This window comes from Ochotona curzoniae, unplaced genomic scaffold, assembly GCF_017591425.1.
Source record: "Ochotona curzoniae isolate NIBS_2020 unplaced genomic scaffold, NIBS_Ocur_1.0 scaffold_2587, whole genome shotgun sequence".
Classification (NCBI taxonomy): Eukaryota; Metazoa; Chordata; class Mammalia; order Lagomorpha; family Ochotonidae; genus Ochotona; species Ochotona curzoniae.
Genome location: NW_024467096.1, coordinates 17542619 through 17662842, shown reverse-complemented (window position 1 = coordinate 17662842; position 120224 = coordinate 17542619). Strand labels below are relative to the sequence as shown.

General features: G+C 43.6%; 1 protein-coding gene across 3 annotated transcripts; it reads right to left on the bottom strand.

The window, feature by feature from the left end:
- Window positions 1–30838: 30838 nt before the first annotated feature.
- On the bottom strand, window positions 30839–113204 carry MCCC1 (methylcrotonyl-CoA carboxylase subunit 1). 3 transcript variants are annotated; one of them, XM_041002614.1, is made up of 19 exons: window positions 113063–113204; window positions 106371–106417; window positions 104547–104683; window positions 102083–102178; window positions 80934–81055; window positions 80595–80742; window positions 80402–80523; window positions 69160–69271; window positions 67467–67548; window positions 53398–53525; window positions 49726–49909; window positions 46448–46557; window positions 44806–45022; window positions 42224–42310; window positions 38027–38076; window positions 36551–36688; window positions 35357–35464; window positions 32336–32407; window positions 30839–31170 (listed from the first exon to the last, which is right to left on the bottom strand). In XM_041002614.1, exons 1-19 carry the CDS (start codon window positions 113149–113151, stop codon window positions 31042–31044), a joined length of 2178 nt encoding a protein of 725 aa, XP_040858548.1. In that variant the 5' UTR covers window positions 113152–113204; the 3' UTR covers window positions 30839–31041. The 3 variants fall into 3 exon arrangements, with proteins under 3 accessions (XP_040858548.1, XP_040858549.1, XP_040858550.1); XM_041002615.1 differs by lacking the exon at window positions 104547–104683 and having other exon boundaries at window positions 113063–113152; XM_041002616.1 differs by lacking the exons at window positions 80934–81055; window positions 104547–104683 and having other exon boundaries at window positions 113063–113198.
- Between the last annotated feature and the right edge of the window lie 7020 nt (window positions 113205–120224).

The window sequence follows — 120224 nt, the reverse complement described above, 5'->3', positions numbered from 1 at the left end:
TCTCCATTTGAACACTTCCTCCTTGAACTTCCTGTCTCCGCTTTCTTCTACATCTCCCCTTTCCTCTGGGATCACTTTCCTTTGTTGATTCTGGTCACTGTGACTTTTCTTTTTCATATAGTTTTTGAAGATTTATTTATGGGTTTATTTGAAAGGCAGAGTTAGAGAGATCCTCCATCCACCAGCCCACTCCCCAAATGCCACAAAGCCAGAGCTGGGCCAGTCCAAAGCCAGCAGCTGGGAGTCCCATCCCTGTCTCCCAGATGGGTGCAGGGACGCAGGCACTTCCACCATCCTCCGCTGCCTTCCCAGGCACATCAGCAGGGAGGTGGACTGGAAGTGGAGCAGCCAGGAATCAAACCTGCTGCCCATGTGGGATGCCAGCTTCACAAGTGGCAGCTCCATCTGCTTAGCCACAGCACCAGCCCCTCTCTGACTCTCCAGTGTCAGGTTTTCCAGAACTATTCCCAAATAGCTTCCTGTAAACAACGTGTCACATTCCCACAGTGTCAACTACCGCCTCTGTCCCAAGGAATACTAAATCCTGGCTTCCAGCTCACAGTTACAGGCCTGAGCACAGGCCCGCCAAGCTTAACCAAGTCTAAAAATCTTATAGCCAAACCTACTTTCCTCCATCTTGTCACCAGATTATCCAAACTAGCAATCCCAGAATCATCCACAACTTTTCAGAGAAAAAGAGTCTTTCATCTGAATACTTCACTCCCCAAATGGCTAGGCTAAAGCCAGAAGCCTGGAATTCCATCTGGGTCCCTAAGAGGTGACAGGGGTTTAAGTGCTTGGAACATGCTCTGCTGCTTTCCCAGGCACACAAACTGGAAGCCGGATGGGTACTGGAGCAGCCAGGACATGAACTGGCACACATATGGGCTGCCAGCATCCCACATAGCAGCTTAACCCACTGTGGCACAACGCCAGCCCTTTTTATATGTCATCTCTGTTAATCTAATCTGTTCCCAAGTCTCATGAATTTTACATCCTAAATAACTTTCAAACCTGCATGCTGCCTTATCCAAGCCTTCCTTGTTTTCTCAGTAGCATCTTAACTAGTCTTCAACCTCTTCTCTTTGCTCAAGGTCCACCGCTGGATTTCTGTAGTGCAAGCTTGAATCTGCTCCTTAAAATTCCCAAGGTCTGTGCTTGCTTGCAGGCATTTAAGGCTCTCTCTTCAGGCTCTGCATTCCCTTCGCCATTTCCCAGGACCCTCCACGTAAGCACGTGCATTTCCCTTTTAACTAAACCAAGTATGCCATTCTCCTGCACAGGTCCTTGCTTTGTCTCATCCTTTAACCCCTGGCACTGACAAAGGCTTCTCATGTTGTCACATCATGACGCACACGAACTCACATAATCCTCACTTCAATCCCTGTGAGCTCTTCCTGACTCTAATGCCCATTCTACTGAGGACAAAACTGAGGCTGAGATATTCAGCAACATGCCTAAGGTTCCATAGCAACGACTTAGGCTGCAACTGAAACCCAATGGTCTGGGCCCGGCGCAATAGCATAGTGGTTAAAGTCCTCGCTTTGAACAGGCCTCGGGATCCCATGTGGATGCCAGTTCTAATCCCGGTAGCTCTGCTTCCTATCCAGCTCCCTGCTTGTGGCCTAGGAAAGGAGTTGAGGACGGCCCAAAGCTTTGGGACCCTGCACCCATGCGGGAGACCTGGAAGAGTCTCCTGGCTCCTGGCTTCAGATTGGCTCAACTCCAGCCATTGCAGCCACTTGGGGAGTGAATCATCGGATGGAAGATCTTCCTCTCTGTCTCTCCTGCTCTCTGTATATCTGCCTTTCCATTAAGAAAATAAATAAATAAATAAATCTAAAAAAAAAGAAGAAGAAAGAAAGCCAATGGTCTGTCAACAGTCTTCTATCTCAATCACCACACTGTATATCTACCGAGAATGCAACGATCAGCTCACGGACCATCTTCCCAGAGCTTGTCTGCTGACTCATGCTTAGGTTCCAGCAGTTCTGTTTGCTGCTTCTACCCTTTGATGACCCCTTGTATGTACTTGTAGTATACTTACATCATCTGCCTACAAGACCACTTTTTCAGCCAGACTGTGTGAACTACTCCAGGCCAGAGATCGAACTACACATATTTACAGTCTTTTGTGTCTGAACAAGTGCCCAACATACATGGAATGTATGTGTGCATGTGTATATCTATATGCATATAATCATATACACATAAAATAATAATTGTTGGATAAAAGAAAGGAGATGTCTGATTCTGAAGATGTGTCTCAAGAGTGCCTATATTGTCTGTCATAATGAAATTGTCCTCTCTGGCAAGTGTTATGTCATGCCATATGGTCAGATGGCAAATGTAATAGCAACTGTATCTATTATTGCATTTCCTAGCTACAATACCACATGAGAAAAAGTGAATTATTATTTAGTCATCATTATTCAGAGAAATATATTTGTTATACTTCTCTTGATGTTTTTCTTGATTGTTTTTAATCTCTTCTTTTTAACTTACCTAAGTTGATTTCACATTGTTTCCCTATATCCTCCCTTATTATATTTCCTAAGTTATTATTATAGCATATTTGTTCACTTCATACAAACCAGCTTAACTTTCCAATTTTTATAGGTATCATGACATAGCAAAGAGGAAGGAGAAAAAATGAAATTATATGTAATAAAAGTAATCTAAAATTAAACTTGGGATCCTGCTAGTCCTAGGCACTTGCTGTGCACATCGGTTAGCTCTCAGTACGCTCATCTCACAGAGACTTCATTTCTTGTGCTGTCATTGACCTGATTGTTTTTAAAATGGTAAAAGAGAACCAAGGCTAAAGCATAAATTACAATACTCGATTAACAAAAGAATGCTTCATGAAAAGTGCATATTATGATATTACATTTTGTTAAAAGGCTTCAAATATTTTAGTTTTTCAAGTGTAAAAGTCATAAAGATCATTTTACAGTAAAAGTTTGAATATAGTAACAAGAAATAAAATGGAAATAACTCTTTGAATTTGACTACCCTGTTTCTCCTCTCCCTCTCCAGATGTGTACACCCATATTATACACATACGCTCACACGTGGCACACATACACACACAACACACACACACTATATACCTAGTGCTATCTAGGCTTTATACAGAATATTTGTAGATATGTGATACTTCCAGCTGAAACACCCAATTAATTCTGTTGCAAGAAAAAGCTTAAAAATCATTTTAGGCTGAACAAATAATTGCAGATTTGTTTAAAGTAACATGTAAGACTAAGGACTCCACACGCCTAGAATCTGTCTGCAGCAGAGAGAAAGAGCAGAAGAAATCTGAAAAGACAGATTGCTAACATTTCTGGTAGTTCATCTAGCTAAAATTAAGCCTGTAAGCTAACTATGTATACATGGTGATAGTTCAAAGGCGCTAGTCTGCGAGGTACAGCCTCAACCGCCCTCCCACACTTCACTGGGGTGGACTCAGTTTTGCCCAACATTTACATAAATGTGCCTATCAGATTCAAACTTGCCTATTTATAACTATGTAAGAGTAAATGAGACTGATGCAACTGATTTTGGTTTGAGTAAAAGATAATATTTAGCTCTTATCCACCCAGAATTAGAACAATTTTTTAAAGGATAAAGCAGGCAGGATTGGGCCTTTAGGTTGGAGGCAAGCCCTAGTATGACCGCAAAGACATCAAGCATGAAAGCTGTAGTCCCAAGTTCACACCAAACTCACCAGTGTGGGGGTTAGAGGCAAAGGCTTTTTAAGATGGTATCCTTCACATTCTGTCCCCTTTCAAGAGGAGTCCCTGGGGCAAGCACTGTGGCTTAGGAGGTTTAGCCACTGTCGGCAGCACCAGCAGATCACATCATAGCACTGATTTGAGTCCTGGCTGCTAACTTTCCCATCTATCTCCCTGCTCATGTGCCAGGAAAGGCAGAGGAAGATGGCGCAAGTCTTCGGGCCCCTGCTACCCATGTGGAAGACCTGATGGAGTTCTTGGCTCCTGGTTTAGGCCTGGCCCAGGCTGGATGTTCAAACCATTCCAGACAGCTAAAGGAGTGAACCAACCAATGAAAGAGTTCTCTCCCTGTATCTCACTCTCTCCCTCCTTCTGTACCTCTGCCTTTCAGACAAACTAGATCAGTAGATTAAAAAAATAAAGAAAAGAAAATGGAAGAGAAGGAGGAAGAATGGGAGAAGAAGAATGATCCTTAACACAAAGGGATCAGCCTCAGGGCTTGTCCCTAGGAGACGGGGCCTCATTTTATCATTCCCTTTATACAAAAAGCCAACAAAAACAGTACTCCCTGGGTTGCCAGCTATAGAGGACAGAGTATTCACCAGAGCCAGTCTGCCACCTCAGGGTACATGTGGATCTGTTGATTTTAGCTGCTCCACACTCATGGTAGAGGATTGTACTTGGCAGTAGCAGCTGAGACTGGAGGGCCAGCCAGGGGAAACTACCCAAGACCACCACTGATGATGTCACAAGACCCCCATTGTCCCAGAGTGAGTATCCTGGACCTTCAGGCCCAGGTTAGCTTGGTTGCTCTCAGAGGGGACCAAGGCTTTATCTGGGTTATTTGACCCAGATAGCTCTGTTCAGTTGCAAAGGCTGAGTTCATTGTGGTTGTAATAACTGAAACAGTTTCATTGGGAGCTGGCAGGGGAAAAGGATCCCTGGAATCCTGGGGGTCTATCCTTAGACACTAATACTGTCTTCACCTAGGCATTTTCCACTGATGATGGTAGAGGGGTGCTGGTTTTAATCAACACCTGCTTCTCAGTCTTTTTCTAGCAGACAACACTTAAGACATGCGATTTCTCTGAGACTACAAAGTCAGAAAGCTATACAAAAAGTGATGAAAGTTTTCATTAGGTTCTAAGTTTGTTTAATCCTTTCCTACTAGGCTATGATGAGCTACCCTCAATGGCTGAGAAAACAGGGGCAGGCATGTGGCATAGCGGGTAAGATGCCTGCATCCCATAGTCATTCCCAACTCTGCTCCCTGTTCCGGCTTCCCCCACCAGTGCAGAAGCCAGGAGGCAGAAGTGATGGCTCAAGTGATTCATCCCTACCAACTTTTATGGGAGACCTGAACTGACTTCCGAGTCTGGCCCAGTCCCGTTTGAGGTCATTTGGGAAGAGAACAAGAGGATGGGAGAAGAAGGGCTTGCTTGCTCTTGAGTTTTCCCTTTCTGTTGTTCTGTTTCTGTCACTCTTAAAAGAACAGGAGAGGCCAGAGTCATGATGTAGCAGATGACGCTGTTGCCTGTGACTGCCACTGAGAAAACAGCAGAGGGACAGCCTAAGTCCTGGGGCTCCTGCATCCACATGGGAAACCCAGAAGAAACTCCTGGCTCCTGGCTTGGACCTGGCCCATCCTTGACCATTGTGTCCACCTGGAAAGTGAACTCACAGATGGAAGATGTCACTCAGCCTCTCTAACTCTGACCTTCAAATAAATAAATTTGTCTTAAAAAACAGGAAAAGTGTAGCTAATAGCATCCATTTATTCATTCATTTACTCTTAAGTACACAAAATGCCCAGGTCAATAATCTTTGAGAAATATAATGAAATCCACATGGGTAGGATAATTATAAAATTTTTCACTTTCTCATAAAGATGCTTAAATAAATAAATAAATAAATAAAATACTATATATGTTATTTATTTGGAAAGCTGAGTTATAGAGACAGAAGAGAAGAGAGAAATCTGCTATCCTTTGATTCACTCCCCAAGTGGCCATAATGGCCTGGCTAGGCCAGGCAAAAGCCAGGAGCCAGGAGCCAGGAGCCAGGGTGCCAGGGGTCCTAGCACTTCAGCCATTCTATGTTGCTTTCCCAGGTACATAAACAAGGAGCTAGATAGGAAGCAGAGCAGCTGGGGCTCAAACTGGCCATGTCACAGGCAGAAGTAATAATACATTTTTTTAAAAAGGCTTCACCTGTGTATTTTTAGCATTTTACTAAAAATCCAATATATCCAGCATTTCAACATGTATTAAACATAAAGTATTACTGAAATTTTTACTTTTTTTCATAGCGAGTCTTTGAAATTCAAAGTATAGTTTACATAGACAGTATAGTATTAATTTGAATAAGCCACAGTTGAAGTGTTCAGCTGTCACATATGAGAGTGGTTTCCATATTGGCCAGCCAGACCTAGGCAATGCTGATCTTCAGTGAATTCACAGTAATTGGGAATAAGTACTCTAACATTCAAGAAATACAATTAAAGTAGACCCTATATAAATATAACCAGTTGCAAAAGCAGAAATATTTAGCATTTGGGAAATTAACAGTACAATTGGAAGAAACTAAAACAGGAGGACAATATAAATTCTTATTTAAAAAACATTTTAGGATAATCAAAATGGTACGTAGGGTGCAGACACATCCGGAGAATCACTAGACTGGGTGAAGCACAGGGAGATTACAGGAAAGGATGGAGTCAGGCAGTCAACAGGGAGGTACCTGGAGACTCCTTGGACGCAGGGAAGAGGAGGCAACAGTGGAGCAGTGTTACAGTGAACAGAACACCCACCAGCCACCGGGGAGCTGTGATCCAGACTCCAGCGGCAACCAGGGATCCAGCAGAAGCCATGGACCAGCTCTTGCGGCAGCCAGGTGGGAGCCTGGGTTCGCATGGGGAGCTTGGGAGGCAAAGGCAGGCTGGGACTGGACCGAATAGTTTGGCCCAACAATAAACAGAGAGGGAGCCACCGGCTGCATGGGGAAGATGGAACTCACAGTATGGGGATCGGATGCCAGAGTGGAAGTATTTCTGGCTGGTCACGCTGGGTTGATCCCATAGGGAGGACAGTACCAGCTTCACGTCCTGCAGGATCTGTGTGGTCCTTGGATCTGAAGGCCAACAGTCCTGGTTCTCTGGCAGTACCCTGCCAGGTGCCATCTTGTGTGTCAGGGCAGAGAGAGTACGGGAAGCAGTCCGGAGTGGGCTCGATTCTAACCAATCACACTGAGCTGAGCCCACAGAGAAAGGAGCACCGGCCTTGCATCCGGCGGGTTCTGGGAGGTCCTCAAATCTGATGACCGGTGACCCCAGACCTGTGTCAGTGTCCCATTGGTTGTCATCTTGCACGGAGAGGCAGGGGCTCAGAGATCCGGAGGAGCTGTGGTGAACTGCGCATGAGCTGAATCAGCAGCACTCAAAGCCCATTTTCACAGGACCGGGCACTGTTAGACTGAAGGGAGGACAGCTGAGCTGCGCAAGGGCTAAGCTGGGAACTAAATCACTTCCAGCTTAGAGCACTGTACAGGCTCTTCAGAAAAAAAAAGAGTTCCATGGTGGCACTCTACTGACTCCAACTGGGGTACTCCAGGTGGCACTCAGACGCAACAAGCAGCACGTACAGGCAAGATCAGCACCCCGACAAACTGGTTATTTAGGACAGGTGGTGTCTTCCTAATCCAGGACACTGGTTGAATATAAAAATCAACTTGTAGACCTGTAAGTAACACATCTTAGAAACCTGCACCGAGGAGAAGAATCCTTTGCCAAACAGGATACAATGTCATAAAGTAAAAGAAGAGACAGAGGCACAATGAATGTTACTAGAGACTCCCTGGTAAAGAAAAAAAAAACCCCTACCACTCTCAGAATTAACTAAGGAAGACATTGAGAAAATGGGGGGCAAGAAACTCAGAAAACTCATTATAAAACTTCTGACCAACAATGACAAGCACATGATACAGGAGTTCAAAGAATGTAAAGAATATGTCACACAAGAAATGAGTCAAATGAAAGCTGACATTTCAGAAAAATACACTGAAGCAAATTAAAAGTACAGTGGAGCCTCCAAAATAGAATGAATGAAGCAGAAGAAAGAATCTCAGGATTAGAAGATATTTCCTGTTCCCAGGGGAATCAAACAAAAAGCTGGAAGCAGAGCTAGGCCAAGCTAAAAAAAAATGTATCTAAGACTTAAAAGAAATGATTAAAAGGCCCAACATAAGAATTATGGGGGGGGGGCAGTATGGTAGCCTAGCAGCTAAAGTCCTCACCTTGTATGTGCCAGGATCCCATGTGGGCACCAGTTCTACTCCTGGCTACTCCCCGCTTCCTGTCCAGCCTTCTCCTTGTGGCCTAGGAAAGCAGTCAAGGATGGCCCAAGGACGTGGGACCCTGCATCTGCATGGGAGACCCTAAGGGGGCTCCTGGCTCCTGGCTTCAGATCGGCTCAGCTCTGGCTGTTGCAGCCACTTGGGGAGCGACTATGTGGATGGAAGATTGTTCACTCTGTCTGTCCTCCTTTCTGTATATCTGCCTTTCCAATAAAGATAAACACACTTAGAAATGTAGGAGAGGGAGATTTTAGAGGGGAGCAGGGAAATGAGGGAAGTGTAGTTGTCTCTTTGGAGTTGTACCTATCAAATACGTAAACACTGTTCTCTTTAAATTTTTTTAAAAACTTCTCTTTAATAAAAATAAATTTTAAAAGAAACATCAGATTATAGAAAAAGGAAGGAAGAGAAAGAGTGAAGAAGAGAGAGGAAAGAAAGACTTCCATCTGTTCGTATATTCCATAAACAGTTGCAACTTCTGGGGCTGGGCCAGATTGAAGCCAGGAGCCAGGAGTCTCATTCAGGTCTTCATGTGAGTGTCAGAGACTCAGGCCCTTGTGTCATCTTCTGCTGCCTCGCAAGAGCATTAGCAGGAAGCTGATCAGAGGTAGAACTGCAACAACTCAAACCAGTGTTCATGTGGGTCACTCCTGTTGCAGCCAGTGGTTTAACCACCTATGCCACAGTGCTGGCTCCTTACATGCTTTTTTCAAAGCAGTGGTATGCCTGGTTATGTGAAAATCTTGTGGAAAGTTTTAACAGAACAATGGAGGAGAGTGGAAAGTAAAATAGTAACATGGTCAAACTAACTAAAATATGGAAAAGTAAAATATAATCTATGAAGTTAAAGGAAGAAGTAAAATCTAGTGCTATGGTGGTCATTCTAGTAAATGTAAAAGTAAAATCAATTTAAAAAAAGAACAGCACAAAGGCAAATGTGCAGAACATCCCACTAAAAACCTAGCAGAGGGCTAAATCAAAGAATAATCCATTGCTAAAATGACAGGAAGAAATTGCCACCTACCCATATTAACATTGAGTGTAAATGACTTAAACTCATCAACCAAATGTCATAGATTAGAGGATTGGATCAAAAAACAAAACCCATCTATCTGCTGCTTACAACAGACACATCTCACCAACAAAGATCAGAGGAAGCTGAACGTGAAAGGATGGAAAAAGATATTCTAAGCAAATGGTACGGAAAAATGTGCAGGTGTAGCCATTCTTACATCAGATGATATAGACTTTGATGTGAAAAACATTAAAAGAGATGAAGGACACCATATAATGATCCAAGGATCCATTCAGCAAGAAGAGATCACCATAATAAATGTATGTGCATCAAATGCCAAGGCATCTAGCTATGTGAAACAAACATTAATAGACTTAAAGGGAGAAATAGACTCCGTTACAGTCATAGTGGGTGACCTTAATACGCCAATTAACACCAATAGACAGATCAGAGAGATAGAAACTCAGCAAAGAAACAACAGACCTCTCCCAAACTCTAGCAAATGAACTTAGTTAATATCTACCAAACTTTTCATCCTACAGAGTATATGCTTTTTTTCATCAGTACATGGAACCCTCTCCAGAATTGAGAGGCCACAAAACAAGCCTCAGTAAACTAACAAAAAAAAAAAAATCAAAATTATACCATTCACCCTCTCAGACCATCATGGAGTGAAACTAGAGACCAATAAGTCAAAACACCCAGGAAGGCTTGCAACACATGGAGACTGAATAATATGTTACTAAATCAGCAATGGGTTAGAGAGGAAACCAAAGGGGAAATTTAAAAATTGCTTGAAACAAATGAAGGCGTCATCACAACATATCAAAATTTATAGAACAAAATCAAGGCAGTATTAAGAGGAAAGTTCATTTCAATCAATGCTTCTTAGGAAACTAGAAAAGCACCAGGTAAATCAGCTAAACTTGTAGTTGAAGGAGCTAGGAAAACAACAGCAAAGCAATTCCAAGATTAGTAGGAAAAAAAGAAATCATTGAAATAAGGAAGGAAATAAACCAAATAGAGACCAAAAGAGCTACAGATAAGATCAATGAATCAAAGAGCTGGTTCTTTGAGAAAATTAACAAAATAGACTCCCCAGTAGCCCAACTAATCAAAAAAAGGGGGAGAAGATACACATCAATAGCATCAGAGATGAGAAAAGGAGATATAACGACAAATACCTCAGAAATAGAGAGAATTATTAGGAACTATTACAAACAATTATTTGCAAACAAATCAGAAGATCTAGAAGACATGGATAGATTTTTGGACACATTCAATTCACCAACATTGAATCAAGAAGCAATTAACAGTCTAAATAGACCTATAACATGCACTGAGATTGAATCGGCAATTAAAGCCGTCCCAATCAAGAAAAGTCCTGAGACAGATGTCTTCACTGCAGAATTCTACCAAACATTCCAAGAGGAACTTATCTCAATCCTACACAAGCTTTTCCAAACAATAGAAAGAGAGGCAATCCTTCCAAACTCTTTCTATCAAGCTAATAATCACCTTAACACCAAAGCCAGATAGAGAAACAACAGAAAAAGAGAACTACAGACTGATATCCTTTTTGAACATAGATGCAAAGATCCTCAACAAAATACTAGCCAACAGGATCCAACAGGATCCAACAGTACATCAGACAGATCAGACCCAGACCAGGTGGGATGCATCCCAGGCATGTAGCGATGGTTCAACATTCGCAAATCAATAAATGTGATACATCACATCAACAAGTTGCAAAATAAAAACCATATGACATCTCAATAGATGCACAGAAGGCATTTGATAAAATCCAACACCATTTCATGTTGAAAACCCTAAGCAAGATAGGCATAGAAGGAACATTCTACAACACGACTAAAGCAATCTATAAAAAATCCAATGCCAGCATCATACTAAATTGGGAAAGACTGGAAGCCTTCCCACTAAATTCTGGAACTAGACAGGGATGTCCACTGTCACCACTACTCTTCAATATAGTATTGGAAGTCCTTGTCAGAGCTATTAGGCAAGAAAAAAGAATTAAAGGAATCCAAATTAGGAACTGAAATTATCTCTATTTGCAGATGATATGATTCTCTAAATAGGAGAACCAAAAAACTCAGTCAAGAGACTACTAGAACTCATAAGAGACTTTGGCAGGGTAGCAGGATACAAAATTAATGAACACAAATTGATGGCACTAGTGTACACAAAGTGGCTGAGAAATTCCGTGGCTGAGAAAGAAACTGAAAGTACAGTCACATTTAAAATAGCAGAGAGGAACCTTAGTACCTAGGAATTAAGCTAACTAAATATGTGGAAGACCTGTATGATGAAAACTATAACACATTTAAAAAAGGAAATAGAAGAAGACATTGAAAAACGGAGAAACTTGGCATGTTCCTGGATTGGCAGGATCAGCATCATCAAAATGACCATCTTACCAAAAACAATATATAGATACAACGCAATACCAATAAAAATCCCAACAACATTCTTTTTAGAAATAGAAAAAAAGATAGAAAAGTTCCTCTGGAAACAGAAGAGACCATTTGATTAGCCAAAGCTATCCTGAAGAATAAAAATCAAGCTAGAGAAATCCCAATTCCAGCCCTTGAGACATATTACAGAGCAGTGGCCATCAAAACAGTCTGGTACTGGTACAGAAACAGAGATCAATGGAACAGAATAAGAAACGCCAGAAGGGAGCCCACACATGTATAACCAACTAATTTTTGAAAAGAAAACTGAAAACAATCCAGGGGAAAAGCCTGGTCTATTCAACAAAAGCTATTGGGACAACTAGATAGCAGCACGCAGAATGAAGAAGCAAGACCCACACCTGTCACACTATACAAAAATCATATACCTCCCCCCACCCAATGAATGGGACTACATCAAATTAAAGTGCTCTGTACAGCAAAGGAAACTATTAACAAAGTGAAGAAGAAACCAGTGACAGGGAACTAATATTCAAGATCTAGAAAGAGCTTCAGAAACCCAGAGAGAGTAAAAAAAAAAAAAAATGGGCAGGGGAAATGAATAGATATTTTTCAAAAGAACAGATTCAAATGGCTGATAGACATATGAAAAGATGCTCAGGCTCCCTAGCCATCAGGGAGATACAAATGAAAACCACGTCGTAGTATCACTGAACTCCAGTGAGATTGGCTTATACTCAGAACTCTGCCAACAACACCTGCTGGCATGGATGTGGAGAGAAAGGTACCCTCCTTCACTGCGGTGGGAGTGTAGGCTAGTGCAACCAATGTGGAAATCGGTGTAGAGAGTGTTTAGAGAATTGCAAATAAACCTGCCATATGACCCAGCTATTCTAATCCTAAGAATATACCCAAAGGAAATAAAAACTGCATGAGAAGGGGATCTGTTACCCTATATTTACAGCAGTACAATCTATAATAGCAAGGACATGGAAACAATCCAGATGCTCATCCAAAGAGGAGTAATTAAAGAAACTGTAATATATCCACTCCATGGAATATTACTCAGCTGTTAAAAAGAATTAAATTATACCATTTGCAACTATATGGTCCTAACTAGAAACCATTATGATCAGTGAAATAAGTCAATCCCAAAAAGAGAAGTACCATATGATCTCTCTAGTATAAGGAAATCATCATGCAAATTGGAATGTGGAGTAATGGAGACTACCATATCCAGATGTGAAGACACAATGTAACATGTATCCCTACTTCCAACTTGGGGATGGACTCCCAGTGAAACGGTTGGCCATATCTAGACAATGGGATGACGGACCATCTAACATTGTCTGCACCAGCAATGTTGGTGCACACTTAAATAACAGACTGATGGAATTATAACTCCTTATGAAGAAGTGATGCTATTGTGATGATATGGGGGAAATCAATCAGGGTGGGAATTGTGGGGGAGGGGAAACTCAAGACTCTATAGATTACTACCATAAAATTCAAAATTTTAAATAAAAATTTAAAAACTATATATTTTATTTATTTGAAAGAGTGACAAAGAAACAGACAAAGATAAAGAAAGAGATTAGCATTTGCTGGACCACTCCCCAAATGACCACAACAGATGCGACTGGGCCAGACTGAAGCTAGGAGCTAAGAACTACACCCACCTATCCCATATGAGAGAGAGAGAGAGAGAGAGAGAGAGAGAGAGAAAACACTATGGTAACCAATCACCACACTGAAACAAAATACTAAACTTTGGAAAATTTGAAGAGCTATCTTGATTTCTCTTGACAAGTTTACTGTAGGCAGGTCATGCAGGGGCCAGAGGGTTAGGTACACAGGAAGGAAGCACCAAGGCCAGGGGCAGGTCCATCAGGTGTGTTCTAAGAAGGCGTTTGGGGACAACACCATTGGCAGATCAGGCCTGGCTGTAAAGAGCAGGTGGCAGGAGGAGTTGCGAGAGACGAGGGGATTATTTTCTTTGCTGTTGGATAGGATGCAGCCATGCAGAGTGGCAGCATGGCTGTGAAAGGGGTAAGAGGATACCTCACTCAGTCTGTGCAATCGCAACAGGGCCACATACTCTGGGTGGAGTCTTTGGCTCGGAGCCCTGATTAGGGTTAGGGTTAGCCAGGTCTTGGTTCGATTTTGTACCTGCCAAGGGGTTAAGAGTTCATTCCATTCCTTTGGATGGATGGCTTTCAAAGGAAGTAATGAAGAGTATTGATTATTACTTATGAAGTCACTGTCATCAGAATTTCCTCCCCTGCTATGTTTTTTCTTTCCATTATTTGAATCTCTCAGCATTTTCTTTCTGTGTTTTTATGACAGTTATGTCACTTTATGAATTGGAGAGTAGCATCAGCCTTGAAACTTGGGAAGTGGACAGGGCTTTATGTGCAAGAGTCATGGAACCAGATTACTGTAGTCTCGCTTGCCTGTCACCGTCTGATGGGACAAATCCTATCTGTCTTTCTAGAACTGTGCCTTCCTTGACTGACAGTAAAAAGAGAAGGTTGAATGAAATACATTCTTGGTTTCCCTCCAACTTCAAATCTGAGCTTTGCTCAAGATTTCAGGAAATGTAATTATTTTCATTCAATCATTTATTTCAAAACTCTCTGAACACCTGCTGAGTCAGCCACAGTGTGAAACAGAGGGGATACGAAAAAGCAGTCAAAGAGTCCTAGAGCCCCTACTCTGCTACTCAACCCAGGAACTCAGGACCAAACCGTGTGAAAGCTATGCAGGGTGGGAAAGGGTCTCCTAGCAGACCCGGCAAGTGCTGCACCCGAGCAGGGCGGTGATGTGCGGCAGCAGAGTGAACGCTCTGAATTATATCAGTGCTTGAACTGTGTGGTCACTTTGACATATTTGCAAACCTCCTCTAGCCTCAGCTTCTACATCCACAAAATATCCACTTCATGAAGTAGCATAAAGAGCAAAGGATGTTGGGATTGGCACTGCAGAGTATAGGCTAAGCTTCTGTCTGTCATGCTGTCATCCCATATGGGCACAGGTTTGGGTTCCAGCTGCTCCACTTCTGGTCCAGCTCCTTGCTTACAGTGTGAGAAAGCAGTGGAAGATGGTCCAAGTCCTTGGGGCCCTGCACCCACTTGGAAGACCCGGAAGAAGTTCTAGGCTCCTGCCTACAGATAGGCTCAGCTCCAGCCATTGCGGCCATTTGGGGAGTGATCCAGCATATTGAAGTTCTCTTTGTTTCTCCTTCTCTGTGTAAATCGGCCTTTCAAATAAAAATAAAATACATTTCAAAAAAAGATTTTAAGGGAGTAAATGATGGGTCCAACATTGTGACACACGGATTAAGCTGTCACCTGCAAAGCCAGCATCCCACATGAGTTCATGTCCCTGCCACTCCACTTCCTTTCTTTCATTTTAAAATTTATTATTATTTTTTAAAATAATGATGACTTGGTTGATCAGGATGGGAAGGATCAAAGTTTAGGGAAAATTGGGTGAATTCATTGCTTCCAAATTTGCTATTTCTTCTTGGGCACTACACTTCTGATACAGCTCCCTGCTAATGCATCTGGAAGAGCAATGGGAGGTGAGCCAAGTGCTTAGGTCTCTGTCAGCCACATGGAAGAACTGGAAGAAGTTACAGGCTCCTGACGTTGGCTGCCCAATCCAGGCTATTGCAGTCATCTGAGGAGTGAGCCAGGGGATAGAGGATTGCTCTTTTTCTCTCTCTCTTTGTTTCTCTCTGTAATTCTGCTTTTCAAGTAAATAAATAAATTGAGAGAGAGGCCCGCATGTGTGATTCTGGTGGCAGGCACTGGATGCATGTGGGTTGCCTGTTCGGAAAAGCGGAGCTGTGAGTGGCGCTCTGAAGGAAGAGTGCCAGTGGGTCTCCAGCTGAAGCGATTTAATTTTGTTTTCAGCAGAGGAGTGCAGTTCAGAGAGAGGTTTGAGAGGAAGTCTTTTCGACCTTTTGCACTTGATGTCTCCGTATCCAAAAGGCACCCCACATAGAGCAATTGTTCTTTACATTTCCTACATGGAAGGATAACCCACATCACCCATGATCACAGCAAGCATGAGAGTGGCACAATGAAGGCTACATCAGCTAGGTAATCAGCTTTCCCCAAGCATCAAATCAACATGGAGCCTTCTGACAGGTGGGGTCCCTCTGGCATCCAGATTTTTTTTTTTAAGGAGAGGCTGGAATATTTTTGATCAGTCAAAGCAGCTTGCTTGGATATAAATATCTAAGTGTCATTAACATGTTTCTTCTTCAAATCTCAAGGGACTATGATATTGGTGGACTACTCAGGAAAAATGGCCAGCCTCTCTGTGTTCCAGAAGAGAAACAAAAGATGCCAGCTTCTCTCTCTGCTGTCAATCAAGGCAGCAATCAACCCAGAGTCACTTAATCCTGGCAAGTGGTCTATCTCTTTTCATGTCTGTGAGACAGATAGGTGGTGTGGCTAGAGGGCCCTGGACAAGCTCCCAGATGAAACACTGACCAAAGCATTGTCAAATCACCTTCTATGATCATATATCTGCTTTAAAAATATCAGATGAAACAGACAAAAGAGAAAAAGAGACATTTTCATAAACAGAAAAAATGCAACAATGCAAATTCTACTTATAGGGATATGTAGATGCATGAAGCCAGGCCTGTATTTTACTGACTCTAAAACGAAACAAACAAACAAATAAACGCATTAAAGAAAATAAAAATATCCCTTAAACACAAAGGGATAGCTACTTGAAAAATGCTAACAAACTGAATCAGTAATGTGTGCAAAGAATGATACTCTATGATCAATTAATTTCCCCGGAATGCAAGGTTAGCTTAACAATTGAACATCAATCAGTGTAATAATTGTCTTCATAGAAGAGTTAAAAAATCTAACATCCATTCATGGCAGCAAATGTTATCAAACTAGAAATAGAGCGAAGCTTCTTACTAATAACCTAGCAATCAGCATCATAGTTCATAATGAAAGACTTGATTCTTCTGTCTAAAATGGGACAAGGGGGAAATGCCTCATTTCACCACTTGTATTCAGGTTTGTGCTGAAGTTCTAGCCAGTTAAGTAAGACAAAACTTAAACCATTCAAATGAAAGGAGAGATAAATCTAACTCCATTTCAGATGTCATTATCCCATGTGTAGAAAACCCTAAGGCGTTCCCCACTACCACCAAAACAAAACAAAACTAAAACTAAACCAAAACAAAAACAGTTTACTAGAGAGAAAATATTTTAAAACTCAATTGTATTACCATGTATGAGCAACAATTTGAAGAAAATAATGTAATTTGTAATAACATCAATAATAATAAAGTACTTAGAAATGAATGTAATAAAAGAAGTGTGAGATATGTACATTGGAAACTACAAAATATTGCTAAGACAAATAAAGAAACAGATAAATAAGTGGAGTGCCATCCATGTTCATAGATTAAACTATTTATTATTGGGTCCACCATGATAATTGAGTGGCTAAAGTCCTCACCTTACATATGAAGGATCTCATATAGGCGCTGGTTCACACCCCTGCTGCTCCACTTCCCATCCAGCTTCCTTCTTGTGGTCTGAAAAAACAATGGAGAATGGCCCAAAGCCTTGGGACGCACCCATGTGGGATACCCACAAGTTCCCAGCTCCTGGCTTGGGATTGGCTCAGTTCTGGCTATTGCAGAGTGGACCAGAAGATGGAAGATCTTTCCTCCTGTCTCTCTTTTTCTCTATAAATAAAAATAAATCTTTTTTTAAAGAAAGAGATTTATTTATTTTTATTGGAAAGACAGATATATAGAGAGATGAGGAGAGACAGAGAAGATCTTCTGTCCACTGATTCACTCTCCAAGTGACTGAAACAGCTAGAGCTGCACCGATCTGAAGCCAGGAGTTCTTCCAGGTCTCCCACATGGGTGCAGGGACCCAAGGCTTTGTGCCATCCTCCACTGCTTTCCCAGGCCACAAGCAGGGAGCTGTATGGGATGTGAGGCTGCCAAGATTAGAACCGGTGCCCATATGGAATCCTGGCTTTGGATCGGCATAGCATCAGCCGTTGCGCTCACTTGGGGAGTGAATCATTGGACAGAAGATCTTCTCTGTCTCTCCTCCTCTCTGTATATCTGACTTTCCAATAAATAAATAAATCTTTTAAAAAATACAAAAAAGAAATTCAGAAATAGCAGAGCCCAGGTTAGGTCTGAGAAGCGGAGCAGGTACCTTACACTCCTGGCCACGTGACTGTGGCTGGGAAAATCTGTGCTACGCAGGCTGCCTGCTGGGGACCCTAGCTCTCTATCTACTGGGGTATTGTGGGTATCAATTATTGCATTGGGACATCCATGGATAAGGCCACTGTACATGTAAGTGAGGAATGAATCCTGAGGGACATTCAATGACAAAGCTACTGTACTTGCAGGTAAGCAAGGGGAATGAGACCTGGTGGTTTGGAGGGGAGAGATTGGAAGGGGTCAGACTGATGCACCAGCTCACATGGGAGTCCTGAGATGGGCTTGGTAGCACAGATCATTGCTTACCACCACATGCTACCCCACACAAAAGCTATGGCTGGGGGCCTGTCTAGCAGAGTTGGATCCCGGTACCGGACTGAGCGTTAGAACAGGGGACGGATCATGTTAAGCAGGGCCATGACACTAACCAGAATGTGACAGAACCAGGTCTGGGGGTAGAATCCACTTGGGATAATTGGGTCCAACCCTGTGGAAATACAAGTTTCACTGGTTAGCTCACGAGTTGAGCTGGTGATGGGCTGAACTAGGTGTGAACATGGGACCCGCCAACACTCACAGGCACTGGGACCAAGAATAATCCGGGCAGGTCCAAGCTGCAGTACCTGCATGCACATCCTAAGACAGATTGTAGGGTGGGCCAGCCTGCAACATCCTCCAGCTCATACAAAGACTAAGATGGAGGGCAGGCTATGCCGGACAAAGACCTAGCACCTGCTGGCACATTTAGATCTAGGTCTGGGAGTGGGCCAAGTGGGGGAACCTGGGAAACTCCCCTACAGTGTCATAGCTCCCACTGCTGAACACATGGTCCAGACCTAGGGGTTGGGCAAGTTGAGCAAGGTAGCCCTAGCCGTTGGCAAGTGTGTGGGTTGGTTTTGGAAGGGAGCGGACTGGGCAGGGCCCAACAAATCTTAACCCACTGGCAACTGCAGAAACCAGGCTGGAGTCCAGGTTATGCCAAGTTAGGTCTCACACCTATTTCATGAGCCGGGGTTGACAGCAGATTGATCAGGGCTAGGTTGCAGTACCTGCCAGAGAGAGTTGGTACTAGGAGCTGGTTAGGTCAGGTCAGGCTGCAGCATCCGAAGGCAAAGGCTAAGACAGATGTGGGGCTATGCCAAGCGGGATCAGTGCAAGCACTGGCATGCACAAGTCCTGTAGATGGGTCAGGCCTAGCTGTGGAACAAAGAGGATGCCATGGGCAGGGTATGATTCCCATTGGTGAGTGCTAGGGCAGGGTGGAGACTGCGGTCTGGTCTGGATATGGCTGTAGGGTACCTCAGCATGGATATGGGCTGGATCTGGGATGCGCCAGACAGGGCTAGACTCCAGCACCCACTGGTGTTTGTGAGAACCAGGGTGGGTGTAGAATGCACTAGGCTAGGTCCCTGCTCCTGCTGAGCCATGTGTGAGCTGTCAGAGTATGGACGAAGCTTGCCTAGGCTGTAGCGCCCAACAACAAGAACTGGAATGGGTGAGGGCTGGTCAGGAAAGGCCACTGTTCCTGTGGGACAGGAGGTGGACTAAGTAGGGCCGGCCAATGGATCCACCAGTGTACGCGAGATCTGGCACTGGGAGAGATCCTGTTGGAGGACCTTGGACAACTCCTCTGTTGGGATACACTCCCTGCAGGTGGTGCAAGAGCCAAGATGGGAAGCAGCCCAGATCAGGCCAGGGAACAGTACCCACTGGCATACATTTGCAAAGGCAGGAAGCAGGCCAGGCTGGGACAGTTCACATCACCCCCTGGCGAATCCAAACACCAGAATGGAGTGTGGGCCAGGTCAGGATGCAATACCAGCCAGTCCACATGAGGGTCAGGACTGGGGGCTGGCAAAGCGGGGCTAAGCTGTAACCTCTATCAGTGTGAGCTGGAATTGGGGGTGGGCCAGACCCAGCCCGGCTACAGCATCCACTGACAAATGCCGAGGTGAGGCAGGCTATGCCAGACTGGGCCGCAGCACCCAGCCAGCACATATGAAACCTGGAGGAGTAGGGATGTACCTAGTGAGGGGGCTGCGGGGGCCCTCTACTGGGCCACTACTCCCACCTATGAGCATGATAGCTGGGATGGGGCAGACCAGGTTGGGCAGGGCTTACATGATGGCCTACATGTGAGCTGGATCAGGGAAAAGCCAGGCTGGGTTGACTACCTTCTGGTACATGCAAAAGCCAGACTGGGTGTGAGTTGGTTGGGCTTTGCCGCAGCATCAGCTGGCCGATACTGGCTTGGGGGGGGGGGGCCAAATTCTGTTAGGCACAGGCACAGATTAGACAGATGGTGGCACCTGCTGGCACCAGTGTGGATTGGATAGAGGGGCTGGTTGGGATGAACCAGACTTCAATGCCCAATGACATGTACAAGAGCCAAATCGGATATGGGACAGATGGGACCAGTCAACTGTACATACTGGCAAGCATGTAAATCAGGGTAGGGGGTGTGCCTAGTGGGGGTTATTGTGGGTCGCTCTGACTAGGCGGCAGCTCCCACTGGTTTGCATGAAGGTTAAGTATGTGGTGGGCAGGGTCAGCCTGGACTCCAACACTCTTTTGTTTGTGTAAAATATGGGACTGGAGACAAAATTGACCCAGCAATTGCAATTATCAGTGTATGCAAAGGTTGATTTGGGTGACAGGCTGTGCTGGATCCTATATTGGCTGGCACACACACACACACACACACACACACACACACACACACACACACATCAGGTCTGGGATGGCTGCAGATGAGGTTTCATTGGCAATTTCCTACCAACTGAACCGCTGATCTCAGAACCCCAACCATGGAGAGAATAGCAGGTTTAATTGTCTGACAGTGGAGTGCAAGTGTCAGAGCTGGACCTCCTCAATGGAGCAGTGGCCAGCATATCCAGATGCACATGGAGGATACGACAGTACATTGGAGCCTCCAGAGGACACCTGGTACCATGGCAGAGGACGGAGGACAGAGCAAATTGATCAACTACTCCAACCAAGCGTTGGCAGTGAGTATCTGGGCAGACAGAGACTCTAAGGTGGACCATAGTAGCCAGTGGATTTTGGAGAGCTCTTATCATGATTGGAGTGGCAGGATCGACAATAATTCATGAAGCTGAACTATCAAAACCTCTTGAGAACCTCATGGCATTGAAAATTTCTATTTTTCTTCCTATTATTGATTTTATATTGTGTCTTTTCATTTAAGGGGATGTATAGTAACTGTGAAATGGAGACTATCATGTCTTGTGAAGATACAATGCAGTATGCATCTCTAATTTCAGATCAAAGATAGATTCCCAATAAAACTGTTAACTCTATCTTGACAATAGGATGCTGGATTCTCTGCCATTGTCCATGCCCGCAATGATGGACATATGCCTGTTTATGAAGAACTATACTATAGAAAATAATATAGGGAAACTCAGTGGGGTTGGGGGAGGGAACTTGGGGAAGGGATAAGAAAAAAAAAATCCTAGGGCCTATGGAAATGTATCATAAAATGATAATAATAATAAAAGTTAAAATAAAGCAATCTGAATCCAGGGACAGGTGTTGTGGTATATTAGATGTTGCCCACACTCCACATTGGAACAACAGTTCAAGTCCCAGCTACTCCACTGTCTATCCAGCTTCCAGTTAATGCAACCAGAGGGGCAGCAGGTGGCAGCGTAAGTGTTTGGGCTTGCCACCCATGTAGGAGACTCAGCTGGGTCTTTGGCCCATCCTGATTTGGCCTGACTCAGCCCTGACTGCTGTGGGCATTTGAAGAATGAACCAGTGGGTAGAAGAGTATCTTTCCTGTGTGACAACTTTCAAATCAATGTCTTTAAATAAATTCTCTCTTTTAAGAAGAAAAAAAAAGAGCCCGGCGCGGTGGTGCAAGTGGTTAAAGGTCCTCGCCTTGCATGCCCGGGATCCCATATGGGCGCCGGTTCTAATCCCGGCAGCCCCGCTTCCCTTCCAGCTCCCTGCCTGTGGCCTGGGAAAGCAGTCGAGGACGGCCCAAAGCTTTGGGAACCTGCACCCCCGTGGGAGACCCGCAAGAGGCTCCTGGCTTCGGACTGGCATAGTATCGGCCCGTTGTGCTCACTTGGGGAGTGAATCATCGGACGGAAGATCTTCCTCTCTGTCTCTCCTCTCTGTATATCCGCCTTTCCAATAAAAAAAATAATAAAAATAAATCTTTAAAAAAAAAAGAAATTCAGAAATAAATTATTATGTTGATCGCTAACTGATTTTCAGCAAAATTAGCAAAGCAACTTAATGGGAAAGGACAGTAAATGGAACAAATCATGTTGGAAATGCTGGATAACCTTTTTAAAAAAGTAATGAGTTGAGACTTACCTCAAGTCATACCAAAAAAGATAACTAGAACAAATGTCATGGGTGAAAATCTGAAGTTATAAAAGTGTAGGAGGAAAGATGGCAGAAAATATTTGTGATCTTTGCTTGACACAAAAGCTCTTGGATGTGACCCTAAGAGCACAATCCACCACTAAAAATTAATTGAATTTAATCAAAATTAACAGTCTTATACTTTGAAAATGAAGACAAGTTACTGACTGGCAGACGATACATGCAAAGCAAACAATTATATCTAGCTATGCATAAAGAATAAAAAGAAAACAAAAACGAGAAAATGCATTGTGGACACGTCTAACTCAACAATTAGACAACAAACCAATTTAGAATTGCATAGAGTTTAATAGACACTTCACCAAGAAAGATCCGTGAACAAGCACATGAAAGACTTCTCACTGGTCGTTAGGGAAATGCAAGCACAAAGCACAACGCGCTACCACTGCACATCCTCCGCAAAGGCTCTCATTGAACAGATGGACCTGCCCAAATCTGGGTGGGTATGCAGAGCAACTAGAGCCCTACTGCATTACTGGCAGGAATGCAAACAGAAATGGTTTTTGGAAAGGTTTGAGCTTATTTGAAAACGTACACTTGCCACAAATAAGTTAACTAGCAGTTCCACTACTAGATATTTAGCTCATAAAAATTAATATATGTATGTATATACATTATACATTATATATGCATTAATATATGTATATGTGTGTATATATGTGTGTGTGTATGTGTTTGTGTTGTGCTGAGGCAGGTTAAGCTGCTGTCTGAGACACCTGTATACTTTATTGGAGTACCTTGGAGTACCTGGTTCAAGTCTCAGTCCTGCTTGTGCAGCTGGAAGCCAGCAGAGGATGGCCCAAATATTTTGGTTCCTGCTTTCCATGTGAGGATCCAGATGGAGTTCCTGGCTCCTGGCTTCATCCTGGCCGTAGGTATTGTGGGCATCTTGGAAGTGAGCCAGGGGATGGAAGATTTCTTTCTTTGCTCTCTCTCTCTTTTACAGTCTTTCAAATAAATAATCTTTAAAAAAAATTTAAAAAATATATTCAGATGCTTACTGAGAGAGAAAGAGAATCTTCTTTCTCACCCCAAAATGGCTGCATGGTCGAAGTTGGGCGGGTCTGAGGCCAGGAGCCAGGAACTTCTTCAGGGATTCCCACACGAGTGCAGGAGCCCAAACACTTGGGTCATCTTCTGCTGCTTTTCTGGGAACTTTAGTAGCAAGCTGGACTGGAAATGGAGCAGACAGGAAGTAAAGTAACACCTACATGGAATGCCAGCACCTATATGGAATACTTTACCTGCTACACCACAATGGTGACCTTGAAACTTTTTAAAAAAATGCATTGTTCATTTATGTATCTGTTGTTTGTTTGGAACACAGAGCAACAGAGATAAGCAGGGTTCACACCCCAAGTGGCTACAACAACCCTATCCAGGTCAACTGAAGCCAGGATCCAGGGACTCCATTCAGGAGGTGCCCAAGTTATTAGACAACATCTGCCACCTTCCCTGGTGTAATAGAGGAAGCCAGGGCAGAAGCAGAGCACCCAAGATTTTCAAAGCTGCCCTCTGCTATGGGAGGCCAGCAACACAAGCAGAGGTTAACGTGCTGCACCATAGTGTCAGCCCCTGTTAAGGAACACTTCATGTGTAGACTTGTAGAACACTTCATGTATAGACATGGCAAGCTTTGTGCCCTGGCCTCCAGCCGCAGTCATGGCTCTGCCACTTCCCTTCCCACCTGTCAGGTCATCTCATCACTGCTCACTGGTGTTCAGGCCTTGGACTGTGTCCTGCTCACCACTTCAGTCTCACTGTCCTGAAAGTCAGCTCCACTCTTATTATTTCTGATTTAGTCACCATTCCAGGGGCCACACACCCCAGCACAGCTTTTGATAACTGGGAAGGCATCCAAGTTATATTTGTTAGAATTTACTTTCTTTCATGTGTGTGTGTTTAAGATTTGTTTACTTTATTAGAAAGTCAGATTTACAGTGAGAAGGAGAGACAGAGAGGAAAGATCTTCCATCCAGTGGTTCATTCCCCAAGTGGTCCCAACGGCCAAAGCTGAGCCGATCTGAAACCAGGATCCAGGAGCTTTTTCTGCGTCTCCCATGTGGGTGCAGGATCCCAAGGCTTTGGACCATCCTCAACCTCTGCTTTCTCAGACCACAAGCAGGGAGCTGGAAGGGAAGTGGGGGTTGTTGGGGGGTCATCCTGACTAGGCCACAGTGCCCACCAGTTCATAGGAGAGATGGGACTGGGGGCAGAATTCACCAGACATCTGCTTTCACCAGTATGTGCACCAACTGGTACAGGTGATGGACTGAACCTGATTGTGCACTAGCTGGTCCACACAGCAGTCAAATCTGAGATCACTCGGGTGAGGTTTCTTGCTGCCTGTGCAGTGAACAGCATGCCTAGACGCATATGAGGGACATGACAGCCAGCTCATCTAGGCCAGCAGAAGATGTCAAGTGCCTTGTCAGTGGATGGAGAGCAGAACAGGTTGAAGTATTCTGATCAATCTTTGCAGCAAGTGTCTGGGTCCATGGATGCACACTGGAGTGGGCTTTGTCAACTAATAAATCTTGGAAAGATTTTTTTCAACCCTGGTGCTCTCAAAACCACTCAAGTGACATGCTCAGATCATTCTTCTCCACATCCACATTGGGCCTCTCAAGTATCATTAAATTGTCCCCCATCCATCCATGGGTGCTGATGTAGTTGACCGGAAAGGACCGGACCCCTCCCCATGCCACATCCCCAGTGCACCAGGAGAATAAAAGGGAAAGAACTGAATACCAAGGTTTGTCTTTAGTATATTAGATCTTCAATAATTAGTTGATATATTGATGTTAAGTGATCCCAGGCTTAGATACATGATACGTCAGGCCTATGAGAGGAAGAGGGATGGTGGAGCACAAGTGTTGCTCATCACCCAGGCTGGTTGAGGATGTCTGCTTAGACTGTGACCTCAAAGATGCTCTCATTGGGGCCTGGTGGGCAACAGGGGAGACATGTGGGAGAGATGCCAGTCTGAATTGCCATTAATGTGAAGTCGGCCTTAAGTAACAGGAAAAAAAGCCCACAACATTTTACGATATTGTTTGGAACAATAAAGGGATAATTGCAGAGAGGGAGAAGTCCTACATCACCTGGTGTCCGTTTGTGCTTTTTTGTTTTGGGGGAGGGTTGCTTTCAGAATGAGTCATTTCTAATATAATCTAATAGGTTTAGGAACATGCTAATGAAGGGGGGAAGCAGACAGAGAAGGAAGTCAGGCATTGTTGGGAGGGAGGGGTTTACTGCCACGCTGTGGCTTGGAGGTTTATAAGCAGAGTGCACACTGTTCTTGGAACTCACTGCAGGAGACTGGACGAGTCAGAGGCATTCTGATTCCCCAGGAGTCCAACAGATGGAAGAGAAATGCCAGGGCATCTGGGTAATCATAGGATAGCAGAGCTGTAATCTACCAAAGGCCCAGGCACCCTGGGGGCCAGAAGGAATGGTGTCCCTAGGGTTATTCACATAGAACAGGGAAGATGGGCAAGCCAGCATCCATCTAGCCTGTGACTTGAGAACTGTAGGCAGGACCTCCTGGGATGCCCTAAATGTAGACTCTTCTGACAAGAACTGCTAAAGCCAGGCTGCAGCACTCTGGGGCCAGCCACCGGAGAACAGTGTGCCACTAGCAGAAAGGGACTCTGACCCAAGGCTCCCTGCCCCGGCGCTGGAGCAAAGCACCCACCACTCCATTCATCACATTTTCTTCTTGTTGGGTACTTTTGAGCTTAGTGTGAGTATGTAGGAGTGCTTTTTGGGATCTTGTAATCAAAGGTGCAATGGAAGTGCAAAGTATTCCTGCTGTCAATGTAAATATTACAATAACAACAGCAGAAGTGCCACAGCAAGGTGGGGCCTGAGGCACCCTTCAACTTCCACCATTCCAGAGAGAACTACATGAAGATTAAGGGCACTACATGTGCAAGAGGGAGGGGAGAAGCTGTCAGCGGGTAGAAGAGAGTGCACTGTGGCTGCTCACCCATGCTGAGGCTGCCCCTCCAGGACCAACCACATGCTTGTGTGGCACCTGATAGGGGCAGATGGAGCAAGTCTGTGTCCAACCTCCATGTGTGAGCTTGTGGCTCTCCTTTCAGCTCATGGGCTGCGCTGACAGGCCAGTGACTGCTGACAGCAACATAATCTGGCTGTGGTTGTCAGGTGATTGGATGACACTGGGTGACTAGCAGGCTAGAGCTGGGGGAGGGAATTGGAGAGAGGGAACAAGGGATTGCACATCCAGGCAGGGTTTTTCTTATCACCCTGGGACCTGGAAGTTTTGTTGGCAAAGAGGAACCAGGGAGGCTGAATTTAGATTGGCTTCTTAATTGTTCCCTAGTGAGAAGTAGAATCTGAAATTAATCGTAACTATCAGTTGAATATAAATGATGTTCCAGGCCCAGTGCTAAAAGCAACGTCTGCGTTTTCTTATTTGATCTCTAAAACAATCGTGTAATGACTGGTTGCCACCTCAGTTTTATGGACAGAGCTCAGAAAGGTGAAATGACTTGGCCAGGGCAATACAGCCAGGAGGTCAGAAAGTTAGTGTCTAAGTGCAAGAACTTTAGCTCCAAAGCAGCTTTGACTACAATGCCCTGGGTTCTTCCAACAGAGCTCTTACGATTTGTTGTTCTCTTGGTTACAGAAGAGAGACCTCCCCCATTATAGAACTCATTAGCTAACTCCAGAAGGCAACAGCAAATTGCTATTTCCAATTGCGGGACTCTATTCTGCTCGGGTCCCCAAATACAAATGGATCTTAAATCAATAGCCAAATGAAAACCTACTTTTGATTCAAGATGTTCTAATGACCACTCCCCATCCCAGGCCTCACAGTTGAGGTCAGTTTTGGACTGCCTTGCATCACCAATCTGCGCTCCAGACAGCGGACAGCACACAATGAACTTGGGAAAATCCCCAGGGACTTCCCACTGCCTCCAGCAGTCAGTCTCTGGGGTCAGGAAGATCCCTCTCTCTAATGAGCAGCGGCTTCTTCCGTCCCTCCCTCTCTGCTGTGACCCTTGCACTCCAGCCTGTGCGGAATCACTCGATGTCCCAAACACCTGTTGTGCTTCCCTGTCTTACTCTTACCATCAGCCATGCCAGTCCCTCTGCCCACAATGCCTGCCCTTCTCATCTGCTTTCTCCATCTGGCAAATGGCTACCTTCCAAAACCCAGTTCAAATGTCAGTGTGTCCCTCAGCATCCTGAGCCACAGAATTTATCACTCTACCTACCCAGCACTCCACAGCATCTACTGCTCAGGGCTAACACTGCCAGTTACAGTCTGTGTTTCTATAGTTGGGTTCCATTTCCCCTTAGGCAGTGAGAACAGAAAAGAGCCGTATCTTGCATCTGTCTGTCTCCAGAGGCCCTGGTGGAAAGTCTTGTAAGTGAAAATGACTAGGATACACAAATGCACTCCTACGCAAAGGAATTCACACATCACATCTGGTGATGATCCCCAAAGAAAGATTTCTTCCAATATGGAGTGGCTGGGCTAGTGTGCTTCCATGTACAAATCCTCCACATTGTCACTGGACAAAACCTAGAACTCTATCCTGTCCTGCTGAGCAACCTGAAATTTTCATGAGAACACATTTGCTTGTCCCTTTTTTAAACACTGTTTTGTTTCGGAAGGGGGAGTAAGTCTATTACTAAATATACAGGTTTTTAAAAAAGATTTTTTTATTTTATTGGAAAGGCAGATATACACAAAGGAGGAGAGACAGAGAAGAATATCTTCTGATGATTCACTCCCCAAGTGGCCACAATGGCTCGAAACCAGGAGTCAGGAACCTTTTCCAGGTCTCCCACAGGGGTGCAGGGTCCCAAGGCCTTGGGCCATCCTTAACTGCTTTCCCAGGTCACAGGCAGGGAGCTGGATGGGAAATGGGGCTGCCGGGATTAGAACCGGCGCCCATATGGGATCCTGGCATGTGCAAGGCGAGGACTTTAACCACTATGCTATCATACCTGGCCCTAAATATACAGTTTAAAAAGCCTTGATCTAGCTGGTCCAGTCCTTAATGACCTCATTCCTTAATATCTAAGCCCTGCCTTGTAGCTGGTTCCCCAGTCTCAGGCTTTTCCTTCCCCCATCTGGCTTGCATATTGCTCTTTATGAAGCCAAAGTTCATACTATGACTATAACCCATCAACTGCTCAGTGCAACACCTAGAGCATTAGCTGTGCTTATCTCAGCCCTGGCACAATGCCAGGGCAATCCCAATCTGCAATTTTGAAATTTTCATTCCCTTTGGGAAAAGAATAGTTTTCGTCATGGTATTCAGACAATACTGATGAGGCTGTCCACACTGGAGGTCTGCAGAGGTAGAAACAGACCATGTGAGTCTCCGGGGACGTGCTTATCTCACCTGGCATTAGGATTCCAAGACTTAGCTATGCTGACGCTATTAACCTATTTTGTCGCTAAACGGTAGTGAGTAGTAGGCTCAAACCACATTTGTGCTGCCTGGGCCAACAAATTCTGACTGCTTCTAATCTCTTCTATCGCAGGGGATGCAGCCATGAGCATTTTCAGGGCACATGTGTGGGTTTGCACATTTGTAGAAGTCAGACATTTAGGTTCTAGGGGATGGAAGTGTCCAACCTGTGACATGGTGTCAGTGTTTCTCAGAGACCCAACAGCCAGATAACATTTCCCCAAAATATCAAAAATACTTCAGTGTAAACACTACTTGCTGACACCCAAGCCTGCCACTGCATAGCAGGTTATGATCCGACCATATCTTGTCCCTCGGGGCACTCCAACAGCCCCTGCCAGCCCAGCTGGGCAAATCTGCTCGTCAGCACAGAACACACCTTGTTTATTTTCTCTGCTGAAGATCTGCTCCTTTCACTCTTACAGTCCTTGATCCCCATCCCACTCCTGGCCCTTGGTTGTTCCTTCTTTACAAAACCCACCCTGATCATAAAACCAGCCTAACGAACTCTCCCTCGTCCTGGCTCCTAAAATACCCACTTCCGGCACAGCCATGACAGCCGGCTTCACCTCCACCCACATCTTGGGAGAGACCGAGTTTCAGGTTTCCTTGTTGGGGAAATGGACATTCTAACTGGGCTGCGTAATCAGATTTATTTGAGAACTCAGCACTTCCAATTTTAGTACTCCCGCTGGCACCTTTCTTGCCACCGCCTGGACCACAGTCAAGAGACGGACAAAATCAGGATCTCACATTTTCTCACGTAACTTAACGTTTGACATGATTACGTTTTGTTTTTGCAGGTTAAACTAGTTATCTTACAGAGACTATCTTTTATTCATTTTTGGGGATATTTTCCACAAATAACACAGCTTTATAAATTCACTGAAGACACAATTTGGCAAGTATTTGATGCTACAAAGCATACATGAAAATGCAGAGGGGTGTGCATTAAGTGCTGGTAACAACACAACTTAGACAAAAGTAAAGAAGTACAATTCAAAAGCCTTTTCGTTTTTGTTAATGAACAAAATGTTCCCAGCAAAACATATTTGGAAGTTCAGTGTTGTAATTTTATCCATTCTTTCTAAAAATTTTAAAAAAATTATCATGTAATTCATACATACTCATACATGTATTTTTATTTATCTTTTAAAGATTAATTTATTTTTATTGGAAAGTCAGGTATCTAGAGAGGAGGAAAGACATAGAAGAAGATTGTCTGTCCAATGATTTACTCCCCAAGTGACCGCAACAGCTGGAGCTGTGCCGATCCGAAGCCGGGAGCCAGGAGCCAGGAGCCTCCTCAGGGTCTTTCACATGGGTACAGGGTCCCAAGGCTTTGGGCCATCCTTGACTGCTCTCCCATGCCACAAGCAGGGAGCTGAATGGGAAGTGGCACTGTCGGGACATGAACTGGCACCCATATGGGATCTCCGCATGTTCAAGGTAAGGACTTTAGCCACTAGGCAATCGCGCTGGGCCCACATGTATTTTTTTTTTAAATAAGTTTATAAAGTACAATGAAGAAATAATCAATCTAGATAGAAACTTTCCAATCAAAAACTAGAAAGAAATATCCATGACTATAAACTGCCCAATAAGTTACTCCTTGGCAAAACAAAACCTTGGTTGAGTTGTGCTCTGTGGCATCTATCTGATGGATGCCACCATCCACTGTCATCATGACTGCAACTGCAAAGTAACTCATTAGGGTGAATGACCTTGAGTTTTCCAAATATATTTTCATCAAGCTGCTATCTGCTTTCCTAAAAAATAGCACATGTGTAAAACCTGAAGGAGGGGGCCCAAAGCCTTGGGACCCTGCAACCATGTGGGAGACCTGGAAGAGGCTCCAGGCGCCTGGCTTCCGATCGGAGCAGCTTGGATCACTGCAACCTCCTAGGGAGTGAACCATCAGACGGAAGATCTGTCTCTCCTCCTCTCTGTACATCTGACTTTCCAATAAAAAGAAAAAAATCTGAAGCAGGAACCACATCCACTTTAATTCATGCTTTATTTTTATTTAAAATATTAAGAATAGATTTCATGTATTTCATAGGTGCAATCTAAGATAATCATATTCTTCTCTCCCTGAATCCACCTCCTTCCTTTTTTTTTCTCTAACTTATGCAAAACATAACTTTTGCCCATTCTGTAATCAAGGCAACATCCACCTCAAATAGAAAAAGTGCAAATCAATTTTATTAGTCTGAAATATTTTGAGATCATTTTATTTGTGACTCAAGTGCATGGTTCCTAAATATGAAAGTGTTTTAACACAATCACGCCATCATTTGGTAGAAACTACTCCTTATAGGAACCCCAGGAAAGCAGGAGGCATTTTATTTTTCCAGACAGGGCTAAGAAAGTGCAGAACTGGCCATTTCTTTGATGGGGTTTACTCTGTTTCCCTTTTGTCAGTTTCCTCCTCCTCAAACTTGACCAAGGGAGTGTGTCTGTTGGCTTGAGAACCTTCTTGGTAGAAGACTTTCTTTATGGTGCCGTCTCTTGGAGACTTTATGGTATGCTGCAGAAACACGAATGGAAATACTAATGAGGACAGAAAACCAAGAAAGAGGAAAAGTAACAGTTATAGTCAATTGTTTTTGATGTTTTCTGGTCTATCAAATCTGCTAAACTTTTTATTATTTTAAATTTATTAAATAAAACTTTTAATTAAAATTCTTAATTTTTTAAACCTCAAGAAGATACAGGACAATGGCAATGTTTTCATGGTATATTTGCAGGTTGAAGGAGACAACGCTGGGACACACCCAGAACCCATCCAGGGACATGGTCTGGTTAGAGCCTCCTAATCCGACTTCAGCTTCACATTAGAATCTCATCTGAGACAAAAAGTACTGATTTCTGGGCCCTGATCCTGGACAGCTGAATTCCACTGAGTTAGAGACTTTGTTAGTAGAAGTTTCCCAGGTAAATGTTAATAGCTGGCCAGGGCTAATAAGCATTGATCTGCAATTTCCAACCACCTAGAAGCCTGCCCAGCTAATTCAATTTCTTTTTTTTTTAAGATGCATTTATTTTTTATTGGAAAGGCAGATGAACAGAGAGGAGGAGAGACAGAGAGGAAGATCTTCCATCCGATGATTCACTCCCCAAGTGGCAGCAACAGCCAGTGCTGAGCCAATCCGAAGCCAGGAACCAGGAACTTATTTCCAGGTCTCCCACATGGGTGCAGGGTTCCAAGGCTATGGGCCGTCCTCGACTGCTCTCCCATGCCACAAGCAGGGAGCTGGATGGGAAGCGGGGCTGCCGGGATTAGAACTGGCACCCACATGGGATCCCGGCGCATTCAAGGTGAGGACCTTAACCATTACACCATTGCACTGAGCCCCAGCTAATTTAGTTTAATTTGAGGTTTTTACTTTGAAATCGATGCTTGGAATATTTAGAATTCAGCCTTAGAAAACAGTAATAGTGGAAACGTCCCGTCGGGTTACTGCCTGATTTCAAGCTATTGACAATGACATCATCAGAAATGACAACAGGTGTGCCTTCATCAAATTCCGATGAAAATCTACTGACAACAAAAATCATTAAGTTTTGTTTTCTGAAGTCAATGCTTAGTTAATCCACAGCTCTCTATATTTAAAATGGTATTAGCTGACACAGTAAGGGAAAGGACCAGTTCTCAGGGTTCCTTTGGCAAACGAGCCTGCGATCTCACTCACCTCCATCTTCATGGCGATCATGACCATCAGGGAATCTCCAGCCTTCACTTTGTCCCCAACTTTCACAAAAACCTAGAGATTCACAATGAGAGGTGAGTATCTAAAACACAGAGATCTGATGTCCAGAGTTGGCCTGTAAACATGCTGAGCGGAAGCTGAATGTCCAGGTCAGTGAGGCACTGCCTGCGCTGTGGGGGGGGGGGGGGGCATCACTTAGCTCCCCATTCCTGCCCACAAATCAGTCAGTTTCACTTGAACCAGATGAATGTTTTATGTATCTTGGTATTCTCTTATTTCTGTGAGTATATAAACAAGATACATCATGAACAAAAATCCTATTGTTATCTTCAAAAAGTTAGTGAAAAGATGTGGATCGTGAGAAACAGTATGTGGATTTCAAAGGTCTTTTTTTTCATCAAAATGAACATATCATTTAATTCCATTTTTTCCTCCATAAAGTTTTGAATTTCTCTTGTATTCTTAAGTGTTTTTGCCATGGATGGGGCCAAGGGATCGAGGTCTCTATTGGTTTCCTGGTTGAAGAGCTGTCTGGGACACTGAAGTCTACAGAATCTTGTTAGTAAGTTGTAGATAATTTTCATGTGGGAGAATTAAGCATATTATTAACTTTGGCCAACAAATACATGAAAAATTGTAAATCACAGGTCATCAGGGAAATACAAATCAAAAACCACCATGAGACACCATCTCCCCCCTGGGAGAAAGGCTGAAATCCAAAAGGCGGAGAGTAACAAATGCTGGGGAGGATGTGCAGAAAGGGCAGCACTGTTGGTGCAGCCACAGTGAAAAAAGTGTTACGATTTCTTAAAAAACTATAAATAAACTTTGTATATGATCCAGCAATTCCCCTACCAGGATACACCCAAAAGAGTTGAACACAATGAGTTAAAGAGATACCTGCATCAGCAGCACTGATCACAATGGCCAAAATTTGGACTCAAACAAGGTGTCACCATCACATGACTGGATAAAGAGAATGTGGAATGTGTGTGGTGTGTGTGTGTGTTTTGAATTTCCCTGAATAATACGCAGTGACATACAATTCAGCTATAAAAATGAATGAAATTCTATCATTTGCAATAAAACAGACTCAGTTGAAAGACATCATGTTGAGAGAAATGAGCCAGACTCAGAAAGACATTACTGCATGTTCTCCCTTATTTGTGGAAGCTAAAATTAAAAAGAAGAAAAGTTTCTGTGTATCAGTGTTTCTGTAAACATAATGATATACAACCTAATTTTATACCTTTGTCAAATGAATGGTTAATACAGAGTTTTAGGTTACTACAGATTTAATGACCTGTGATTACTTAAAAATGTACCGTATGTGAATGAAATAGTCATTAAAACTTGATTGCAACCTGAGAAAAAGATTTGTTTTCTTTTTTATAGGCTTAAATAAATTCATATGTCTTAGATGATCATACTATCATTTTGCTTAGTGTAGTTACCAAAGAATTTTTGGAAACATTTCCTAAGGAAGTCAGGTTTCAAGTCTGTGTGGATAGCTAAAATTGTGAGAAGTGGGACCCACCCTTAAAAGTCCCACACATCATTTCCTCCCAGGTGATGCATTTGTACAACCTGACGGAATTAGGGGTCTGGATGTGAAAGTCAATAGCAGGGAAACTGTGCATCTTTATAAACATAAACAGTGATCACTCTGGATGGATATGCCCACACTACACGAGGTCTGTAGGTACTGAGAACGAATGAGCTAAAGCAGATCCAAGTCTCTGAGCTCACACTGCACTGGGGGCAAGTGTCTCCAGAGGGGAACAGTGGGTGAATCACCCCTAATTAAACATCAGCAACTTCTCCTCTACTTCTTCCATCTCTTTCCCTTTTCCTCCTCTACTATATAAAAAGTATTATCTCCTCTTTATCCTCTGATTTTTAAAAAAGATTTATTTATTTTTTATTGCAAAGTCAGATATACAGAGAGGAGGAGAGACAGAGAGGAAGATCTTCTACCTGACGATTCATTCCCAAAGTAACTGCAACAGATGGCACTGTGCCAATCTCAAGCCATGAGCCAGGAGCTTCTTCCAGGTCTCCCACGTGGGTGCAGGGTCCCAAGGCTCTGGGGGTGCTTGACTGCCCTTCCAGGCCACAAGCAGGGAGCTGGATGGGAAGTGGAGCTGCCAGGACATGAACAAAATGCCCATATGGGATGCCGGCACATTCAAGGCAAGGACTTTAGCTGCTAGGCCACAGTGCCGGGCCCCATCCTCTGATTTTTGGTACCAAGAACATACAGTTAATTTTTGTGATGTAAGCACATTTGAGGAATCTGTATTGAAAGTGTAAAGGGAGACTATTGATCCATCACTACTGAAGCTCTATATACGTGTCATGGATGTCCCCTTAGAATTACTTGTGGCAATTGGAAGGGCAGCGGTGAGGTGACGAGATCAGGAGGACAGCCCTTGTGAATGGGATTCTTCCTTTTGAGCAATCTCCGGCCTCAACCAGCAGGTGAGATGACTGCGGAAAGGTGGACAGTGAGGACACCAGACTCCCATAAGACAATGAGTCTGCTAGTGTCTTGATTTTGCTTTCCTGACATACAGAGCTGCTCATGACAAATTTCTGCTTACAAGTGATTTAGTCTATGGCTTTCTGTTACAGTCTGAATATATACGGCTTTCAACTCCCAACCACACTGTTCAGCTCTTCAAATACTATTTTAACACAGATGCAAATATGCCTATTAGAAAAAATGTCAGTGTTTCACAATAGAACAGCTTTTGTGGGTAATAGTTGGTGAAAGTGCCATTTTAACTGTAACAAAACAAACTGGATTGTTTGTACTTTGATGCAAATTTCTACCTCTCAAAACAATGGTCTTTATCATAAATCAGTTTTTCATTGGAAATTATATAATATCGAATTTGATTCTATAATAAATCCTCTTGCTTTCTTAAAACAGACTAAACCCAACAAAGTGTCATTTATTAGGCTTTATTAGACAACATTCTACAAATGTCATATGGTTACCTTCTCAATGGTTCCGGTCATAGGAGCGATAGCACCTCCTTGAGGCCCCTCTGAGCTCACTGAAGATAGATATTTGGGTACTGGAATGTCAAACTTGATACTCCCTTCCTGTAAACAGGAAAAAAAAACATTAACATGGAAACCAGTTCCCATTACAACATTTTTACTAATATACATGAGACAATGATTCTTTGCTTGCTCTTTGTTAAACATTAGCCATTAGAATATTGGCATTCCAATCTCTCTTTTGTGACTTTGAAGGAATTACTAAGCCCCTCCCAGTCTTGTTTTCCCATTACAAAGGAGCCAGGAACAGTTTTTAACACTTACATAAATTATGTCATTAATTGTCACAAGCAGGTCAGTGATGTAGGCACTGCTACTATTCCTGTTTATAGGTTGGGAAGCTGAAGCCCAAGCTCACTTCTCTGCTAAGTGGCAAGGCCAGAATTTGAACTACAGCAACATCACAATGTAGAACTCAGGGCTCCTCACTTTACACTGCCTCTATTACTCTATCGTTACAGCATAACTGACAACAGAAAGGAAGGCCTGGTCAAATGCAATCAGCCCGGAGTCCATAACTACCACAATATTGAAGACATCATAGGATACAGCACTGTGATATGCAAGACTGTTTCAGAATGTGACAGTCTCCAAGGAGGCCACAGTCAAGCTGACCACTGGTTCTCCTTCTGTCAGGACAGTGTGTGAAGGACTCCCTAGGAAGCTAGCTCCTATCCAAACCCACGCACAGCCAGCCGTGGTAATCCTTTGATGGCCTAGGAACCACCACTAGATGCAGCCACCTTCCCACTGGCCACCTTCCCCATGACGGACATCTGGTCCACAGATATCTCCCAGTGGTCGCCTCCTCTAAAATTACTCCAACTGTCAGGAGGACATGGCATTCAGGCAACCAAGCTCTGAGCGAACAATGTCCCCTGAGCCGGGAGGTCCTCTCTGGCAAGTAGACTGTAAGCACTTGTGCAGAAAATATCTATACATGAGAATCCGTTAGAGTGCAAGCAAGGAAGAGAGAGCTAGAGACAGCAGGGATCTGGCAAAGCCCTGGAGGGGCACGGTCGGGTCACCGAGGGGGAAAGCAGGAGCTGGCTCATCTCACTTAGTGAAATCCCTTTGGTCAAGTAATTTCCTCCTAAACCCTAAGATCTTATAAAGAAGAGACGTTACCAAGGAAAATAGGTAAACAGTGTTTTCCAGGATAATCAGCTTGGCTTTACTGGCAACTCCATTAACGGAACACTTCAGGTAAGTGCAGCCTCCCTCACTAGAAAGTTTACCATGGACGTGGAAAGTTTTATCTTCAATCTAAAAAAAAGAAGAACCAGAAAAATATATTTAAAATTAACAGCATCCCCACAGAGTTAATGAAATCAGAATCAATTCTTCCCTACTGGTAACTTCAACAGGTAATACATAAAATGGAGAGGGCCCAGCACAACGGCCCTGTGCCTAAATCTAGCCTCGCAACCACTGAGATCCCATATGGGCACCAGTTTGTGTCCCAGTGGCCCCACTTCCCATCCAGCTCCCTGCTTGTGGCCTGGGAAAGTACCAGAGGATGGCACAAAGCTTTGGGACCCTGCACCCACACGGGAGACCTTGAGGAGGCTCCTTGCTCCTAGCTTTGGATCATTGCAGTTCCGGCCACTGCAGCCACTTGGAGAGTGAATCAGTGGATGAAAGATCTTTCTCTCTGTCTCTCTGAATATCTGATTTTGCAATAAAAATAAATAAATCCTTTTAAAAAAGATTCATCTCAGTACATTTCATCTTAGCTCTCATTGCTGAGCATACAAAGTCAAATTTAATTTTCCTATGCAAAAGTCAGTAATAAAAAGATCAGAACCATATATAACTATATTTTTAAATATTTTTTCCCCAGGAGCCAGCATGATGGCTCAACTGGCTAACCCTCCATCTGCAATGCTGGTATTCCATATAGGCACGAGTTTATGCCTTGATGTTTTCATATCTTGACTGCTCCATTTCCCCTTTAGCTCTATGCTTGTGGCCTGGGAAAGCAGTGGAAGATGGCTCAAGTCCTTAGGATACTGCACCCACATGGGAGACCCAGCAGAAGCTCCTGGCTCCTGGCTTGAGATTGGCTCAGCTATAGCAGTTGTAGCCATTTCGGGGAGTGAACCAAGCTGTACTATAATGCCTACCCCTTAATGCCCTCTTAAAGAGCACATGCAGTTAATGATTTTCATAACAGGACATAAATTTAACTTAACTATTTTTTTAAAAAGATTTATTTATTTTTATTGCAAAGGCAGATTTACAAAGAAGGAGATACATGAGAAGGTATCAGAAAGTGGCCCACGTGCTTGGACCGCTGCAGCCACATGGGAGACCCAGATGGAGTTTTTGATTCCTGGTTTTGACCCAGTGCACCCAGACCATCAGAGCTACTTGAAGAGTGAACAAATGTGTCACTCCTAGGGTTTGCATTAGCAGGTGACTGCAATAGAAGCAGAGACAGGACTCAAACCCAGCCTTCTGGATAAAGGACCTGACTGCCCTTCTACAGTCATGTCATCACAGTCAAAGGCTTATGACAAATCACAGAGTGAAAAAAGACCCAACTGAATATTAGGGAGGTCAGATTGAGCTCTGAACTGTGGAACAAAACCATTGGCTTACCTGCATGCTGTATGACCCATCATGATTATATGTTACAGCTATGGTTACATCTTTATAGAAAAGGGGGAAAATGGAAGAAAAATTAGAGAACATTTATTTAATAACTGAGAAGTCACAAATCTTATTTCCAATCTTAACATAACCATCTGTTTAAAGAAATATTACACGTTTAGTTCCCTGGAGATAATATATTTTAGAAAAATATCTGTGAGGTAGGTTTCAATAAAGGTGAACTTTAAACTTTTTCTAAGTGGAGTTTTCGATATTTAAGGTTAAAGGATATTTCAGGGCCCGGCGCAGTGGCACAGTGGTTAAAGGTCCTCGCCTTGCATGCCCGGGATCCCATATGGGCGTGGGTTCTAATCCCGGCAGCCCCGCTTCCCTTCCAGCTCCCTGCCTGTGGCCTGGGAAAGCAGTCGAGGACGGCCCAAAGCTTTGGGAACCTGCACCCGCGTGGGAGACCCGGAAGAGGCTCCTGGCTTCGGACTGGCATAGTATCGGCCTGTTGCGCTCACTTGGGGAGTGAATCATCGGACGGAAGATCTTCCTCTCTGTCTCTCCTCTCTGTATATCTGCCTTTCCAATGAAAAAATAATAAAAATAAATCTTTATAAAGGATATTTCAGATATTTCCCCCTCAACAACAACAAACTCTTAAAGTAAAAAAAAAATGCAATGAATTTGTACAGAGAAAATTCTGGTTTAAGATGTAAATGTACCATTGATCACCTCTATGGTCTTCTAGTCACTAAATCTTGACTGAGCCATTTACTGGCTATCAGCATGTAACAATGACTAAGTAAATGTAAAAATACTTTCATCATTTTGATGTTCCAGCCCACTTGATACTCCGGCCCACAGCTGTGCCTAGTCTTGAACTTCTTTCTGAAGAACTCTGCTTAGTGATTCCAAGTTGGATGCTCCCCTCATAACTGAACATGAACATGCTGGGTCAACAAATCACTTTCCCTCCTGAACTGGGACCCCTGTGATGAGCACTGCTCTTCTTGTCATCCAGGTTCAAAACTGGCCTTCTTTGCCTTGTTCTTCTTGGGTTTCCACATCCTACAGTCACTACACTGCTGCCAAATTCTTCGATTTGAACATTTGGTTCGATTCCATCACTTTCTTTCAATTCCCATTCCTCCACATTGGTCCAGGCCCAACAGTCTTAATCTGGCTAATTTGTGAAGAGATCTTCCAGGATCTGCTTACTTTTCTGTTTCAAACCTTCCAGCAGCTACTTTCTAGCATGTCTCCATTGTATTCAAACTTCCTGCTTTGGTACTGAAGGGGGCAACTTCTCAGTCTTCCTTCCTACTGCTCCCCTACACAGACGCTCCACCTCAAAGCACAAATGGCCCCACGAATACTCCCCACACATGATTCCAGCTTTCCTTCCACTGTAGCCATGACCCTCCTCCACTATGTTGCTGGTGTCCAGCCACATCACTTAAATCCAACCTCTCATTCACCTCATGCCTACTGTCCTTGGGCAAAATTTTTCTATACAAAATGAATGGTCTCCTGGCTACACACTTGGGTTTTTATACAGAAAACACAGTTCTACTCAGTGAAATAAGTCAGACAAATATCACATTTTCTCTCATGTGTGGAAACTAATATACATGAGAGCATAAAAATGCAGGGAGGTCATATTATGTGGTATATAGTTATAAGTATTATCTTCATGACATCCTCTACAGTATAATATATTCTTTTCTTTTAACACTTTATGATCACATCCATGAATACCATCTCACATAACATTAACATTCCTATTTTCAAGAAAAAAGTACAAACACATAGTATATGATATCTACATATGGAGGTCAAAATGTTAAAAATTGTTTATTAAAAATATAATTAAAAATAAAATAGAATCAAAACAATAACAAAACACCTTTTTAAAATTCTCTCCTCTATCCTAGCTTATGAGTGATTTTTTTTCTTCACTGGTTATTTTTAAAAACTATAAAAACAAAAATGTTTGCAGAAGTCAACTAGAAAAGTCCATAATTTCCAGTGCTTGCAGTATCACCCATGGTACCATCTATCTTCCAATACACACAGTCCGAAGAGGTAAACTTCTTCAAGAGAGAAAAGGAGGGATGATGACATATTTGTTTCCTCTTCTCCATACTAACTCAGTGTATTTATCTTTTCTAAAAAGTTGTACTGAATGCAGGAAACTTCTTTACCCTTTATCTTTCTTGTCAACAGGTCCTAACTCTTAAGAGAAAAGGCTTCCTGTTATACCAGATTGGCTCTGACTTATGAAATATGGAAAGCCTTGAACTGATATGAATGCTGGTAGCACCATAAGAAGGACACTGCCAGGAAAGCTCTATACATTTTTATTTTCGTATGGGACATGGAATATATTTCTCTCATATCCAAACATCTCTAGTCCCCCATAAGAGCCCCTTATGCCTCCTCTTACATGTAATAAGCTCTGGAAGTTTAACACAGCATAGTGTTAGCTAAGCATGTAATCCATGGGGTATGGGTTCAAATTGTGATTCCCCCAATTAATATAAAAAGTGATGTCATTTTTTGGAAAATTACTAATTTCTTTAACTCTTGACTTTGGTTCAGCAACATGAGTAATTTATAAAACTGACACTAATAATAAAGATGACAATAACTTTGTTTTCATTGGCTCTGAAACTGAAGTAATCTTGGAAAAGGTTTGATAGAGTAAATATCTGACAAGAACCAAATACTCAATACATTTCAGTTTTGCTATTATTACTATCACTATTATTACGGGTTGGGCACAGTTCTATGAAACATGACTACTAGCACCAAAGTCATAACGTTTTTCAAGTATCAAACTTTAAAATATTTGTTCCTTCTCTATGCAGTCACTAAAAGTTGGTTCTGCTTCGGATTTATAAATGCATCTAGGTCCTTAGACTTCCTAGTTGGTTTACTCTGCCTTACTTAGCTGTAGTCATTGTAACACATCTGAAAGTTGTGTCACTCACACGTGGGTTGTTATAATGGGATGTGGCCAAATAAATGAACAGCAATCACACTGGCTTTTCAATCACCTATTTATTTTTAAATCAATTATCTTTATTAAATTCCAATTAAAATGTTGTATAATTCAAAAACACTTTGCAGGGCTCTGGGGATGATCCACTGATCCGTGCCCATCTGAATGACAATCTCACACTCACACACAGACACACACACACACACACACACACACAGCTGTTAACTTTTGGTAGAGGAGACCTCTGGAGCTAGACTGCTTCTGATCCTAGTAGTGTTGGGCCCACAGGAGTCTGCAGTTATCTGGCACTCTCAGCCATGACTGTGCCCATCTGGCTTCTGTGCAGGTCATCCTGCAGCAGAAGGGATATGGTCCATGGACTACGACAGGATTCTGCTGCCTTGGGGACACTGCTCCAGCCACCTGTCCATAAAATGCCTTCTGACTTGAGCTGAATAAAATAAATCAGACCCTGTCTTGAGCCTACTCAAATAAGTTGGTTATTAAAAAATCAATTTTGTACTAGGAAAATGGTGGCAAGAACATGGGCATCAATGTCAAAAAGAATTCGTGTCAATCCTGGTTCTGCCACCACCTGTCCTTGAGTAACTCGCTGCGTCTTCCAGGCCTCGGTTTCATCATCCGACAGTGACTCTCCCTCACTGAGGGGTTGTGAAGATAAACATTTAAATGTGGCAAGGCACTTATTAAATGATAGCTCTTCAGTGACTCACGTCTACCTGAAGCAGTGCCTAGCAAGTGGGTGATCCTCACTCTCTGGCACAGTGGGGCTTATTGTTTTTTTTCTTCAAAAGGAATGTGCTCTCACTGCAGAAAAATTACAAAGCAAAAAAAAATACAGACTGCAGAGAAAGGAAATTGCCTCAAATCTTACTACCCAGCAGCAACTTGGCTAACACTCTGGCATATTTTCTTTGTTTTGCTACTTTTCTTTATCACACATTTTAAAAATATTTACAAAATACAGAAAAAAAAGTGTAAAGAAAAATGAATATCATTAACTCTATTACTCACAGACAATTCTATGATTGAGGCATGTTTTCTCCCAATGGTTAGGTTAGGCAATTCAAAAAAGGTAACTGTCTGGTCATGACCAGCTGAATCTTCATTTTCAAGTTCATGTGATGTTGCACATCTAGGGCTCACACTTCTCCTTTAGCGAAAACACTACTTACTGTTTTTACCATCTCTAAGTGTCATGTTTCTGATATACTCGACATTCAGTCTTCTTCCATTGCAGAGTGAAAATGGAGAGAACTGATCTAGAAAGAATTTAAATTAAAAAACAATTTTATGACTGTCAAGCTTGCTAAACTGATGCCTTGCAAAAGCAAAAAAAAAAAAAAAGCATAAAACACAGGTTCTAAAATTGGCAGCTCAAATGCATTTTCTTTGTTCTCAGTGTTTTAATTAGATATGTAAATTTACATCTCAGGAAATTTCATGTGGAAAATCCCAGTTTCTCTTGAACACTCACAGTAGTTGTGCCTTCAGCTTTCCACCTCACATGACATAGATGACATGAGGCTCCCCCATTTGACAGGGCAAATGGACTGCAGGTCACCAGCTCTCTAACCCTCACTCTTTTTACTTCCACCTGATCAACTCTTCACATTATTAGTACAGACCCATTCTGGACCTGGCTACACATTCTCCGTGGACAAAATCCAGGCGTTTCAGCAGAGCTAAACTAAAGCAGTTTATTCTGATATATGAGATGTGGGTGTCTGGAGTGGCGTATTAACTACTGTGCCAAACACCTGCCCCAAGAACACTCCATTCTAAAAATGTTAAGTTCAGGCTCAGGAATACCACACAGGGCATATCTGGATGCATTTTTCATTTAATATAAGAGGACAAGATGAAAACAGAGCATACATCTCTGGTATACTTTAAAAACTTTTATTTCTTTGAGTGGTGGGGCGGTGGGTAAGACAGAAGAGCTCTCCTCAGCTGATTCACTCACCAAACACCCACAACACCAAGGGCCAGGGACCCAAGTTAGGAGTCCGGAACCAGTGCAGGTCTTTCATGCAAGTGAAGCCATCACTGCTGCACACTAGCAGGAAGCTGGCACGAGGAGCTGAGCTGGATCTGGACCAAGCCACTTGGAGATAGGATGTGAGGGTCCCAACTGGCAGCTGCATGACCAGGGTAAACGCCTGCCCTCAGAGTTACATTTTTTTAAAAAAAATTGTTTATTTGCTTTTATTTATTTGAAAGATGGAGACACAGAAATCTTCCATCTGCTGTTTTGACTTCCTAAGTGTCTGCAGTACCTGGGGCTGTGCATGTGGGTAGCAGGGGCCCATGGACTTGTGCCATCATCTGCTGCCTGCCAAGGTGCTCACTAGCAGGAAGCTTGGCCAGAAGTGGAGCCAGGCCCAAACCCAGGCACCTCAATATGGGATGTGGGTGTCTGTGCCAAACACCTGCTGCCACAGATGTACTTTTTAAACATTCAACTTAAATATCTTGAATAAATCCAGAAACTAAAAATTCCAAAAATAGGATCCTATAACAACTCAGGATAGTGTATAACAGTTCTAATAATGATGATATGAACGGATTTTTAAAAATCTGCACCAAATGTCAAAGTTAGCATAGTAAACATTGGAAAAAGTTTGACAGAATTCAGATTTCATCTTATCTTTATTTTTTTATAGATTTATTTTATTTATTGGAAAGGCAGAGTCCTAGAATGAGAGAAAGAAGGAGAGAGAGACAGGCAGTCAGAGAGAAAGATCTTCTATTCACTGACTCACTCCCCATAAAGACCAAATGGCTGGTTAAGGGCCAGGCTAAAGCCAGTCTCCCATGTAGGTGCAGAGGCCCAAGCACTTGAGTTCTCTTCTGTTGCTTTCCCAGGCACATCAGCAGAGCACTGGATTGGAAATGAAGCAGCCTAGACTCAAACCAGAGGCCATACAGGATGCCGACAACGCAGGTGACAACGGTACATGCTGTGTGATAACGCAGCCTTGAGAGCAATAACTCTAATGGAGAGTTTCATCATCAGGAAACTACAATGAACTACCTGAAGAGGTCATGAATTTCCAGGGACAAAAGTCAGGAAGACATTGTCAGAGCAGAAGCTGTCCTGGGCCTGTCACGGGCCTCCCAGTGTTTGGGGTCTATAATGTGATGACGTGTGAATGTTTCCAGGCAGACATACATGAACTCACAGAATGCAGAAAGAGAGGAAGAGGTGACTAACGAATGACTCACAAGGGAATCGACAGCTGCCAGAGCTCTATCTGGGACTAAGGGAGCTGCTGCAGATATGGGAAGAGTTGGTGTTCCACTGAGAAGGGTGAGGTGACGTGTTAAGCTTCATGTACTCTCGATGGGCGAGGAGTCTCTGTTTACAGTAAAGGACGCTCTGTATCAGTCACTGAGAGCAGCAAAGGCAGGCAAGAGTGGCACCAAGAAACAACAGCTGTGCAGCATGCTAAGCCCCTGCTCAAGACACCCGTGCCCCACAGAGGGCCTGCTGAATCCCAGCTACAGCATCCCTGCTAATGCATCCTGGGAGTGGCAGGGGAGACAGCAGCAGACTGCCCCTGTGCTCCAGTCCTGCCCTCAGGCGGGAGACCCAGACAGCTTCTGCCTGTGGCTTTGAATGGCCCTGCCCTGGCGGGCATTTGGGGAGTAAACCAGGGGATGGAAGATCTCTCTCTCTCTGCCTTACAAGAAGATAAAAACAGACATGCAATAAAAGGACAAACATGTCGAATGGTGATTCACGAATTCTAACCTTGTGTCTGGAGTCCGAAGGCATCCGTCGTGGCTTTCTCCTGCAGGATAAGCCCCAGGGCTGCCTGGCACAGCCACTCCTTGGCAGCAGCCTTCCAGCTGGGCAGTAACTCTCGGTGGTGCTGAGGGATGAAGTTGGTGTGCACGTTCCCGGCTTCAAACTCCGGGTGGCCGCACAGGCTGAGCAGGAAGTCAATGTTGGTGTGCAGGCCAACAATCTAGGAGAGAGAGAAGCCCCCCACCCACGTTCTTGGTGAGTAGAGAGATCAGCACCTTCAGGAATACGACTGCCCCTCTCCACCAGTATCTCCACTGTGGAAGTGAAAGGGTGCCATGGAGCAATCGTGCAACTCAGGAAAAAAAAAAAAAAAACTCCCCAAAAAGCACAACCTCACTATCCCTACAGGTACGACTATGGATACGGACTTACTACATAAGATGTTTTAAGTAGGCAGGGAAGAGATATTTAAAAGATGCCATTTAGTTAAATGTTGAGAAACATACAAGAAATCCATTTGCAAGTTATCGAGGCATTACCCTTGAGCACTTTCTGCCAAAGCAGAGAAACGTAGAGGAGCAGGTGGGCGGCTTCACTGAGGACAGACATGGAGCAGGCAGAATCAACTGACCCATACCGATTCTCTGTTCTGCCCCGAAATCCAGCTTTCCCATTCTGATAGAAAAAAGCTATAAAATACCCTCAATCATCCCAAGAGACAGGGTCAAAGCTAAAACCAGCCACCTGGGCCCTGGCTTCACTCATCCACCCCCTCAACTGTCTTGTAGGCATGTACTGAACACCTGTTAGGTGTCTGGCTCAGGTCCAGGCCCCTGGGGACACAGTGAGGGAACAAAATGGACCAGCCACCTTGCCCTCACAGAGCTTACATATAAGGAAAATGTTAAGCAAAGCTATGAACTATTATCTTACACGAAGAGGTTTATGGAAAAATGAAAGTAAAAAGGGAAAAACTATTCATATCCCCTATGAATGATATTACTTGCGCTGCAGAAAACTATAGCTGGTTGAGGCAAAGGAAAACAGCCAAGCATCCTATTTTAAACGGAGTAGCCCAGGAAACAACTCGGGGGGTGAGCACGGCTGTGGAGGAAGCTCTACCATCAAGTTGGGGGAAGAACTTTCTGGAAGAGATGACAGGAAAACAGGACTTGACACTGGATGTGTCTGAGAAATGGCTAGGAAGCCAGTACAGCTGGGCCAGAGATAAAGATTTTAATCAAATTAGTAACATCTTAACAAATTTTAATATTGTGATTTATGGCGATAAATGTGCTACAGAAAGTAACACACTACCAAATGGATGAAACTAGACATAATTATTTTCCTTTTATGGAAGAATTTTCAGATTACAGGCTTTACTTGCATAGCTGGCCTTACCTACTGAATGAATGAATAAGATTTCACTGAAATGTAACCATGACACTAACAGTTGGGCTATAATCTAACTGAAAACAAGAAGCCCTCACACCTATTTTGATCTAAGAGAAAATGTCTCATGTGAAACTATTTTGAGACTTCTGGGTAACTGGTGGAAGCAAGCTGCCAAGCCAGGCTGATAAGGACAAAGGCTGATTTTGGATGCTGACCAGAATCATCAGGGTCACCGGCCTAGGTCACTCACGTTGTACTGATGAAGGCTGTGCCTCAGCTTCATCAGGGCCGCCTGGCGATCGGCTGCCCAAACCACCAGCTTTGCGATCATGGGGTCATAATGCACTGAAACTTCATCTCCTGAAATTGAGAAACAAATCTTTGGTCAGCTCCCAAAGGCAAATCTGTAAGGACCACAATGGGACAGCCAAGCCACCTGCCTACATGCACCTCACTTAATTCTCACAAACCCTGCACTCTCATGGCTTTATCCAGGGAGGAGATCAAAGCTCAGGAATATCTGAGCATCTGTCCAGAGTCTCAGGAAACGATGGCCACACAAGACCACCAGGCCCTCATATGGTGACTCAGGGCTCACAGGCTGGCTTTCCCAATCCTATTCTGAACCATCTGCTCCATACTTACTTACAAAGACAATGCAAATTCCCTGTACTTTCTCACTCGACACTGACTTCTTCCCTTGGCACTGCCCTCCCTCTATCTCATCAGCCACTTAAACAGACTAATTCCCTTATTCTGCAAGGCTGCTGTGAGGAGGGACAATAAGGTGCAAGCAATAAGGTGTGGACCTGGCAGAGCTAGCGAAAGAAAAAAAAGAAAAGAAAAGAAAAGAGGAGAGGAAAGAAGAAAAGAAGAAAAAAGGGAAGGGAAGGGAAGGGAAGGGAAGGGAAGGGAAGGGAAGGGAAGGGAAGGGAAGGGAAGGGAAGGGAAGGGAAGGGAAGGGAAGGGAAGGGAAGGGAAGGGAAGGGAAGGGAAGGGAAGGGAAGGGAAGGGAAGGGAAGGGAAGGGAAGGGAAGAGAAGAGAAGAGAAGAGAAGAGAAGAGAAGAGAAGAGAAGAGAAGAGAAGAAAAGAAAAAGAAAGTCTGCTATGGTTACTGTGAGAGTTACAGTCTTAGAGAAGAAAGAGCCTGAACTGGAAGCAGTCCAAGTGGGAAGGATGTGGTGTGGTCAAATAACATTTTTTCTTAACTGTGTCAGGTTATCTCTCCTCTCTGAATTCCAGGTCCTCTTCTACAAAACCAAGGGACTGGAATCTGCTCTGTCATCTACCTGCTTAACCACCAACCCATAACGTACACCTCCTGGACCCAGGCTTGAGCAAGGTGCTGCAAACACAGCCTGGAATCCATCCCTCAAGAGTCTTACAATGTAATGGAGAAACAGACAAGGAACTAGAGACGGCAGGTGCACAACAAGGGTGATGTCTGAGGGATGCACAAGGGGCACACTTGACACAGAAGGGGAGGGTTGGAAGAAGTTTCCTGGAGTAGATTCTCTTCCAGCACCAAGACAAAAAACCTGGAAGTCCTTTGAAGCACTGCATTTCTGCCATTCTTTGAATGCCCTTTGTAAATCCCACCGTCAGCTCTGCTTGTCCCACACTAGCTCCTTCGTTCACTACTGCAACTCCTTTGGTCTGTAAGATGCTCTGCTCGTAAGTTAAAAATTTATCACCCACCAAATCCACCATGGCTTAGCCATGGTCATGGCTCTCCCAGTATTATAAATCTGAGTTCCTTGATTTGGCTTTCAGACATAACATGATTTCTCCTCAGAATGTATCCACACTACATCTGCAACAGCTCAACTTTTCTGAGTCCTTGTCCCTAGATATAATTTTCTTTCTTAAAAAAATTTTTAAGATTTATTTTTGTCTGAAAAACAGCATTGGAGAGAGAGAGAGGAGAGACAGAGAAAGAGAGAGACAAATCTTCCATCTGCTCGTTCACTCTCCAAATGGCCCCAGCAGCCACAGCAGAGCTGATCAAAAGCCAGGAGTTTCTTCTGTATCTGCCATGTGACTGCAGGGCCCCAAGTACTCAAGCCAGCTTCTGCTGCTTCCCAGGCACATTAGTAGGGAGCTGGGTTTGAAAGTGGAACAGCCAGGACTCAAACAGCCAGCCATACAGAATTCTTGTATCACAGCTAATGGTTTAATGTACTGTGTTGCAACATCAGTCTTACTAAGTTTCTCTTGTAATTCAACAACTTTAAGGCAGAGTGCCTTCAATACCACAGATATCGCCCCAACTCACTTCTGCAACTTAAAGTTAAAAAAGAGAAACCATACACACAAAACAACTCTTAGTCAAGTTTGTACTGAGGCATCTCAAAATAAGATTATCTTGCTTAAATTACAAGCTATTTTGGGGATCAATGCAATAGCTCAACTGGCTAATCCTCTGTCTGCAAGTTCCAGGATTCCATATGGGGTCTGGCTTGAGTCCTGGCTGCTCCCCTTTCCATCCAGCTCTCTGCTTATGGCCTGAGAAAGCAGTGGAGGATGGTCAAAAACCTTGGGAACCTGTACTTTTGTGGGAGGCAAAGAAGGGGTTCCTGGCCCCTGGCTTCAGATTGGAACAGCTCCAACCATTGCATTTAGGGAGTGAACTAGTGGATGGAACATGTCTTTCCTTCCCTGTGTAAACCTGCCTTTCTGATAAAAATGAATAAATCTTTTTTAAAATGCAAGCTATTCTTTAAAAAGAACTATTCCAGAAGGAAAAAGTAAAGGCTAATAAGAAATCTATTAAATCCTTTATTTTAACAGATTGGGTTGGTACAGGAGAGCAGCACAAAAGAGCCTGGGGTGGGGGCCCAGTGTAGTAGCCTGGCAATGAAGGTCTTGTCCTTGCATGTGCCGGGATCCCATATGGGCACTGATTCATGTTCCGGCGGCTCCACTTCCCATACAACTCCCTATTAGTGGTCTGGGAAAGCAGTCAAGGATGACCTGAGGCCTTGGGACCATGCACCCGCGTGGAAGACCCAAAAGAAGCTCCTAGCTCCTGGCTTCAGATCAGCTCAGCTCCGGCCATTGAGGCTGCCTGCAGAGTGAATCAAGATCTTCCTCTGTCTCTCCTCCTCTTCATATATCTGACTTTGCAATTAGAAAAAAATAAAAAATAAAAAGAGCCTGGAATGGATTCCCCCCTCTGCCTTCTGATCCAGCCTCCTACATGTGCCTGGGAGATAGCAGATGATAGCTTGAGTACATACGTCCTTGCCACCCATGTGGGAGACCCAGCTGCAGTTCCAAGCTCCTGGCTTTGGTCTGGCCCAGGCCTAGCTACTGCGGTCATTTGCGAGAATGAACCAATAGGTGGGGAAAAAAATCTGTCACTTTGTTTTTCAGTAAAGACGAACAGTAAAAATAAAGAAAAGTGGCACATTTGGTGGCTGGAGATTTTGAAGGAAAAAAAAAAGTCAAACATCTCAATAAGTATCAAGGATACAACTCATGTAAAAACTAAGCAAGACTGAGACGCTGGTCTTGTCATATCTTACCTTGCCGTACTCCAGTTTCAATCCTAGTGGAACAGTCTGCTTGAGGGGTTGAGAGATGCACCAAGGGCCCAGCCAACGGCATGAAGTTATTGTTAGGATCTTCGGCATATATTCTTGCTTCAAAGGCATGGCCCTGCAGGGTTATTTCTTCCTGGCTCAAGGGGATCTTCTCTCCTGCTGCAATCTGGCACAAGAACAACGTCTTCAATGAAAACTGCTCTTCCAGCAGCTGCAAGGCTTACAAACTCAACGCTCTCACTTTTTTCCTCACGTAAAACATACATGTGGACTTCGCGAGGCAGCCAAGTGAAACCATTACTTTATCCTCCCACTCTGGCATTGGGCAAAAATGAAAATAAATTAAGAAACAGATATAGCCTGGGGAATGATCTACTCACTACAATGAGTTTCTGCAGGTTTGAAATGGAGAGAGCAGGCAAATCAGGAACATTTAATTTATGAACATAAAAATCAGTGCTTGTTCAATATAATCCAAACCAAGATTTCTTACTGGCAAGATATTACCAGTTTTCACTTTATGAACACTCCAAATATGAACACTTGAGGCTGACATGTGGTATAGCAGGTTAAGCTGCAGCCCATGATCCCAGGATCCGACACTGGCATGCAGGTGAGGCCTGAGTGCCTCCTTCAACAAGCTCCCTTCAGACACGCCTGGGAAAGAAGCAGAAGATGACTGAGTTCTCGGGCCGCAGCCTCTCTGGGAGGCTTGCAGAGCTCCAGGCTCCAGGCTTCGGTCTGGACTACACCTGGTCATCGGAGCCATTTGGAGTGAACCAGCAGATAGAAGATCTGTTTCTCTTTCCCTTCTCTGTCACTCCGTCTTTGAAAAATCAATAAAGTAAATCTTTATTGTATGAACATTCAAATAATAAGTATCAGTACTTATCTGCCAAATTTTTGATAGGAAAATTATTAGTTGGTGTTTAGGACTGTATTGCCATCAAAAAGGTGCACCTGGAATTAGTAATCTGCATTGTAAAATTCACCAGCAAGTATGTGATACAGCAAAATAGCAAGGGGAATCTGACAGCTTTTAAACTGTATTATTTTTATATTAGATATCAGACTATAAACAGGATAACTGTGATTAGTCATCACTACAATAATTATTACCATTTTGGCTATTATGCATTAATACAACATCTCTGTTTTCACCAAGTACAAAGGGACTTCAAAAACCCTGTGGGAAATGGAATTAAAATGCTTAATGTCAATACAAAATTATTTTTTAAAAGATTTATTTATCTTTATTGGAAAGTCAGATTTGCAGAGAGAAGGATCTTTCATCCTATGGTTCACTCCCCAAGTGGCCACAACGGCCAGAGCTGAGCTAATCCAAAACCAAGAGCCAGGAGCCTCTTCCGGGTCTCCCACGTGGGTACAGGATTGCAGTCCTCGACTGCTTTCCCAGGCCGCAAGCAGGGAGCTGAATGGGAAATGGGACTGCCAGGACTAGAACTGGCACCCATATAGGATCCCTGTGCGTGCAGGGTGAGGACTTTAGCCACTAGGCTACTGCACCGGGCCCAGAAAATGCTATTATTAAAAGACACGCTATCAGCTTCTCTCTTCACTTGACTCTTAATGTTTTGCGTCAACATGAGAAAATAACAACGTGATAGATGTGGAAAAAAAGGCTGTAAGTAACTTAACATCACTTAAATGAAACAAATAAGCACAAAACAGAGGCAAAGTTTTGTCTCCTTGTATGTGCAAATCAGAAAGATCAGGAGCCATCGTGGCTGAAAAGGAGAAGGAAGTGAACTGAATGCCTTAACGGTGTCGGATTTCAAACCACAGACCTGCACCCGCATGGCCTGGGTCCAAATTTTGTAATGCCTTGGGCAAGTTTTGTAAGCTCCCTCTGTTTCAGAGAAAACTGTCTGCCAAATGTAAGCATTAAGTGCTGGCTATTATCACTCCACTCTTATCTTTTCTAATGAAATTCTTTTCAGTGGTTTAATCAATAACCCTATTTAATATAATAAGAAAAAGGAGGCCCCTATAGCCATATCTCAAAATATGCTCTTACTTCCAATAGCACAGCTCCTCTTTACCTGTGCCCTCTGAGACTGGCTTCCATCTGAGCCCAGGAAACACTGGGCCCAAGCACACCTTCGTCTGTGCTGACTCTTTGGAAACCTCTAGCCTGGGACACCTGCAGCAGCTTCCCCTGAAGTCCTTTACCAGTGATCTACTGAAAGGCTGTTTATGAACTAAACCTTGTGATCTTATTTATTGGCAGAATATGAGGCCTGACACTGCTATTAGTTATCTGGACTGGCACCACGAACCCTAAATGTTTGCATAAATAAATCCTCTTGCCAAGAAGCCTTTGGTTTCACAGGCAGGTCCTGGAATTTGAACTTGTGACTCACCAAGTGGTAAGTCCCCTCGTTTTACCTCTGAAAGCAGCCAAACTTAAGCCAGGTACAGCTGCTTCCCTGTAAGTTCTAGAATCCTCTCCTCAGATGAGAAGCCTGCTTCTTTTTCTGAAGAGCCTCAACAGCTATTTTAATTTCTTGATTTTCAGAAATAAATATCTGTTGGTTTACTGATATCCAAAAGTTTCCTTGTTCCTTAATCCTTAAGGACCTTCATCCTCCAAGCTTTCAAAGGTCCAGACTTTCTTGGTTTATTGCTTCAAAAAAAAAAGTCTTTTTCCTTGAATTCTGGACATAACATCCTTTTACAGAAATTTCCACTACAATTTTTCCTGACACTCACTAACATTTACCAGTTTTATGGTCTGGTCTTCATTAGTTCCCAAGGTTTTACACGCCCAGAAGAATCTTTTGGCTCAATTAAAACCACTAATCATTCCCAAGGAACCAGCAAAAAGAACATCCTATTATTTTCCACAGTTCTGCAAGGACAAAATTATCAAAATAATCACAAGTTCAGCATCACAACACAGAAAAACACAATTCAGATCCAGGACATACAAAGAACCCCAAATCCTTCAGAGTCAAAAATTTTGATACTACAGCAAAGTTTTCTGTTTTATATTTTCAAAAAGAAGGTAGGTTAAAATGTATTGTTTCCAATAAAGAAAACAAAGACTAAGCTATAATTAAAATCTGAAGGAACCCTGTTTTATATCAGTGCTTCTTATCCAAAGGATAAGAACAGTTATGGACACATATTTTGTAAAATATCATAGGTGAGTTGTCATACTATCAGAATGATTTAAAAGCTTCTAGGCATTTATTCAGAATGGTTTTCTCCCGGGCTGGCCGTATTTTGTAAGTCAGCACTTTATCTGAATCACTCCATTGGTCTAGATCATTCCTTTGGGTTTTCATTGCCAATTCTGCCTTAGCTCATTTGGCTAGCATCTGTCCTGCTAAGAATGCTATACAGTCCTAGGGAAACCACAGGGCTTGGGAGGGTGTGCTTGAGAGCATGCCTTGGTGACAGCAGCGTACCTGCTGCTTAACCTGTACTAGAGGTACATGAAGGCAAGCAGCAGAGTCCCTAACGTGCTAACAGTCACAGCATGAAATGTGGCCTTATTCCTTTGTCACTTCCCAAATTCCTGTCCTTACCACAACCATAACTGAATCCTGATCAAAGTAGTACCTCTTTGAGGAGGCCAGAAGCTAACTTATTCTCAAAACTGATATCTAGCAGAAAAATCACCCTCACCCTAAGCTGCCACTCCACCAAGTCAGTTCCTGTGATCATTTCAGTGACAGGATGCTCCACTTGCAGCCTTGTATTCATCTCCATGAAGTAGAAATTATGCTTTGAGTCCATTATAAACTCCACTGTTCCTGAAAGATAAAATGTGATAAAAAGAAAAGTTCAATGGGTTTGATTGAGGAGCAAACCAAAGATTTCAGTATGCATCACAGCAAGTTGCACTGCTGCCTTCACTCGACGGGAAACACTCGGCATTTCACACCAACTACATCTCACATTTTGACTCAACAAATGAGTCTCAGACAAAAGCAGGGAGCTGCCTGAAATGTAGCAATTGGAACATGTACTTGGAATTGTGAGTCAACAGTTACGTTCAAACTGGGAATCAGTCTTGGTCACCAGAGCTGTGAGCACGTGGCTGGACCGTGGTCACTACACAGAGCACCAGGAGCCCCAGGAACCTCGCACCCTGGTACCTTACTTCATGCTTACTCTGTGGAGGAAGAGACTTTCTTTTTCTTGATTACAGGCCTTCTGAGTTTCCTTTCAAAGTCCTTTTGCCTGTGATCCATTGAAAGGTTGTTTGTAACTTAACCTTGTATTAATGTTGTATCTATTGGCATTTTATTAAGCCTGACAAAATCTCCCCTAACTTTATTGTGGTTTCATTCATTTATTAAGGCTTCATGATTTACTTATTTGAACAGCAGAATTACAGAAACAGAGGAGAGACAGAGAAATCTTCCATCTACTGGATTACTCCCCAAGCGGCCACAATGGCCAGGGCTGGGCCAGAACAAAACCAGGAGCCAGGGGCTTCTTCCAGGTCCCCCAACATGAGTGGTAAGATCCCTAACATTGCACCATCTTGCATTCCTATCCCACACCTTCCTTTTCCCAGGCATATGCAGGGAGCAGCTTTGGAAGTGAAACAGCTGGAACTCAAACAGGTACCTACATGGTGACACAGCGCTGTCCCCAGGATTTCATTTAAATAGCAAAACCCAACTGCTTTAAATGTGCATGAGCTGACTTCCTCAATGGAATACAACCAGAGAACCAACACTGTAATGAAAATACAATGATCAATTCCTCCAGAAAAGCCCTCCTCCCATTTTGCAGCTAGGCCCTCCACCCTGTCATTCAGATTCAACTGTTTCCTCCAGTTCTCCCACATGGGTGCAGGCACCAAGTACTTGGGCCAAACTCTGCTGCTTTGTCAAGTGTATCATCAGGGAGTTAGGTAGAAGTGAAGGAGCCAAGACTTGAACTGGCACCTATATGGAATACTGCCACTGCAGGCAGACTCAATCTCTTACGCTACAGTGCTGGCCCACGCCTCTCCATTCTTAGTAAGACCAGTCCTCAAGAGAGACTCCTTTCACCTGAGCCTGAGTTGCTGGCATTCCTATCAGACCAGAAGGAAAATACTCAATCCCAGTCCCTCCGGCCATCCTGTCCCACCTAACAGATGGAGAACAAAATAAAAACAGAGGAGCATTGGTGAAATTCAGCTTACTAGGCATATTAAAAGGAAAAAACAAAAAACAAAACCCCAAACAAAAGACCAGTTTGGAGACTGAATACACATCAGAATCAGAGCCATATATGGGAAGAATATTAGAATTATCAGAACAGTGAGACTAGAGAGGAGGACAGAGGGGAGGATAGGGAACTTGGGGGAGGGGAAAGGGAGACCCCAGCACCAACTAAACTGTATAAAAAAATTAAAAAAAAAAAAGATTACTGGAATTCATAAAAAAAAGAACGATCAGAACATGATTTTTAAAAATTATGATTAATATGCTAATAGCGCTAATGGAAAAAGTAGACAATATGCAAGAACAGGTGGATATTGCAGGCTGAGAGATGGCAATTCTAAGAATCAAAAAGAAACGTCAGTGTTGAGAAAAACATAGAAATGAAGCATGCTATTATGGGTTCATCAGCAGGATGGACACACTGAGACAAATTTCTCGGAGCCTGAGGATACAACAGAATCTTCCAAAACAAGCAGGAACAAAGGATTTAACAATGGCTATAAAAGGGGTAGAACACATATCATGGGAAAGCAGGAAAAAAGAGAAAGAAATAGCAGCGATGATGATTGAGAATTTCCTCAAATTGTCAGATGATAAATCACAGCTCCAGGAAACTCAGAGGACACTGAAGACAAATGTCCCCGCTCTGTCCAAAATACACATCATAGGCATGTTACATTTAAAACTCAGAAATTCAAAGCTTAAGAAAAACCTTTTTAAAATGTATTTTTAAAAAAGATTTATTGATCTTCATTGCAAAGGCAGATCTACAGAGAGAAGTAGAGACAGAGAGAAAGATCCTCCATCTACTGGTTCACATCCACCCCTCCCCAAATGGTTGCAGCAGCCAGAGCAGAGAGAATCTGAAGCCATGAGCCACCCCTCTCCACGGTCCCCCAATGACTGCGGCCATTCTCTGCTGCTTTTCCAGGCCACAAGCAGGGAGCTGGACCAGAAGTGGAGCAGCCAGGACATCAACCAGTGCCCCTATAGGATGCCAGCACCTGTTGGCAAAAGATCATACTGAGAGGGGAAAAAAAACCTTATCAGAATTATGATACAAAATTAACCTACAAAAGTGAATGATAGGGCCCTGGCTCATGTCCCAGCGGCCTAGCTACCCGTCCAGCTCCCTGCTTGTGGCCTGGGAAAGCAGTCAAGGACGGCCCAAAGCCTTGGGATATATATACATATCCCTCTCCCCCACCACTTTCTGTTTCTCTCTCTCGTTTGCTCCTTCTATCCCTGCTTCTCCAGCTATCACTCTGCCTTCAAATAAATAAGCAGAACTTCTAAAAAGAAAGGACAAATAAAAATTGAGTTTGTGGCAGCAGACTTCCAGGCTCCTTGCAAAAGTGTTCAAAAGAGTTCTTTAGAGAGAAGAAAAATGATCAAAGTTAGACATCTGAATCTACATAAGGAAAGGAAGAGCACTGAAAATGAATAAATGAAGATAAAACTTTTTGTCCTTATTCTTAGATGACCTAACAAATAATTATTCAAAATATGGCCCAGCACGGTAGTCTAAGCAGCTAATGTCCTTGCTTTGCACACCCTTATGCTATATGGGCACCAGTTCTAATCTTTGTGGTTCTGCTTCCCATCCAACTCCCTGCCTGTGGCCCGGGAAAGCAATTGAGGACGGCCCAAAGCTTTGGGACCCTGCACCCATGTGGGAGACCCAGAAAAGGCTCAGGCTCCTATCTTTGGATTGGTGCAGCTCCGGCCGTTGTGGCCACTTAGGAAGTGAATCAACGGATGAAAGATTGTCCTGTCTGCCTCTCTTCCTTGATATATATCTGTCTTTCCAAAAGATTTATTTTTTAATTTTTATTGGAAAGGCGGATATAGAGAGAGGAAGAGCTTCCGTCCAATGATTCACTCCTCAAGTGAGCGCAACGGCCGATGCTATGCTATGCCGATCCGACGGCAGGAGCCAGGAACTTCTTCCAGGTCTCCTATGCGGGTGCAGGGTCCCAAAGCTTTGGGCCGTCCTCCACTGGTTTCCCGGGCCACAGGCAGGGAGCTGGATGGGAAGCGGGGCTGCCGGGATTAGAACTAGCGCCCATATGGGATCCCGGGCGTGCAAGGCGAGGACCTTAACCACTGTGCCACTGCGCTAGGCCCAATAATAAATATCTTTTAAAAAAGATTTATAGGGCCCGGCACGATGGTGTAATGGCTAAAGTCCTTGAATGTGCCAGGATCCCATACGAGTGCCGGTTCTAATCCCGGCAGCCCCGCTCCCATCCAGCTCCCTGCCTGTGGCCTGGGAAAGCAGTCGAGGACAGCCCAAGGCTTTGGAACCCTGCACCCACATGGCAGACCTGGAAGAGGCTCCTGGCTTCGGATTGGCTCAGCTCAGCTGTTGCGGCTGGTGCTTGGGGAGTGAATCAACCAGCGGAAGCTCTTCCTCTCTATCTCTCCTCCTCTCTGTATATCCGTCTTTCCAATGAAAATAAATAAATCTTTAAAAAGAAAAGATTTATACTCTTCTATAAACAGGAAAGCCACTTTACCGGGCAGATATTGCAGCTCAGCAGTTGAGTTGCTGCTTGGGGAGCTCCCATCCTATACTGGAGTGGCTGGTTCAGGTCCCAACTACTCCTGCCCTCTGAACTAGCTTCCTGTTAATTTATCTGGGGAGGCGGCTAAGTTGAGCACAAGAGCTGGGTCTCTGCCCCCAAGTGGGAAACCCAAACAGGATTCCAGGCTCCTGGCTCTGTCCTGGCCAAGCCCTGGCTATTCTAGGGATATGGGGGAGTGAGTCAGCAGACAAGACATCTCTTTTAAGCAGAGAAAAATAAGTAAACTTTTCTCATTTTCTTTTCATGATATTTACATAGTTGATTTGATTGAGAAGGACCAAGGATCAGGAGAAAGTGGGTGGGAACACTGTTTCCACATTTTCTGCTTCTTCTTCCTGTATCCGGGGTAAGAAGGGAAATAAAGGGAGAAGCCACACCCAGCTTCCCAACAGCCTCAGTACCCAGGGATGGGGAACAGCCAACCAATGTCATTCCAGGGTACTGATGTGGAGCATGCTCCAGGGGTTCTGCTTAAGTGGTTTGTAAACTTTTTATTTTAAGATTTATTTATCTGGGTGGGGGATCCCGGACAGCCGCCATGTGCTGAGCTGTCCTCGGGCCTGCTGGTTCCGGGGGCCGCTTCCTTCGGGGTGAGTAGACCGAGGGGGAGGCCTCCGGGGCTGGGCAGGCCCGACACCCACCCGCCGCCCTCATGGGGCGGTGAATGGGATTTGGGAGGGGGGGCGACCTTGGGCCTGGGTTATTTAAACCTCCAGCTGCCTCCTGGCAGCTGGTGGGTCTCAGGACGGGGCGTCTCATGCCTGGATCCCGGACAGCCGCCACGTGCTGAGCTGTCCTCGGGCCTGCTGGTTCCGGGGGCCGCTTCCTTCGGGGTGAGTAGACCGAGGGGGAGGCCTCCGGGGCTGGGCAGGCCCGACACCCACCCGCCGCCCTCATGGGGCGGTGAATGGGATTTGGGAGGGGGGCGACCTTGGGCCTGGGTTATTTAAACCTCCAGCTGCCTCCTGGCAGCTGGTGGGTCTCAGGACGGGGCGTCTCATGCCTGGATCCCGGACAGCCGCCATGTGCTGAGCTGTCCTCGGGCGGCCAGTGCGCCATTTGGTGCCAGGCTCTGCCTGCTGGCCGCCCGGCCGGGGAGCTCTGGGGATTTGGTTCTTTGAGTTGCTGCTTAATTCCCTCCAGTTTGAACCCATTGTGCTTCTTGGACCTGAAACAGGCAGTAACTCTTCCTTAGCAAAACTTGTAATCACTAATAATTCTGAGTACCAAATACCAGTCATGCAGAAGCTAGGGCTTGGGGCCTGTCCTGCAAAAGTAGCTCCAACAGTTGGCCAATGTGTCAACTGGTAATGGAACAGAGTAGTTTAGGCACGACTGAACAAACCTTAGCCCACAAGTAAAACTAGAAACCAGGAGGGAGCAGAGGTCTTGCCGAGCTAGGTTCTTGTACCTGCTGGTCTGTGGGAGCCAGGGACGCTAAGCCACAGTGTCTAAGGCAGAGGTCTGGACAGGTGAGGAGCTGTGCCAAGCTGAGTCAGAGCATCCATTGGCAGGCAAGTGATCTATGGCTGGGAACAGACCCGGTTGGGGAGCAAAGGGGACAACCCTAGCTGGGCTGAGGTTCCCACCAAGAGGCACATGGCCTGGAAGGGGAGCTGCGTTCTGATCTGGAAACAGTTGTAGTCTCCCTTGGCACAAGTGTGGACTGGGATTGGATGCACCGAACCGGGCCGGACCCCGACTCCCCCTGGTGTTCTGGAGGACCAGGGCAGATGTGGGATGGACCAGGCAGGGTCTCAAACCCCTACTGAGCCATGTGTGAGCCATATGTGGGTATAGACAAACCATGGCTGGGCTGGAACATCCAACAGCAAGAACCAGATTGGGTGGAAGGCCAGACAGGAAAAGCCACAGTTCCTGTTATTACAGGAGGTGGACTGAGTAGGGTTGGCTCATGGACCCACTGGTAAGCGTGAAACCTGGCATTGGGAGAGGTTCTGATGGAGGAGCCTGGGCAACTCCTCTGGCAGGACACAGACCCGGCAGGTAAACGCAAGAAACATGATAGGAAACAGCCCAGAAAAGGCCATGGAAAGCTACCCACTGGCATACAATTGGCAGACGTTGGAGCAAGACCAGGCTGAATCTGTCCACATTATCCACTGGCAAATCCAGGCACCAGTGTGGGCCGACCTAGGGTTGGTCGCAACAAAGACTAGTGCACATTATGGAATGCCGAGGTGAGGTTGCCTGTACCGGAAGCGACCGCAGCGCCCTACCAGCCTGAGAACAAGAAAGGAAGTGGGCAGAGCCGGCAGGGGAATAAGGGAGGGTTCCTTTGCAGGACAGCTACTTCCGCAGGAGAGCATGGGCTGGGATGGGGGCAGACCAGACTGGGCAGAGCTACCACACCTGTGCGCCTCATGCGGACCAGATCAGGGAAAAGCCGGACTCGGCGGATTATTCCTACTGGTGCAAGCAAAATTAAAGTGGGCAAGGGTTGTTTGGGCTTAGACGCAGCATCAACTGGAATCTGGGAGTGGGAGAGGCCTGGGAGGGAAATAGTGGGCTCATCCCTCTTGGGTTACCACTTTCACAGGACATAAAACTAAGATAACTAAGATAGCGGCTGGGGTGGAATGGGGTGTGGGACAGACTGGATTACTGCTACACTTACTGGCAAACCAGGGTAGGGAGTGGGTCTGGTGGGGGTTATTGTGGGTCGCTCCAACCTAGGCTGCAGCTCCCGCTGGTTTATGTGAGGGCCAAGTATGTGCTGGGCAGAACCAGGCTGGACTGCAACACCCATTGGTTCCAGTGGAAGTCGGGAGTGAAAACAGAACCAACCCAGCAACTGCAACCACCAGCTGATTGGAGCGATGGACGGTGCCAGGCCCTGTACTTGTTAGCACATACAAGAAGTTTCTTTGGAGATCTTCCTAATCTAAATGCTGGACTCAGAACCCTAACGAAGAAAAGAGAGAAGACAGAACAGGTCAAGCAACCATCTGAGCTATGATGGACTATGTCAATCAGTTGATTTTTCAAAGATCTCATAGTGCTTGGAGTGGCAAGATTGACAGCGATTCATGACTGTGGCAATATCAAAACCACTTGAGCAAGAACCTCAGAGCATGCCCTACATCCGGGACCTGGGGAGGGTGGGAAATTGGGTGGGCCTTCTCCCTTAAATAACCCCCTTTAAACATGAAGGTAACAATATGGAAAACATACTAGTATTATCCACTTTCATGTAGCCCTTGAACCTTCTTACCCTAATTAACTATGTAAAAAATGTCAAAATAAAATCTTATAAAAAAAAAAAAAAAAAAAAAAGATTTATTTATCTGAAAGAGTTACAGAGAGAGATGTTCCACCTTCTGGTTCATTTCCCAGACAGCTACATTGGCCAGGGATGAATCCAGGAGCCAGGAGCTTCTTCCTGGTCTCTGTCATGGGTAACAGGAGCCCAAACACTGCAGCTTTGCCCAGGCTGCTAGCAGAGAGCTAGGTTGGAAGAATAGCTGAGATTCAAACCAGCACCCATATGTGAGGCCAGTGCAAAGATGGCAGCTTTACATGTTCTACCGCAATGCCGGTTGCAATAACCATACTTTAAAAATAATTCCACTATAATAAAATAAAGACACACAGATTTAAAGAAAGGGGATTAATAAAAATATCATGCTATTATGAGGTTGGCAATGAGCCAAAGGATGGAAGAGCTCTGCCTCTCTCCCTCTCTTTCTCTCTCTATACATCTGATTTAAAATAAATCTTAGAAAAATAAGAGAACTGTGAAACCTCCAAATATTTGAATTTTAAACAAAACATTTCTAAATAACATACATGTCCAAAAAAGAAATCTCAAGAGAAAATTCTAAACATTTTGAACTAGGACAATAAGCAAATATTATAGTTAATTTCATGCCCACAAATTTGATAACCAGATTAAATGAATCAATTCCTTGAGAGACACACTCTGCCAAATGGACAACTGAAGCAACTGTATCTATTAAAGAAACAATTAATAATTAATACCTACAAAAAGATGTTGTGGGGTGTGAGTGAGAGCACACCAGACATGTCTAAGGTTTATTAAGGAGTCTTTATTAATTAAGCTTGGTGATAATAGAGTACATAGCAAATCACAAATCCATACAGCAATCCAACCAATCATAATTCAACCAAACATAATTCCAAAAGGATCAAATGGTCATTATCCTTAAGTCCATCCATTAAGCTGAAGACCTATGTCCCAGCTTCCCAAACAATATAAGTTATTCTAAGAGATATGCAATGAGTAACCTGGACACACTTGCAAAGCTGCAGACATTCACCTTCCCCTGGCTTCTCTGCCCACATTCCACTGCTGCTAGGCCTCACCTCTCCTGGAACTCCTGACAGCACACAAACCAGAAACATTACTATATCCATTGTCCAATCTAAGTAGTACACAGGGACCATGCCCAGGGGGTTGCCTGTATTGGGTCAGCCAAGAGTCGAGGTACCAGAGTAATGCAAGCACCAGGCCAGAAAGAGAGTGAGAGCCCTTGCTTCATGGGCCTTTTAAAGGGGCTTGTGAGGGGAGTGGTTACACGACAATGCAATACATCCCCTCTTAGTTGATAGGTGAGTCACAGGTGGGCAGGAGTGAATACCTAAGTGTTGTGGGCTAAGGAGTCGATTAGTGCTTGTTGGGATCGGCAGGAACAGGAACTGGGCTAGTAGCTAAAAACACCTAGACTAATTGGACTTCCAATATCCTGGCTAAATTAGGATGGGGGAGTTAATGATGGAATTAACATTCCATTGCTGTTAGGCCCCACCTTCAGAGGGTAGGGGACACAGCCATATTTCATTTGCCCACTGTCAATGGGTGCTGGCTATCATTGGCTGTACCCCATAACAAAGAGATAGCACCGGATCCAGAGATCTCTCCTTGAAGTGTCTTCCCCAAAAGCCTCTAAATAAAACTCTACAAATAAATAAATAAATAAATAAAACTCTATAATTTCTTTCAGAAGGAAAAGCAGACAAAACACTTCTTAACTCAGTCTATAAACCAGCATAGTTTAATACCCAAACCAGACAGATACAAGAACCATAGATCATTATGTCTCAGGAATATCAATGGATGTAAAAATCCTCGACAAAATACTAGTAAACTGAACCCAATAATATAGACAAGGAGTCTACACCAAGACCAAGCAGAAACTACCTCAGATATGAAAGATTAGTTCAATATTTGACAATAAATCAATTCATTTTAATACATGCAGATAAAGCTTTGAACTTAATACTCATTCACAATAAAAGTTCTCTACAAACCAAGAACAGAAGAAAGGTTCCTCAAGTTGAGAGATGAATCCACAGGAATGCTATAGCTAATATAATATTTAATGGTGAAAAACTAGAAGCTTTTCCACCATAATTAGGAACAAAACAAGATGTTCCTTCTTACCACTTCTTTTTAGCCTCATACTAGAAATCCTACTTAAGCATAAGAGAAAATAAGGCCCGGTGCCATAGCCTAGTGGCTAAAGTCCTTGTCTTGCATGTTCAGAGATCCCATAAGGGTGCTGATGCTAATCCTGGCAGCCTAGCTTTCCATCCAGTTTCCTGTTTGTGGTGTGGGAAAACAGCTGAGGATGGCCCAAAGCCTTGGGACCCTGCACCGGCATGGGAGACCTGGAAGAGGCTCTTGGCTTCTGGCCTCAGATCAGTGCAGCTCAGGCCATTGCAGCCACCTGGGGAGTGAATCATCAGATAGAAAATCTTCCTCTCTGTCTCTTCTCTGTATATCTGACTTTCCTATAAAAATAAATAAATCTTAAAGAATAAAAGAAAACAAAAGCTGAAGAATGACACTGCCCAACTTCAAAACTTACGAAAAAGTTACCATAGTCCAAAATATTTTGGTAATGCTGAAAGAACAAATACATCAATTCAATAGGACAGACTGCAGAAATGATGCGTATTAATATACTTAACTAATGGTTTTAAAATATTCGCGAGGCAGAGACAAGAGGGACAGAGCTCCCATGTGCTAGTTTGCTCTCCAAATGTACTTGACGGCTAGGACAGACTAGGAGAAGCGGGGAGCTGGGGACTCAAGCCGGGCTCCCACACTGGCGGCAGCGCTGCCCCACAGGGTCTGCTCTGGCAGGAAGCTAAGTCAGGAGTCACGGCTGGGTTGAACCATAACCCGATGTCGAAGGAAGTTAAATTAATCACCGTCTTAACTGCTAGACCGATACTGTCCCACTCTTAACTAACCTTTGACAACGTCAGGAAGGCAAAACAATGAAACAAATACAGCCTTTTCCAAAAATGGTGTGCGAAAAAAACAGGCAAAAAAACAAAAATTACATACTAAACTTTATTTCCTTTCCTAAAATTAACTCAAAATGGATAATACATCTAAATGTATGTAAGGCTATTAAACTTCTTTTTTTTGTTGTTTGTTTTAATTTTTTGAGGCTGCTAAACTTCTACAAGAAAATACAGGATACCTAATTAAATGGTATCATGATGACTTTTCTTCCTAAAGGCCTAACCCATGAAAGAAAGAGCTGAGCAACTGGGTTTAATAAAAATCTTCTTTGTAACAGATAGTATCAAGAGAATGAGAAGACAGGCACCAGAATGAGAGGTAAAAGATTATTATTCAAAACTCACCAATTAGAAAATACAACCAGATTTTTAAAAATGGACGAAAGTCAAGAATAGACACTTTATCAGTGACGCTATACAGATGGAAAAAAAAAATCTACTAGATGGAACAGATATTCAGCATCATATCATTAGTCAAGTGAAAATTAAAACAAACATAATAGCAAATGACCCAAAGCCAAAGCTGCTGGTCACAAACACTGGGGAGGACTTGCAGTGACAGGCACCCTCAGTTGCTGCTGGCTAAAGTACAAAATGGTAGAGCCATTCTGGAAAGCAGCTCAGCAGTGTGTTCCAAAACTAAGCAACACTTCATATAACTCCGCAATCACTTTCCATGGAACTAACATGCATGAACTGAAAAATTACGCCCAAATAAAAACCTGCATATGAATGCTTATTGTCATTTTATTCATAATTGTCAAAATCTGGGAGCAATTACGATGTCTATAAGTAGGTAAAGGGATAAAATCCAATACATTTTAAAATGAAGATTATTCATTGTAACAAAGAAATGAGCTCTCAGGGAGAAGATATTGGTGCATAGCACTAAGAATAAGAAGGCTGTCTGGGAAGGCTAGACACTGTAGGATTCCAGTTGTATAACATTCTGGGAAAGGCCAAGCTATGGAGGTAGTCAAAACACCTGCAGGGGCAGGGACTAGGGAGATAGAGAGGGATGAATCAACAGAGTACACTGGAGGTTAAGGACAATGAAACTATTCCACATCATACTACCATGGCAGACACATACACTTAAACAGTCTACAAACCCCACAGAACCCACAATATCAAGAGTAAACCCTGGCATAGACTATGAACTTGAGTGATAATGATTTGGCTAGTGATAATGAGTGATAATGTAAGGCTCAGTAATTTTAACAAATGAATTGTTGTGGTACAAGAACACAGGCAGTGCTGGAGAGGGAGAGAGAGAGAGAGAGAGAGAGAGAGAGAGAGAGAGAGAGAGTGTCTGTGTACAGGGTGAGGCAGGAGGAAGTGTATGGGAATTCTACTCTGTTCAATTTTGCAAGGAACTTAAAATTTGTTCTAAGGGAATAGCACAGTGGCATAGAGCATTAATCCTCTGCCTCTGGTACCAGCATCCCATATGGGCGCCTGTTCGGGTTCTAGCTGTTCCACTTCCAATCCATCTCCCTGTTTGTGGCCTGGGAAAGCAAGGGAAGATGGCTCAGGGCCTTGGGCCCGTGCACCAACATGGAAGACCTGGAAGAATCTCCTGGCTTCTGGTTCTGGATTGATTTAGCTCAGGCTGTTGCAGTCATTTAGGAAGTGAACCAGTGGATAGAAGACCTTTCTCTCTGTCTCTCTTATTCTGTCTGTAAAAACCTGCATTTAAAATAAAAATAAATCTTAAAAAATTGTTCTAAAATATAAAAGTTTTGGGATCAATGTTGCTGCACAGTACTTTTAAGCCACCACTTGTAAAGGCAGCATCCCATATGAGTGCTAGTTCATGTTCTGGCTGTTTCACTTCCCACCCAGCTCCCTGCTTATTGTCTAGGAAAATCAGCAATGACCCAAGTACTCAGACTCCTGCACCCCTATGGGAGACCTGAATGCAGCCCCTGGCTTTGGTGTTGCCCAGTCTTGGTGATTGAAGCTATTTAGGGAGTGAAACAGAGTTGGATGCTCTCTTATATCTCTTTCTCTATCTCTTTGCAACTCTGGCTTTCAAATAAATAAAAGAATATTTTAGTAAATTTAAAATGTACAAAGTTAAAAAGAAAATTAATTTAGTGATATATTGTTTTTTTTAAGTTTTTATTTTTTTAACTGGGAAGGCAGATATACAGCGAGAAACAGAGACAAACTATCTTCCATTTGCTGGTTCATTCTGCAAGTTGCCCCAGCAGAGCTTCTTCTGGGTCTCCAGTGCAAGTGCAGGGTCCCAAGGCTTTGGGCCGTCCACTCCTGCTTTTCCAGGCCACAAGAAGAGAGCTGGATGGGAAGTGGAGTGCCAGGATGCAAACTGACACTCTTATGGGATCCTGGTGTGTACATGGGAAGCAATCAGCCACTAGGCTATCATTCCAGGCCCAGTGTTGTATTTTAAAATAGAACCAAAGGGTATAAAAACTCATCAGATATAATAACAGCCAAGTACTGTTTGGTAAAATCTTTATTCTAAACATATATGTGGGGTTGGCTTTGTGGCACAATAGATTAAATTGTTGCCTATGATGCTAGCATCCTGTATAAGTTCCAGTTCAAATCCTGCCTGCACCAACTTCCAATCCAACTCCCTACCTGGAGAAGCACTGGAAGTGGCCTGAGTGCTTGGGCCCCTGCTTTCTGCATGCCAACCCAGATAATACAGGCTTCCAGCTTCAGCCTGGCTCAGCTCCTGTAGATGTGGCCATTAGGAGAGTAAATCAACAGATGGACATTTTCTCTCTTTCTTTCCCTCTCATTGTAACCCTTTCAAACAAAAATTTAAAATAAACATGAATACGAACATTAACATGTATACAAGGAGGGCCTCAACAGAATCTATTTCTGGGGCAGAAGTTTGATACATTGACTGAGATACTGACAGGGATACCTGTGTCCATATCAGAGGGCCTGGGTTTGAGTCCCAGAATAACTTCTGATTCCAGGTTCCTGCTAATGGGACTCCTGGGAGGCAGCAGTGACAGCGTAAGTGTTCAGATCCATTATATCCATACAAGAGAATTGCATTGAGTTCCAGACTCCTAGCTTTGGTCTGCCTTTCCTTTCACCTTTTCATAATTAAAAAAAAAAAAATCCACTTCTGAAAGGCAGAGTTATATAGAGAGGGAGAGCATGAGTGACAAACAGAGCAATTATCTTCCATCTGCTGGCTCATTTCCCAAAACGCGTAAAAGCCAGGGCTGGGACAGACCAAAGCCAGAAGCTAGGAGTTTGGCCAGTTGTCTCCCACATGGATGCAAAGAGCCAAGGTCTTGGGTCATTACTCAATGCTTTCCCAGGTACATTAGTAGGAAGTTGGATGGGAGATGGAGCATCTGAGATGAGCTGATGTCCCTGTGGGATGTCAGTGTCACAGGTAGCAGCTTAATGCCCTGAGCTACAATGCCTGTCCCAAACCTCACCCTTTGGGACATCTGGGGAGTACACCAGCAGATGGATGACCTCTGTTCTAGGCTTCTTAAATAAATAGGTAAAAATGTTAAAGAATGTATTTCTCCCTATGGTTATAGTCAAGTAAAAACTCATTGATTCAAACTATATTTTTTCTTGCCTTCTGAAACATAATGCTGTTTCAACTCTTCCGTTAGAAGCAAATTTTAACAAACCATACCTGCTCCAACATAATTTACAGCTTTAGCAGCTCTGACTGCAGCTTCTCCAAGCTTTTTTCTTACTTCAGGCTTAATATCAGGCTATAAAAAAAATACATATTTAAAGTAAATCTCCATTCAAAGCTTGCCTTACTAGAAATTTTTCATAAAAATAAAATGTGCTATTTCCATGTAGCAAATATTGCATTAAAAAGATAAAAAAGTTAACACATCTACTTCATCAAGGCACACTGTCTTATTGCAGTTCAACTGTCAAAATACTGACGGTTAGTGGTTCTGCTAATAATTTGCATGAATCACATATACTGCTTAGCATAATTACAAATCCTTATCCCTTGTACCTAGATGATAACTGTTATAGCTATGTACTCATCTACAATTACATGGACCAACATGAAAACTTTCCTGTGATCCCATTTCCTTTCAGAATAACACAGCAAGCTGATCCTAATGATGATCTTGGAATGATGGACAAAGCCTTAAGATTCCAAATTAATAAAGTCTGATTGAAAGAAACACATCAAAGTTTTTTTTTATCATTCTAAGAGGGTGCTCTATAAATACACATTGAAGCAGTCTTTGCTTAAATAATGTTTCCTGAAATTTGTCAACATTTACTTCAAATAGTATTATACACTCTGCAGAGAAATTAACATAAGAAAAACAAACTGATTAATCAGAAATCTGTTTTGTGACATTTTTGGAAATACATATCAACAAAACACAACATGTATATATCTTTGAATTAGAACTCTTAGCAGTGGCAAGGTCCAAAAGCTTGAATCTGAAAATAAGCAATCCCAGTAGGTGGCCTTAACCCAAATAACAATTCAAATCAACGAGGAAGAAGACTCAAAGAGATACAAACAAACAACTAACATTGAGGCAGCAGAAGTGGCCAGACCAAAGCCCTCCTCTGGGGCCACACAGAGGCCAGTCCTCTGCCCTGTGGCAAGAGCATCCCACATGGACACTGGTTTGTGTCCCAGCTGCTCCACTGCCAATACAGTTCTCAGCTTATGGCTTCAGAAAGCAGTGGAAGGTTGCCCAAGTCCCTGGGACCCTGCACCCACATGGGAGACCTGGAAGAAGCTCTTGGCTTCAGATAGACTCAGCTCTGGCCACTGTGGCTATTTGGGGAGTGAACCAGTGGATTTAAGGTCTCATGTCTCTCTCTCTTTCCCCTTACCCGTCTTCCAAATAAAAATAAGTAAATCTTTAAAAAAAATTAAAAAGAAAGCATCCTCATTTTTCTATAACATAATCCACAAGCCAGGATGATGAACTAACCTATTTTTTTGGAACACTGGAAACAGAAGTGAAAAAAAAAAGATTCAAAAGATTCTTCTCTATATAAAATACATTGAATTAACCAGACTATTCCATCCATGTCCATAATTAATACCAGTTAATCACAATTTAAAGTACATGCTGAGACATCTCTGTAAAGCTGCTCAAGCTGTGTAGCTTTCCCCAGTCTATCCAGAAGTGGTGTCCAGCCCTGGAACTTGAAGCCCCTCCACATCTCCAACAGGAGAGTGAGGCCTCATCATTATATTTCTCCTGGGAAGCAGGCAGCCACAGGACTTTGAGGGAGAGAGGCATTAACTTCCAAGATTTCTGATGAGAAAGTGAGAGTGGATGAGGCTCCCGCCACAGAGAAGCTGACACTTTCCTTTACCGGGTGCTTACCGCCGGGGCCTCCTCAATGATCTTCTGATGGCGCCTCTGCACACTGCAGTCCCTTTCAAACAAGTACACGGCATTGCCATGGTGGTCACCGAACACCTGGACTTCTATGTGCCTAGCGAAAAGTGAACACTTGTAAATACACCCTGCTGAGCATGATAAACACAATTCAGTAAATCATACCATTGAGCACAATGAACAGGATTCCCACAGTTTTTAGTTTTAAGGAAGACTTGATATTCATTTTTTTGGCCTCAAAAGAGAGGTTTTGGATTTAGAAACAGGTCTATACTTTTGTGAAAGCTCAATGAAAGCTTCCATTTGTAGGGTAAACATTAAAAAGGAAAAAGTTGATATGTACGAAATGACCAGAAAGTAAGAAAAGGGGGGCAAAATGAGACTCACAGTAGTGGTAGTCATAAATAGAACAAACTGGCAAGAAAGCAATCGATGCATATGGCTACATAAAAACTTCAAATTGCAGAGGCTGGCAGGGTGGCACAGCAAGTTAAACTACTGTCTAAGCAGCAAAGTCCCATGTTGAGTGCTGGTTGGAGTCCTGGCTGCTTTTCACTTCTAATTTTGTTCCCTACTAGTATGCTAGTGGAAAGAAGCAGAAGGCGGCTCAAGGACTTGAGCCCCTGATGCCCATGAGGGAGATCCAGATGGCGTCCTAGGCTCCTGACTTCCCCTAGTCCAGCCCTGGCGACTGCAGACACTTAGGGAGTGAACCAACAGGACATGTTATTTCCCCCCTCTCTGTAACGCTGCCTTTCAAATACATAAAATAAGGGCTGATGCTGTGGCTTAACAGGTTACGTTGCCGCCTGCGGTGCTGGCATATGGGTGTGGGTTTGAGTCCTAGCTCCTCCATTTCAGATTCAACTCCCTGCTAATACACTAAGGGAAAGCAGCAGACGATGGCCCAAGTACCTAGGCCTCTGCATCTACATAAAAGACCTGGAAAAAATTCCAGGCTTCAGTGTGGACCAGCCCCAGCCAACCCAGCTCCTACAGCCATCTGAAGAGTGAAACAGCTGACGGAAGATCCCTTCTCTTGGTCTCTGCCTCTTTTCTCTCTGTAATGCTGCCTTTCAAACAATAAAATAAATATTTCTTAAATAAATTTTAATGCCAAACTGTCATCATGTTTCATATATCCTCAAAAGGTCAATGGAAATATTTTTATGAAGAGTTTTTAAAAACTAGTTTATCAGAGAGAGAGAGACAATTTCCAATGGTTCAAATATCCACCAAGGCCAAGGTGGAATATAGGAGCCAGAAACTCAATCCAGATCTCCCAAGTGGATGGCAAGAACCCAGACCCTGGAGCCATCATCGCTGCCCCAGGATTCACCTTAGTAGAAGGCTAGTGTTTAGAGGTGGAGCCTGGAAACTGAATCCAGGTTTCCCACACAGCAGGCTTGGTGTCCCAACTGCTGGGTCAAAGCCCACCCCAACCCTTAGTTTCTCACACTGTAATAGTCAGATTTGGGGTAATATGGAGGATAAATTAAAATGGCTCACCACCTGATCATTACACCCTGCATACCTGTTTTGATATATCATACTGCGTCCCATTAAAACGTGTGATTAGCACATGTTTGTTAGCCGTTTGAATTTGTTCCTTTGTAAAGTGTCTGTCCATTTCCTGCACACATTTCCTGACTGGCTTATTTCTTTTAGTGCTGTTGTTGTTCTGGGGTTCTTTGTATATTCTAGAAATTAGCCCTCTGTCTCCTGTGTAGTGTGCAAAGATCTTCTCCCAGTCTGTTGGTTGCTTTTTTACTTTGTTGATTGTTTCCTTTGCTGTGCAGAAACTTCTAAGTTTAATGCAGTCCCATTTGTTTATTTTGGTCTTGACTATTTTTGCTTTTTGTGTTTTTTCTGTGAAGTTTATGTCCATGCCTACATCTTGCAGAGTATGTCCAACTTTTTCTTCCAAGAGTTTGTTAATTTCTGGTTGTTGGTTTTGATCATTTATCCATTTACATTTGATCTTTGTGTATGGTGGAAGGTGCAGATCTTGCTTCTTTTTAATTATTATTGCTTATTATCATTTTATGATAGTTTCACCTAGTTCCTCTATATCATTACTAACATATAGTTCTTCATACACAGTCATATATCCATCATTGCGGGCATGGACAATGGCAGAGAGTTCAGCATCCTATTGTCAAGATATAGTAAACAGTTTCATTGTGAGTCCATCTTTATCTGGAAGCAGAAATGCATACTACATTGCATCTTCACATCTGGATGTTAGTCTCCATTTCACAGCTACTGTACATCCCCTTAAATGAAGGGTCATGACACAAAATCAACAATAGAAAGAAAAATAGAAATTTACAATGCCATGAAGTTCAATGACATGTTACTAGATATGACAGTCTCCATTACACAGCTACTATACATCCCTTTAAATGAAGAGCCATGAAACAAAATCAACAGGGAGAAAAAAGAAATTAACAACATCATGAAGTTAAATAACATGCTATTATATGACTAATGTGTAGCTGAAGAAATGAAAATCAAGAACCTTCCTGAAGAAAATGATGCTACTGTATGATCTATGGATCACTGAAGAATTTAATCACAAGAAACTGTTTTGAAGAGATGAAACTAACAAAAAACATCAAAACCCATGCAGTAGTTTCTGTTGATTTACGTTGGTGAAATGTGTCTCTAATAGACAACAAATAGATGGGTTTTGTTTTTTAACCCAGTCCAATAATCTATGATGTTTCGTTCAGCTTAAGCCATTTACATTCAGGGTTCATATGTATGGAGGGCAAGAAACTGTTGAATTTATCCGGCCAGTAAGATGCTGCACTCTATGCTTGGTATTTATTTGCAAACAAAGAATCTTGACTGAATTTGAACTGTAATACTGCAACAAGAGGGAGGAATCCACCATGGGGGGAGGGTATGGGGAGGGGTTGGGGGAATCCCAGAGCCTATGAAACTCTGTCACATAAAGTAATGTAATTAATAAACAAACAAAATCTGTAGGGGTGGTACTTTGGTCCTGTCATTTTAGCAATGGGTTGTTCATTGGTTTAGTCTCCTGTTGTCTTTTTACTGGGTTGTTCTTCCCGTTTGCCTTTGGTTTTGGTAGGCGCTATTCCTCTTCTCTGTCAAGAGAACATCCTAAAGTATCATTTGTAGGGCAGGTTTGAAGGAGGCAAATTCTTTTAACTTTTCTTTACTGTGGAAGAATTGAATTTCATTTTCAAAGACAAAAGAAAACTTTGCTGGATATGTTATCCTAGGCTGACGATTTTTTTCTTTTCAAATCTGGAATATGTCACTCCATTCTCTTCTTGCCTGTAGAGTTTCCTGGGAGAGATCTCCTGTGAGCTTAATTGGCCTTCCTTTATATGTCAATTGATGTTTTTCACGTGCACATTTCAGGATCTTTTCCTTATGTTCAGTTGAAGAGAGCTTGATGATCATGTGTCTTGGTGAAGATCCCTTTTGAGCAAGCCTGTTGGGAGTTCTGTGTCCCTCCTGGATCTTGTTTCCCAATTCTTTCTCCAGATTAGGGAAATTTTCCTTGATCATTTCATTAAATACATTTGAAACTTAGCTTCTCTTTCTACACCTTATGGGTCTCCTATAACTCTTAGATTTGGCCTCTTAATAGTGTCTTTCAATTCTTGAATACTTTTTTTGGCCTGATCCAGCTCTGCTTCCAGCTTTTTGTTTGCTTTCCCATGATGACAGGAGATACCTTCCACTTCTGAGATTCTTTGTTCTGCTTGTTTCATTCTACTTTGGAGACTCTCCACTGTACTTTTCATTTGCTCTGCTGTGTTCTTAATTTCTGATATGTCAGCCTTGATTTGATACATTGCTGCTATTGCTTATGTAAAATTTTCCTTAAATTCTTTGAACTCTTGCATGTGCTTCTCATTGTTGATCAGAAGCTTTAAAATGAGTTTTGTGAATTCTGTGTCCCCCATTTTCTCAATGTCTTCCTCAGTGAACTCTGAGGTTGGCATAGGGTTTTGCTCCTTTGCAGGGGAGTTTTCAGTAATATTCATTGTGCCTTTGTCTCTTCTTTTGCTCTTGATCATTGTACTTCTGGTTAGCAGAGTCTTCTCCTTGGGGCAGGTTTCTAAGCTATGCCACCCACAGGTCTACAGTCTGATTTTACTTATTGCAGTTGGCATACAACTCTTCACTTGCAGCCAATTGTGCCACAACCTCCAGCGAGTTCTAGGTCTGGGTTCTTATGTCAGATTTCCACTGTGGTCTCCACAGCCCCAGATCCTGGCTCACCACTCTCTACCTCCTGTGATACCGTGCTGAGGCTGCACTGTTGTCTCTGCAACCTTTCTCCCACTTCCGGTTGGAGCAGGTCCCAGGATTAGGGAGACACCAGGTGTCCTATATAGCTAGGTTGTTGGTGGTGCTGATCTTGTCGGAACTTGTGGGATGTTAGGTCTGGGTGTCACATGGACCTATTTTGACCCATACGATATGCCACACTCAGTATTATTTCCCTGTGGGACCAGTGCAATCCACGGAACTCAGTGAGTTCTCATGAGCTCAGCACATGAGCAGTTCACTGTTGTCTCCTTTAGTTCTAAAGCTTTTGCCACGGTGTGAAAAATGGCACCTGACACACCACTACTACAGTTCTTGATCTGCTGGCCGTCAGGTCTGAGGGCTACCCAGACCTGTCTTGGGTGGAACCCGTAGAATGTTACCTCGATGCAGTTCACTGAGTCAGAAATGAGCTCGCCCCCGGCTCAGCATATGCTCAGTCCTTTCCCTTGCTTTTTCCTCCTTACGCAAAATGGCACCAATTCAGCTCTAGTGGGCTGACTGGGCTATGATATCCAACCTGTTCTCGCACTGCCTGTCTGGGATCTGCTACTCTGTCTCTGCTCCTCGTCAAATCAAAAGGACCAGCAGGATGGATGGTTCTCTGTCTATGTTTATTTACCTCCCAAGCTCCCAGTGAAAGAGCCCCTTCCCACCTGGTTGCTGGTGGAGTTCTGGCTGCTGGTAGAGTTCAGATCGCTGTTAGCTGAATACCGCTGGAGTATCAGTCACTGCAACACCACACTGTTGTGTTTGCTGCTCTCCTGTGTCTGTCAGTCTCCAGGTACCCTCTGCTGTTGTTCTGTCCTCTCCTATTTCCTGAAATATGTCCTCTCTGCTTCATCCTGATTAAATGTTTTTCCATCCATTTAAACGTGTCCTTACTCTCTTTCGTCATCTTGAATCCCCCAACTCATTTCTTAGTATCTCGGGTCTTGCTTCTTATTTCTACGTGGTATTAGCCAGTTGTCCCAACAGTATCTACTGAAGAGACCTTCCTTTTTTCCCAGATTGTTTTCTGTTTCCTTGTCAAAGTTTAGATAGTTGTGTATATGTGTGTTCCCTTCTGGATTTTCTATTTTCTATTATGCCATTGATATACCTCCTTATTTCTCTACCAATACTAAGCTGTTTTGATCACTACTGCACTCTAACATGTCTGAAGATCTGGGACTATGATCCCTCCTGCTAGGTTCTTATTTTTCAGGATAGTTCTGACTTTTCATGTTTTTTTGTGTTTCCAGATGAACCTTTGCATCATTTTTTCCAGCTCTGTGAAGTATGTTCTTAGTATTCTGATTGGCATTGCACTGAATGTATTTATTGCTTTCAGTAGTATGGACATTTTGATATTTACTCTGCCCATCCAGGAACAAGGTATTTTTTTCCACTTCTTGAAGTCTTTTTCTTTTTCTTGTTTTAATGTTTTGTAGTTTTCCTTGTATAGGTCTTCCACATCCTTTGTTAAGTTTATTGCTAGGTATTTCATTTTCTGCTGTGTTATTTTGAAGGGCACCATGCTGGTTAGTTCTTCTTCAGCCTTAGGGTTGTTTGTGTACACTATGGCTATTGATTCATTTTTATTTATCTTATACCTTACCATTTTGCCAAATTCTCATATTACCTCTTTTTTGAGTCTCCTGGTTCTCCTATGTATAGGATCATTTCATCTGAAAACACAGATCATCTGATTTCTTCCTTTCCCATTTGAATTCCTTTGATTCCTTTTTCTTGTCTAATAGCATTTGTGAGTACTTCCAGTACTATATTAAATAGCAGTGGTGATAGGGGAAATTCAAATAAAGACAACACTGAGGTTCCACTTAATGCCAGAAAGAATTGCCCATATACAGAAAACTACCAAACCACCTGCTGGCAAGGTTGTAGAGAAAAGGGAACCCTACTCCACTGCTGGTGGGAATGCAAGCTATTGCAGCCACCATGGAAGTCAATCTAGAGAACACTTAGACAATTAAAAATTCACCTATCATATGACCCAGCAATACCACTTCTAGGAATATATTCAAAAGGCTTGTTACATGACAAAGCAATATATACCCCAATGTTTACTGCAGCACAATCAACATTTGCCGAGAACATGGAAGCAACCTAAATGCTCATCAAGAGAGGACTGGATAAAGAAACTGTGGTTCATCTACACTATGGAATACTACTCTGTGATTTTTTAAAAAATTAAATGCATTACTTTGTGGCTAAATGAGCCAAACTAGAGACCATTATGCTAAGGGAAATGAGCCAATCCCAAAAGGTCAGATATCATATGTTTGCTCTAATTTAAGATAATATGGTGTCAAATCTAGGTATATTACATATGAATCTTGCTCTATGTCACTTCATACTTATCTGTACCTTATGTAACAAGAATTTGTGATATAATTCATTAATCGACCATCCATAAGATGCTGATTGCTTATAATCACCTGAGATGGTCAGTGTCCCCTTTAACACTGTTATCGGTACTGCCCATAAATAATGAAGACCTAATCCTTGCTGTACCTACATTAGGGTCGCAGGATACAAGAATGAACCCACAACAAAATGACAGTTTCCTATATGGTTGGGAGACACTCCAGTGGAAACATGATGAACCTGGGAAAATTCACGAAGGACACACGTTATTAACCTGGAGGGGAGAACAGAGGGAAGAGGAGAAAATTTGGGGAGGGGGGAGGGAGAGCCCAGTGCCAACTAAATTGTATCAAAAAGCAATTTAAAAATGTATAATTATCATTCTAATTTTAAAAATAAAACCCCTGCTAATCCACAGAAGAATTAAGAAACTATAGAAATACATATGGATTGTTAGTGTTTTTAGGATATACTAACATTTAACCATAGGAAGATACTTTAATGCTGAATACAAAATAGTCAAATCATGAAGCAGAAATATTATATATTATATATAATACATTATATATAATATTATTATATAATATATTAATAATGATTGCATGTGACACTTTGGGAAGCCAGCACAGGCTACCTGGTGACCACGACAGTGCACTCCTCCCAGGTTTCTTCTCATTTGTTCTCACTGCAGCTTCCCACCACCCCAATACAGAAGTGAGCCTTTGCCTGCCTACCTCTGCATCTAGGATGTGGAGTATGGTATCACTCAGTCACTCTCCTTCCCAGCCACACAAGAAGTCAGGCTACCGGCAGGGACGTCCTCTCTCTTCCCTAGGACACAAGGCGGAAGCAGAAACGCCTCTCACCCACGTTTACCCTCCCTGCCCACTCCATACCTGAATATGGCCTAATAATGTCTCTGATTTCCTCACCTTTTAAATAAACTTTATACCTCCCAAAATGTGAGTATTCAGCCAATATTTGTTCTTCCTATTCCCTAGAATAAACCAGCCCCGAAGTCTTGTGAACATGCTGCTTTGGCACAACAGGTCAGCTCCATTCCATATGGATGATCTGCAGCACACTTCATTAACCACGTCAAGGAATCTATCTTCCTGATACAGCATTTTCCCTGAAGGGTCCACTGAAAACACTTTCCAATATACCCAACACCGGGGAGGCAATACTTCTTTTTGGCTTTGCCTTCTTGATCATTCCTTCTCTTTCTGTCGCCCAGAAGCTATCTTCGGCAAAGACACTGCTGTCGCCACGACTTTGAACAAACTGTTTTCTCTCTATTAGGCCAACTCAAAATAAGAAAAATAAGAGATTCTACATTCCCACATATTGCTTCTCCTCTAAGTCTTCTTTCTTCATGAAGATAGCAGTTCCTCACCTGTGTCATTTTCACTTTCTCTGAAAAACTTCATTAGCCTATCTCTTGGCAAGGCCTCCTGATGGTAAATTTCCTTAAGTTTAGTGTACACTTGTCATTTGAAAGATAAATTTGCTGTTACTGGGCCTGTGTCTTCTAGTCTGTTTTCTCTTTGCTTCCATTAGGTGAGACAGGAAGAAGTCCAAACATAAAGGAAAAGACTGCTAATATTTCCCTGGAGTTAGGACGGTCTGGCAAATCTGTGGTTTGCTGAATCCACAATGAATGTTCTCAGCCTGTTTCCAAATGGTTACTTTTCCTCTCCCACTGCCTCAAAGTTTAAGAGGATTTTTCCCAGGTTCTCCCTTGTGAGAACCTGCTGAGGTTCTTGGAGATAGAACTCATGAAAGAGGGGTTTCCTTTAAAAGACTGAGTTCCAAGGGGTTTTTCACTTTCAAACTAGCTCACGGTCAACCTCCAGCCACTGGCCACAATTCCCCCTTATACAGTCTAATTCCAGCAGCTTCAGTTCCAATTAAACTGGCCTGGGCTATGACCACTGGATCACACACCCATCCAGGTTTTAGGGTGGTGGTGTGCTATTTGCCTTGGATTCTCCGAGGGTCTGAAAGCCACTGATTTTGATTTTGTTCAGCTTTTACTTGTGTTTTGGATGTGAATGATGACTTCCAAGCTCTTCGTAGGTTAGAGCTGAACTGTTTGTTTCTCATATTCCACTCGTGAAATTCTACCACTTCTGCGGACTCTCTCTTACATTCTAGTTGCTCCAGCGAAGGGACATGGACTCCACGGACTTCAGTTTATGAAGGGAAGATGCAGGGGCCATCCCAAGAGCCCAGCGCAGCTCTCGTTCACGCAGCTTACAGGTCTATGTTCCATATTATGATTTTTGTTATCATTCATCCAACTCTTACTCTTTTCCACTTTTGTGTCTGACTTTTTTTGGTGCAGTTCTAGCTAACTCAGAGGTTCTGAGACAGGCATACAGAAGTGGTTCAGAACCAGGAGGTGCAACCTATTCCAGCTGCTCCAATTCAGCCAGTGCTGGAAGCTGGTTAGTTAGGCAGAGATGGAAAGTTGCAGATGCATTCCCTCAGAGGCCTCTGACATTTAGTAAGAATTCTGATGTCTTTATTTTTCTATTTACATGTTAATCGAGAACATATATGGAAGAACTGAAGACAATTTGATTTCTTTTGTTTCTCTTATACAGTACACTTTCAGAAAAGGCCAAGAGTTCTGATGTGTAAAATTTCTTGACATGTGCTTTTCTCACTCATCATCTTGACCATCTTCTGGCACTCTATTAATGCAAAGGCAATTATGTAGGATCTAAAGCATTACGGCTCTCCCAATAGTCAGAAGTTATTACAAGAAAACAGAGAATTAAATATACAGAAATGTTCATGTCTCTATTATGAAAATAAGATTGTGAGCTACTTTGTTTTCCAGATCCTGTATTTTCCAGAAGTTCGTAATGCATTCATACTTTTTTTTTAAAAGATTTATTTATTTTTATTGGAAACATTGTGGCATAGCAAGATAAAGCTGTTGCCTGTGATGTGGGCATGCTATATATGGGTGACAGTTCACATCCCAACTGCTCCACTTCTGATGTAACTCCTGCTAATGGCCTGGGAAAGCAGGAGAAGCTGGTCCAACTGCTGGGGACCCTACTACTCAAGTGGGAGACCTGGAAAAATTTCGCAGCTCCTCATTTCAGCTTGACCTAACCCTGAACATTGTGGTCATATGGAGAGTGAACCACATGATGGAAGATCTGTTTCTCTGTGCGTGTGTCACCATCTCTCCCTCTCTGTAACTCTCACATTCAAATAAATATGTAAAATTTTGAAAAGAGAATTACATTTTTAAGAAATGCTGTAGACATTGAGTTATAATCACTGGAATAGCTGGCTGATGTCTCCACAATTCCTCAATTAACTCAAAACAAGGCACCAATAAAAATTAGGAAAACCTGGAACCAGCATGGTAGCCTAGTACCTCAAGTCCTCATCTTACATGCACCAGGATCCTACATGGGTGCGGTTTGTATCCCAATTGCTCCACATCCCATCCAACACCTGCTTGTAACCTGGGGAAGCTGTCAAAGATGGCCCAAGGCCTTGGGATTCTGCACCTACACAGAAGACCAGAAGAAGCCCCTAGCTTTGAATCGGCTCAACTTGAGATGCTGTGGCCACTTGGGGAGTAAACTAGCAGAAGAACGATTTTTCTGTCTCTCCTTCTCTATGTAAATCTGACTTTCCAATAAAAATAAATTAATCTTTATTTTAAAACTTAGGAATATCTACATTTATTGACATGAAAAGATGTGCATATTAGGACATTCTATTCACTGTTCTTTAGCGTGTATTTTATATGTATATAAAATACACATACACATATACAAACATATATACACATATACAGACATGCACATATATATCATCAATTCTTGATAACCACAGGGAATTGGTTCCAGACACCTCCTCAAATACCAAAACCAGCATATACTCACATCTCTTGGGCACAGTATAGCTATGCCTCTTAACTACAGGGACCATTCTGGGTAACGAATCATTAGGAAATTTCATCGTGAGAACATCACACAATATATCTATGCAAACCTATGTAGGATAACCTATGTACTAGCCTACATGGTATATATCATATGTACGGTCCACCATTGATTGTAATGTTATACAGTATATAACTGCATGAGTATTCATGTATAACTCTCATATAGCATCCTATATACTTTAAATCATCTCAGGATTACATACAGTACTTAATACAACGCCTTATATTACTTTATTTATGGATTCAGTGCAGTACTCAGTACACGGCAAACTCAAATTCTAAAAGTTATTGACATTTTTTTTCTGAATATTTTGAATCTGTGGTTTGCTGAATCCACAGAGGTAAACCCATGGACACAAAGGCCCAAATTTGCACAGAAAATACTTGGAAGAGTCTATACTATCACATAGACTCCAGATACAATCACTGCTTATATCATGGAGTGGGTCAGCAGAACTTAATAACTGATCTACCATCAAAATTTTAAACTTTATAGCAGGTAAATGCATTACTTGCATAATGAAATTTCAAAAAATCTGAGTCAGAAAGACCAGCTCAAGGTACCTGGGTGTGTCTACAAACTTCTCAATCAGCACAGTGTCATCATTGAAAGATTTCTTAGCCTCTCTCCGTGCAGATTCCAGCTGCTCTTGAAATTCTTCTTCTGACCTAATGATCCTCATGCCCTAAGAGAGAGAAGACAGTGAGGACCACAGCACAAGGAGAACAAAGACTCCACAAGCATCCCAAAACTTACTTTCCCTCCTCCGCCCCGGACGGCTTTAATCATGACGGGGTAACCGATTCTCCTTGCGTGTTCCTTCAGCAACTGGTCTGACTGCTCCTCGCCGTGATAACCTTCCACCACAGGCACCCCAGCAGCAGCCATTATGCATTTTGATGTGCTTTGCAGTTAAAGACAAGACACTCTCATTCTATGAATTGCTTCATACAAAAAAAAAAAAAAAATACAAAACAGCCTAGACTGCACATAACAATCACTCTCTTTAAAAATGCCTGTTATTAGGGGGAAAAAAACCCTCTTTTAATAAACCTACATTCATGTGGTTACATTAACAAAGATAAAAATTCTTACCTCTTTATACCCATGTCTCTAATTGCAGATGAAGGAGGGCCTATAAAAATAATTCCTTCCTGTTTACAAAGATCGGCAAATTCCATGTTTTCTGAAAGAAAACCATATCCGGGATGGATGGCCTAAAAATGAGAAACACAAAAAACTGGCCAGTTAATTTTCAGCCAGCAGAGGTTTGATGCAGGTTACGTGGTCATCCTCTGAGTAGGCCTCTCCTTACACTCGTGATGGGGACACTGCAGTCAGCATCAAAATCTGCTTCCAAAGAAATGTCTTAAATAATCATACTACGGTCCTGAGATTTGGGCTAAACCAGAAGAATCTGTATTTTTTAAATTGTAATAATACATAAATATCATAACATTTACTATTTTAAGCACCTAAGTATATGATTCAGAAACATCAAGCACAATCCCAGGCTGCAAGCAGGACCACCACCCACCCACCCACTCCCTGGCATCTCCAGCCCACAGAAATCTCCATTTTACTCTATGGAAATGACTGTATTCGGTACCTCCTGTAAGCTAGCATTTTAACTGTGTCTATGGCTTATTTCATTTTAGTGCAATGTATTCTAGGGTTACTCATGTTGTAGTATGTATCAGAATTTCATTCTTCTTTAAGCCAAATAATATTCTACCACACATAAGCACATTTCCACATTTTGTTTGTTCATTTGTTGATGGACATGCTAACAGGTTATTGTTATTTTTTTTTAAATTTACTTATTTTTTATTTGAAAGGCAAAGTTACAGAAAGAGAAAGATCTTTCATTTGCTGTTTCACTTTCCAAATGGCTGCAACAGTAGGAAGTGGGTAGGTCCAAAGTCAGGAGCCAGGAGCTTCTTGCAAGTCTCCCATGTGGGAACAGGGGCCCAAAAACTTGAACCATCGTGCACTGCCTTACTAGGCCATTAGCAGGGAGCCCGATGGGAAGTGGAGCAGCTGGAACTCAAAGTGGCACCCATACAGTATGCTGGTGCACAGCTGGAAGCTTAGTGTGCCATGCCATGGCACTGGCCCCATGATACTTTTTAACTGTTGTGAATAATGTGACTATGTATGCTGGAGTCCTTGCCTTATATTATTTCAGGCATACCTAGAAGCAGAACTGCTTGATCACACAGTACAAGAGAATCAATATTTCAACTGAAAATCATATTGCAATTAGAGTAGAATGTCAAAGAATAAAGAGTTTGAGAGTAATAAGAGAGGGATTTGTTTACTATCCCTGGTAAAATTGGCCCAGAATTGAAACTACAATATTTAAAAGCTCAGAGGGCACTAGCACAAGGGTATCTTGTTGATCTTCAGGTCCCTGTCTGTCAAGGTTATCTTCCCAGAGAAAAGTTTAGAAACACAGCAAACATGTAATGTATTCAAGTCCACATAGCCTTCTGTGAAGACGACCACCGAACTCCCCACCCCCTTCTCAGACTTTACCCTAGTCATTCCTAAGTTACTCAGATTTTGAACAAAGTTATTGATCTGGTTTTTAGCCAAGAGAAGAGGGAAATCAACAGCTGAAGGAAGACCAGATTTCTAAGAGTAAACACAGTGAGAGCAGTAAAGGAAGAAACAGAAGAAAGCAGAGGGCAGACAGGCTGGGATGATGTAGTGAGGGAAGACGCAACTCTAGCCAACATCAACAACCTTGAGGGCAACTGCTCTCAGGAGACTGAAAAAACATGAAAAAGTTCAGTCAACAGTATTTCCAAATAATTAAGTTCAAAGAACATCTCAAAATTCAAGGAGTAACTTCAAATATTTGGCAAACTCAAATAATCAGAAAAACCCATATCGTTTCTCAACTTTCATTTTATCTATTTATTTCTTTTACTTATTTATTTGATTTTATGCTACAGTTCCATGGACTCTGGGTTTTCCTGCTGTCCCTCCTCAAATCCCCTCCCCTACACTGATCCCCCCTATATTATTATAATAGTATAGTCCTTCATAAACAGTTATATGCTCACTATTTTGCTATTTAAGTGTATCCTGACATTGTAGGTATGAACAACAGTAGAGTCTAGCATCCTACCGTCAAGACATATTTAACAGTTTCATCCCATTGTATCTTCACATCTGGATATGATAGTCTCTATTAGATACTATACATCCTTTAAATGAAAAGCCATAAAACAAAATCAACAGGAATAAAAACAGAAAATATACAACTACATGAAGTTAAATAACATGCTACTGAATGAACAATGTTTTGTTTAAGAAATAAAAAAGTCCAGACAGAGAACCGTCAGAGAAGGAAAACTACAGACCTATTTCTCTGACGAACATTGATGCTAAAATTCTCAACAAAATCCTAGCTAATAGAATTCAAAAAATCATCAGACAGATCATTCATCCGGATCAAGTAGGATTCATCCCTGGAATGCAGGGATGGTTCAACATTCGGAAATCCATAAATGTTATAAACCACATACAAAAACTGCAAAACAAGAACCACATAATAGTTTCAATAGATGCAGAAAAAGCTTTCGACAAAATCCAACACCTCTTCATGCTAAAAACTCTAACCAAAGTAGGCATAGATGGGAAAATCCACAACATAATCAAAGCAATTTATGAAAAACCCAACGCCAGTATCATACTGAATGGAGAAAAGCTAGAACCCTTCCCATTGAGATCTGGAACAAGACAAGGATGCCCGCTATCACCACTGCTATTCAACATAGTCCAAGAGGTACTTGCAGAGGCCATAAGACAAGAAAAAGAAATCAAAGGCATACGTATAGGAAACGAAGAAGTCAAGCTTTCACTATATGCAAATGACATAATTCTATACATAGAAAATCCAGGAGACTCAATACAGAAACTACTAGAACTTATATGAGAGTTTGGCAGAGTGGCAGGGTACAAAATTAATGAACGAAAATCAACAGCCATAGTGTACGCAAATAACACCAAGATGGAAGAAGACCTAACCAACAGGATACCATTCAAAACAGCAGAGAGAAGTATGAAGTATCTGGGAATAAATCTAACCAAAAGCGTAGGAGACCTATTCGAAGAAAACTACAAACTATTTAAAAAGGAAATTGAACAAGACCTCAAAAGATGGAATAACATCCCATGCTCCTGGATAGGCAAAATCAATATCATTAAAATGTCTATACTACCACAAGCTATATACATTTTCAATGCAATTCCAATCAAATTGCCCAAAACATTCTTCACGGAACTGGATACAACGATTCAAAAGTTCATCTGGAAACACAAAAAACCACGAATAGCTAGAACCATCCTGAAGAATAAGAAGTTAGCAGGGGGAATCACAATCCCGGACCTCTGGACATACTATAGAGCAGTGGTTATCAAAATAGCCTGGTACTGGCACAAAGACAGGAAGGAAGATCAATGGAATAGAATAGAAGCACCAAAAGGGAACCCACACAGATACAGCCAATTAATCTTTGACAAAAAGACCAATGACAGTCCAAGCAAGTGGGAAGGCCTCTTTAGTAAATGTTGTTGGGACAACTGGCTGATAGCCTGTAGAAACAAAAAGATAGACCCACATCTATCACCATACACTATCCAATCTACATGGATAAAAGACCTAAACCTACATCCAGAAACCTTCAAACTCTTGCAAGAAAATGTTGGAAATACCCTGCAAGACCTAGGAGTAGGTCCCGACTTTCTAAGAAGGACACCAAAAGCAATAGCAGTTGAGAACAGAATAAACAAATGGGACCTCATCAAACTAAGAAGTTTCTGCACAGCAAGGGAAATAATCAACAAAGTAAAAAAGCAACCCACAGAGTGGGAGAAGATCTTTGCACACTATATAGGTGATAGGGGGCTAATTTCCAGGATATACAAAGAACTTCAAAACAACCAAAAAACCAAAACAAACAAGCCACTCAAGAAATGGGCACGGGAAATGGGCAAACATTTCACAAAGGAACAAGTCCAAATGGCAAACAAACATATGAAAAAATGTTCCAGCTCCCTGACAATAAGGGAAATCCAAATTAAAACATCGATGAGGTACCACCTAACACCAGTTAGATTGGCCCACATAAACAAGAACACCAACAACGCTTGCTGGCGAGGATGCGGGGAAAAGGGAACCCTACTCCACTGCTGGTGGAGCTGCAAATTGGTACAGCCTTTATGGAAATCAGTCTGGAGAACACTCAAACAACTCAAAATCTGCATACCATATGACCCAGCAATTGCACTGCTAGGAATATATCCAAAACACCTGTTTTACGACAAACCAACATGCATCCCTATGTTCATAGCAGCACAATCAGTAATTGCAAAAACATGGAAGCAACCGAAATGCCCATCAGCAGAAGATTGGATAAGAAAGCTTTGGTTCATCTACTCCATGGAATACTACTCAGCTATTAAAAAAAACAAAACGCAGTTCTTTGTGGCTAAATGGGCCCAACTGGAAACTATAATGCTAAGGGAAATGAGCGAATCCCAAAAGATTAGATACCACATGTTTGCCTTGATTTAACTTGTAATTTTTGTTTGGTTGTTGGTTATTTTTTGAACCTGTCATTGATACTGTCCCAACCCAGATGTTTCGAAGAATTGAACTTGCATTATTTTTAACATATTGTTTACCCAATACTATGTCAATTAATTCCATAATGTTGTATATTGATACTGAGGTTTTGTTGGGGCTTTTAACTGACCGGATCTTTACTCTGTTAGCCCTATCTTCAGACTAGAGAAGGTCTCCCCAAGAGGCCACTGAACTTATCTGGACAATAAGACGCTGGGCTTTATGCTAGATATGTGTTTGCAAGGAACGAATCTCAACTGAACTTAAACTGTGGTTATGCATCAAGGTGGAGGAATCCACCATGGGGGGACGGGTATGGGAGGGGTGGGGGGAATCCCCAGTGCCTATAAAACTGTATCACATAATACAATGTTAACAACAATAAAAAAAAAGAAGAAATAAAAAAGTAAATTTAAAACCTTTTGAAGAAAATAATACTACTGTATGACATGTGTCACTGAAAAAATTTTAAAAATCTTTTAAGAAGAAAAAAAGGAACATAAGGGGAGAATCAAGATGGCAGACTAGGGTAAGGACACATTTAAATGGATGGAAAAACATTTAATCAGGATGAAGCAGAGAGGACATATTTCAGGAAATAGGAGAGGACAGAACAACAGCAGAGGGTACCTGGAGACTGACAGACACAGGAAAGCAGCAAACACAACAGTGTGGTGTTGCAGTGATTGATACCCCAGCAGCATTCAGCTAACAGCGATCTGAACTCTACCAGCAGCCAGAACTCCACCAGCAACCAGATGGGAAGGGACTCTTTCACTGGGAGCTTGGGAGGTAAATAAACATAGACAGAGAACCATCCATCCTGCTGGTCCTTTTGATTTGAGGAGGAGCAGAGACAGAGTAGCAGATCCCAGACAGGCAGTGCGAGAACAGGTTGGATTTCATAGCCCAGTCAGCCCCTTGAGCTGAATTGGGTGCCATTTTGCTTAAGGAGGAAAAAGCAAGGGAAAGGACTGAGCATATGCTGAGCCGGGGGCGAACTCATTTCTGACTCAGTGAACTGCATCGAGGTAACATTCTACGGGTTCCACCCAAGACAGGTCTGGGTAGCCCTCAGACCTGACGGCCAGCAGATCAAGAACTGTAGTAGTGGTGTGTCAGGTGCCATTTTTCACACCGTGGCAAAAGCTTTAGAACTAAAGGAGACAACAGTGAACTGCTCATGTGCTGAGCTCATGAGAACTCACTGAGTTCCGTGGATTGCACTGGTCCCACAGGGAAATAATACTGAGTGTGGCATACCGTATGGGTCAAAATAGGTCCATGTGACACCCAGACCTAACATCCCACAAGTTCCGACAAGATCAGCACCACCAACAACCTAGCTATATAGGACACCTGGTGTCTCCCTAATCCTGGGACCTGCTCCAACCGGAAGTGGGAGAAAGGTTGCAGAGACAACAGTGCAGCCTCAGCACGGTATCACAGGAGGTAGAGAGTGGTGAGCCAGGATCTGGGGCTGTGGAGACCACAGTGGAAATCTGATAGAAGAACCCAGACCTAGAACTCGCTGGAGGTTGTGGCACAATTGGCTGCAAGTGAAGAGTTGTATGCCAACTGCAATAAGTAAAATCAGACTGTAGACCTGTGGGTGACACAGCTTAGAAACCTGCTCCAAGAAGAAGACTCTGCTAACCAGAAGTACAATGATCAAGAGCAAAAGAAGAGACAAAGGCACAATGAATATTACTGAAAACTCCCCTGCAAAGGAGCAAAACCCTATGCCAACCTCAGAGTTCACTGAGGAAGACATTGAGAAAATGGGGGACACAGAATTCACAAAACTCATCTTAAAGCTTCTGATCAACAATGAGAAGCACATGCAAGAGTTCAAAGAATTTAAGGAAAATTTTACATAAGCAATAGCAGCAATGTATCAAATCAAGGCTGACATATCAGAAATTAAGAACACAGCAGAGCAAATGAAAAGTACAGTGGAGAGTCTCCAAAGTGGAATGAAACAAGCAGAAGGAAGAATCTCAGAAGTGGAAGGTATCTCCTGTCATCATGGGAAAGCAAACAAAAAGCTGGAAGCAGAGCTGGATCAGGCCAAAAAAAGTATTCACTATTAAGAGGCCAAATCTAAGAGTTATAGGAGACCCATAAGGTGTAGAAAGAGAAGCTGAGTTTCAAATGTATTTAATGAAATGATCAAGGAAAATTTCCCTAATCTGGAGAAAGAATTGGGAAACAAGATCCAGGAGGGACACAGAACTCCCAACAGGCTTGATCAAAAGGGATCTTCACCAAGACACATGATCATCAAGCTCTCTTCAACTGAACATAAGGAAAAGATCCTGAAATGTGCACGTGAAAAAAAATCAACTGACATATAAAGGAATGCCAATTAAACTCACAGGAGATCTCTCCCAGGAAACTCTACAGGCCAGAAGAGAATGGAGTGACATATTCCAGATTCGAAAAGAATAAAATCATCAGTCTAGGACAACATATCCAGCAAAGTTTTCTTTTGTCTTAGAAAATGAAATACAATTCTTTCACAGTAAAGAAAAGTTAAGAGAATTTGCCTCCTTCAAACCTGCCCTACAAATGATACTTCAGGATGTTCTCTTGACAGAGAAGAGGAATAGCGCCTACCAAAACCAAAGGCAAACAGGAAGAACAACCCAGTAAAAAGACAACAGGAGACTAAACCAATGAACAACCCATTGCTAAAATGACAGGACCAAAGTACCACCCATGCATATTAAACTCAAGCTCAATCAAACATCATAGATTAGTAGACTGGATTAAAAATCAAAACCCATCTGTGTATTGTATATTAGAGACACACTTCAACAAGGATCAGTGGAAACTATATCACATGAGTTTTGTTGTTTTCTGTTCATTTCATCTCTTCAAAACAGTTTCTTTTGATTAAATCATTCAATGACTCGTAGATAATGCAGTGGCATCATTTTCTTCAAGAAGGTTCTTGATTTTCATTTCTTCAGCTACACACTAATCATATAATAGCATGTTATTTAACTTCATGATGTTGTTAATTTCTTTTTTCTCCCTGTTGTTGATTTTGTTTTGTGGCTCTTCATTTAAAGGGATGTATAGTAGCTGTGTAATAGAGACTGTCATATCTAGTAACATTTCATTGAACTTCATGGCATTGTAAATTTCTATTTTTCTTTCTATTGTTGATTTTGTGTCATGACCCTTCATTTGAGGGGATGTACAGTAGCTGTGAAATGGAGACTAACATCCAGATGTGAGGATGCAATGTAGTATGCATCTCTGCTTCCAGACCAAGATGGACTCACAATGAAACTGTTTACTATATCTTGACAATAGGATGCTGAACTCTCTGCCATTGTCCATGCTTGCAACGATGGACATATGGCTGTGTATGAAGAACTATATGTTAGTAATGATATAGAGGAACTAGACTGAGGGAGGGAAATGGCGAATGGGTAAGGGACTATGGAACTGTATCATAAAATGAAAATAATAATATAAATTGTAAAAAAAAAAAAAAGTAGGAAAAGAAAAGAAAATGACAATAAAAAAAAAGTCAAGACCCAGGAGATTTAGCAAAAACAGTAACTGAAAGAGACATTTATAACTTCAGGTGTTTACAAAAAAATCAAACTATCTCAAATAAATTATCTAATAATGCATTTCAAGGACTTACTAAAAAGAAAAATTAAACAGGAAGCAAGAAATTATAAAAACCACAGCAAAAATAAATGGAATTGAAACAAAAAAATATATAAATAGTAACAAAAATATCCATTTTGGAGTTTTTTAATTAAAAATTCATTTTATTTTTGATGATGTTTACACAGTTGAGAGGGATGTATGCCCATGCGGATCTTTAATTAAGGTGGGGTGGGTGGAGGAATGGCGGAAAATGGACCAGATAACCACCTCCAGTCTCACTTTTTCTTCTGGTATCCGGGCAAAATGGAGAAAAGAAGAGGAGAGGGCTGCTTCCAGCAACACAACTGCATCAGTATCCCAGAATCAGGGAAGGCTGCCCAATGTCATCCCAGAGTCCCCGATATGGAGCATATTCCAAGGATACTGCTTAAGTGATTTTGATAGTTTTGAGATGCTGTTGATTGCTCCAAGGCTGAGGAAATCCTTCCAAGGTCCACTGCCTGACACAGTCCACTTTTTTTTTTTTTGAGTCTTAATTCTCCCAGATACTTCTTTGGTTCTACCCTCCATGGTTCTAGATGTCTCTGCAGGCCTCAATGAACTTGTTGTCATGTCCCCCAAGAGCATCTGGATATGCTGTCCACCGCACAGGGCTTAGCAATAAAGAGCCATTTATTCGCCAGTTCTAATCCTGGTGGCTCTACTTCCCATCCAGCTCCCTGTTTGTGCCCTGGGAAAGTAGTCAAGAACGGCCCAAAGTTTTGGGATCCTGCACCCGCGTGGGAGACCCAGAAGAGGTTCCTGGTTCCCAGCTTCGGATCAGTGCAGGGCCAGCCAATGCAGGCTTTTGGGGAGCAAATCATCAGATGGAAAAATCTTCCTCTCTGTCTCTCCTCCTCTATGTATATCTGACTTTCCAATAAAAACAAATAAATCTTAAAAAAAAAAAAAAAAAGAGCCATATGAGAAAAAACAAACTTATGGCCAGATTAGCAAAGAGAAAAACCAAATAAATCTAGAGGTGAAAACGAAAACATCCTAAGACTCTATTAAGATGATCTTTTATTGCTGAATGGATTCTTTGACCATTCTGTGGTGTCCTTTTTTATCTTACTTAACAATTTTCATGTCAAAGCATGTATTATCTGATATAAGAATGGCTACACCAACTCGTTTTCCTTTTCATTAGCCTGGAATATCTTTTTCAATCGTTTCACTTTCAGTTTCCACATATCTTTATTGGTGAGCTGTGTCTGCTGTAGGCATCAGATACCTGGGCTATACTTTTAGATCCAGTTCACTAATTTATGGCACTTGATTGATGAGTTTAAGCCTTTTACATTCAGGTTTAATATAGATAGGTAGTAATTTGGTCCTGTCATTTTAGCAGTAGGTTGTTTATTGTTTGATTTAGCCTTCTGTTGGTATATTACTGGGATGTTCTTCACATTTGCCTTAGGTTTTGGTAGGTGCTTTTCCTTTTCTCTATTAACAGAGCAACTTTAAGTATCATTTGTAGACAGGACTGGAAGAGGTGTATTCTTTGAGCTTTTCTTTACTGTGAAAGTATTTTATTTCATTTTCAAAGACAAAGGCAAGCTTCACTAGGTACATTATTCTGGGCTGATAGAATCCTTTTAGAATCTGGAATATGCCGTTCCATTCTCTTCCAGCCTGTAGAGTTTCCTCTCAGAGGTCAGTAGTGAGTCCAGTTGGGCTTCTTCCACATGTTAATTGATTTTTTCACATGTATATTTAAGGATCTCTTCCCTGTATACAACTGAGGCTAGCTTTACTGTCATGTGTTGTGGCAAAGATCACTGTTTGCCAACCCTATTAGGAGTTCCATGCCCTTCCTGTATTGTTTCCCAATTCCTTCTCTAATCTAGGAAAGTTTTCATTTATCATTTCACTGAATGCATTTTTAAACCCAGCTTCTCTTTCTGTACCTTCTGGAACTCCCATAACTTTTTTTTTTAAGATTTATTTTATTTTTATTGGAAAGGCGGATATACAGAAAGGAGGAGAGACAGAGAGGAAGATCTTCCATCCGATGATTCACTCCCCAAGTGAGCGCAATGGCCGATGCTATGCCAATCCGAAGCCAGGAGCCTCTTCCGGGTCTCCCACGCGGGCGCAGGGTCCCAAAGCATTGGGCCATCCTCGACTACTTTCCCAGGCCACAAGCAGGGAGCTGGATGGGAAGCGGGGCCGCCAGGATTAGAACCGGCACCCATATGGGATCCCGGGCGTGCAAGGCGAGGACCTTTAACCACTGCGCCATCGTGCCGGGCCCAGAACTCCTATAACTCTTACATTCAGCCTCTTAATAGTGTTCCTTAATTCTTGAATACTTTTATTAGCTTGGCTCAGTTTCTCTTACAGATTTTTCATGCTACCCCATTGTGGCAAGTAATATCTTTCTATTCTAAGATTCTTTCTTCTGCCTGCTTTATTCTACTATTGAGGTTTTTCACTGAATTTTTACTTTGATCCATTGTGTTCATTCTAATAATTCAGCTTGATTTTGCTTCAGTGTTGCTATTTCCTGTGCGACATATTCCTTAAATTCCTTGAATTCCTGTATGTGTTTCTTTTTGTTAAGCAGCTTTATCACAAGTTCTTTAACTTCTTTATCCCCAGTTTCCTCAATGTATCCCTCAGTTAACTCTGAGGTTGACAAAGGCTTTTGCTTCCTCACATGGGAAGCATCAGTAATATTCATTGTGTCTCTGTGCAGGGTGGATACTTCTATGCCTGGGTTTACCTCCTGAGTTCCTGGGGAGCTTCCCTCCCCACCTGGCTGCTGGTGGCACTCTGACTGCTGACTACTGCTGGGGTATCTGGTCACTGCAATACTGCTCCACTCTCTCTGCTGTTTCCCTGTGTGCCGTGGGTCTCCGTGTTTCCCTCTGGCATTATCCTCTCCTATTTCCTGGGATCTCAACCTCTGCGTTTCACCCTGGCTAATGATTCTCCATCTACTCCAATGAGTCCTTATTCTATACTGCCATCTTGTTCCCCCCACATCCTTCTGATAACAAGCCACCAAATGCCAGATGAAGATAAAATGCTGGAGAGTCACATTTTGCTATCATTTTGTACTTTTTCCCCCTCTAAAGTCAAATTTTTATTTTAGCATTTTTAAAAAGATTTATGTATTTTTACTTGAAAGTCAGAGTTAAGGAGGGGAGGGGAGACATTCTATCCACTGGTTTACTCCCCAAATGACAACAGCTGAAGCTGAGCCAATCCAAAGATGAGAGCCAGGAGCTTCCTCCAGGTCTCCCATATGGGTGCAGGAGCCCCAGACTTGTACCACCCTTTGCTGCTTTCTCAGTGTAAAAGCAGGGAGCTGGATCATAAGAAAGCATATAGGACACAAACCTAGTCCTCTTTGTAGCTGGCTTTCTTTAAAGATATGATGTACAGTACTCAACACTCAGTCTTTTATAGTTTGGTGAACTAACATATTGAACTGTGTAACTATCACAAAAGTGTCTGCTTTTACAACATTTTATCATTTGAAAAAGTTTCCCGGTGCCAATAGACAATCCCTTTTCCTAAGACTCAATTGCTGACCTGCTTTCTGTCATTTCACAGTTGCCTTTAAAGATAATGCCACACAATCAAATCACATAGTACAGTTTTAGGTGTCTGCTTCCAACTCAGCAGACATTTCTGAGGCTTGCTTTTGCTTTTTTTAAAAAATTCATGGGTCTTTTTTTTTTCTAACAAATTCCCTTTTTTGATGCAGCACATGTGTTTATTCATTGGCATTAATTTCCTATTTGGTGTTATATTGAATGAAGGTCTTATAAAATGTTCATGGACAGTCAGTGTGAATAAATTTTCTGCTTCTTTGAGTAACTACTCAGCAGTGCCATTTTTGGGTTATAATATGGTAAGTATATGTTTAGCTTTTCAGAAATGGTTGGGGCTGGTGCTATAGCATAGCACATTACACCACCACCTGCAACACCCAGATGGATGCTGCTTTGTATCCCAGCTGCTCCATTCTAATGTAGCTCCCTGCCAATGGCCTGGGAAAAGCAATAAAAATGGCCAAGAGTTTGTGCCCCTGAATCTACATGGGAAAACCAGAATTACCGGCTCCTGGCTTCAGCCTGACCCAGCTCTGGCCATTGCAGCCATTTGGAGAATGAATCAGCAATGGACTATACTCTCCTTCTATTTTACAACCCCTCAACTCCATAACTACACCTTTCAAATAAATAAGTCTTTTAAAAAGCCAAAATTTTTTTAAAGTGGCTATAGTATCTGCACTTCTAACAACAATGTGGGTTCTAGGATTCTCTGGAACCCTGACAATACATTTTTGTTAGTTGTGATTCTGGCTATTCTATGGGAGTGTGGCCATGCTAAACTTTCAAAATTTCATTACTGAAATATAACTCATATACCATAAAATCAACCCAACTCCATTTTTTTATAGAGCTGTAAAATATCACTACCATAACATAAGCTGTTGAATACGATCCAAAAATACAAGTTTCACCTCTCCCCGATTGTTTGCCATTAGCAGTCATCCCCCATTTCCCAGACACCCCCAAGTCCAAGCAACCATCAATCCACTCTCTGAGTCCACAGATCTACCTACTGTGCACACTTTACATAAATGGAATCATCCTACACAGTCTTTGTGCTTGGCTTCTTTCACTGAACACGAGTTTCCAAAGGTCCTCCATTTTTCTGGTACGCATCAGTAATTTGCTTCTTACTGCAAAGCAACACTCCTTCTTATGGATCTGCCACAATTCACTTATCCATTCATCAGCTGAGGAACATTAGAGTTGTCTCCACTTTTCAGCTACCATGAACAATAGGGCTATGAACACTGGTGTGTAACTTCTTGTGTGGAGACATGCTCTCGTTTCTTCATGTTATATAACTAAGAAGCAGAGCTACTGGTTCTCGGGATAACTCTACATTTACCTTTCTGAGGAACTACAATTTTACAACATGGCTGCATTAGCTTATATTCCCATCTACAAAATATAAAAGCTCCAATTTCCGTCTATTCACCAACCCTTGGTATCTTGTTTTAGTTATAGCACCCCAGTATGCATGAAATGAGATCTGTCCATAGTTTCGTTTCATTTTCCTAATAGCTAACGATGTTGAGCATCTTTCCTCCGGCTTGTTGGCCACTGGTGTATCTTCTGGAGAAGTAGTCAAATACTTTCCCCATTTAAAAATACCGTGAAGGGGAGAACAGCATTGTTGTTCAGTGAGTTAAGCTTCTGCCTGCAATGCCAGCATTCTGTATGAGTACTGGTTTGAGTCCTAGCTATTCCACTTCAATCCAGCTCCCACCTAACATACCTGAAAAAGAGGTAGAAAATGGTCCAAGTGCTTTGGCACCTACATGGGAGACCCAGATGGAGCTTCAGATCCTGATTTCAGTCTGGCCCAGCCTTAGCCATTGTGGTAGTCATCAAGGGAGTAAACTAGAAAATGGAAAATCTCTTTCTCACTGCCTCCCCTTCTTTCTTTGTTAAGTTTGCCTTTAAAATAAATAAATAAAATAAAATAAAAAGCCTGAGTGGTCTATGTAAATGACTTTTATATGCTTTGCACACATTTTCTCTCAGTCAGTGGATCGTCTTTTCATGTTCTCATAGTACATTTTGAACTGGCTTTGCTAACTTTATTGCTAAATATTCAATTCTCATTGATGTTACTGTACTCTTTTTCTTGATTTCATTTCCTGAGTGTTCAATGCTAGTCTCCCTTATTTTTAAGACTTAATCCCATGCAAGTCTTCAATGCACTGAACACTCTCATAACTGAAGAGAAAGGACGCTACCTCCTTGTGATAACAAACTTCAGCCACATGTTCTGGGAACAGTCGCAAGATTAACTAATCTCCCTTAGGGAGAACAAGTTAACAAACTGTTACATTCTTGAGTACACGAAAGGATTAGAAAAGCAAAACAACAAACCTGTCCAGGGATTAATTCCCTATCAGGCATGTTCTGAGGTGCCATGTCATCCTGGAGGCTCACAGTATTCATGCCTGGTGAGCTCATTCATGACACAGTATGGTCAGCTTTCAGTATCTGTCCTCAGCATTTGGAGGAATGGTTCCAGGACACAAAACCCAAGCATGTTCAAGTCCTTTATGTAAAATGATATTGTGGTATTTGTGCATTACCTATGCATATCCTCCTCTATGTTTTAAATTATCTCTAATTTAAAATTCTTAATACAATGTCAACACTACATAAATAACTGTGATGCTGTGTTGTTTAAGAGATAATGAAGTTAAAAAAAAAATGAAAAGAAACTGGAGCACTTTTATGCTATATTCATGCTGAGAGCAAAATACAAGTTTGGGCAAAAGCTTGTATTTTAAACTTTTCACTAAAGTATAATGAACATATAGAAATGTATATTTGTTTTAAGTGCACAGTTCTTACGTCCATGGTTGGCATCACACACCTGGCACACACCTGTCACATTACACACGAATCTACCTGTAGACAGCACTCCAACAAAGAGGGTATTACAAGGCAGTCCCTTAACAGTCTATTAAAAAGGTTCCTCGGGTGGCTCTAATCTGCAACCAGGGATGACTGCTACCACCTTCCCAGCACGAGAAGGTCAGAGGCAACCGATACTCAAAAGGACCTGCTTCCTCCCACCATGATCATATTACCAGGCATGGCCAGAAATTTAGCTCACTTGAAAACTATAACTCCAACAGGAGTGCCTAAGCCAAAATGGTCATATTTAGAACAATTCCACTTCTTTTGTGATATTCAACATCCTGTATCAGAATGACCACCAAGTTACTCTCCAGGGTCACAGGTAAGGACAGTTTTTCTCTCATCTGCTACATGTCCTTTCTCTTCAGGGCTGACTGCAGAGCCAAAGGAGCATTCCTCAGCCTCCATTTTCTCATTTAATAATACCAAATCCCATTCTGTCATGGTACTATCTTCTGCTCTTTTCATTTTGCGCTTACAGCACTACCTGTAATTCTTTTCAAGACATCTAATATCCTTTTTTAAGATTTTTTATTTTTATTGCAAACTCAGATTTATAGAGAATGAGATACAGTGAGGAAGATTTTTCGTCCACTGATTCACTCCCCAGGTGACTGCAACCACCGGAGCTGAGCTGATCTGGAGCCAGGAGCCAGGCGCTTCTTCCGGGTCTCCTACACAGCTGCAGGATCCCAAGGCTATTGGACATCCTCCCTTATTTCCCAGCCCACAAACAGGGAGCTGGATGGGAAGTGGAACAGCCAGAATATGAACCGACGCCCATATGGGATCCCTGCGCTTGCAAGGCAAGGATTTAGCCACTGGGCTATTACACTGGGTCCCATCTAAAATTTTGACTACCCAGGCGAATTAGGTAATGTTGAAAATACTTTACTCCTTTCAAAATTTAATTTATACACTATTTCAGAGCAAACACTATTTATTCTTTCTTCACTGTCTGTATCATAACATCTAACATAATTTTAATCCAAACAGATAGAGTTGGTCAATCCCCTGGAATTAGTATACCACACACTCTTGGTTTCCCCTCAAATGCTGTGCATAAATATTCCAAACTTGGTCTGGTCTAATGAACAGGGAGAGGGCTGGGATTTGGGATATTCTGGTTCAATTCTTTTTCTTTCAATAATTAGACAAATTCTGCTATCAAATCACCTGGGAAATCTTGCTTTAAAATTCAAGTTTTGCATAAATATGCAAATTACAGAGCTTTGAGTAGGGGCCTGAAAGCCACCTTTCTAATGAGCTTCCAAGGGATCCAGTGCTGCTGGACTGCGGATCACACTTGCAATAGCAAGAGACTCGAAGGGTTATGAAACAGCGCGTTACCTTCGTGTACATGGGCATTTACGCCTATGAGATGGAAGCAATATTACTACTAAGTCACAAGGCGACATGAGAAAGTGTCTGGATTCTTCAGGATATATATTATATAAAATATTATTCTCATCTCCTTTCCTTCCCAAGGGCCATGTACTCAATAACAAAGAAAGCCTTAGAGGGCCCAGCGCAGTGGCCTAGCAGCTAAAGTCCTCACCCTGAACACGCAGGATCCCATATGGGCACCAGTTCTAATCCCGGAAGCTCCACTTCCCATCCAGCTCCCTGCTTGTGGCCTGGGAAAGCAGTCGAGGATGGCCCAAAGCCTTGGGATCCTGCACCCGCGTGGGAGACCTGAAGGAGGTTCCTGGCTCTGGATCAGCACAGCACCGGCCGTTGTGGCCACTTGGGGAGTGAGTCATCGAACAGATGATCTTCCTCTCTGTCCCTCCTCTCTGTATATCTGACTTCCCAATAAAAATAAATCTTTTTTTTTTTAAAAAAAAAGAAAGCTTTAGAAACAAGCATGTTTTGGGCCCGGCACGGTGGCGCAAGTGGTTAAGGGTCCTCGCCTTGCACGCCCGGGATCCCATATGGGCGCCGGTTCTAATCCCGGCAGCCCCGCTTCCCTTCCAGCTCCCTGCCTGTGGCCCGGGAGGGCAGTCAAGGACGGCCCAAAGCTTTGGGAACCTGCACCCCCGTGGGATACCCGGAGGAGGCTCCTGGCTTCGGACCGGCATAGCATCGGCCCGTTGCGCTCACTTGGAGAGTGAATCATCGGACGGAAGATCTTCCTCTCTGTCTCTCCTCTCTGTACATCCGCCTTTCCAATAAAAAAATAATAAAAATAAATCTTTAAAAAAATAAATAAATAAATAAAAAAGAAAGAAACAAGCATGTTTTAAATCCTTGTGCATACATTTTAATGCCTATATTATTCAATCTAGGGACTCTAATTCTACAGAATACCAACAGGACCATGAAACAAATAGGAGTACAAAACTACACAAATTTATTTATTCAAATTAAGAAAAAAGATATCTATATGTGTGTAGCTGCTTTCAAATAGATAATATTTCTAAAAATCAATTTTAATTGGCGTAACAATGAAATATCCTTTGTTTGAAATGGTTACACAGGGCCCAACATGGTAGCCTAGCAGCTAAAGTCCTTGCCTTGCATATTCAGAGATCCCATATGGGTGTCAGTTCTAATCCTGGCAGCCCCGCTTCCCATTCAGCTCCCTGCTTGTGTCCTGGGAAAGCAGTCAAGGAAGGCCCAAAGCCGTGGGACCATGAACCCATATGGAAGACCTGGAAGAGGCTCCTGGCTTTGGATTGGCTCAGCTCCGGTCATTGTGGCTACTTGGGGAGTGAATCAGTGACGGGTCTTCCTGTCTTTTCTCTTCTCTATATCTGACTTTATAATAAAAATAAATCTTAAAAAAAAAAAAGAAGAAAGAAATGCTTATACAAAAAGTAACCTGCCTAACCCGACACTAACTAATCACTGCCCTTCTGACTCCCTCTCTACTCAACAAAGAAATGATTAGCCCCTGTATGTTCTTTGGCTTTTTCCAGGCTTATTCTGTACCCTCTGCTCAGCGATGCGAACATTTACTCTGTCATAAGAAGCAAAATGTTACTCAATCTTAGAATTAAAAATAAAGCCAACTGAGACATTTAAACAAGCTGTCACAATACTGTCCTTTTCACAACTAGAGAAGGACTGGAGCAGGAAAGCAAATGCTAAAAGCAAGTGGAAAGATCAACATGACTGGAGGAAAGAAAAGGATCTAAAGGGGCGGGGATTCAGGCAGTGGAGCAGGACATGGCTCCCACGACCAACGCATCACTCTCCACACTCACTGTCACTGTTTCTAACACTGCCTTCGTGCCATCACACACTTCTTTTCCATTCAGCACTACAGCCATCTTATTAAAATGCAAACCAGACCATTTATTCCTCTGTCTAAAACCTCCAGCTGCCTATTCACAATTAAATACAAACACTATTTTAAGGCCTTCGACATTCTAAATGATGCTACTCCTCCCTGTCTCTCTGCTTTGGCGGCTATACCTTCTTCATGTGAGTTGGCCATCTCAGGTCCAAACCCAATCTTGTATGTTGGGCTCTGGGACAGGGCTCTTTCCATCTTTGTCAGGAGGGCTTCCTGTCAGTTTCTGTCAGCTGGAGCCACCATAATAAAAGCCAAAGCAAGGAAAGCTCACCCCCTTTTTATTTGAAAGGCAGAACTACACAGACAGGAGAGACAGACAAATGGACAGAGAGAGAAAAAGACAGCCTTCACCTGCTGGTTGACTCCCCAAATGGCCACAACAATCAGACCTAAGCCAGTCTGAATCCATGAGCCTGGAGCTTCCTGGGAGTCTCCCACGTGGGTTTATTTCCTTCTGTTGATTACCCACACACATTAGCAGGGAGCTGGATCTGAAGTGGAGTATGGGACTTGAACATGCACCCATATGTAATGCTGGCACTACCGGTGGGGGTACTAAGTGCTATGCCACAGCACTGGCCTCATGGGGATCAGCAGTGTGTTAGTCTTCAGATTCCTTGAGTCTCTCGGCACCAGGCTCCCCAAGTCCCCTGCAGCCAGATACAGCTACCTGCTCAGGCGTGAGCAAGAACTACAGAGATGGCTCCTCCAGCTTCTTCCCAATGGGCAATTTCTGGTATCACTGTTACTGGGCAACTTCTTCAATTTCTTCAAAAGACCTCTTCAACTACCCTCTACCCTCCAGCCCTCTAAACCTGGTGTAACAAATTCCTAAATTAAATTCCCTCTGTTGAAAGAGTGGGATTTGGAATTGTAGTTCCATCAACTATGCCCTGAAAACTCAGCCCCTCACTGCAGCCAACCTGAACGAGTACTCCTGTGCCATTGAGCCAAGCTTGTTTTTCATCTCCGCGTCATGGCAGTTCCAGCTGCTTGCACCTTCTTGCTTTCATCCCTCCCGAGGCAGGCTCCTTCTCACAGCATCAGTCTTTGTTTAACAGTCCCCTCCACAGGGAAGCCTCCTCTGACCCACCTATCCAGTCTTCACCTCCTCATCCTGCCATACTTCCTGTTGCATTATTTCTCTATTTGTTTAAATGCTTACTGTCTGTCTTACCTACTATCTACTACAGTGTACTTCCCAGGCAGACAGGACTGGATTTGCCTCAGCCATTGCTGAACTGGCCCAGAAGAGAGAGTCATTCAGCAGTTATTGGAAGAATAAATACATAAAGAACCAAGGGCAGAAAGATCAGTATAAGCAAATGCAGGGAAGAAGAAATTAGCACAGTGTAAAAAGGAGAGGGAGAAAAGTTCATTGGACTAGTAATAAAACAGAGGAGATGGGAAATAAGTTTTGACAAATAGAATGAGATCATTTTAAATACAGCCTGAAAAGTCTCATCATTGTCTTGTAACCACTGAAGATTTACTAACTGGCAGACAGGATGGCGAAGACTGCAAAAATAGACACAGAAAGAACAGGAAATAATAATGAGTTCAGCATTTTAGAAATGTTCACCCAGTAGCCGTTAGAACTGCATGGTTTGGTAAGATATTTAGAAGTAGGGAAACCAGCTACACTTCAGAAATCAGAAAAAAGATCCCAAGATCTGGCTGTGTGATTTCTGAGATATTTCAAAGCATGGCCCAACACAAATTGGCTCCTGTGTCATTTTGAAGGAGGAAGGAGAGATGGCATCCCAGCAAAACTTTGAGACTGCACATTAGAGAAACAGGTGCACATCACAGAGGCCCCCGGATAAGGCTGGAAGTAAAGGAGGAAGCAGAGCTCTTCTGACTGTATTTTACCTTGTGCAGAGCACCATCTGCTTCTCCCCTAGAATATGATGTTTCTAGTATCCATTTTTGAGGATAGAGAGCTAAATTCTCTCTCATTTTATAATTTAAGCCCTCCCTCTACTGATTCCCCAAAAGGTCTGAAATGTACTGGCTTCAGCCAGAAGGCAGAGTGGCAGAGGATCTAAAATTGACACGCTTGGCTTACACAGACAACCCAATAAGCAAATATAAAAATCCCCAAGTTGAGCAGTGGAGTGTTGACTTAGTGCGTAAGGTGCTGGTTGTGATGCCCACGTCCCATATCGGAGAACCTGGGTTCAGAGCCCAGTTCTGGTTCCAGCTTCCTGTTGGTGTGGATCCTGGGGGCAGTGATAATGGCACGGCTAGTGAGCCTGCAAGCCCTGAAGGAGAACTAGATCAAGTATCTGGCTCCTGGCTCTCACCTGGCCCAGCCACGTCACTAGAGACATCCAGGATGCAATGCCTCTCAAGCAAATAAGTTATTAGAAATAAATATAAAATCTTGGGAAAGGTTAAAAATAGAAAACAGGGCAGGTATTCGGCAGAGCACTTTGGAAGCTGTTTGGGATGTCTGCAAGCCATATCAGAACCCCTAAGTTCAAGTTCCTGCCTCACTACTGATTCTAGTTTCCTGCTAATGTGTGCCCTGGGAGGCAGCAGGCGGTCTTAAGTTCTTGGGTCCCTGCCTTCCACATGAGAGACTCAGAGTGAGTTCCTAGCTCCTGACTTTGGCCTGGCACAGTCCCAGCTGCTGCAGGCCTTTGGGATGTAAACCAGCAAATGCAAAATTTGTGTCTCCCTCTTTGTGTCTCTGCATTTCAAATAAAACAAACAAAAAACAAACAAACAAAAACAAAAACAAAACACCAAAAATTGTGGGTTTGATGCATTGGTTCAATTGGCTAATCCTTCACCTCTAAGCACTGCATCTCATATAGGCACTGGTTCGTGCCCTGGCTGCTCCACTTTTGATCCAGCTCCCTGGTTGTGGCCTGGGGAAGGAGTCGAGGATGGCCCCTGCACACACAGGAGACCTGGAAGGAGCTCCTGGCTCCCTGTTTCAGGTAGACTCAGCTGCAGCCGTTGCAGCCATTTGGAGAGTGGACCACTAGAGACTGGAAGATCTTTGCCTCTTCCTCTCTTTGGAAATCTGCCTTTCCAATAAAAATAAATAAATCTTAAAAAAAAAAAAAGAAAACTTTTTTTAAGTAGACCATTTTTGCAAATAGCTAATTTTAAGCTGTACACACATAACAGATATTCTTACAACTCTTACCTGTGCAGCAGAAATCTTGGCCACTTGGATAATCTTCTCCATAGAAAGGTAGCTCTGCTGGGAGGGAGCAGGGCCAATAAAGTAAGCTTCATCAGCCTGTTCGAAAAACAGGATGTGCTTAAGAGATAATGCAAAAGTATATACTCTCTTACCACAGAGAAATGGTTTGGACTCTTTTTATCCTGGCTCCCAAAGAACAGTGCAAGAACTCAAAAACAACAGTGCTGGCTCATGTTTGTGTTATGAAAAATGAACCAGTCCTAAAATCATTTATATGAAAGGATGTTCACATGTGATATTCGCACCGGAGTGAAATTACAGTGTCACACACAGGAGAGCAATGGGCTTTAGTCATGATATGATTAACCGTAGCAATAATCTAAGCTATATTTTATGTCTCACGGTTACAATTTGAAAATAGACACAAAGCATTTGAATAGATATATACTGCATGAAAACATTTACAAAAGTATACACAGTTATGAAAGTATGAAGACAGTGCTTCTTCCACACATTTGTGAACTATTTTATACTGTCCCCTGGAACTTCCACGTAGTCTGTTTTTGGATCCACCATCTGTGTTGGGACTGTCACTAAGATGCAGATTTTGTGAAAACCCTCAGTGGGAAGACCATCACACCATGAAGATTTGCACACATATATGACTGCTAATCCATTAAATCATGCGGAAGTTTTTCTAAAGATTTATTTTATTTATTTGAAAGGTAGAGTTAGAGAGAAAAAGAAATGAAGGTAAAGAGAGAGAGAGAGATCATAAATCCACTGGTTTACTCCCCAAATACCCACAAGGGCTGGAGCTGGGCCAGACCAAAGCCAGGAGCCAGAAATTCCATCTGGGTTTCCCACATGGGTGCAGGAGCCAAAGAACATGGGCCATCTTTCACAGCTTTCCCAGGCACATTAGCAGGGAACTGGATATGAAGTGCAGCCAGGATTCAAACCAGAGCTCATACAGAAAACCAGCACCATAGGAAGTGGTTTAATCCATGGTGTCACAGATTGCAGAAAGTGACTCAGTGAAATAAGGAGAGGACTCTGGAACACAGCACGTGGCCACCCAAGGGATGGCAGCAGCTTGGACCAGAGGCACAGCTGGAAGAGGACAGAAAGAAGTGTTTGGGAAATAGAGTTAATCACACTTGGGGATCTTTCTAGACGGAGAGGTGGTGGGTAAGTGTTGAAATAAGAAGAGAGGAGAGAGATACTCAAAAATGCCCAGATCTCTGGCACTATAATTTTTATGAGTTCCACAACCATCTACTGGGTAAAGTATGTGTGTAAAAAAAAATCAGATTGAATAAGATGAGAAGTATAGAGTTCAGTTTCAGATTAATTCCATATCTATGACAAGACCTAGATGAGACAACAAGCCATAGGTAACTGGAACAACATGTAACATGTTCAAAAGGAACTCTGGGCTGAAAACAGAAATTTGGGAGCTGTTTTCTTTTTCTTTTTTTTTTCCAGTAATGCTGGAATAGGTCACATGATCTAGGGTAAGAACATATACTGAGAAAATAAGAGGGCCAAAGACCAGGTTTTTTTAACTAGGCAAAGTTAAACTGGGAGATGGAGAGAGAGGTTTACTTCCCAACAGCCAGAGCTGAGCAGGTATGAAGCATGGAGCCTGGAGCTTCTCCCAGATCTCCCACATGGAGATGCTTTCCCAGGCCATAAGCAGAAGCGGGATCAGAAATGAATCAGCTTAGGCCCAGTATGGTAGCCTAGTGGCTAAAGTCCTCATCTTGTATGCCCAGAATCCCATATGTGTGCCAGTTCATATTCCAGGTGTTCCACTTCCCATCCAGCTCCCTGTTTGTGTCATGGGAAGGTAGTCAAGGACAGCCCAAGGCCTTGGGACAATGCACCCGCGTGGGAGACCCGGAGGAGCTCCTGGCTCCTGGCTTCGGATTGGCTCAGCTCCAGCCACTGCAGCTACTTGGGGAGTGAACCATGGGACAGAAGATCTTCCTCTCTGTCTCTCTTCCTCTCTGTATATCCGCCTTTCCAATAAAAATAAATAAATTTAAAAAAATAAATAAATAAGGCTCAGGGACTGTAAAACAGCTTACCCAACATCACTTGGATGGCAGCAAATGGAGCTGTTCAAAACACAGCCTTGAACTTTGCCCTTGCACATCAAGGATCTGGATGCAAGTTGCTGCAAACAACTCAAGTATGGATTGGCCACACTCTGACTGGTTCTAACCAATCCTCGAAGAGATGAGGACTTGCCTGTAACTTACCACTCAGTACGCTGTTTAGTTCAACGTATGTTTCAGTAAGAAAACAGTCCCAAGCGGAAAGAACTTTTCTGAGCAGTTTGAACAACTTAGATCCTGCTGACTCCAAAAGTATCAACTGTCATTGGAAAGGACAAAAATACTGACACAATAAATAAAAGTGATCATGTATGAGATATTGCCAGGGTTTCATGACATACCATATCTACATGCATGGAATTCCTGTCGGCCTCACTGTAAACAGCTACGGACTGTACACCCATTTTTTTGGCTGTTCGCATCACCCTGCAGGCAATTTCTCCTCTGTTTGCAACGAGGACCTTGGTAATGTTTCTTCCTGTTTAAAATACCATGAAAATCATACACAATTGTTACTGGAGAGGAAGGAATAAGAAAGAGAAATGTCTTTGTTAAGATCAGCATAAGAGAGCCTAAAATTACCATTTCAACTGATATTAATGTATTCATCAACTGAAATTGAAGATACTCTTACATGAATTCTTAAATGACTCTGATTTTTAACCAAAAACATTGAAATGAAAAGATGCTTTGTACAAAAAAGACCAAATTGCAACAAGTTAAAATAATCACCATAATGAATAACAACTGATTGTTGCCAAGTACTTTCAAAGCCCTAAGTTCTGCACCAAGGACTCAATCTATACTTAAATTCTCACAACAATCCTAATAAAAGCGAATATTCTTAGCATTGTCTTAATTTTAAAGATGCAGAAACTAAAGCTGAAAGAGGTATGACCTTCCCAAAAGAAGTGAAGGCTCAGGATTTGAACCCAAGTCTACGTCACTACAAAACTGGACCTCATGGTCGCTCGGATGCGCAGCCTCCACATGCAGCGATGTGTGCTCCTTCTGCAATGTAAATGACTACCGTGCCAGTCTACCAGCATCAGTGTCATGACATGCTATTGCCATTTTCATACAAAATGCGCCTCTGGGACCAGGATCCCCAGGCAAAGCCAGTAGATGGAAATCTAGGGCTGCCCTAGGGTGGCAGGGATCCAACTACATGCCCATCACCTCTGCCTTGCAGGTTCTGCACTAGCAAGCATCTGGAGTTAGGAGCCTGACTTGCAAACCAAAACCAGAAGCTCTGATGTACAATGCAGTTATCTTAACTACTAAGCCACAAGCCTGCTCTGGATTTCACAGAACCTAAGGTGGCATTCTTCAGGGGCGATCGTGGAAACCAAGAACTGTCACAGGTCAGGGAGAGAGAAAGAGAGAGAACGCACATGCACCTATGGTGGAGAAGACAGCAGCAGGCTGTAGGGATGGGATTGATGGGGAATTAATACACAAATAACTGGAAATTACACTTTTATAAATGCTATAGTTGTAAAGTCCATGTAAATTTTTTCATTTGGAAAAAAATTCTTGCTATTTAAAATTATTACTTTAAAAACAGTGATTCAGGGCCAAATACAATGGCTCAATCGCTAAATCCTCACCTTGCAAGCAGCAGCATCCCATATGGATTGTCCCGGCTGCTCTACTTCCCATCCAGCTCCCTGCTTGTGACCTGGGAAAGCAGCAGAGGATGGCCTAAAGCCTTGGGACCCTGCACACATATGGGAGCCCTGGAAGAGGCTCCTAGCTCCAGTCATTATAGCCATTTGTTGAGTGAACCAACAGATGGAAGAGCTTTCCCTCTGTCTCTCCTTCTCTCTGTACTCTGATCTGTCTTTCCAATAAAAATAAACAAGTATTTCAAAACAAAACAATGATTTAATCAGTATAGTTATACAACAGTCAGTCAGAAGATACAAATATAAAATATCTCCATTATTACTCCCTATATTTTAAACTTAACAGCAAGAGAATATAGAAGATACCAAAAACCACAATTTGACACTTATTAAGAAAATTATCATGAAAATCCAAAATGTTAAAGAACTAATGTTATGAGAACTAATTCTGGTATGCACAAATTAAGGGACTAAACAGTTTTTCCTTAGTTTGCAACCTGAACCAAAGCCAATTAGCACAAGAAATGTTATCAATACCTGTGGTTGTTGCATACTTCATGGTTCTTTGCTTCCAAGCCCATCTCCTAAAAAATAAATCCAAGTGAAATTGTAACTATACAGAAAATTAAAGATTAGTCATTATTCTTTGAAAAGAATCTATACTTTTTAGTTTGAAGCCAAGTCCAAGTATAACCTAAATTAAACCTTCATCTGAACTGCATCATAGAAATAATTTTTTTAAGTTTAAAAAGGTTTTTCTCTTAAAAAAATAAAATATTAATAATAAAAGCCTTAATCTGACCAGCAGTGGGATTTAATAGGACTTTATTTATGAGAAGAAAACTAATCTGGAAATCAGAAGTTAAATTTCTCCCCTTGAGTCACCTAACCCGTTTGCTCCTGAGCCTGGCAAAAGAACACAGTAAGGAGTGATGAAAAACCAAGGAACTGCTCTGTGCACACAGAGATAAAGAGGCCCCGGGGAAGACAGAAACCAACCCTGCTGCTACCTGAATCCTGCTCTCCCAGGCTCCAGAAGCACAAGAAAGTTTCTATCGTTGAATTAAAAAGCAATAATAAAAAGCATGTGGGTGGGAGACCGGGTGGGGCTTCTCCCTTAAAATCCCCCTTTACCTCAGATATATGAAGGAAACAATAGGGAGATAATAGTCTTACCCACTGCAGCCCTTGAATCTTTCCCTCAGGGTAAGTACACCATGAGAGAAATGTGGAAACTGGATTAAAGTCCTAGCTTCGCCCTGCTGCTAACATCTCGCGGCAGGATGAGTTTGAGAGGGGTTTGGCCTTGGGGCTGGGGACAAAAGCAGCTCCAAACAGTGTGATGGCTGTGGGGGGTGCCCATGCCAGGCCAGATCCAATGCTGGGGACTCAGGCCAAAGCCACTGCCAAAAGGCAATGACCAAATCCTTGGCTTTGGGAAGACAGTGCACTAAATAGTGCTAGGCTCTGCCTGCTGGCTGCCCAGCAGCAAACTCTGGGGTTTTTAGAATATGTAATTGCTGCCTAGGGATAAACACAGAATTAGTATAGGTAAAAGATGAATTCTAGGTGATTCCCAGTAACGAGGTCATGAAACTTTCAGGCAAGCGTGGGGACTGAAACCTGATGGTTTGGAGAGCAGTGTCCGTAAGATATTTGGGCCAGACTGATTCACCAGCCCACATGGGAATCCTGAGATGGACTGTTAGCATAGAGCATCACTGACTGCCACACACCAGTCCACACCAAAGCTATGGATGGAGGCCTGTCTGGCAGGCTAGGTACCAATACCTGACTGGGTGGCAGAATAGTGGACTGGTCACCCTTGGCAGGTCAAGACACTAACCAGCACGACAGAGAGAACTTGGACCGGGGGTAAACTCTGTGGGGGAAGTATGGGCCCAACCCTGTGGAAATACAAGTCCTGCATGTTAGCTCATGAGTTGGGATGGTGATAGGCTGATGTAGGTGTGACCATGGAACCTGCCATCACTTACAGGTAAAGGAACCAATGGCAATCTGGGCAGGTCAAGGCAGCAGCACCCAAATGTGCATCCTAAAACAGGATGTGGGGTGGGCCAGGCTGCAAATGGAAGGCGGTGGACCAGGCAGGGCCAAGCAAACCCCATCTCACAAGAAAGAATAGAAATCAGGATGGAGCATATGTCATACCGAACTAGGCTCTTACACCAACTGGTCTGCAAAAGCCAGGGATACTAGGCCACAGCATTAAAGGCAAAGCTTGAGACAGGTGGGGGTCTTAGCCAATTGGGTCGGAATAACCACTGGCACGCACATAATCTTGGGTTGGCAATAGGTTCGGTTGGGGAACTGTGAGAGTACACCCTTGCTGGGTTGGGGTTCCCACGGGAGAGTGCAGGGGCCAGAATACAGGCTGCAATTGGTCTGGATATGGCTGCAATCTCCCTTGGCATAAGTGTGAACTGCAGCTGGGCGCAGCAAGCAGGCTAGATGCCAGCACCATCTGGTGCTCTGGAGAACCTGGGTAGATAGATGTAGGACGGATTAGGCTAGGTCTCTGCCCCTACTGAGCCATGTGTTAGCAGTGTCTGGGTATGGATGAGCCTTGGCTGGGCTGAAACATCCAACATCAAGAAATGGAATGGACTGAAGGCCAGTAAAGAGGGCTGACCCATGGAACCACCAGTATGCATGAGATCTGGCAATGGGAGAGGTTCTTATGGAAGACCTTGGGAAACTTCTCTGTCAGGACACAGTTCCTGCAGGTGAGCACAAGAACCACGATAGGGAGCAACCCAGACCAGGCCAGAGGAAGATACCCACTGGCATACATATGGCATAGGTGGGGGGCAGACCAGGCTGAACCCATTCACATCACCTGCTGGTGAATCCAAGCACCAAAATAGAGTGTGGGTCAGGCCAGGTTCAGTCGCAACACAAACCAGTGCACATTATGGAATGCCAAAGTGAGGTGAGCCATATCAGATGTGGTTATAGCGCCCAAACAGCACACGTGAGAACCAGGAGGGAAGGGCAGAGCCGGCAGGGGGAAAGTGGGCTCTCCCCCTACTGGACAACCACTCCCACTGGAAAGCGTGAGTTGGGATGGGGGCAGACCAGACCAGGCAGGGCTACAACGCCTGTGGGCCTTAAGTGAGCTAAATCAGCAAAGGGGCAGGTTGGACTGACTGTTCTGACTGGTGCAAGCAAAAATTAGAGTGGATGAGGGTTGGTGGGGCTTTGCCGCAGCATCAGCTGGCAGAGGCTGGCACTGGGAGCTTAATCTGTCAAATTAAACAACAGAATCACCTGGAGAGTGCATAATCCGGAAGTTGGAGTGGTCTAGTAGAGAGATAGTGGGCACCTCCCTCTTGGGTTACCACTCCCATTGAAGAGCACAAAAACCAGGACAGGGGCAGGGGTGGCTAGACAGAAAGGCACCCGCTAGTATGTGTGTGGGCTGGACAGTAGGGCTGGTTGGGTTGCACTAGGCTTCAATGCCCACTGACATGTATGAGAGCTGAATGGGATGTGTGACAGACTGAACAAGTCTGCGGTATATACTGGCAAGCATGGGAACCAGGGTAGGGGGCAGGCCTGGTAGGGGTATGGGGGAGTTGCCCCGACTAGGCTGTAGCTCCCACTGGTTTGCGTGAGGGCCGAATATGAAGTGGACAGGATCGAGCTGGACTACAACATCCAGTGTTCACGTGGAAGACAGGGCTGGAAACAGAACTGACCCAGCAATTGCAACCACCCACACGTGCGTAAGCTGATTGGGGTAATGGATGGTGTCAGACCCCATACTGCCAAGCACACACAAGAATCGGGTCTGGGATCACCTCAGATTAAGTTTCTCTGAAGATCCCTCCAACTGAACTGCTGATCTCAGAACCTCAACCATGAAGAGACTACGTCAGCCAGTGGATTCTGAATACATTTCATCGCGATTGGAATGGCAAGATTGGCAGCAATTCAGAACTTCTGACCTATGAAAACTGCTTGAGCAGGACCCTCGGAGCGCCCCTCACATTGGGGATCTAGGGTGAGTGGGAGGCTGAGTGGGGCTTTTCCCTTTGTTTCTCCTCTGACCCCAGACACAGGGAAAAAAATGATGATATTAGTGTGAAAACAATGGTATTACCCACTTTTCTGTAGCCCCTGACCCTCTGTACCCTAAGCTACTAAGTAAGATTATAAAAAATAATAATAATAAAGTAAAATGAAAAAAAAAAAGATCTAATCATTGTAGATTCTTCATAAAGCAGAAGATAAAATCCACAAAAATATGTGAGCACACAGAAAGCACAGTGTATATCAGACGCCATGTAATGGGCCCAGCTCAGTGGCCTAGTGGCTAAAGTCCTCACCTTGCACGTGCCAGGATCCCATATGAACACCAGTTCTAATCCTGACAGTCCTGCTTCCCATCCAGCTCCCTGCTTGTGGCCTAGCAAAGCAGTATAAAATGGCCCAAAACCTTGGGACCTTGTACCCATGTGGGAGACCCAGAAGAGGCTCCAGGCTTCTGGATTCGGGTTGGCTCAGCTCTGGCCATTGCGGCCGCTTAGGGAGTGCATCAGTAGATGGAGGATCCTTCTCTCTGTCTTTCTTCCTCTCTGTATATCTGACTTTCCAATAAAAATAAACAAATCTTTTTTTTTTTTTAAAGATTTATTTTTATTATTTTGTTATTGGAAAGGCGGATGTACAGAGAGGAGAGACAGAGAGGAAGATCTTCCATCCGATGATTCACTCCCCAAGTGAGCGCAACGGCTGATGCTATGCCGATCCGAAGCCAGGAGCCTCTTCCGGGTCTCCCACGCGGGTGCAGGGTCCCAAGGCTTTGGGCTGTCCTCGACTGCTTTCCCAGGCCACAGGCAGGGAGCTGGAACGGAAGCAGGGCTGCCGGGATTAGAACCGGCGCCCATATGGGATCCCGGGCGTGCAAGGCGAGGACCTTTAACCACTTGCGCCACCGCGCCGGGCCCAACAAATCTTTAAAAAAAAATAAATATTTACTTATTTGGAAGAGAATTGGGGCTTGCATGATGACTCAATGGCTAATCCTCGTCCTGGAACACTGCAACCCATATGGGCACCAATTTGTGTCCCAGCTGCTTCACTTTCCAGCTTCCTGCTTGTGGCCTAGAAATTAGTGGATGATGGCCCAAAATCTGACACTCTGCACTTACATGGGAGATCTGCAAGAAGCTCAGCTCCAGCTATTGTGGTCATTTGGGGAGTAAATCAGAGATGGAAGAGCTTTCTCTGACTCTCCTTTTCCAATAAAAATAAACTTTTTTTAAAAAGGCAGAGTTACAGAGCAATAGGGGGAGAGAGAGATATCTTCCAACCTGATTCACCTTCCACGGTCACAGGGGTCAGCGCTGAGACAGGGCAAAGCCAAGAGCTTCCTCTGGATGTCCCAGGAAGTGGGACATGGAGGCATGGATGTCCCGGGAAGGTGGCAGGGGCCCAAGTGCCATCTTCAGCTGCTTTCCCAGGCACATTAGAAGGGATCAGACATGAAGAAGCTGCAACACGAACCAGCTTAACATGCTACAGCGCAAGGGCCTGGTCTAGGTTAGGTCAAAGCCAGGAGCTTAGAATCCCATCTGGGTTGTCTGCCAAGTGGATGCAGCGGCCCCAAGACTTGAACCACCTGCCACTGCCTCCCCAGACACAGCAGCAAGGAGCACAACAGCCTGGAGTTGAACCTGTGCTTATACGGGATGCCAGTGTCACAGGTGGCCTAACTGTGCCACAATGCCAGTCCCACCTGATATTTTAACCAGCGAACCAATGCGCCTCCTTACTTAACACCTTCATTCCATTTTCCCATGAACTTTTTATTTCCTGGCACATGTAATCATATGTAACTATGCGGACACTTTGCAAATATATGCCAATCCTTACCCCAATGACATTGTGATTGTTCCGGTCACTTAAACCACAACTTAAAGCAGTGGTTAACTCACAAGACAAAGAAGTTGCCTCCATGAAAACCAACACACTCTAACCCAGGAGTTTCTCTACCAGTTCATTCTAAAGGACCACAATTCCACCACTGGAAACGAAGAACCACTGCACAGAAACTAATATCCAGTCTCCTCTACAAAGACTTTTAATTCTATCAGCCACCGACAACCCTAACATCCTCTGGGTGACAGCAACTGGAGAATGGTTCTTCCGACACGGGCTAAACTTGGAGAGGGGAGACGGAAATAGACATGGAGTACCCTAGTATCCTAAAGAAGCCCCCGGGACCTAAACAAAACAAAACCAGGAGAAAGAGAGAGAGAAGCATACTAACAGTACACCCACCGAAATCTTGTCCTATAACGAAGTAACTGAAAAGTCAAGGCGCCTACCAGAACTGGTAGAAAGGTGAGGAAAAACAGGTTGATCCAGGCAGGCATAAGGCAACTCGTGTCTGGGGACTGAGCCAAACGTCCTGGATTCTGTCCTAAGCTCTTTTCATTGACTTTGCACAAAAGAACTAGTGTCACTTCCTAGGCGAGGAAAGAGAAGCACCAGAGACACTCGGTCCACCGTGACACGCCTAACTGAGTAGCTTCAGGCAGACACCCCAGTTGTTGCCCTTGTTCATCACTAAGCTGGCCTGTCATGCTGAAACAGTCCAGGACCACGACCCCCATGAAGCCAAGGAGGATGAAAACGCCGGCACCTGCCAGTTACGGTCAGGGAGGCTCCAGGTCTGAGGCGGATGTGGAGTCAGGTCGCCCCGAGAGCCACCTGTTCACACACAACTTCTGCGACACACGTGGCACTCGGGAAGGTGTTCGTGTTGGTTTGAGTTATTGCAACAACAGAGAAGTGCAGCGGTCTTTCTCTGAACGCCAGCCCCAGCAGGGGACGGCTGGTCGGAAACGGACTCGGGGGCGTCCTGGCCCCATTTCTCACGAGTTAGGTGAGCACGGGCAAGTCGGTGAGCCCCCTGGGGCTGCCAGCGCTGCAGAAGCACAAAGGGTTGGGGGGCTGCTGCAGCGTGGGGGATGGCGGGCCCAGCTCCAACTCTGACGTGGAAACACAGGGGCCCACGCGAGCCGAAAGGACTGCGGGAAGCGGGAAGGCCAGGGCGGGCTGCAGGGGGAGCCGTCTCCCTCGGGAAGCGGAGGGAGCACGGGCAGCAGAACCCGTGAAGGGCGCAGGGTTTCCTCCCGTCCTCTCCTCCCACCATCACGGGGCCCCGCGCAGACACACCGCCCCTCCGCCGCCAGTACCTCGGCGGCAGCAGGAGTCTCGGCAGACGCTGCCACCTGTGCCTCTCCGCCGCCAGCAGCAGCACCGCCGCCGTAGAGGCCGCCGCCATAGCCGGGAGAGCGACCGAGAGCCAGCAGACAGGCAGCCGAGTCGCACCCGTGCGCCCGCGCGCACTCGGGATCGCCGTCCACTGCTGCTGTCCCGCGCCGGCCACCGTCCGAGCCCGGGCAGGCTGAGGGGGGCGTCTCCAAGAGAGCCAATCAAAGCGCAGATCCTAGCTTCCGCGGCACTGATTGGGCAGTCGGAGTCGGGGGGGCCCGAGGGGGTGTGGTCTCTGCAGCCACCTCTCGGTCTGCGCCTGCGCGTGGCGGAAGGGCGCGGAGGCCGGGTTGCGCATGCGCACGTCGACCGGCAGGTGACCCCGCTCGTGACGTTTCTCGGAATAGTTGTAGAAAATAGGCAGAGCCCAAACGTTGTAAGAAAACACAAAACCGAGTAGGAGGGAAATGAGGGAAAGCAGTAAAGGAAAAAAATTAATGAACTAAGACGACTGAGATGGATTCAGAGAAAAAGGATTAGGAAAATACTTGGTCAGAAATAAGTTGGTGGGCCCTGCGCTATAGCTTAGCGGCTAAAGTCCTTGCCTTGAACGCGCCGCGATCCCATATGGGTGCTGGTTCTAATCCCGGCGGCCATGCTTCCCATCCAGCTCCCTGCTTGTGGCCTGGGAAAGCAGTTGAGGATGGCCCAAAGCCTTAGGACCCTGCACCTGTGTGGGAGACCCGGAGGAAGCTCCTGGCTCCTGGCTTCGGGTTGGCTCAGGTCCAGCCGTTGTGGCCGCTTGGGGAGTGAACCAGTGGGAGATCTTCCTCTCTGTCTTCCTTCCTCTCTGTATATCCTCCTTTCCAATAAAAATAAATAAATGTTTTTTAAAGAGTTGGAAAAAATGCTCACATGGCATAATAAACACACAAGGTTGATTCTTTTCCATTTTGAACAGAAGTCTGGAGAAAATTATGTCACAAGAAAATAGTTTATCAAAATAGATCCTGGAACAGGGAAAAGAGAAGCAAACTTATTGCAAAAGAACCAGAGAATGTTATCAAAGAACTCTGCTGCCGCTTCGGCCATCCCCACACAGTGCGCCCACATAAATGGCTCGGTGTTCTGGTATGACAGCAGAAAACACAGCCAGACAGTATCGACAGCCCCGTATTTGCAGCACTCACTGGTTCCTTGTATTTTTTTTTTAAATACTTGTGGGATTTGGCACAGCGCTTAGGTGCCTGTTGGGACATCCACGCTGTGCATCAGAGCACCTGGATTCAGCCTGGCAGCAGGCACGGGCTCAAGTACTTGGGGCCCCAGTGCCCCTGAGTGGTACCAGACGGAGTTCTTGGCTCCTGACTTCAGTTGTGGGCCTTTGCGGAATGAACCAGCAGATGGAAGATCTCGCTCGCTGTCTTTCTCAGCATTCCAAACAAAATAAATGACCGTGTAAAACCATGTGGGGAGCAGTGTTGTTGTGTCTTGGGTTGACCTTTCAGTGGCACCAGAAACAAATCCATGCCTACTTGGCTTTGCGGCATCTGAGAAAGGCTCAGACAATTTGGTCATCGTCAGTCCCATAATTTTGTCAGTCTTACACATTTCTGGTTATCCCCCAAATCAGCGAAGATGTTTTTGCCTAGAACTCACAGAAAACCCAATCGAAACTTGTAGTCTAATATAATGAGGATGAAAAACAGGCTGTTTCCACAACTGGGAAGTAAACAGCTTGCTGTTGTCATGTTAGACTCGGGGAGAGTCCAACCCCGTGGAGGGGAGCCGCACCGTCATTGGCAAAACAAGTCAAACGCAGAGGCTGCAATAAGCATGAGGGTTTTATTGATCATTCGCGAATGGGCAACAGAGTCTCTGGAGGCACCCAGGACTCTGCGCGCCTCACAAACATTTTGGAACAGTTTTTATAGGGCAAAATCATAATCTCTGCATAATAGTCAGCATTTCTCACTATCAGATTAGATAGCCCAGGGGTCCCTTAACTTTGTATATTTTCTTAATTTTTTTTTTTTCATTGGAAAGGCGGATATACACAGAGGAGAGACAGAGAGGAAGATCTTCCGTCCGATGACTCACTCCCCAAGTGAGCGCAACGGGCCGATACTATGCCGATCCGAAGCCAGGAGCCTCTTGGGGGTCTCCCACGCGGGTGCAGGTTCCCAAAGCTTTGGGCCGTCCTCGACTGCTTTCCCAGGCCACAGGCAGGGAGCTGGAAGGGAAGCGGGGCTGCTGGGATTAGAACCGGCGCCCATATGGGATCCCGGGCGTGCAAGGCGAGGACCTTTAACCACTTGCGCCACCGCGCCGGGCCCTATTTTCTTAATTGTTGACAGTCTGTACTCCTCGTCTTAGGACTAGGTGACCCGGTACTTTCTCAAACTTCTTATCTCTCTGTAACTGTCTCACTTTCTTATTTTTTATATTCTTGCATCGGCCTTGTTGCATTGGCCTTGCTTCCTTATCTTCTCCATTCTTGCAGCTGCCTTGTTCATGTCTGGGAAACTGAAACTTCTACTTGCTTCATGAAATGACTTCTTTATGGTTATTCTAACATGGCTCTACTCTTGCTCAGCAGAAAGCAATATACAGAAGCAGAATCAAGCGGTTATTCTAAACTCTTACAGTCACTCAGGGCATAGCCACGGGCTGTCCATATTGCCTGCTCTTCCCAGGAATGTCACAAAGAGGTCGCAGTGGGTCCTGCCACGACGGGAGATACAGCACACATCAAAGAAAGAACATTTTTTACCTTGGCTTTTAAGAATTCTTATTACAGAAAAATTTTTAAATTCATGATTGTAGGTGAAATTACGTCATAAATCCCTGCTCCCATTATACAATTTCAACAATTACTAACTCCTGACAAATCTTTTTCATTTATCTCCCACCAAGAGTCTCCTCCTGCCAATTTATTCTGAGACAAATGCAAGCCATCAGTTAGTTTCCTTCAGAAGTATATATATATATGTTTTAAAGATTTATTTATTTATTGGAAAGTCTGATATACAGAGAGGAGGAGAGACAGAGAGGAAGATCTTCCGTCCGATGATTCACTCCCCAAGTGAGCTCAACGGCTGATGCTATGCCGATCTGAAGCCAGGAGCCAGGAACTTCTTCCGGGTCTCCCACACGGGTGCAGGGTCCCAAAGCTTTGGGCTGTCCTCGACTGCTTTCCCAGGTCACAAGCAGAGAGCTGGATGGGAAGCGGGGCTGCCGGGATTAGAACCGGTGCCCATATGGGATCCCGGTATGTTCAAGGCGAGGACTTTTAGCCACTAGGTCACGCAGCCGGGCCCTCCTTCATAAGTATATGTACATAAGTATATATATATGTACAAAAGTAGTAACTCTTTTAAGAAGTAAAGCAAAATGTATAATTATGCCAAGTTAGTAATGATTAGTTAATATCATAAAATATAGTTTTCAGGTTTCTGTAAATGGACTTTATGTATATTTTGAAACATTTTAAATTTGATTTCTGCAGTTCAATTTAACCAGCTCCCAGTAAGGCCCAAATGTTACAATTAGATGATGTGTTTCTTCCGGTTCAACTGATTTGTCCTATAGCTCCCTGATTGACCCTGCTCCAGCCATTGTGGTCATTTAGGGAGTGAACTAGTAGAGATGGTGTGTGTGTGTGTGTGTGTGTGTGTGTGTGTGTGTGTGTGTCCTTCACTGTTCCTCTTTTCTTTTATGATGTATTTATTTTTATTGCAAAGTCAGATATACAGAGAGGAGGAGAGACAGAGAAGAAGATCTTCTGTCTGATGATTCACGCCCCAAGTGACCACAATGGCTGGAGCTGAGCTGATCTAAAGCCAGGAGCCAGGCGCCTCTTCCAGGTCTCCCACGTGGGTGCAGGGTCCCAAAGCTTTGGGCCATCCTCGACTGCTTTCCCAGGCCACAGGCAGGGAGCTGGATGCGCAACTAGGTCATTGGAATTAGAACTGGCGCTCATATGGGATCCTGGCACAGTCAAGATTAGGACTTTAGCCACTAGGCCACCGTCCCAGGTCCTCTCTGTAACTCTTTAAAATAAAAAATGAATCTTTCTAACAACTGCATCCTGTATCAGAGTGCATAGCTTAATTCCAAGCTCTAGTTCCTGACTCCAACTTTCTGCTGGTACAGACCCTCAGGGGTAGCAAGCCCCTCCAGGATCTTGGTGTCTCAAGTAATTAGGTCACCCATGTGGGACACCGAATCAGATGGAGTTCCTGGCTCCCCGGCGTGGCCCAACTCCTATAATGGATGAGAAGTGAACCTTTGGGTGGGAGTGCTCCCTCTTGCTTTATTTCTATCTCCATCTCTGTTTCTCTCAAATAAATAATTCATTTAAACATTCTTCTATTGAGGTTTGTCAAAACGTCCCTCTGCACCTTCTCCCACCAACACATTTCAACACCTCTGTTCCAATCTGGGACAATTTCCCCTCTAGAAGCTGGGTGATGTGAGAACCAGTTCCCCTTATGTATTCATATCTGTGTCTTCCAAAAAAAGTTGCCAAAATGCGATTGCACATGCAGAAATTTTCTTGTGGGAGACAAAAATTAGGGAACCCGAGGGAGCTGCGGAGTTTCCAGGTCATGTTGCAGGCTTGAACCTGAATGAAGGGGAGGAGATGGAGAAGCAGGCCAGGGGACTCCTCTGCCATGGAGTCGAAGGACAGTTTGGCCCCGGGGGAGTTTCTAAGCTGAAGACAGCTGTCCGGTGAGTCCCAGGTCTCCCAGGAATGGCTCGGCTTGGTCCCACTGCCGCGCTCGTCTGTCCCCGCAGGCTGCTTATGGAGGACCTCAGGGCTTTGGTGCAGCAACTGGCGCCCTGGGTTGATGGCGCCTCCTAGAGTTGGAAGTGTGCAAGGCACGTTCTCAGGGCCATCTCGGGTTGGAACAAAGACTAGATACCACTCCCCTGCACTGGCTTCCCTCACCCTCACGAAACTCATGCAAAAGCTAGGAAACAAAATAATCAGATACGCTTGATCATTTCAGTTGGCAATTGAATGAAGGAAGAAAATAAACACACTAATGAGATCAAAGGTGGTTGGGTATGCACAATTGTATCTACTCTGGATAGGGAAGCAGGACAGAATCTATGTTGGGCCCTGAAGGAAGAGGAATGGAACAGACACTGTGAGGCGAGGAGGAAATGGACCCAGGCCCGAAGGAGGTCACCATGGAGGGCAGAAGCAAGCTGACCTGGTGTGGCGTATAGGTGAGGCAAGGAGAGAAAGAAGAGGCCAGAAGGTCAGGTGTCTGAAGACCACAAGGGGAGTCAGAGAAAGGGGTTGTTCTGGAAGCTGAATGTGATTCAACTTATGTTTAAAAAGTGAGCCCTAAAGAGGAGGCCCGGGAAAGCTAATGGTGTCTTGGACCTCGGCGTCAGGAAGGGGGTGGCGAGAAGTGGTTGGATTCTGGTGATGCTGTTAGGGCACTGCTGTTAATGCTTGCTGATGGGGTGAGTGCCCAGAGTGAGAGGGAGAGAGGGGTGCACAGAAGTGGAATCGAGTGGCTGAGAGGCGAGGAGGAGCTTGGGTGGTGAGGACTGGAGGGTTTGGGTCGTAAGGATCAAGTCTTTGCTTTCAAGCTCCTGGACGTGGGATGTTCTAATTCACCGCCACAGGACATGTTTGAAGAGAGATAGCTGAAGAGAACACTTCGGAGAAAGCGTGTTTGGATGTGTCCCAAGTCAGAGACAGTGAAGTGTACACTTGACTTGGACGTAGCACCCAATTATTCAATCAAGCATGGGTCTAAGTGTGGCTTGAAGACTGTTTGGGAGCTGTGGGTAAGAAGATTCTCTTGGTAAGGGAAGGGGGCCTCCTCTGGTCAGTTGAAGCTCTCAAAGAAAACATTTTGAGGCTTTTCAGAGAAACAGTAAGCCCGCCTTGCGACTGAAGCGTCAACTCTTGCCTAAGTCTCCAGATTTAATGTGCACACATGGGGGGGGGGGACTTCAAAAAAGCTCAGCGTTCACAGAGTGGCAGGCACTGAGCTGCCAGTTGGTACATCCTTGTTCTGCATTACAGTACCCAAGGGTTTTTTTTTTTAAAGATTCATTCATTTTATTTAAGAGCCAGGGAGAAACATGATATAGACTCCATGTGCTATTTCACTCCCCAAATGCCTGCAACAGCCAAGGCTGAGCCAGGCTGAAGCCAGGAGCTTCTGGTCTCCCATCTGAGTGGCAGGAACCCAAGTGCCTGGGCCATCCTCTATTGCTTTTCCCAGGCCACTCATAGGGAGCTGGACTAGAAGTGGAGCAGCCGGGACAGGAGCTGGTGACCATACAGAATGCCAGCACCAGAGGCAGCAGCTTTATCTGCTTCGCCACAGCAGCGGCCCCGCAGTCCCCGAGTTCAATTCCCAGCTCCAGCTCTTGTTTCCAGCCTCCTGCCCATGAAGACCCTGGGAGGCAGCGGGTGCTATCGCAGGTGGTTGGCTCCTGTCACATGCATGAGTGACGTCTTTGGCTCCTGGCCTTGGCCTGGCCCAGCCCAGGTCATGTGGACATTTGGGGGGTGAATCAGTGGATGAGTGTGCCCTCTTTCTCCCCACACCCCAATCTGCCAGGTTTGAACGTGTCTGTGTAATAGCTAGTGGAGTCACAAAGGCATATAGATAGAGAGCAACACCAGAGCTTTCTACCTAGAAAGGGCAAGTAGGGGCCCTGGAAGGTGATGAGGGTTGTTGGGGGCCAGAAGATTCTGCTGCCTTGAAATATTTCTCCTGCCAACCTTATGCCTCGGCCTGAAGCCCTCGGATTAAGGTAACCTCTTTTGATAAAATGTGAGTGGTCTTGGGAGGGATCCCATGTGAGTCCATCTTGGTTCCTAACATGGTCATGTACTAGTTAACAACATTGGTGGGAATCAGCTTGGCAAGCTGGGATGCACTTGTGGAGGTGGTATGTGGGCATCCTGGGTCCTTGCCTTCAGGAACGGGTCAGCCACCAGCACTCAGGGTCACTAGGTCAACAGTCCCAGAGCTTGGGGGATGCCCTCCTGAGGAGGTATACACTGGGGTGAGGTGGGCAATAGGCTGAAGAGGGTGTTGTTCCATCGTTCCTCAAGCAGGTTCCCGTGGAGTTGCTTTTTCTTTGTAAGCACCCTGGAATTTA

What these genes read in the sequence shown, in the direction of transcription:
- MCCC1 (XM_041002614.1), bottom strand. Translation starts at nt 113,151, where the DNA reads ATGGCGGCGGCCTCTACGGCGGCGGTGCTGCTGCTGGCGGCGGAGAGG. An exon ending in TCCGGGGCGGAGGAGGGAAA is followed by an intron (nt 80,524 to 80,594) that starts GTAAGTTTTGGG and finishes TCTCTCTCTTAG; the next exon opens with GGCATGAGGATCATTAGGTC. An exon ending in ACTTAGAGATGGTAAAAACA is followed by an intron (nt 38,077 to 42,223) that starts GTAAGTAGTGTT and finishes TTTTCTATAAAG; the next exon opens with ATGTAACCATAGCTGTAACA.